The sequence below is a fragment of the Hoplias malabaricus genome, chromosome 16 (assembly GCF_029633855.1).
Source record: "Hoplias malabaricus isolate fHopMal1 chromosome 16, fHopMal1.hap1, whole genome shotgun sequence".
Lineage (NCBI taxonomy): Eukaryota > Metazoa > Chordata > Actinopteri > Characiformes > Erythrinidae > Hoplias > Hoplias malabaricus.
Genome location: NC_089815.1, coordinates 21,208,527 through 21,352,705, shown reverse-complemented (window position 1 = coordinate 21,352,705; position 144,179 = coordinate 21,208,527). Strand labels below are relative to the sequence as shown.

Sequence of the window (144,179 nt, the reverse complement as noted above, 5' to 3'; positions counted from 1 at the left end):
CAGCAGTTTCTTCTCTGCTGATCTTTACAGTCCCCCCCCCCTTCAGATTTGGTTTTTTTTTCTCAGCAACATCTTTTTGACAGCTCTAAAACCTTCAGACGCCCAGCACTGAACTGACTTTCCCGAAACACCAGATCTTTTCAGATCTGATGCAAGAGAAGTCTTGAATTTCTTTCAAAGATGAAAGTTTTAATTTGTGTTTATCTGGTGGTGGTCTTTCAGCACTCACATGTCTGTTAGCAGTCACAGTGTCCAGTGTTTTTCCAGCTTTCAGTTTTGAAAAGACTAGTTTACACTATTCCTTTAAGAACAAGCTCTTGATTAAATTATATTAAAACTATTAAATTATGCATACTGGCTGTTTCGATTCAAAATAATTCACGCAGTATAGTTTTTACATGTGAAACAATGAATCATTTGAATGAAACATTTGAATCCAGTAAGTCCAAAACCCTTTGTAGTAAATGTAAAGCTCAGACTCTACAGCAAAGTACAGTGGTAGATGCCAAATGATAGCTGCTAGCTCTAAGTGCATGACTTGCATTTTTAAGGTCCTGTGTGTATTTGTTGATTAAGGATGCTTTGCTATGTATGTGTATGTGTGTGTGTGTATATGTGTGTGTCTGTGCTCTTGAGTGAAAAGTGGCCTAACCCCTTATGGCTGGAGGTGTGAGTGGAGGGAGTAGCAGCAGTAATTGGGAGATGGAGGCAGGTGACTGCTCTCTCATTAGGCTCTGAATCACAGGTGTGCTCTCCTGCTGTGTACACGCGAAGGCTTAAAGACCTGCCCTGCAGGGAGCAAGTGCGTGTGTACATATTTACAGATCGTTTTCAAAACTTTGTTAACAGTTTATTATGAATTTATTATGCAGTGAATTTGCTGTTTCTTTTCTTTCTGTATTTTTTTGGTCATCTGCAGTGTGTCTCAGGATCAAGCACCGCACCCAATATTTTGCTAATGCATTAATCACAATCTTTCCCATTGCTGTTCTGATATAACAGAAGGCTTCAATATGCAAATAAGCTCTCTAAACATTCATTCAGCCATCTTCTGTAATTGCTCCACTTTGTTCGGGTTAAGCCTGAACCTGAACCTAGCCAGAAACACTGGGTGCAAGGAAGTGACCCACCTTGGACAGTGCACCAGTCCATTACAGGGTATCACATAGCTACCCAGTCACTCGCACATTTACACCCATTGACATCCTACCAGCATATGTTTTTGGACTGTGGGAGGCAACATGAGCATCCAGAGGACACCCAAAGAGACACAGGAAGAACACACCAAACTCCTCACACCCAAGTGAACCAAGGCAAGTATCGAACCCCAGGACCCCAAGATCATGGAGGTGTGGAGCAGTGACGTTATCTGTAGTGCCACAGTGCCACCATGCAGTCTACACATTCGCAATGATGTTTTATTTTGTGCTGTGAGCATCCTGATGAATCAAATGTGCACTTGAGTGTTTCACTGATTCTATTCATTTAGGGCTCCCACGTAATCCAAAACAGAAATGTTGCAGAAGTTTCAAAGCTCCATTTCCAGAAAACTTGGGACATTTAAAAAAAAATGTATTTTGTTTACTTTCTTCACCCTTTTTTCTCCTACTACTAGTATTTTAACTGAAAAACTGACTTTTATTTTGTAAATACAAACAAAGGAGGATTGTCAAGCAGTGCAAAAACTAAATTTGGACTGTTCTATGCCAGGTTTTAATTCATCATGTATTATACATAGTATTGCAGTAATTTGGTGAAATCTCTGTCTCTTTATACTGTTGAAGTGCATGGCCTTTGAGCCTTCAGACGGTATGACATGAGCATTGTGTCAAGCAAAAATGCATAAAAATTCAATTAGCAGAATTCTAACAATCAGTATCCTCTGTTCCTAAATGAAAAGGAAAGGTGATTTAAACCTGGTGTCATGCCCCTTTCACACCTTTTTTGGAATGTGCTGCAGGTGTCAAATTCTCAGTGTGTTTATATTTACAAAATACAATCAAGTTGTTTAGTGAAAACATCTCTAATCTTTTCTTTGTGCTTTTGTCAGTTAAATACAGCTTCAAGAAAACAAACAAATCACAGATTCTTGTTTTTACTGAATTTTACAAATTATGCCAATTTTTCTGTAACTGGGGTTTCTAATTTTGGTCAAAAATATACTGGCAATTTTTACCCATTCATAGTACTAAATCACCAAAGAGTCTTTAATATATTCAACCCCATGAACATATTTAGAAAAAAGAAATAAAAGAAAATGCAAATTTAATTTAATGGAATTCTCCTTTTTAAATGTGTCTGCCTTAACATACATCATATAACTAAACACATTTCATCTATATAATAATCTATAATAATACCCTCTGCCCTAGACAGTGTCTATCTGTGTATAAAAGAAAATAGACCACCATATGATAACCACAGACCAGATATTATTTGGGTGGTGGACCATTCTTCATATAACTATACAACCATTGTAGCTGTGTCACTGGGGGTTTTAAACACATCACTGACAGATGAGAAAAATCCGATAATAATAAAAATAATTATAATAATAATAAACTACTCAGCCTATCTCAAGCTAATAATAGCCAGTGATGCTGTGGCCAGGAGCTGACCACCTACATCTTGTAGAAAAATGTATGTGTTTCAAATAAAGTGGGCAGTAAATATATAAACAAAATATTAATAACTGGGCACAGAGGAGCACAATACACTAAACAGAAACATCATAAGGAGTGACTATTTGACAACCTTATAGTGTCTGGCAGAACACAGAGAAGTAACGCAGACTTCAGCAAACCCAGATGTGTGTGACAATGGCATTATTTTCTTACTGTGAAGGTCCCACATGCACAGTAAGCTCACCAGTGTTAAATTAACACCTACAGTGTACATTAGATCCCCCGGTGTAGCAACACAATATAAACCAGTTTAACACGGTAGGTGTTAGCATTATTTATTGTGCGGTGTGGTGTCGCAGCAGAATCGCAAGCCACTTTTAATATATCCTGTATCAAGAAGATATGACATACAGAGTATCCCTCAACAGTTATTCAGTGTCTGAACTCACTGCAGGGGAAACTTGCACGACAACAGCTCTCTAATGGACAAGGCCACTCAAACTAAGCAAGTGAGTGAAACACTTAAGAGACAGTATGCTTTATGATACAAGTGCAAGTGAAGTGTTCTAGGGCTAGTGACCCAGGATCTAATAGACCCCTGCAGTCACTAAGCAACACTTAAACTCTGCAATTAATCCATGACTGTCTCCCAACACTCAGCTTAGAATTTCATCACTCTACTAACTGGACACTTTTGGTCTGCTGCCTTTAATACAATATGAGTTCTATATGCTGCAGAGAATAGAGCAGGACAAAACAAATCAACATTGGGGAATACAGTCGCTACTAAAACTCTGATCAAATTTGACTTGCCCTATATCACAAGCTATGTAACTGAAAGTGGAATCGAAAGTGAACATCACTCTTTTTAACTTAAAACATCACTGCATAGTCATCAGAATCATTCAGCAAGAAACTAGCCGCTCAAAAGTGCAGTGCTTATAATTATACTGTATTTGGGTCTCGTATTTCCAAGCAAGAACGCTCCACTCAAAGAACATCTGCGAGAACTGGCCATTAGCTAATCACAGAATATCAAGGAAAATCCTGAATAGAATATGCAGCGGGGGACATGAGGGAAATATGAGTTATGCTGTTAAAATAGTGGTCATGCTAACAAAGCCCATCATTTCTTATCAGCAACAACAATAGAAACTGATGGGATTCCTTTATTGGCCTTGAAAGGGATCACTGTAGAGAGTCTAGAGGTTAAGAGCATATGATTAGCCAATTGTACCTATTCACCCTTCTCGCTGGTGAGATTTAACCAGACTTTTAACATGCGGTCGAGTTTAAGAGCAGATACGAATGGAATGAGCAGTACAGTCGCCTCCACTCTGGGCTGAAGGGTGTATAGTGCTCATATAGCGAGAGCTTTGCTAGCAACATCAGCACAGACAAAAAGCACTATTACTAGTGCCAAAAAAAAGAGCAATCCACTTCAAATCAAGCCTGTATTAGCCCCACAAATGTTAATGCTTCTACAAATTCTTATCATATTTTACAAAGAAAACCAAATGTGGAAATAATTAGTTAAGTGTTTACAGATACTTCTATCTAAAACAATAGCTATGTGATATATTCAGAGATAACTTCAAGTATTTCTTTGGCACTCACTCTGGGCTGTAATGTCTCCCTGTTAAAAGCTTACAGAGTGCACCATGTACCATTTTTATTGAAATGTAATATTTACAAGGTCATCATAAAGATATGTCTGCATAAAATGTTCTCATGATAAATGTGAAATGAGGCATGCACATAAAAAGCTTACCAAGTTGCTGTGAATAGGAGTGTCTGCTAAATAACTAATGTAAATGCAAAACTAGTTTTCTTAAAGAGAGCTTGAAGACTCTTTTACTTTGTTCAAATGACTGAAAAATTGATGTGCAAGGTGTGTTACAGTGACTCAGTCATAAGCATGAGGTCTCGGGTTCAAACGTCTTCAAGGAACAACACAATTAAATCAAAGGACTCCACTACCCCCTCCTGTGTACTAGTCATTTCACCTTTAAATAAAGACGATAAATGATGGTACGACATGGAAGACCTTAATATGAGGTCAGATTATAAGATTATTCAGTGTCATGTTGAGCTATTAGTACAGCAAGAGGTACATCCCACTATAAACTACTAAACAGAGCAGTGCAAAGTTGCCACAACTTTAACCTTACCACATCCCTGTGCTTTTTATCCCAAACGGACAGTCCATTATCTACTTACTAACATCACTAGTTATTAATTGTATTATAAATATTTTAGTGGCCAGAAACAAATATCAGCAGTTTCAGACATAAGTGTAGGTATTTTTTATCTTTATGAGTGTATATTATAATGCCTTGTTGCTACGCCTGCTCCCAAGGGTCATGTAACAACGTCATGGCAAATCCAGTTATATTTGTGGTCAGTAATTAGTTTATATTTCAATTAAAAATGCACTTTAATGGACATGAATATGAATTTAAAAATTACCACCCAAAACACACTGATGGACCACTGGTTTCTTTAAAAAATCACATACTCTATCACAGTAAAGGACAATTTATGCTTCTGTGTCAAACCTACACCACAGGCAATGCACAGGTCCTGTGTCAATGCAAACCCTTCGTCATATCCTGAAGCACACCTCCCCGGAAATGTAACTATGTGTCATATCTTCTGCATTTAACCCATATGTGGTAGTGAACACACACACACTAGTGCACTAGGGGCTGTGAACACACACCCAGCACCCAGGGAGCAGTTGTGAGTTCGGTGCCTTACTCAAGGGCACCTCGCCCTTGGATTGAGGGAGGAGTAGAGTGCTGTTCCTTCACTCCCACCGCCCCCAATTTTCCCAGTTGTGGGAATCGATGCAATCCTAAGCCCTCTTCAACTACACTACTACATTGTAGTGAGGAAGATTTGCGATTTAGCCCTAGTGTTTTGACGGTGTAATAGCAGAGCGACGCAGACACAGACACTAAAGCACGAATATAAACACCCACAATGGCATAGGGCACTTGCGCAGGTTGAGTCAACACAGAAGCATACGAGCAAGTGGCTGGGCTTCAGCTTGGAACACTTACTTCAGATTATTCAAAAGATTAAACAAGGAAAATGCTTTAATGCTTTAACAAAAACAAAGAGTAGTGTCATTATTAATGCATTATTCCAACAATTACAGCACCATAACAATCCTTCTTGTTTCTCACGCGTAAGGATTTTAAGCAAACACAGTCTCAAAACATAACCAGGGTCGAGAGGTTTTCCAATCTGTGAAATAACCAGCCATGACTAAAGAAGACACTGTCACCAAGTAGTTCTTTTTTAAATCAGGGTCGGTCTTCATGCAGTCAGTGGCATGTGGTCAGACTCTTACTGTACTTGACTCTTATATGACCCATAATGCATATCCCATCCCCACGCTATACAATAGTTTAGAGTCCCAAGCATCCGTTCATTCTAGGAAGTTCATATCCATAAAGCACTTACCTCTGACAGGAAGGTCTGTGCGGATTTCTGTGCTCCAACATGCAGCAAGTACTCGTACACATATAAAGCTAACCTGCAAAACAAAAGCGAACAGGACAATCGATTTTAAATCTCTTTTTTAAGCTTATTTCTCTCTTTTCTTTTCTTACAGCACATTGGTCCCAAATTTACTAGGTCGTGTGCGCAGGTGGGAAAAAATGCAGTTCAACTGCATGTCACATTCTAGGAGAGAAGGTGAGAGCACTTGAACTATGAGCACTTTTGAACGAAAGATGTGTGGAGAGAAAGTAGGACACTACCAGTCAACTTCGCTGACAATATCAAAGGTGGAGCTGTGATGTAGAACAGAAAGCTTAGTCAAGTAGAATGAGGATAATGTCTAGGCTAATCACAGCAGCCAAAGGAAATCACACATTTTCTTATCTGCTGTGTTCAAACCAGGCAGCGTACTGAGACTTCACATGCCCAAAGAGTATTTAACTCACTAAACACATTATTAACTGCACAATTAACTTCCTGGGGTTACTTATATATCTATAATCTGAGGCATACTTTTCACCTACTCCACTGGAAACTGACATTGATTACATTACAGGAGTGAAGAATGGAAGTTCTGACCCACGTCAGGTCTGTAAAGGGTTAATGGCTTAACATAGTTTATATTCTCGAAAGAGCATTCACTCTTGTTTAAAATCAAAATCGAAATTTCTATCTCAGATCTGGTCCGGCGCAGACTGACAGACGTCCAGGAGAGTACATGCCAAGCTTAACAAAGAAACATCCTGACAGTTCATGAACTTTTTACACACTGTGCAACACTCAGAGACCAGGCTGTCATTTATTTATTTATAAGGTGTACCAATAGATTTTTAAGTGTTCTTGTGTTATATGTATTTGTAACACAAAAAATGCAAAAACCATCCCCTCTTTTTGTCATTTTAATGCAAATTCTACACGGTATTAAAATGATTATTTTTGTTTTATTAAAAATAAAAACTACCATCTAAAACAAAGGTCACATGTACTTTTGGAGGCAGTATTATCCATAATAAAATAACAAATTGCGCCTTTTCCCGTTATATCTCTTAGTTCTGTATTAAGTCTTCTCACAGTGGAAGGTTGGAAAGACACTATGGAGTATGAAGTATTAACAGTGTTAATCTAAAACCCACAATTTTGGTGCTCTACAAGATGTTGTGTTGTTATTCTAAAAACATATATTTGTTGGACTGTCCTGTTTGTTGTTAAATTACCTGATTATATAATAACAAATCGAGAATAACTTGTATGTGTTGTGTAGTATACAGGCTAAAACTCTATTATCTATGCACTGAAGTACATTTTAGCGCTGGAGGACAATTTCTGTCATGTCAGAGAATGGAATTTCATTTAGGCCAGGAGCAGCATAAAATCCCAGACAAGACGGTTACACCTTAATAAAGCTCCATGTGCGTTCAGGGTAAAATCACCAGTGTTAAATCCACTCCTGCAGGGTTTATCCTGTATTCAACATTACTCTATAGGAGCACATTTACTACAGAGATTGTATTCTACGTCTGTACACAACTAGTGAGTTTAGCTGAAAGAGTTGCACTTGCTCCATTTACAGTGGTTTATAGCTGACTGTGGGGTCAATCAGATTGGCAAGCAACCCTCACTATTTTCATGTAGAAAACATATTAATTTTTTACAAGCCCCAAAAAGCACCTGTAAGCCAATGCTGAGGTTTCACAGCAAGGATAAATCACATCCTTGATAGTGAGGTGCGGAGAGCTTCTTGAATGTCAATACGGCTGTGATAGACAGGAATATCTGAGCTAGTCCTGCTTTGTGCGCTGACACTGAGCGCAGGCTCCTTGCTGTGTGTCCAGTCATATCAAGGTAAGCTTCTCCCAACTTAACCTGAGAACACATCTTGACATCTAGCCTGGGGCTCCCAGTTGAGGTTCGTTTTAAACATGAAAGGCGCACAGGCAAGTTTTGCTAAGCTCAAGCACAGACAGCCTAACTAATGAACCTTCCTGTCTTGATTTCAATAATTCACGTGCAGAGTTAAGTTCGGAGATTTACAGGAGGGGAAGACAGTCGAATCATCAGCGCAGGGCGGGAGATGTTCAAAATAATAAAAACACAAATGGGAAATAATGTATAATGCGCAGTACAATGAGTGACAGAAGAAATATATTAAGAGGTTAAATGATAGCACCAGTGCCTAATGAAGAGCTATGTTTAATTTCACATTAAGTCCATTACAAGAAAGATTCTACACCAAAGGAAATATATCACAGCACAAACAAGAAATCATTACTCCATCCTTCAAAAACCCGATGCTGGTAAAAACATCACCTCAGACGTTTACAATCCAGTATAGAACATACGTTCATTCAAGTTCTGATTTATTCCCGAGGACTAATCACACCTTGTGCCTTGTCTCACTAGACTGATCACTATGCAGTAGCAACTTCTGCTGTGTTTGATTCCCCAGGATTTTCAGTCTTTGGACTAAAGCTTTTGGAGCAGTTGTTCGGCAACCGAAGCCTGATAGTCTCATTCCACTGGAGTGAAGTAATGCAAGACCGGCTCAAAGTTGCAATGCTGATGAAACAGACTTAGGTGTTGATAAGCTGTCTTGCTGTATCCCATATTAATCAATCATTCTGAGAAATGTCTCAAGAGTCGTCCTTAAAGAAAATCAGCAAACAAACACAAAAGCAAAATCAGTCCTTAAACTAAAAGCCCCCCTCTGCATGCGCCACCTAAATATTTGGAGTCAAAGGGTGCCCTTGTGAAGCAATTCAAATGATTAGAAATTTAACCCGCACAGAAACCCCCAAAATTAATTGGCTGTTACATTTATGTCTGAGTGTCACATTTATCCGAAACCCAGCAAATCAGACGTTTTTCATGCAAAAGCAGCAGTTTTGTATGCGTGTGCACTTCTCTTTATATGTTGCTGAAAACACCTCTATGGAGGAGGCAGGACCATCTGGAGAAAATCAAAACCATACATTCAGCCCTACGCTGCCTCTTCATTCCTCCAGTAAAACTCTACAGAAAAACCCAAGAAAGTGATTAAGATGTAGAGAAGGGGGAAGAAGACTCTTAACAAAATATATGCTATTTTGCTCAACTTAAAGGGGAAGTTCTCTTTTTCCACATTATCCACTCTAAGCATCCAGGCACCTAATACAGAAGCCTCGCCCACCCTCTCCACTCCTGCTGGATTTCAGTTGCATTGTCCATATCACACATATTGTACACACACCTCTGGGCTGATGCAGACACAAATGTTCCTCATAATGACTTGTTAATGAAAAGGCATACAAGGAGGTTAAAGCTGCGTCAGGACACCTCCCAGACGTATTCACTGCTGTGTCGGTTTGTATTCCTGTTTGTACTGCTTGATGGCAAGCTGCTAAGTGATCGATAACCCGCTGTTGTAACCAAAACAAAGATAGCTTCCAGTGAGTTTACAAAATAGGTCTTTATTTTGCTTTTTTTTGTTTTCACAAAATTGATGGCAACTACTCATTAATCATAATTATAGTTGAAAATTTTATCTAATAGGGCGGCACGGTGAGGCAGCATGTAGTGTCGCTGTCACAGAGCTCCACGGACCTGGAGGTTGTGGGTTCAAGTCCCACTCCAGGTGACTTGGTGTGTTCTCCCCGTGTCCATGTGGGTTTCCTCCGGGTGCTCCGGTTTCCTCCCACGGCTTGGTGACTCAAAAAGTGGCCATAGGTGTGAGAGTGTGAGTGAATGTTTGAGTGTGTATCACCCAGTGAAGGACTGGCGCCCCCTCCAGGATGTATTCTCGCCTGGATAAGCGGTTACAGACAGTAAATGAATGAATGAGTGAATTTAATCTGATCATAATCTGTTTTGCAAAACAATCATTTGCAGAGAAAGAAAGAAATAAAATATTTTAAAACGGCACATAGTTATATTAAAATGATCTGAACTGACTAATGAAAAAATAGATTATCTGAACTGCTAAAAATGTGAAATAGTTGAACTCCTTCTTTAACACTTAAGAGCTAAACACAGAAAAACCCAGTTTTGTGTGCTATGCTTCCACATCAGTCCCTGATCTTAATCTGGCTTCCACACTAAAGTGAAGGCCAAGTTCCTTGAAAAAGAGCAATCTTTAAACCAAATAAGATACATTAGCAATCAAATGAGAGTCAGGAATGTTCACCAAATATCAAGGCCTGAAGACCAGCACACCTCCTCTAATAGTGTTGATCGGCCCAAATTAAGCAATGATTTTTTATTTGCCTCAGGCCAAGATCAGATACAAGCAATACCTAAACTAGTGTATTTATTAACATTTAGCCAGGAACAAGCTTTTTGATAACTGACCTAGAGGGTGCTATAAAGCTGCACTAAATCATCTTTTGATTGAACGTTTTCGTATATTGATGTGTGGTAATTTTCAGACAACACATGCTCATTCCACTAGGAAACAAAGCAATAGAACTAAGACTATAATGAACTTTAATTAGTCTATCAAACGTGATGAACATAAAGAACCCAAATGTTCATCTTGCTACTCTAAAACTATTCAGAAAAAAAAACATCAAATCAACCCACTCTTTACAATGCCATAACAACAACTGAAGCCATTAGCCATTCAGTGTAGTCCAAAAGTGTGAAGCTCAAAATATCTGATTAATTAACTGTGAAATTTGTTGCTAATTAGAATGTAAGATTTTACAATGAAAAAGTTGCAGTGTTTTCTTAATCACAACTTATACATAAGTTGTATGAGCCTCTCTTTTGGGACCGGAATTTTGTTTTAATTTGTAAAACTGACAAAAACAAAACAAAACAAAGAGCACAATAAAAAAGCTGCAAAAACATTACAACTTTCATTCATTCTTTACACCGTCTCATTATACGTTTCCATAAAAATAAGTGATGGCTTCTTCGGTTGAAGGATATGTGCTGAGGGTTCTTCATCTGAAGAGAACAGGTTGAGTTTTATGTATGAACTGAAGGTTTATCTGTCACACTGTGCAAACACACATCAGTAGATAATTGAGATAAAGTGACACTAAGCACTAGGCCTTTAAGTGATACCATGCGTACAGTGCAGAAGCTATATTATCCATAAATGTAAACCAGAACCGGTGTTACGCATTAACACTAATCTTTAACACAGTTAAAGGTACTCTCCATCCCAAATTAAACGTTCAACTTTCCCAATGTCTGCTGGTAACATGGTTACACCCGGTGCTGTAGAAACACTTAGAATCATATTTCCTGGTTAACGATTAGAAAACCCCATTCTAATTATGTTTACTTGGGAAGGCTGCAGTAAATAGCAGCTAGCATCACAGATGTACATTTAGCCTCTTGGTCAGTTGCTAAGACAAGTTGAGCATCATAGGGATGGCCAATTGTTGTACTGTTTTTTCTGCTTTTGTCCATAAATATTTTCTCCAACAAACATTTTTGGACAAAAGCACAAAAGCAATTAAAAGTGTAAATTCTGTCAAATTGAAGCAGCTGAAAGACGCAATGTTGCACAACAGAATATTACTTTGGTTTTGTAAAATTTCCTTATGTTTTCGTTTTTTAAATATAGAAAACATACAAAATCAAAAAGCCCAACCAATTCTTTAAGTGTAGTGCTCATGAAGCATGGGTTGATACAACCTCATCCTGTTATACTGGGATGTATTTTTCTAAGTATTTGTTATTACATTTTATCAACACTGTTGAGCTCTTTGTCACACTCAGATAATCTAAAAATACAAAAAAACATGTTGCTACTGTACCACATACCTCTCCGGACAATGTTAAGTCTACTATTTTGGTGTAATGTTGTGTGCCTACTGGTGTTTTTTTTTTTTTTTAGTCCAAAAATAAAGCATTAAAACTAGCAAAACGTCTTAACATTTAGAGTTCACCACTTTCTGTTAAGAGTCTGTTGATCGTCCTCTAACAGTTATGACAGCAGCTAATATTTTTTATCTATGTGATAGTTTCTCATTCCTCGCAGCAAGACTCATCACACTTTTCAAAGTAAAGTTAGAAATGACAAAATATAGCAGTTTTGAGGTCTGGCCACTGACTTGCGGCTTTAACCACTGGGAAGCAAGATCTGTGTATCATCCAAATTTGTATAAATCCATAGAAATACGATGTTTCCACAGCCACATTTTCCAATGGAGATGGTGTGTCTTGGCTGTTGTGAGGCACCACACATAACACTTCAAGGCAAGATGTTTCACATTAGACTCATATCTGCAGTGTCTTATAGGTGAGGCTTTGTTAACAAACTTCTGTAACTCATTTAAAGTTGCAGCTAACTTCAAAGTGGCCTCCCAGATCAGTGTTCTTGTCCAAGCCAGTTGATCCAAGCCATGTGGTGTACTTCAAACTTGTCACGTTCTGTAAAGTGAAGTGTGCTGAACTCCACTGAATGTTTGCTGTCTGTTCGCTAACAGTTTCATACTGTTGCCCAAATGTGTATATCTCTATCATCACATCTCTGACTTAATCTTTCCTCTCTTTGGTCTCCATCATCTTGCTCCAGAGATGTTTTTAATATTACAGGTGAATTCACAGCAGGTGATTATGTAGCCTAATTCATCCACAAATTGCAGGACTTGCAGGTTAAGAGACACCATACTGGAGGTTTTGAAGGACTATTATAGACCACATGGACCAAGCTTCTTGATATTCTTTTGTACATGATACAGGTTACGTTTTTAGAAGTTAACTTTATACATTCATGAAATAGCACATAAAATCACAACGATATAATCCTTATATTGTTTACATTTTACAGAAGTAGATAAATGTTATACTTTACAACTATCCCCTGTATTCAAAGTTGTTATAAACGAATGTAGTGTGTTTTGAAATGAATATTCAGACTGAGGTAAATCCTAATTCATTCATTTGAGAAAAATCTACGACTGTATACTTTACAAGGCACTGTGAAAAAAAAACGGAACCAGACAACTTTCTGTGATTCGCTGGGAAACCTTTCACCTTCAGGGATTTTTAAAGTCTGTTTTCAACTTTCTACAACTTCTGCAGTACCTTGTGTATTCCAGCCTGACAGCCAGCTCTTAGTCATCTGCAATTAAACCACCAAATAACACCTCAGAACATAAGAAACATCAACCTACCACAGAGCACACCTTTACATTTCCTCTCACAGTCCACAACACTAACAACAAGCCGGCTACTACTCACTAGCCTGAGGGAACATTAGCGTAGAGTCCGGTACTGTGGGTTTAAACAGGAATATGGACCAGTGCTATGTCCAAAGGAGACTGAAATAACCGGAATAACACTGTATCGACATGAAACAACAAAACAGCGGAGAGTTGACTGTAAACCATCGCTCGAACTTTGAACCAGGTCTTAAAACTGAACTGAAATCGCCACAACAACAACAACAACATCCAGCACAAATACAGACTGTCCCTTAACTTCTCCACACAGTCTCTCACAACTAAGTAACACCGAACACAGCTCTGAATCTGTTGGACTGAAGTGTGCACACAGGTTCCACCTGGATACAGTAAGGTTAACACTCAACACAGGGTCGTTCGTCTTAGTTATTTTGTTGTTGTAAGGTGTTTTATCCGCGTGGAACCGATGTTCACATTTGAATGAAGTCAATTCAAAGCAGTGTAACATAATATCAGAGCGAAGCCTGCAAACTTCAGCCGAAACCAAATGAAGCGGACACTCAACAAAGTAGTTATTACAGCGTTATGAAAGTGGTCCAAACGAAAACAAAACCACGGCGAGTTACAGGGTGCAGAAGTTAAAGAGCCGAGCCGGGGGGGCGCGAAAGCATGTTGCTGTAAGAAAACCCCCCTCAAACAATAGTAAAGCCGCACTTTAGAAAGTTGGAGAGCTCCGTTAACGTTAACTCTTAAAAAGAGCGCGCAAATTCACTTACTTTTCTCTCGCTTGACTATCAGAAGGGACGACAGCTCCTTTACCTTTGGCGTACATTGCTGGATTCTGTTTTAAGACTTTTACCCACTCAACACCTGTCAAAGAAAGCAGCCAGGAAAACGTTATATCTCCATAGCTACCCCTTTAGTGTTTTTCCTCCCCCCCCTCTCCTCCTCCTCCTCCTCCTCCATCCTCCCTCCCTCTCTCTCCCTCCCTCCATCCTCTCCTCCTCCTCCCCCTTTCTTTTTTTCACATCTCCAACATTGGCCACAAATCAGGCACAGTTTCTATTGGGGGGACTTGAAACAGGTCGCTGGAAGATTTTTTTTTCTCTCTCTCTCCCTCCACCGCTGTTCCAGAAATTCGCCTACCCTCCCGCCGCAGTGCGGGCGGTGGGGGTTTCTTAAAGGAGAACACACACTCTGTGTTTACTACACTGTGGAGGGAGGGTGGGGGGGTGATCAGAAAAAAAAACATAGCACACTGCCTCAGGCCTTCATGTGTGACTTTCAGACTTTCAGGCAGATTTTTAGGCCTTCGCTCTGAAGTAGAATCTGGCGCCTTTTCCACTGGTGACATGAAATAATTTAACGCAGATTTGAGACAAGGCTTATTTATAAGAGCATAAGACTACACAGGTTTTCTCCCGTTGCTTTAAGAGTTTCCATACCTACTGCACAAAATAACACTATTTGAAGGGACCAAATGACTTGTATTTTTATTTACTGGTCCAGTTATGTTCAAAATGTTGGATCATAAAGGCTCTATGTAGCATCCTAGCTAACTCTGCTGGTTTGGGTTAGCGCATCAAATAATCTTTTATTTTGTAACAGTATTCTAGTCACACATTACTGCTTGTGTAAATGTGGCAGTAGTTAGGTATGTTGGTAGTTTGAATTCCCTGATAGCAAGGAGACGGCAGACCACTGTTAATCCAGCACAGTGTCAACATTTTTATCATAATCATTTTATATCAGGCTTATACTCATTATTATATCTCTCAGAGTTGTTGGTAATATTTTTATTTGTTTGTTTTCCAGAATAAAAGTCTCTGTGAATTTAAAATCTGTTTGAGGAGATTAAAATTAGTTCTATCCAGTACAGGACAGTACTCTGAGTGCTCCAATGGTGGACCAGCAGTGGTCTACCGTCAGTGGTGTGCCAGCCTTTTTATGCCAGTGGACAGTATATGCTCGCTGTCTGGGTGTTGTCTAACTTCTATGTAAAGATGCAAGAATGCTTTGTTATATTTTGCTAGGGCTCAGACACATAAAATAGAAGCCATTTCTTATAACATCATGGCTAAAAAACACAAGACCACATCTGCTTATTTTCTGCCAAAGATGCTCTCATAACAGCCTGAACATTATTTTATTGTGCAAACTATTGTTGGTGTAAGTTGTTTGTGAGCTCGGTATAGCCATTCATTCATTCATTTTCTGTATCCACTTGATCATATTCAGAGTTGCAGTGGGTTCAAAACCTACCTGACTCACTGGGCACAAGGCAGGGGCACATTACACAGTCACACAGTTGCTCACACATATGGACACTTGTGAGGAGCCAAAACACCTTCTAACATGTGTTCCTGGACAGTGGGAAGAAGCCGGATCACCCTGAGATAACTCACAGAGACACAGAGAGAATGCACCAAGCTCCTCACAGGCAGTGATCTGAGATGGTGTTCGAACACTACCTGTTGTGGCATCATGCCTAAAGAGACTCTATAAGCTGTATCCTTTTTACAACATATACCAGGTTTTTATTATATCACTGTGTACCAGAGGGTGGGCAAAATTATTATTATGTAACAACATCTTGTGTGTTTCCCAAGAAGAAGAAACATTCAGCGACCCTCCCTGATACATTCACTAAGATATTAAGCACACTAGGGAAGAAGAAAAAATGTGTTATGATTTTCATTGCATGTTGACATTAAGTGCTGTATGATTATATTTATCAGACTTTGCTGCCCCAGGCCCTCATCTGTGACTTTGAGGCTTTGATATCAAAATTTAGACCCGTGTTCTAAAGCAGAATGTGTAAAAATCTAGCATACTGCAGCTTGATGACACAAAATTATTTAAGTGTTATACAGCAATTTGTAAGATGATGCATTTATAAGAGCAGACATCTGCCACCTCTAAAAATATCCTTTTTTGTGGCCGTTGATCTTGCTTCTGTTTACATATGCAGCCTACGCACTGCATTTAAAGGAAAAGACCCTCCATTTTGCCTTTCTCTAAGAGTTTAAAGTTTATGGAAGAATTCACCACTGTGTGACAGATGTGAGAAAGGCATCTTTTTTTAGAGATTTTTTTTAACTGAATTTGAAATGGCTCCATATTGCACATATAATACATAGAGCATAAAAGCCATTATTTTATGCCATATGTAGAGCACTGTAAAAGCAGTTGGGAGTCATTTCAGACTCAGCCTTTATGTCTGTGTTGCAAGACTGTTGTAACAATACATAAAAGCTAAACCGCAATGGGCTGCACAGTTATACGAATATGATTCACAAAGGGGTGGTGATGTGGCCCCCCCCAACACAATCTAAAGGCCATTACTGCACTAGAGTGGTTTATTTTTCTAGAACCACACATCCGGGACAGTTAGTCCTGCTTATAACCACTTCTGTGTCAAAACAATTCATACATTATGCAAAAATAAGTTATCCCAGATTACTAACAAATACGACCTATATGTACATACAGTTAGTCCTTCAAATACATTGTAACAATAAATAAGGTAGTTATAATTGGCTAAATTGCTGCTTAGACATGTAAGCATCAGTGCAACTATGCTATGCTTCAAAATGACTGAAATCTCAGAAACAGGTAATTAGGAAGTTGAGAATTCTCGTTTTCAATTGAATAGGCCTCACAGTAATCACTGGTTTTCTTGTTTGAATTGTCATTACAATACACATTGAGAAAAAGGTTGTAGACACCAGCTAGCATGAATAGGAAAGTTGATCACCCCACACCCCCAACTTCCTGCAGTAATAGCCTTTTTCATCTAGGAAATCTTTACACTAATCATTGGAAATGGATTGCTGTAAGGAATCTATTGCATCCAAGTGGTACTGGACGGAGCTCAATCACTTGAGAGATCACAGTTCCTCTTCTCCACAGTCCATTGCTAGAGGGCTTATAACTTAGGCTCATGCAGTTGGTCCAGAGAGTCCAATTCTGTGGTTGGTGATTCATGACTACATCTGAAAATAGCTGAATTCACTGATAATAACAATGGGTGTCCACTAATTTTCTGTATTTGCGGTTAGCTACGTTGGGACAATGCAAGCTGTAAGAAGTGCGATGCAAATACATTTGAGCTGAACTGAAAATGGCAAACAGATTTTGCCATTTGCCAGTTTCAGGGTGAACCTAATCTTTCTTGAGTCTCTGGATAATTTTATGCAGTCACTTCTGCAGTTTTTTATTTCGTTTTAGTAGATTCAGTAGTGACAGCTAATTGATTTCTTTAGTGACATCTAATTGATGTTGAACATTAAACAAGGCTGAGTGGATTGTACCGCCAGAATGCTGGCTGTTGGAAACAGATCCACTCCAAAAATAGATTCTACCTTGCAGTTAATATTCACTACATAACATAGCTATATAACAAAACAAAATAGTGATATCTACTCACACTTTACCTTGAAAAAGGTCAAACTTTCCAGAAATATGTTGAACAATCTTGGAATTTTCTTGCAAACATCCCACAGTGTTTTCACATTATAAGATGTTCAACTGAAACCTTCAACACTCAGTGGAAGATGCTTCACCTTACAGCGGGACAGTGACCTGAAATATACTACTAACTTAAGGAGTTTTTCTCCTGACCTGAACCCAACTGGTTGTGCATTCCATTTACTGAAGACATGACCAAAGGTAAAAAGCACTCGAAAGAGACAGGAACTGAAAATAGCAACATTACAGCAAGGAAAAAGCAACAGCGGGAAAGTGGACTTCTCTGAGTCAGGTCAGCAGATTTCAAGCAAATATTGATTGCAAACTACATTTGTACTCAGTTTTGGACACTCTTGGACAGATCATGTATTCTAATGATTTCTGAATTAACGCACCCTCTACAGCAAGCTTTTTAGAAATATCATTTTCCATCAAATATTAACGTAGAATAGAATGCCATGCTGAAAATATAAAATTGTGACCTGGAGAAACGTTTGGACACAATTAGACACACTCCAAATGCCCGAATATTTGAATACACGTTCTAATTAGTGATTTCTGCAATCCATTGTGGTTGTTGCACACATTGCTTGCATAATATCGATATAGACATGCCCTGACCAGTAGAATGGGACACTCTGGTTCAGCAGCCCAAAGCTAAGCATCAACTTGAGGGCTATAAAAGGTCCCTTCATTGAACTGTGGAGATATGGAAGCTCCATGCAATACATTTGGGATGAGCTGGAGTTGTGTTTGTGATTCAACATCAGTACCTGGCCTCACTAATATTTTATTCATTATCTGTAAGCGCTTATCCAAATCAGGGTCTCGGTGGGTCCAGAGCCTACCTGGAATCATTGGGTGCAAGGCGGGAATACACCCTGGAGGAGGTGCCAGTCCTTCACAGGGCAACACAGACACACACACACACACACTCACACACTCACACCTACGGACACTTTTTGAGTCGCCAATCCACCTATCAACGTGTGTTTTTGGACTGTGGGAGGAAACCAGAGCACCCGGAGGAAACCCACGCGGACACGGGGAGAACACACCAACTCCTCACAGACAGTCACCTGGAGCAGGAATCAAACCCGCAACCTCCAGGTCCCTGGAGCTGTGTGACTGCGACACTACCTGCTGCGCCACCGTGCCACCTCACTAATATTTATGTCACTGAATGAAATAAAATCGTATCTGCAATGTTCCAATGGTTCAAAAGGTGTAAAGCCTTCCTAGATGTTTTGAGGCTGTTGCAAAGGGAGGCGAATTCCTTTTTTAAACCCTTGATTTTAGATGAATCATTGAACAAGCAGGTGTCTACAAAGGTTTAGAATGAATTAATATATACAGTATATTAAATTAAGGCCTGGAAGTTTTAACAGGCAGCTTTGTCTTTATACTCAGCAAAGGACTGTCTAAATAATCCGATTTGTATCATATTTATTAAACCCAATTCAAGATATGCCACACTGAGCGGAACCCATATGTTGAATCAAATGTGGCACTGTGTGGGGCCCAAAAGAGGAAACCCACACGACCACCCAAACCCCACACACTCACCCCCACCCCCACAACTCTCCAGTGACTCAAGTCTGACTCACAGCAACTCTGTGATCTTTCACACTCCCTCACTCCAGCTTTCTGAAGTCTAACTGGCTTTATTTGCTGCCACACGGCAACAAGCTTGATATCCTGAAAAGTGTCCATCCTCCCAGACCCCTGCCTTTAATCAATATGTCAGTATAACAGTGTCTCTGTCACTGGCTGTCAGAGAAGGATGGAGGTTTTTGCACCCTGTTATTCAGCTTTTAGCACAGAGTTACAGCCACATGCAACATTAACCCTACAGCAAACCACCGGTACACTTTAATAGCCTGGATGTTCACAGATAATAGAGCCGCTTACCATACCTGCTCGAGGTAAAACAAACTGACAAAGTGTTCACATTATATTATCATCCTCATATTATGGGGTTTACATTTCTGACCTCACATCCAACCAGTCATGTATTCATTCACTCACAAGAGCCTCAGACCACCAAGAATCAGCCAGAGGGGTATAAAGCCCCTCAAATTAGGGCTGTAAAGAAATGCTATTGTATTCTCTGGAGCAATGGAACCCCATCCAATAGCTTTAGGAGGAACTCAAATGGAGTTTATGATCCAAAGCCAAACATCAAACACCAGATCCTGACCTAAGTAATGATTAATCAAATCCTCATTGCAATGTTTTAAAGGGGACATATTATACCTTTTTTTAAACAAATTAGAATAGGTCTATGGACTATACAAAACATGTTAATGAAGTTCTATGCACAAAATCTCACATAAAAAGATCTAACCAGCTATATTCTTGACAGTTTCAGTCCCTTTCAGAATGAGCCGTTTAAGGGCTCTGTCACTTTTATGCAAATAAGCTGTTGCTGGCCACACCCCACCAACTTGTAAAACCAGCAGACCAAAATGGCAGATCTTCAAGTAATATAGTGGGTGGGGCTCTGGTGAGGGATTGGCAAGTGAGGGGTGGTGCCAGGGTAGTTCTATGCAAATTTCCTTATTGTGAGATCATATAAGGGAGTCATCCAGGCTTGCAGAAGCATATGATTCCTGACACCAAAATCTTTCAACTGACTCACAGAAAACCGAGCTTGGAGTGTTTATACACAGCAAATTCACCAATGTTAAATAAACACTATTAGTGTTAACACAGAGAGTGTTAAATTGTTACACTAACAGTGTTAATTTAACACTAACAGTGTTGATTTAACACTGGTGAATTTACTGTGGAGGAGCGGTAGAGACCCATGTGGAAATACAAATGTATGCAAAAAGTGAGTTTTGCATAATATGTCTCCTTTAATATCTTTTGTAAAGTCTTACCAGAAGAGCAGTCACTTCAGCAGATGGGGGATAAATAAAAAATAATCTTTTTATTAGCCCTAATTTTAGCGGGAACATCAGATTAGACGAGAACACACTCTAGACAGTGTGCCATGGCACCATACAGTTACGGATCACTTTAAACAGATGCACATCTTCTCAGAGCTGTACAGTGTGTGGCTGAGATCCTAGAGGATGCGCAAGCCCATGTCCATGAGCCTCTGCATGCGACGCTTATTCATGACTCCCTTTCTACATCGCCACTCAGAAGAGACGTTTACATGGATCTTACCAGAAGTATGAACCAACTTTAGAAAGGACACTTCCAACAGAGAAAATAAGTGCATGAATACGGAGAACAAAGAAAAGCAAGGACGTTTAGAATAATAGAAAAGTAGCACAAACTTGCAGTGCACAGGTGACCTGGCAACCCACTTCTGTGAATGTTGGGGAGTTCATTAATGCATTGAGATCAGGTGCAGGTGATGGGAAGTGGTGGAGCAGAAGAGAACAAGTCAGGAGGGGAGGAGTTAGTATGGAGTCTCTAGGGGTGGAGTCACTGTTACAGTGGCAAGCTGCAACACATTGCTTTGATAAAGACGTACACGTACTGATAATAATCAGAGGTGGAAAATTACATCCAGAAACTAAAAATCCTTCCCAGAGTAACAGTGGTTATACACTAGGTATTGGAACATTTACGTGTGGACAATACTTAATTCAGCCATGAGACCATCTGCAAGGTCAGGTGTTATTAGATAATTAGTTGTGAATCACAAAACATCACACCAGCACCACCCATCACTTCAGAGAACACACAGCTCCACTGCTCTGCACCCCAGTTCTGAGGGGCTTTATACTAGAATATTTTGTGTTTTATATGAAATTCCTAAATTCCATGAATCAATATGAATGTCTCATGTCGTTTAACCCTTTAACACTGGAAGCCACAGCTCCATCGTTACTCTGTCCCCTGTGCTGATCTGCTGAAAGACTGCTGTAGTTTTCACACTAACCAGAAACACACACTTGCACACACACACACACACACACACACACACACACACACACACACACACACACACACACATACACACACACAAGCTGCTGGCCCTTTAAGAGGCAGCCTTCAGTACAGCTCAGACTGCAGCCTTCACATTCACATGTGTGTGTCTTTCTCTGGGCTGAGACATAGTCCCATGATGGCTGGGTGTGTGTGTGTCTTGGAGTGTGTGTCTGTGTGTGTGTGTGAGAGAGAGAGATAGAGAGAAAGAGAGAGAGACAGAAAGAGAGAGAGAGAGAGAGAGAGAGAGAGAAAGAGAGTGTGAGAGAGAGAGAGAGAGAAAGAGAAAGAGAAAGGGAAAGAGAAAGAGAGGTGTGCCTTATGCATCCCACAATGAAGCTGATCTCACAGGGAGAAAGAGTAAAGGGTTGAGATTTGAAAGGATTGATGGATATTTTATATGTGGATATCTGACAGTTGAACTTATACATAATATAATCTTATCAAAGACCTATAACTCTTTATTTGTTTTGTTCTGACATTCTGGGCAGTTTGTGTTCTCCTCCAAGAGTGTTGAGCTGTCCCGTTGTTTTACCAGCACTTTGAAAGGAAGTAGTGACTGGCTTTAAATATCTCTGAGGGAAAATGTGCCTTCACTCTTCTTTTTTTTTTAAATCAAAAGTAAACAGCATGTTTTCAGCATTTTGTGACTCATGCAGTTGTTTATGCAGTGACTCAATCCAATTCTAGAAATGCAAGCCATTGCCATGCCTCGTTTGCCTCCACTGTTAGCCTCTGGAGATTCCATGCCAGTTTCCTGAAGGTATTTCTGACTCTGGAAAATGGCAGACCCTCAATCCTCATTTTCAGCATTTCGTTAATATTTTTGGTAACTGCTTCATCTTTATCAGAGCTGCGATGAGTCCAGAACCTACCCAGAATTATGGGTGCGATGTGTGGAATGCAGGAGCACACTGTGGACAGGGTGCCGGTCCATTGCCGACCTTAAGTTTTGATCTAGAAAAGAATGCTGCAGGACATTTAGGACATGGTCAAATCCTGAAATGCATTTCAAAGTTTCATGACACTCACATACTGAGGAGCTTTTGACTTTACATTTGCACAGTTGGTGGCTGGGGCAGTGAGTTTGTCCCATTTTGTTCAACACACATCGTACCTGCAGATTCTTAAACAAGTGGACATTAATGTTATGTATGTAGAACACATACACACACACTCAAAGTTTGGAAGGGTGGGGGTGGGAGTGGGTGAGGGACAGAATAATAGGTAGACTGGAGGTTGTTCTGTTGTACAGGAAATTATTGTGTTATGTTTTGTCATCCATTGCCACTCCACTTCCCCCCATCCCCGTTTACCGAGTGTGATTTTGATGGGAGGTTAATGTGAGAAGCTGAAATGGTAATAATGTCTCGTTTCCTATCACAGAGCAGAGCTGGACTACAGAAAAATAAGGCTAGTGATATCTGATGGCAGAATATCAGCTATGTTCTTCTGTGGCATCTGAGCTGCCAATATCTGTACTCTTCTCTTCAGAGCCTAAAATACTGAATGGTGCCCAAGCCATTCTCCAACACTCCCGACTCCCCAGCACCGCCCCCCTCTCCTTTTCCTCTCTCTCTTTCTCTCTCTCAGTCTCTCACAAAGCCGCCCACGTTTGTGTGCTTGCCAAACCCAGTAGCCCACACAGACGCGCGTGTGTGTGTGTGTGAAGTCTGAAGTCCCGCCGCCTCCCTTTTACCAATCCATGCCCACAACACTCCTGCAATGCTTCTGTATGACCCCACTGTGCCCACGGGGAACAGTGTGCATGTGTGTGTGTGTGTGTGTGTGTGTGTGTGTGTGTGTGTATGTGTGTATGTGTGTGTGCTAGGAATTTAAGCAGAGAAACAGAGTAATGGAGGTTGTCACGCAGTGAGGATGAGGCTTGTGTGTTGCCGTTTCAGGCTGGAACTGAATACTGCTGAAACATAAAGCACACACATCTCAAATTTTCATCAGATTCAGGAGCTTATTCATGCTTTATTGGTCATTTATTGGATGAAACCCCTCCACAGCTATTAAAGAGTTCTCATGTTCTCATTTGCCTTTATTACATTCTATTCTGAATAATGAAAAAATGACCAAATTCAATAAATAAATAAATAAGAGAATAAAAAAAACCACCCTACAACCAAATATTAGTAATAATTAGGGGATGGCAGTTGATCCAGTTTTGATAGCAGATGTTCTGAGAGCACAGCAGGTAGTATCACACAGAGCCAGGGACCTGGAGGTTGTGGGTTCGAGTCCCGCTCCTGGTGACTGTCTGTGAGGAGTGTGGTTTGCTCTCCCTGTGTCTGCTTTGGTTTCCTCTGGGTGCTTCGGTTTCCTCCCACGGTCCAAAAACACACGTTGGTAGGTGGATTGGCGACTCAAATGTGTCCGTATGTGTTTTTCCTTAATCTATAATCACACACCCCTGGATGATATTTTAGGACCTAATACAGTAAATATCTTACAGATTGCTCCTTTAAGGTCAAAAACAGTACCTTTTAGGTGGAATGGAGTATTAAGATTAGCAGCTGGCCAGAAAAGAAGAAAAAGTAATTTCAGTCTTTTGATGTTAACATTTTTAAATGGTAATTTCTTGAAAATATCTTAGAGATCATTCATTTTCATTGTCTGTAACCGCTTATCCAGTTCAGGGTCGCGGTGGGTCCAGAGCCTACATGGAATCATTGGGCGCAAGGCGGGAATACACCCTGGAGGGGGCGCCAGTCCTTCACAGGGCAACACAGACACACTCACACTTTTGAGTCACCAATCCACCTACCAACATGTGTTTTTCGACTGTGAGAGGAAACCGGAGCACCCGGAGGAAACCCACACAGACACGGGGAGAACACACCAACTCCTCACAGACAGTCACCCGGAGCCAGAGTCGAACCCACAACCTCCAGGTCCCTGGAGCTGTGTGACTGCAACACTACCCTTTCTATTTCTCTATTCTATATCTCTAGTACTAAAATATCTAATATTGTGACGTGATGTAATCTTAACATAGACATTTTACCATTACCCCTTACATACCAGCAAATATGTGTGTGTTATACAACAATTTAAAATATGTTCATGTTTTGAAAAAATATATAACAAAAACCTCTGCAGAACACAGTCTGTTTCTGCCGTCAGTAATGTGTATGCGAAGTTTAGCAGGAGATGCTGGGAAGAACAGTGAGGTCAACCAAGGGACAGGCTGGGGGGTGGAGAGAGAGAGAGAGAGAGAGAGAGAGAGAAGAGATGGACAATATCATATTTTTTCCCTGCAGCAATGTGAAAATGACTAATGCATTAGAAACAGTTAACATAATTCAATAAATGTATTATATAATTAATTCAATTAATACCGGAATTAAAAAAGGCACATGTACGAGTTTCAGTTTCCTATTTAAATAAAATATTGCACTATATTTACTCAAGGTACACTTCTGTCAAATCATTTACAGTCACTGTTTTCATTAAAACAGCCCAAACATGTTGTTAATAAATTTATTGTCTATTCATTTTACTTCATGTTTCATCCTAATCAGGGTTACAGTGGGTTCTGAAATCACAGGGCACAGGAACACAGGAACCCAAGGACCCTGGAGCTGCATGTCAGCGTCACTATTGTGCCACTATGCCTAAGACATGATTCCAGGTACGCTCAGAAGGTAGGAAGGTTACAGAAGGTGAGTGAATGATTTCATGTTGCATGTTTATGTAAGGAGGGAGAGGAGGTAGTGTCGTAGTCACACAGCTCCAGGGATCTAGAGGTTGTGGGTTCGAGTCCTGCTCCGGGTGACTGTCTGTGAGGAGTTTGGTGTGTTCTCCTTGTGCCTGCGTGGGTTTCCTCCCACAGACCAAAAACACATTGGTAGGTAGATTGGCGACTCAAAAGTGTCCATATGTGTGAGTGTGTGAGTGTGTGTCACCCTTTAAAGGTCTGGCGCCCCCTCAAGGGTGTGTTCCTGCGTTGCGCCATGTGATTACGGGTGGGCTCCGGACCCACCGTGACCCTGAACTGGATGAGCGGTTACAGACTATGAATGAATGAATGTTTATGTAAGTTATACTGCCTTGGCCTTATGATCTGTTGTGTGTTTATTTGAGGGATAGTAAACTTGTATGGCCAAAAATATTGGAAATATAAGAGGAATGATGAAACTACTTGTACTTGAGCATGACACTGATAGAATACTGCTACACCATGACCATGAGTGAAACCCATCAAGACATTACATTTTGGATAATGACTGTTAATCTTTACGTTTTATGTTAATGTTTATGTCATGAATATTAATGTTTATGAGGGTGGCATGGTGGTGCAGCAGGTAGTGTCGCAGTCACACAGCTCCAGGGGCTTGGAGGTTGTGGGTTTGATTCCCGCTCCGGGTGACTGTCTGTGAGGAGTTGGTGTGTTCTCCCTGTGTCCACGTGGGTTTCATCCGGGTGCTCCGGTTTCCTCCCACAGTCCAATAACACACATTGGTAGGTGGATTGGCGACTCAAAAGTGTCCGTAGGTGTGAGTGAATGTGTGTGTGTTGCCCTGTGAAGGACTAGTGCCCCCTCCAGGGTGTATACCCGCCTTGCACCCAATGATTCCAGGTAGGCTCTGGACCCACCGCGACCCTGAACTGGATAAGCGGTTACAGATAATGAATAAATATTAATGTTTATATCCAATACATCATTAACACTCATGAATCAAGTTAATAGCTTTGATGCTGTTTTCATTCTTTCTGTTGATTATAAGAATTTAACCTGGAGTCTTATTTGTGTTTGTATCAAATAAATTCATGTAAATATATGGACCCATGCTAACTGCTTCACTACTGAGAGGAGAAATGTGATATTGTGCATGGATGAGCCCCATAGTGTGTGTGTGTATGATTTTGGTGTGTGTTGTGGGACAATAAGGAGATTGAAGGAGGCTGACGTGACCTATATCTCCACTTTCATTAGCATAGCCCCCCCCCCCCCCCCACCCCCCACCCCACACCCCAATGCTGCGGCTGATAATAAACCGAGACCCGTGTCACCAGGGTGGGGCCATGTGAGAAGGACATTTACATTATTTACATTGGGCCTTTTGTTTGCCTTCTCCTGACCCCTCCTCCTCCTCTTCCAGATGGTTCACTCTCAGATAACCCTCATGTGCTGACAGCTTTAATAGACAAAATGAAGCACTGTGTTGTTCTTCACTGAACATTTCCTCGGATCCTTTTGATGAATAAACTGTCTGTTTTCTTTTAATGTCAATAATGTAAGGGTCCACGCTTTGGCCCGGTTTCAGATGATTAGCAGTAGTAGCATCAGGTATCATCATTATATCAGGAAACATTTTCATATTAATAATTAATACATTATTTGTATATGTAAACATTTTTGGACTGGACACCTGTATATCATACATTTCTTCTGAAATCAAGGGCATTAATAGACAGTACGCCCTACTTGCTGCAGTAACAGTCCCTCCTCTTCTGGAAAGGCTTTGGAGTAGACGTTGGGACATATCTGTTAGGTACTGATGGGATGTTGAGTATGTGGGATGAATAGTTCTGGATCACAAGCATCACCCAAATTCATCCTAACTGTATTGGATGGCGTTCAATCACTGCAGAGACTGCAGTTCCACTGTTCCACTGCCAAATGTCTGGGGGGTTATGCCCCACATTAAAAAGCTAATATCTAAGTAAATAGCAGGCAGTCTTTTTAAATATATGGAGATATATGTTTTTGCCCTGATGTGTGGTGTAGAAAGATTAAATACAGAGGGTTACCTATATTAATGTGATCCTGGAATCCTAGACTGTGGACATTCAGTAAGGAGAGGGCTCTGGTCACTGAACCTTGTTTTTAAGTGCACTAAACATAGACGATACAGTGTTAATCTCTCTCTCTCTTTCTCTCCCTCTGCAGTTGTTCCCTGGATGGCCATTAATCACGAATGAAAATAATGGATGTTCTGCACACTGGCAGAACCATCTATTATCATGCTTTCTCTCTCTCTCTCTCTCTCTCTCTCTCTCTCTCTCTCTCTCTCCCCTCTTTCTTTCTCAAGTGCACAAAATACATAGTATCAGAACCAAATACTCTGTTCAGAACAAAATGCAGGTACTCCTGCTCCGTGCTAATGGTGCATTGCTGATGTACTTCAGTGCTGTTTTCATGTTTGTGAAGGAGACATGCTGGTCAGTCCCAGAGCCAGAACGCCCCGCCACTGGCTCTTATGACTCACAATGCCAGCGGATCTAAATCAGCTCAGACACACAATTATTAACCCTGTATTCTCTGCCCGCAAGCACAGAGTCTACGATACAAGAAAGAAAAACGATCTAAAATCAGAGAAAGCCATGTTAGAGCTTCTCACTCTGATAAACAGTGTCATTCCCAGCTGAATAAGTCCATGCAGATTTATGTGGTCGAAATTTCAGCAACATACTTTTAGTTAAAGGAGTAATAAACCATTTTTATGACCAGAAAGTAGCTAAATATATTTATGAAATTTATTATTTATTAGTTTTCATTTTTCTGGTTCTTTCTGTCCCAAATAGTGCCCTACTCTGTACATACTGCACTTCACAGATTATAAAACTAATACCACTGCAGCCAGACAGTAGGCTATATGTTAAAAAAGGGAGAGCTGAATGTTAAAGTCCATTTAAGTATTTTTATTATCTGAAATATAATACACTTTTTGGATAAAGAAATATTTCATATTCAGCCTTATTATTCTGGCTGTGTAATCGCATATTGAAGCAGAGGTATAAATGCTCACTGTGGAGTAGGACACTGTGGTGTAGTTTATGTGTTGATTCAGTGCAGACATATAAATTGGTCTTAGTATATCTGGGTTGAGCTGGAGTGTTTCTTGTGATCCAGAATTACTCAACCTGACCTCTCTAACGCTCTTGTGGCTTAATTCCATCAAATCTTCATAGACATGTTCCAAAATCTAGTATAAACCCATCTTAGAAACGCAGAGGCTGTTACCACAGCAACACGAGGACTCACTGACAATGTACACTCTTCATTTAAGAAGAAATGTTGGCTAAGCATGTGTCATATCAGTACCATTCAGGGCCTTCTGTATATAAGCAGTGCTGGCTTTTCTTTAGGATGTTCTGGGTGTTCACGCTCTTCAGACAGAGACTTGTTTAATGAGTTAATTGCTGCTGGGTAAGTGATCCGGGGTGGGGGCAGGGTCAATAAAGAGAGGAGCCACCACAACTGTAGGCCTGACCTGGGGCACTGCAGTGGGAGCACTGCCCATCCCCCCCACCATTTTCTCTCTCTCTCTCTCTCTCTCTCTCTCTCTCTCTCTCTCTTCCTCTCTCTCTCACGCTCTCTTCCTTCCACCCCCTCAGGAGACTGCCTATGTTTTAATTGAATGCGCTCACAGTGCTCAAGACAAAAAAAAAAATACAACAACAGAAAAAAAGAGGGACGTACACTCCATGCACCAAAGCTGCGTCCAATTACTCCAGAGGGGAGGCAGGGGGGAGGGGTGAGACTGGAGAGCGAGGTGAGAGCAGAGATTACGACCCTGAGAGATTACAGCCGAGAGACTGAGAGTCGCCTTTAGAGAGCCGTCCAGCAGTCCATCTCCACTGTCCACAACATCTCTTAATAAACGTCTTAATACAAGGCTAAGACCACTGCCCATATGGCAGTCATCTGAGGCTTCTGTTGTTGTTTTCCTCTTCCCGTCATCTCCCCCTTTATTTATGCCTCCATTCATAACCCTCAGCAACCCCTACCCCACCTTCTCTGGCAGTCCTCCATAACAGTGTCACAATATCACTGACATGTTTCCCTGAAACATATTTCCCACTACTTGCACGATGATACCGGATGCATGCAGACACATAAGTAGCAACATCTAACAAAATACAGTCCTTAAATCCGAGCTCATCCCAGCGAAATTATTCCAACAGCCAGTCAATAACGAGACCTCAAACTTCCCGCAGAATCTGGAGCACTGCGACTGATAATCAGCCCAGTACGCTGGGTTAGGTCCATGTAAATAAATCAAAAATAATTGTACGCTTGATCCCAGTATTTCTCAGACATCCAGGCAATTAAGACTAACAGAATCTGGCAATAAGACACAATGCTCACGTCAGAACCAGATTTATGATTCGAGAAGAAAGTTCAGTGCTGAGAGCTTGCAGTGCCATGTTACAAATAATAAATGTTATTCTAAAAGCTCTTTTAAACCAACATTTCCAAAAAAAAAAAGCTAAATGAAATCACTTTCATAAAAGCATCTTGAAAGATTTATTGAGACAGACTAAAGTCTATTATCCTAGATGTTCCACAATGATGCCATGACACCCTGGTTTATCATAAACACAGTTTTGCTTAAACCATATACACTACTTATGTACTCTTCCACACTCATACACTTTTTAGCCTATTCTCACCCTGTTGTTTTATAGTCAGGACCACCATGGAACCACTACAGAGCAGGTATTCTTCATTCTGAACTGTGAACAGTGAAACTGATGTGGCTGTGGTGTGTTGTGCTGGTACAAGTGGATCAGGTACAGCAGTGCTGTTGGAGTTTTTAACCTCCTCAGTGGTACAGCTGGACTGAGAATAGTCCACTAACCAAAAATATCCAGCCATCAGCATCCTGTGCTCACTAATGAAGGACTAGAGGACGGCCAGTTCAAGCTGTGCAGCACCAGAAGAGCTACTGTCTCTGATTTTCCATCTACAAGTGAACCAACAAGATTGCTGTGTTTAACAGAGTGGACACAATGTTTAAAAACTCTAGCAGCACTGCTGTGTCTTATCCACTGCTACCTGCACCACACACACTACCTCACCACAGCCACGTCAATGATCCACTATCCAAATTATACCTGCTCCATGGCGGTCCTGTGGGGATGTAGGAAGCTATCAACGTTTGCAGAACAATGCATGTAACATTCTATAATTTTAGAACTCTAAAGTGCAAATATATGAAAATTGAAGCTGATAAAATGGTCAGTGAGTGCAGAAACAAGACATTCATATAATCATTATGACTGATTGGTGTTTAGTGTACGTAGAAAACAAAATTCAAATAATAATCAACACTCTGGTTGCTCATGTTTATGAAAAATTTATGGAAATGCTTTGGTGTGCCCTGTGTCCATGGAGTGCAATCAGAATCTGTGCCATAAAATATAGGATACTATAATCAGTCCTTCTTTTTAAGCAACATGATTACAAATGCATTAGTGTTGTACAGTAGTGAAAGGGAGTGTTTGACTGCTGTTGTGAGCCTCTAACTGCTTTTAACTGAATTCAGGTAGTTGGTTTTTTCCAGTCCAACCTGTTCAGGTGCTGTACAAAGACAAGAGTACAACAGACATATGTGTATGCAGTCCACAGAGCCACAGCTATTACTAATACACTAAGCCACAATAAAGTTAAGGATGTTTACATGTAATTAGCACTATGTGCTCAACTATATCAAGATATATATGTGTAAATTTGTAGTGAAGGAAGAAACAGTTGGCAAAAGTGAAATGCATTCATTCATTGTCTGTGACCGCTTATCCAGTACAGAGTCGCGGTGGGTGCGGAGCCTGCCCGGAATCACTGGGAGCAAGGTAGGAACACACCCTAGAGGGGGCGCCAGTCCTTTGCAGGGCATTCACTCACACCTAGGGACACATTTTAGTCACCAGTTCACCTACCAACATGTGTTTTTGGACCGTGAGAGGAGCACCCAGAGGAAACCCATTTGGACACAGGGAGAACACCCCAAACACCTCACAGACAGTCACTGTAGCGGGATTTGAACCCATAACTTCCAGTTCCCTGGAACTGCATGATTGTGACACTACCTCCTGTGCCACTGTGCTGCCCATGCATTATAGTTGACATATTATATTTTACCCAGTTAACACATTTCACTGAGGTTATACCACAAGGTAACACACAAGGATCAGCAACACAACAGCAGTCTACCTCTGTCTACACAGTTCTGTTCAGAACAACTGGCTTCAGTGACTCTACCTTTAATGGATAATAATCCGCACACTGTTCACCACAGACCCAGCAAGAAGTGAGGCACAGAGGCTCAAATTTTTTGGCACTTTTGCTCTGTTGTCTTTTTTCTCCGCCTTAGTTTTGGTTGGATTCTTATGTCTCCACTCTCTTTTTTCACTGATTCTGTTATTTCTCAGCTTCTGTCATTTTTCCGCTCTTGTGTTTGACTAGTTATGTTATTTCTCTGCTTTATTTTTGCTAATTGTCCCACTCCATTCTCATTTATGTTTGATCTTCTTATTTTTCCACTTTTGCATTTACTGTCCTTGTTTGATTCTCTCGTTTCTCCACTCTGTTTTTCCACATTTTTGCTCAGTTGTCCTTTTACTTTGCTGTTGTTGTGGCTGTTTTACATGACAGCAGGGATTCCACATTTTTGTAATATGGTAGGTCCTCCACTAAAGTCATCAAGATAAATAAGGGATTGAGTGAATGTTATATATTATTATTTGGAATCAGTGTCTTTTTAGTGTCTGTTAGAACAACTCATTCTACCGCTCACAGATTTCTGAAGCATAACAGTATGTTTTCATTGCAGAAGGCATAATTGTGAAAGAAGCTTTCTGCAAGGGTGAGAGCCTAGTGGCTGACCATCATGCATAGCTGTGGTCATCCACCTACGTCACATGCTACGATGCAACATTACACTGCTGTCCACCCTTTACTCTTCCAGCAGGTTTTCTTTCTCTTTTGGCCAATGAATATTCGTGTGCTTCTTTAGTTTTACTCTGGAGCTGTGAAGCTTATGTTGTTGGAAGATTTCTGTGAGCATTTGTTTGCATTCAGCCATAAGAACAATAATGAGTTTAGAGTTATATGAAGCGTCTACAACCACTGGACATTATGCATCAAGTTTTGTTCTCAAGAATTGCGGCATTGTCTCTGCTTTGGGTTAAGGTGGATTCAGAAATTCCTCTCCAGACTATCCGGGTCCAAACACTCTGATGTCGGTCTTTGGGAAAATATATTCAAACACATTATATCTACACTGTAAAGCTGAGAAAGTTAACATAACTCAAAAATAAAGGAAAGGGTTGCCCTAGTATTTTTAAATGCAAAAACTCAAATGTGAGAACAATACATCGCTCATTTACTTTAAGTGCTTACAACATCTATAAGTGCTTAAAACAACTAATTTCTGTAACTTAATACTAAAGTATTAATAAGTAAGCAGTTTTAAAGGCTAAGCACCAGCTATATGAAAGTATCAAACAAATAAATACAGTGGATTTTGAGTTCCTAACATGTTATTTCTTACTAATTCAAGGAATAAAGTCTAAAAGACCGTTGGTCCCCCCCCCAAGCGGTGTTTGGAAACTCTAATAGGCGTCTTGCATGTGACGTAGATGGTGGACAACAACTCTAGAAGTCGCACTTAATTTAATGCAAAATGACAAAAAGGTGTGTTGCTTTTGGCTGCAATAATTCAATGTACAGTGGGACATCTGTGCACAAATGGCCCAAGGCTTCCCCAAAGTATCCAGAAAATGGACTAAATTTGTCAACTTTAAACGGGCACTTTGGAAAGGACAATCCGCTCACTCCGTTATCTGTAGTGCTCATTTCACTGGCGCTTTTCCAACAATATGGGCATGTAAGGACACCAACGAAAGGTGTTCAAGAGCCTCTGTAACATGGAGGTAAACAGGGTAAGGACACTTACTTCGCCTGTTTTAGTTGGTGTTAGTTAACGTTAGCTTGACTTGCTAAACTCGGTGGCTCAGATTATACTCGGCTACGTAGCTGCATTACGGAGGTTTATAGTGTCGGATGAATTCGAGTTCGACTTCGATCACATTTACAAGAATAACGGTACCTCTAAATTTGAGTTTAGCTTATTGCTAGGCTATTGTCATGAATAATGTTGGTTATTTAGCTAGATACTGTCATAACGGTCAGTCATAACGGTGTTTTACCGCGGCGTTGTTCAGCTGTTGTCCACCAGTGACGTCACGGTTGCGTTCAAGAATTTCCGTAGCGAGCTCGGGTTTTTCCGTCAGTTTAATAAAATTGTCAGTTTTAAAGCAAATTAAGCTGCTATTTTCATTTGAACTCATACTTATATATGTCAGTAACTAAAATAATGTGAAATATTCATGGAGGTCCATTAAGAGGTGCTTAGCCTTTAAGTATTTTAACTAAATATTTATTTTTGTCTAAACTTTTTTTAGGAGATATTTCAATGTAACAATAAAGTCATTAATTGTCTGCGACCACTTTTCCAGGTCAGGGTCATGTTGGATCCCGGGCTCATCCACAAATCGTGGGAACAAGGAACATACCTTGGGAACACCCAGTCCACCACAGGGCATCACACACTCACACATATAGACACTTTTGCATAGCCAGTTCACCTACTTATATTTACGTTTTTGGGCTGTGGGAGGAAACCAGAGCACATGGAGGAAACCCACACAGACATGGAGGAAACACACTGAACTCCTCATAGTCATTGACCTAATGTGGGGCTCGAACCAACAGGCCCAGGAACAAGAAGCTGTGTGACAGCAACTGTACCTGTTGCGCCACCATGCTATCACTAAAATAAGCAGTGAAAAACCAGACACAAACTTACCTAAAATTTCTAGGTCTATGACTTAAGACATGCTGCAGACACTCATAACATTTAAAAGCAATGTTCACAATTTGAATCAAAAAATGATTTAAAATTCAGTAAAATTCAGAGAATGTTTCCTCACCATTTGCTAGCTCTCCAGTCTGTGTTCACTCTGACTAAAAAAACTTCTGAACGTAAACAAACAAAAGAACAGCAATTGCCCAGAACTGTCAACATTGCCTTTAAGTTCAGTTAAATCTATCATACACAACTATTTTACTTAAAACCACAAACAGGAAACTACTAAATCAAAACATTAGTTTCACAAACTCAAAAAGAGGAAATTATTGAAGATACTTGATTTGTTATTTTGAAAATATGTTGTTAGTACAAATCAATCCAGTTAATCACATCAAGGTCTAAAGTGCAGCCTTTTCTCTACTTGTTATGAATTACAAAAATTACATACTTAATTTGAAATGGTCCAACATTAACTTTAATGTACACTTTTGCTCATTCTCTCACAGTCTTGACTTGGATATTACCCACAAGATTTAGTTGTCAACTCAAGTGCTATAGCAACTGTCATTTGCTGGAATGAACTTTTAGAAATGTGTATACGGGTTTAACTCACTTTCTTTGGAAGATTTTTGTATGTATTAGCCATTTGAGGGTTAGGTTTATGTATTACCAATATCAGTGTGTTATACAGTATCAAACAACACATATTTGTGAGTACAAACAGCTTGAGGTGAGTGTGTGATGGTTGCGGCATTCAGTTTGCACAATGCTAATTAGTGGAATATTAGCTTCCATTACTTAATAGCTACATTAGCATTGTTGGTTTAGAGCAATACTGAGGACCAAACCAATAACATTAAACACTAGTTTTGGATGACTGATTATATTTAAGGTGGAATCTGAAGGTTCAGCAATTACAAATAAACCAAATCAGGATTTATATATTTTTGCCTCCCAAATACATATTTTTGACATCAGTACAAACAACTCTGGCTTGAAACCAAATGTAGAGTGTGTATAGGAACTGATAGAGGTTCAGCATAAGAAAGAAGCAGCAAACTGTGGTCTCCATAGTGATAGGAGACAGGGTTGGGGGGTGTGATGAAATTCTGTGGGGGTGGAGGGGGACTGGGAGAGGGGGTGGTAGCTCCTCTCCATGCCTCGTAATTAATTCTGCTTGTGGGGGCTGAGTTTGGGTAGGGGAGGAGCTAGGATAATTAGGGATTAGAGGTTATGTTGTTCCATTTTTGATGGGATTATTTACACACTAGTTTTTAATTACTGTGACCTAGATGTCACTGAATGCAACCTCTAACCACATCTGAGTGGGTTTTTGGCCACAGCATTCAGCTAAATGACCCAGCCTCGCTAATTACCTGCTCATCGTTGTTCACAGGTTTGGAGTGTGTGCTTCATTGAGCTGGATTTGTTTCTAGCTCCTGTGTTCACTTTCACACCTGATTATTATCCCTCAGGAGTGATTCCACTTCACTCTGGGGTCACTGTGTTTGTCAGAATCCTTTACTGTTCACACTGTGGTCATTGTCAATAACATCAGTTTTACTGCCTTATGCATTTTTATGAAGGATTCACCTCAAAAATAACAGTTCAAATCAAACTTGATTTGTTTACCTGGTCTTATACTAAACAAATCTTGAATATTCTGCAGACACAATGATTGTGTTTGTAAGATGTGTACATATCTTATTCTGATCTGGTTAATGCTAAGCACAGAGTCTTGTTTTTAATAAAGATTAAACGTGTCTTGACTCAGAAATAAAAACTTTTAAGGGTGGACTGAATCCTGGTGATGATGGATAGAAACATGTATTTAATGTATTATGTTTACAAATATATGGAGATTTTTAAATTAAAATCTAAAAATGTAATTTCACCCCCCAAAGAAAAAAACTTAAATATTAAGAAGTTTGAAAATGGCATTTGATAAAGTTTTTTCTGTTTTTGGGGATAATGTTGTATTCAAGGTTTGGTTTAGACAATCTCTTTGTTAGCTATCATGTATGTAGCATATTAATGCTTAATATTTTCTTAATATTTAATGCTTAATTTTTTTGGTTTGTTTGATTTTTTTTATATAAAATGACAAGTGACAGTTAAATTTTTGAATTTATTGTCTGTAACCAATTCAGGGTTGCGGTGGGTCCGGATTGTGGGAGGAAACCGGAGCACCAGGAGGAAACCTATGTGGACACAGGGAGAACACACCAAACTCCTCAAAGACAGTCACCGGAATGGGACATGAACCCACAACCACCAGGTCCCTGGAGCTGTGTGACTGCCACACTACCTGCTGCACCACTATGCTGCCCCATGACAAATATATATTACACAAAAATATCTGTACATCTTCCAATATATAATTCAATTTGATAAATGCAGCATTCAAAATCCATTCTCTATTTACTTCTAATGTTTAAAGAAGGAAAACGTCTAGTTTAGATTTAAATGTTTATTTGTGCTCTCAAAAATTTCCCCAATTTAAAACAGATGTGAAGGCTTTCTTCTGGAGATCCAATGAGCAGTAAACATTCGTTTTTAGCAGAATGTCTTTTCACAATATTTACAATGTGACACATATTCAACACTAGCCATAGAATCATATTTTAGAGCCTCTTGTGATTTTCACAACCTATGAAAAACCCTCTGTAAACTTTAAGAAAAGGTCCAAATCGCATTTACACTAATGTATTCACCTGCTCTGTAATGGATCTGATCATGTTGTTATTGTTATTGAATGTGTCGCCTGTCAAATAATGCTGACGGGAACATCTGGGCAAATCCGTAATATCCCATAAAATCAGCAACTCACTTTCAGTCATACATTACATTTATAGAACCAGTTCTGATCAAAGTAACACAGCTCAACCCCCATTATTTTTCCAACTATAAAGAAAAGTTGCATCCATTTCAGAACGACATCAACAACAGGCAGTCAGGAGATGCTGTGTAAAAATGCAGCCGCATGTTAAAAACCATGCTGATACTCAGCTAAACTCAATCACTGCAAACCCCCCAGGTGCTGAGACAGCAGCATGTGATTCCACTGAGCTCTAACTGCCACAACCACCCTGCTTCCAAATGCCTCTGTTTGTCAATATTGGCATATAGGATGTTGCTTTTCTTTTCCCTACATCCTCTCTCTCTCTCTCTCTCTCTCTCTCTCTCTCTCTCTCTCTCTCTCTCTCTCTCTCTCTCTCTCTCTCACTGTATCCCATGTGGGGATAGAGAGAGAGAGAGAGAGAGAGAGAGAGAGAGAGAGAGAGAGAGAGAGAGCAATGTGTCAGTGAGCAGCTAATCCACACAGTCTATTTGCCCCTCTTGTTTTGTTTGGTTTCTAATTTCACTGCTGTTGGAAAATTACACATAATTGCAGCCTATAAATGCTAGCCCCGCTTTCCTCTAGCAGCTCTCCCATCCCCCTCAGCGCCTGTTCCTCTTCCGCTGGAGCCAATAAGTGTCACTATTGAAGAAATTCTGTATCCTGAAATTGAAAGTAACCAAGCACATTGAAAAGGCAAAATCCATAATCCACAGAGTGACAGACCCAGTGTGAACATACAAGCATCTGTAGGCTTACAAATATTACCAGACAATAAAGAAACAGGTTTTCTAAAATGCTAACATGGCCAAGGATGATTTAATGTAAGGAAATTAGCCTCTGATTGGCTAGTCTTCTTTTAATGACATTATTTAATATACCCTGTACATACAAGCAACAATCATGTCTTTTAAATTATTTCATTCATATGTTAGATTAGCTGAATTTCATCAAACCCCTTGCTCCCATGCTGACTGGGGGCTATCCCTACTGTAAAAAGCATACACTAGAATAAATATGGACCTGAATAAATTCCATGCTAGCCTAAGCTTGTCTAAGCTGGTTTACTTTGGTCTGTGTTGGTGTAGCTGGTCACCAATGTCGTTTCATCAGCATACCAGCATCCAAATTGCAAAAGGTTTTGTTGGTAGGTATATACTTTCTTATACTAAAATATGTTATGTTTTTTTATACTCATGTTAGCGGAGATGCTTGCCCCTGTAACGCAACAAAAGTCCCATATATCACTCATTATGCCCCCCATAAAATATACATACTTAGATTTTAAAGAGTAAGTTTACCAGGCATGCTAACTAAGCCACCAGGCCACAAACACATAGTAGACTAAACATACACAAATAGTTGGTTAGCTAGAAGAAATGCTAAAATGGCTAAAAGAGGCATTATCAAATACATTTTAGCCAATTCCAAACAGTCATTGGAAGCTATTCATTTAGTAAAATTGTGTGAAAATGTTTTCCATAGGAAACATTAGCAACACATGTATGCTTCCTACTACATATTTTAAGCTAATTTTCTGTATCCATTCCTGTTCAATGAGCTGTGTTCTTGCTACAGTAGAGAAGACAAAGGTCAGGTCACCTGTAACTAGAACTAGCTAACACTCCACCCAGAAACACACACTTCATATTTCCTTAAGGCCAAATGGTTCAGCATTCTTTCAAGGGCTCACATCTTTTCGACTGAGCAGCGGCGGCAGTTTTGTGAATAAGACGAAATGAATTAAAAACAGAAGCTAGACAGTGCAGGATCTTGGACGAGAGCCACTTTAAAGCTAAGTGAAGTGGGAGCAGGGAGAGAGAAAAAGAGAAGGAGAGCAGTAAAGAGGTCATGAAAGTGGTTATGAAAGCAGCTCTGACCTAATCTGGTGTGTTTATGGCTTTTCACAGTCACAGAGATGCATGATGGAATTAGAGTGGGCGGTGGCATCAGATTGCAGCCCAGAAAACAGACAGACAAGATCCTGTGTGCTCATTTTTTTTACATATATTAGCAAACAATGTAAGAATTAAACATGACCTTTATGGTGTACACTGGTTGCCATTTAACATATTTATTATATATATAGTTATATTTATTTATATATAATTCTGAAAAAAAAAACTTTTCTGATTTTTCTGAAAGATGTTTATGTGTATTGAATTTGACCCAAGAAATGTACTTTATTATTTCATAAATAAATTAATTAATTTAAAGAATCATTATTCTTCAACTAGCAAAGTCACCATTTTAAGTCCTATTGCAAGTGTCCACTTAAAAGGCCCATATTGTACATTTTTCCAAAATTTTACAAATTTTTCTCTGAGGTTCATTTGTATGTAGAGTCATAATGCATTTCACATAACAAAAACACTTTGCCAAAACATATCCGCAGTCCAAATTTGTCTTTCACAACATTTGCAATGGACAACAAACACAACTATGTTTTTTACTAGCCCAAAATAGCGATGTAGCGATGTATAATAACATTTTTTTGTAGATGGTTGTTATCATTTTAAAGACATTATTTCTTTTGCCCATCTAGAATAAGATGCTTCAAGCTAATTAGCCCACTACCCACTTTCAACAGTGTAGCGATTAGTAGACTATCAGCAGCGGTATGTCAAGTGAAGGCATGAGTACTCGATGCACTTGTGCCATCAACAACAACTCGGCAAAGCACTGTGCACAGCCATTAAAATTTGTTCATGTTTAGATTGTTAACTATTGAATTCATCATATTTAGCTCAAGGCCTACCTCTGGACACATTTAGATTATAGCACCACTGACAAATGATATCCTCAAATAATGTGGCAGATAAAAGAGAGATGTAAGAAATACAAAGAACAGCAGACATACAGTTCTGTGCACAAGAGATGAACCATGGTTTGTTTTGTTTAAATTCTGTTCAAAGACATGAGATAGAAGTAAATTATTACATATTAGAAAATTATAAACATTTATTTATCAAATAATGACAGAAAATCTCAGTGTTTTAGTATAAATTCAAATCAATCAGCATTTAATTAGTTTTAAATCATTCATTGTGTTATTGCTCTCTACTAGCATTTTAATGCTTTTTTTTTTATTTAAATATCAACCCTAAAAAGAAATATACTGCACGGTACTTAGCTGCACTGTAAAAAAAACCTGTGTAAAATAACTGGCAGCTGTGGTTGCCAGAAACTCACCGTAAAGAATACGGTCACATTTTTGGCAATCATACATTTTACATTTAAGAATTGTTTTGTTTACAGTATTTTTCTGTAAAAAAAAAAATAAACAAAAGAAAAAAACAGATATACACCATTAAAAAAGCCATAGTATTTGCATAAAAATAACAAAGAATCATTGTTTTGCCATGAAATTAACATGTAAATTGTGTGACAAATGAGAGAATGGAAACTGAGATATAGCCATATGTAGATATAGCCAAACCGCATTCTATATTCAGTCCTTAAAAGGAGACATTGCCGAAAGGATCAAAGAAATATGCGGTATCTGGGTGTCACACTCCAGCACTCGGAACACAGTTTGATGGTGAACTTTCACCAACACACACACACACACACACACACACACACACACACACACACACACACACCTCATCATAACATGCACAGAAACACACACACACACACACACACACACACACACACACACACACATCCATAAAATAATCACCCCAATGCAACCCAAAATCAAAAATCCTCAAAGACAGAAAAAAAACAAAGAAACTCTGAAAATCACAGAAAATATGGAGAAGCAAGGCATGCTGGGAGCTCCCTAATGAGTCTCAGTTCCTCCCAGTACTTGGACACTTGTACGGCCCCTAATGATTTGTACAACAGTGAAATAATGTATTTTTTACAGTAAAGGGGCGTAAAAAATTGTATTTGGGCTGATAAAGGTATTTACAGTATTTCACTGTTACAGAAACTGTTTTCAACCATTTTAGAGTTTACAGTCATTTACTGTCATGGTTTTACAGTTTTCCACCATAAAAATTGACAGACATTTTTACAGTGTGCACGCTAGTTGGCTAATGCTGCTCAAATGAGAAATAACTTTAATGGTCATAATATGTTTATATCTGCAGAAAAAACAGAAGTATGGTCAGGAATACCAACTTAGCTCTCTACTGTGTCTGCATGTTTAATCATGTTAAACAAGTCTGGTTTAAAGGAGAGAGATAAAGTTCATTGGTATTGACTGTGTAGGAAGCCATGTTGATTTTACACCATAAACTGAGTTCAAATTTGAGAATGCTGAGTAGAATTCCCAGCTGAGAGGTCATTTTCTTAGTTTATTCTTTGTTAATAATTGGGAAAAAAGCTGGTGTGTGTAGCTGTATTTATATTCAGTTTTTGAGATATCTATGTAATTCATGTCCAATGGCCTTTTGACTGAATTTTTAAAATTCAACACTGATGTTTTGCACAATACTGTATATAATACTCTATACAGGGGCAAAATCTGTCATATTCTCTCTGGTTTCTGTATCTGTGGTGCTACAGCAATTGTTTCTGTTTTTGACTTGTATATACTACATTATGTGTGTGGAGCCTTTAGACTACCAAGATACAACAAAATTGAAATATCCCTTGTGTCTGGTAAGTCTGACCAGTTTTAAATAGATACTTGGCTGATAGTCAGTCAGGGATTGATATAATCATTTTGAATGATAACTGTGTACGTGGCACTGAATGAGGAGCTGCAAAACAATAAATTAAGCAAGCTCAAATGAAAAGACTTAATGTATTAGTCATATTACACAGCATGATTTAATTTTTCTACAATGTTTGGCATCAACTGCCCCAGTAGTAGTTTGCAGTGAAGCTTAGTATTGATGATGAGGCTGATGTTCGCATAAGCCATTAACTAATCCTGCAGTATGTCTAGAAGGATATAGTTATGAATAAATAGAAAGTGCAGGATGGTGTAACAGATAATGTCATTGCACACAGACCCACTTTCGGTGACTGTCGGTAAGGCGTTTGGCATGCTCTCCCTTTGTCTGCATGGGTTTCCTCCCACAGATTAAAGGTATGCAGTTTTAGGTGGAGTGACTGTGAAATTGCTCATAGCTATGACTGTGTGAGTGAGTGATTGCTTGAGTGTGAGGTGCCCTGTGTTGGACTGGCACTATGCAGGTTGGGTTCCTGCCTTGTATCCAATGACTCCAGGTAGGCTCTGGACAAACAACAACCCTCAGGATGATGATTAAGTTCTTACACAAAGTGAATAAATGTTTTTTGAATGTAGTAGTATTACAATTAACAATTCTTCTTCATCAGGTTTTTGTGAGATCTTGCTGGTCTGGGTTATATCTCTTTCAACAATGCGCACAAAACGTAGAACTAGCAGCTCCCATCTCAGGAAAAACATTAAGTCTGCTTAAAATATAGCCCCTTTCACACATGAATGGTAATCCAGAAATGTTCTGTGATTACCTGGTGGATCTCTATGTGTAAACACAAACATCGGTAACATTCTTACCAAAACTTTATCCTGCAAGCCCCCTAAAGGAAACCCAGGGTAAAGTCAAAGTGAGCACAGGAAGAGAGACACTAATTTTCTGGTGAATCATATTATGCCTCTTACACTTGCTGCACAAGCGCTGCCCATGCCTAAAGCATGCAGAACATTTCTTGTTCTAAGAACATGTCTGACATGGAAAGTCTCCCACATGTGTGAAAGGGCAACTCCAGGAATTTTCTGGACCTGATTCTTCAGAGTTTCTGTGGAGTTCATATATGAGTATAGCATATGTTAGTAAGTTACAAACAGACAGATCTATAATTTTTTGACATCTAAAATAAAGTAAATGTTGCTTATTTATTTATGGTTTATTTGATGCTACACGTTTGAAATCTACCTCATTTGCTCTTGTGCTGAAAGTGACCAGAAGTCCATCTTAGCATTTAGCATTGTTGACTTTGTTTCTCTGGGTCAGGCCAGCTAACAGGATCAGCCTTTTCCCTTTCAGGGCCTCAACACCCCTCAAACCACACACACATACACACACAGACCCACACACCTCCCCCATCTGAGTGGAGGAGTCATGTGGACAAACCACAGGCAGAGAGAGATACACAGAGCCAGCACTCCACTCTCTGATTAGCAATGAAGAAACGCCATACACACACATGCACATACGCTTTAGCACATACACACACATTTTATACATCTCTATTTTCAACACATGCAGTCATATATACTAAATATATATATATATATATATATATATATATATATATATATATATATATATATATATATATATATAAATGCATTTTCCTGAAAAGTTGTGACAATTCTAAAAATGCAATGCAAACTAAAAACAGAGGCTAAATAAGACTGCAGATGTTATACATGTGACACTTCTGTTAGGCTCCACAATTAGCTGGTTTACCTGGTAACAAGATAAGAGTATATGAAAAAAGAGAATACAAAGGCTTATTCTTTGCAAAAAGAAAGAGTCATGGTTCATTAATTTATGCCAAACTTTGTGAGAGTTTATAATATCATAAAAAAGTTTAGGGATTGGGAAATCTGCAGAATGTGGGTAAGCATCGAGACCATGGGCGGTACTATTGGAGAAACGGTCAGGCTGTCGTGATGGATGCAGCCACATAGGGAGTATGTTGGAAAATCATTGTCACTCATCACAGTCCACTACATCAAGAAATGCAACCTGATTATGTATTATACATAGAAGAAGTCATATAATAATTTTGTGCTGAAACGCCATTAAGTTCTGAGGTGGACCAAAAGATGGTGAAAACGTGTTCTGTATTAAGTCCACGTTACTGGTTTCCTTTGGGAAAAATTTATATTGAAAAAGCCCATCAAGATTTTACCAACATTAAGTGCAAAAACCAGGATCTGGGTTTATAGACACAGGGTGTGTGTGCTGGACTGACCTGTCTGCAGTCCAGATCTGTCTCCTGCTGATAATGTATAACATATCATGAGGAGGAGAATCAGAGAATGCCAGCCACACATGGTTCAGCAGCTCAAATCTTGTATACAGCAAGAATGGGGCAAAAATTCCATTTGCAAAACTGCAACAATTAATACCCCAACAGTTGATTCCCAAATGATTAAAAGTTATAATTGAAAGAAAAGAAAGAAAAGAAGATGTGACCCAGTGATGAACATGTTGCTCTCCCAACTGTTTTGAATGTTGCAGGCATCAATTTCATAAACAATTTTTAACAATTAAGTTAATTACTGAAAATACACACAAAAATCATTTCGTTTTCCTTTTTGTCTGGTTTATGTGCATTACAGATTACAGTTTTTCTTGTGTTTTTAGCAAGTGTCTCAACTTTACTGGAAATGGAACCCATATATAACATATAAACTAATGGCATAGTTCACGATTGTAATCAGAAAACACTTTTTTTTAAATAAAATTCAGATCTTTCCTCACCATTTTGCTAACCCTCCAGTCTGTTTGCATACTTTAAACCGCTGTTTACGAATGTGTGTGTGTCTCTCTCTCTCTGCTTATGGCAGCTCATTGAGTTTTTTAGATATCAGAGCGAACTCCAAACATTGAAAAGCACAAGCCAAAACGTGTATTGCACTATTGCTGCTCCATAGGTGGTTAATATTGACTTATTTTTGCTGTTTTGGATCACTTAAGGTGGAAATGTCTCCAAACTCGGGAGAGTTCGTTTATTCGTTTATTATCTGTAAGCGCTTATCCAGTTCAGGTTCGCGGGGGGTCCAGAGCCTACCCGGAATCATTGGGCGCAAGGCGGGAATACACCTTGGAGGGGGCGCCAGTCCTTCACAGGGCAACACAGACACACACACATTCACTCACACCTACGGACACTTTTTGAGTCGGCAATCCACCTACCATAGTGTGTTTTTGGACTGTGGGAGGAAACCAGACACAGGGAGAACACACCAAACTCCTCACAGACAGTCACCCGGAGCGGGAATCAAACCCACAACCTCCAGGTCCCTGGATCTGCGTGACTGCGAAACTACCTGCTGCACCACCGTGCCGCCCTGAGACTGCTAACTGCATTACAGAAAATGTTACAAAACTTAACAACTCTAGTTACAAATGAGTTTCTGTGATAAATCATGCAGTGAATAAAAACTTAGAATTGCATTTCCCAGTGTCCAACTTTCCAACTATTTTGACAAAAAAGTTGAAGACTTAGATGTTGGTTGCATTTTCCTGCTCCTGACCACCTAACAAATATATTCCTAACACATTTATTGACATTTATGAGGTCTGGGCTCTGTGGTGGCCACTGTTCTGAGAACATCAGCAGCTTATTTCTTTTATTTTTTGACAGTTTTCTGTTTCTTTCATTTTCCCAGTAAAAACTACTAGACAGCTACACACTCTTTCAGACCCATGTTGCGGAGCTGGCGGATGAACTAAAATAGTCGTATATATTTTTTTAGATGTGAAGCATAATTTGAACTCCTGTTTAGGTCTTGTTTATCTGATGGTGACCGTGTTGCTGGACTACCGTTGTTGCACCGCTGTTAGAGGTCTGAATTTGTCTGTATATTTTAATAACTAATCATTTATGAAACACATTTCAATTCACTGATAAAGTGAAAATAAAGGGGTGGTCCCTGCTGCTTGCACTGTAATTTATAACACAGTGTTCTTTATTGTGCCAAAACCACACACACACACACATACACACACACACTTGCATACTTACACAGTGACGTATGTGGTAACACACCCTGCTGCCTTGCATACTACTGCTGCTCTCCCACATACACACCTTAATAAACCCATTACACGCTCCTTATCCTCAGAGTTTCACATACACACATTGTTGGCAAACTTCTTTCTCACATATTCACCTGGGCACACACTCATCACTCGCTCTGGCACTTTCACATAAACACACGCTCAACTCCCTCATAAGTACTTTGTAACCTTGATTATTGTGCATACAGCAAATATTGTATATACAGTACACTGTACACTGGGCCCCATTCACACATGCTACTGACCTCGACTACACACACATGTGACTGCTTACCGTGGTGTTTCTGTTTCTTCACCGGGAGAGGTTGGTACAAAGAAGAAATATGCTTAAATGAGTTCAGGGTGAATTAATCATATAAACATGGGTTTTTATAGGCTTGATTTAATTAATATATATAATTCTTTTCATCCTGCAGTCTCATTTGTACATGTAGATTAGCTAAATATATTTCCCTTTATATTTATAACATTTTACATACAAATTTACTAAGGTAAACAACAACAACAGCAATGTAAATACTACCACTACTAATAGTAATAACACATCGCAAGATTTTAGTAGATGACTACAGGGCAGAATGGTATCATATAACAAGAGTGCAGGACTAGACCAATTCAGCTTTTACCAAAGCATATTTTCCATTAGCCAATCAGATTTCAGAGATTGGTTAAGGAGCTTTTCACACTGTAGAATTCAAGTAGACATTCGGAGCATGATGCAGCTTTCCTATTTGTGGGTCCTGGGGTTGTTGGTTCGAGTCCCGCTCCAGGTGACTGTGAGGAGTTTGGTGTGTTCTCCCTGTGTCCGCGTGGGTTTCCTCCGGGTGCTCCAGTTTCTTCCCACAGTCCTAAAACACAGGTTGGTAGGTTGATTGGTGACTCAAAAGTGTCCGTAGGTGTGAGAGCGTATGTGTGTCGCCCTGCAAAGGTTTCCATTTTGAGCCCAGTGATTCCATGTAGGCTCTGGACCCACCATGACTCTGAAGTGTATAAGACAATGAATTCATTAATTAATTTATGAGATTCACAGATATTATGTATTAAAAAGTGTGTAAAAAAAAGAGAAACATCCTGAACAATGGCAAAACCACACCGTATGATCCAAGTAAATGAACATGTAAATCTGTACATTGCCTTTGGAAAACTAATTTATTTTCATGTTATACTATGTAAATGCAATGTCTATTTACAGTCTACTCAGGCCACAAGCACAAATCAAAAGCCAACCAAATAAAGATAAAGTGACAATTCGAGAGCAAAGAAAACATATTTTTTTTTAGTATTTAGCCTTGATATGATTGATATAATATAATTGATTACTGATATATCTCCAGTGATATGACCTACTAAAAAATATCTATGATAAAACTATTCAGTAACGACTATGGAAGCATTCAAGCATTATTCAAGGTATGTGGCTATGAAAGTGAGGTATTGAGGCATGCTGCAGTTTTAAGGGATTAACTATGGGCTTTCAAATCCTACATTTTCACATGAAATTTTTGGCAGGGTCTGTCCATGGCACCCTTCAGGGCTTATTAAGTGCCGGCGGTCCAGCCTAAAGCCAAGCATGAGTTCCCACGTCCAGTGCGGGTCTCTGAGGGTTGTGCCGTCCACTCTATCCACAGCCCGGGCTCAGCCACTTGGCTCCCTGGCCTCTTAATGCCTTTGGTCCTTTTTGTCTCATTTCAGTGCACACTGATTCATCCATTGTGTGGAGCGGGTCTGCAGCCCGGGACGTTCTCCAGTGAAGCTGTGTGCCAAGCCTCGCTGCTCTCCGTCTCTCCTCCAGCTCTCTCTCTCCTCCTCAGCTTGCTCCACACGTACATATTCATGTCTGTTTGCATATGTGTTGCATGCATAAGCGTATGCAAATTGGACAGAGAGCACATGGCTCTCGCATGGTGCTTTTTGTTGAGGAAATGCTTTGTCAAAGCGGTTTGCCCAACATGCCCATAACCTTTAATACACACAGTAATACAAAGTTCGGCTTCCTGGTAAAAATGACATGCCGTCTTGATGCCCTAAGTAAAAAAATCCACACATCCTCTTATGTGACATTCTTTCCTCAGAGATTTCTTTGTGTTTGCTCAGTTTTTTATGTGAGGCAAAAATATAAGTGTAAAATATAGAATGGGCCACATTTTATCATCGCTGTCCAAAGAGAAACATGCATTTCCAAAATAGTACGTTTATAATAATAATATATTAAAATAATTACAGTAATTCTGTTTTTTAATAAAAATAGAAAATTTGGGCACACTATAAAAGGCAATGTGCCCAAACTTCTGCAAGTGAATGCCTTTTTTTAGACAATGCAGTTTTATTTAGAAAGCAGAAGTTTGTGGTCCTAATATGGCCTTTATTTCAGATTTCACTTCCTCGTCATTGAAAGCTTCCTTCTTGGTACCGCTGTACTTTCCCCAAAAAAGGTCTCAGCTATCTCGTGGCCATTCATTATCCTCCTAAATTCTCAAAAATATCCAGGAGTAAACTTTTTCTTGTTATATACATGGAGAGACTGTGGGCAAACTAAGGGACTGAGGAATTTATTCTAGCAGTAAATATGTTTATAACCACTTTTAATGCTTTACACTGAATTCTAGGAATGAAAATTCAAAGGCAGCAGCATGTGACTGAAGGCTCTGAGAGCTATCTTGACACATTTTGCTAAAATATTCCACAAACACTCGCAAGCAGAGTGAATTTAATACACTCCAAAAGCAATGGCATGTACATAAATACTGCCAACCTCCATGTCATAGCTAATGAGGACCAACAGTAGCTTCCAAATGAATGTTGAAGCACTCTCTCCTCCTACTTCTATCAAATCTCCAGCTCTCCTGACTCATCAGTGCGCTAGCCACTGGTAGGCCTCGTCTGTGTGATCTTTTTAAAGGCGACCAAGGGCTGAACTGATTATCGTCTCGGCAGCCAGGTCCCCAAATAATGAGATTTGGCTCAATTAGGCTTGCTCTGGAGGTGTGAGAGTGAAGTGGAGAGGCTGGAGAGATGCTGGACTAATCCACACACGCTGGCTGATCTGAGGCCAGTGGATTACAGCCCGCTGCTCTGTTTATCCCACGTGTAAACCAGCCGCCCGCGCCGCTCACACCTCCTCTGAGATAAGATCAGCTCTGGGAGGGTGTGGGGGGGCTTGATGAACAACAGGACTCAGTCTTTTTCTAGCACTCAAGCCATCCAAGGCCTGAGTGTGTCTGTCTGCTCACAGGAGCATGATGTTACATGAGAGGAGCGGTGGAATTCGACTGGGGGAATGAGACAGGCGTTTGTGCTGATGTTATCGCTGGATGTATAGGGCAGAAGAACTCAGTGTATGTTTGTGCAAAATTATCATCTCCTTAAAACCATCACAAGTACACCATTTTCTCAATATGTCTAATATATATTCATGGCATTTTATAGACTCTCTTACAAATTTACTCATGTTACAGCAGTAGGCTAAAGCAGCATTAGGATTCTTGCCTAAGGACTCATATTGTAGCAAGGTGTGGTTGCTCGAGTTGTGAATTGAACCTCAGCTTGCAATGTGGATGGCAGTGGAGTTGCTTCTTAAGCTGCACCTACCACTACATGTAGGCCATCCACCAACGCGTGTCTGAGGTTGCCTGTTCTTTTCTTTCATTTTGCACTAGACCTGTGCAGTCAAAGCAAATACTTTCAAACATTTGACAAATATTTTGTTTTATCAAATTGTTTGTATTAGGGAATAGATATTAGTGTGGACTTACTTTCAAAATGTAAGTATTTATGCTATGGTAATATATATAGCCACATGGGACAGAGGACTACTTTGTAAAATTACTGTTAATAATCACATTCTGCTACGGCATCAAGAAATGCAAACTGAAAATATTACGCAAGGAGAAAGTCATGCATCATTTCTGTGCCGAAACAGAGATGAGTTCTTTGGGCCAGAGCCCATCTTAGGTGGTCTGAATGAAAGTGGAAAGGTTTGCTGTGTTCAGATAAGTCCACATTCCAGCTTGTATTTGGGCAAAATGGACACTGAATTCACTGAGTCAAAGTCAAAAGGGAACATCCAGATGGTTATCAGTAAAAAGTCAACACCTGTCATGATTTGGAGATGCATTAGTGTCCACTGCATGGTTGAATTATGTGTATGCTCCATTGACGTGGATGGATATATTATTAGTTTATAGAAGCATATTCTGCCATCAAGGTGACATCTTTTCCTGGGAAGTCCATGGTATTTCGGCAAGACCTTCTGCACAAGCTACAGCAGAGTGGCAGAGGATGCTGGACTGTTCTCACAGTTTTTCACCTGGTGCTAACTAATGCTTCTTCACTAGTCTTTGTATTGACATCACAAGGAATGTTGCCATTGATTTCATTCTATTCTGTTGTTTATCTGTCATATTACCAGGAAATATGACCACTGATAACGTTGTTCTGTAGCACACATTCAGTTGTAAATATTTTCCTGGTCTCAGTTGGCTAATAAGCTTTACAGAATGCTGTTTGATTTTGGCCCTGAGACCCTTCTGCTAATAATCAACCCAACACAATGACACAAGCTTGCTCCCTTCTCAGTCATATCGATGTTGAAGTAGTTTTCGAACCATTCTGACTAGGAGTATAACTCATAACTCACAGTAGCACTGGCCTGATACTGTTTGTCCACACTTCAAAGACACACCAGTTAAATCTCAGATTAAGAAATCTTTCCAGACACTGACATCTATATCTAACCCTTACCTATCTATGGGTTTGTCTTGTGACCCCACAATTCTGATATAAGGGATTGGCACCCACCTCAGCACAGCTAAGTTGATATATATATATTTTTTTCACTCACTCTGGTTTTATGGTCTTTTTGCAAGGCCTGTTGAGATATAGTTTCATTCTCCCCCAGGCAGGCCAAGCCTCCAGGCCCCACTGCTGACAGCAGCTTTTATTTGATGTGGACGTTTCGTGTTGGGTTTCAGCTCTGGCTCAACATATGATCCCCATTACGGGCTGGAGCAGAAACGCATGGAGCGGGCTGCTTAGTGACGCTGGGCAGAGGTGGGTTGGCTGTAAGTGTTAATATGAACCATACAGCAATTCGCTGCCAACTCTGGGACTAAGAGGAACAGCAAACCCCATAATATATACTGCATGCCTGAAGTCAAGCAAGACGCATACTTACCTTTGTACTAGCCAGTAATTAAGTATTCTGTTATATGCAAATATTTAGGCCTTTTGGCATTTCTTGACTTTATAAGTGAAGTTAATACATTCTTGACGAAATCAAACATAGATATGGAATTTCCTGCAAAATTTAGTGCACAATTTCTTTGTGTTTCTTGGAAAGAAAATAAAAATTAAAAAATGCGCTACAGACCATGTTTTATGTTTTAGTTTTTCCCACTATCCATCCAGATGATAAACTGTAATATTGCATACGGATGTGGACTCAACTTTACGTACATTTGACCAACTTTTATGACTGCGTGTGGCCTGTAGTATATTGTCATTGGTAGTGGCCAAACTTACGGATGACCTCCACCACTTGGGATATTTTCACACTGGAATAATACGTGAATGAATAGTGGAATGTTAATAAATAATAAAAAACAAAACAAAACTGATATGTGTATAATGACGAATTGGGGATAATTTTATTCATTTGTTAATTATGAGTAGTTGATAACTGTGTAATTTTCCAACATCTCTTGCAACCCAAGCAACAAGTGCCTTAATAGATATATGAATACGTATTCAAAGTTAATTCTAATGGGGCTGGTTTTTGTCGCTCAATATTAGCTTGTGATTCCCCAACTACTAACCAATCTGTATGAGTATACAGAAAAGTGTCCCTAGTTCTTCGTTTACAAAAGAACAATTTGCGCTGTGTTGAAAATAATAATAAAGCCGCACTCTAAATGTCTTATCTAATGAGGTAAATGGCAGGTAGACTTACTCTATATCGCGGTGGGGTGATAATATGTGCAACGGTTCTGCTGATGTCTCGCTACACTGCACTGTTCACAAATCTATACTTGTCATATCATTGCTTGTCATGTTGCTAGGCCTCAGTGTTCATTGTTCACTTCGGCTCATGATCTAAGGTGACAGTTCTTCTCATATGATAGTCAGATCTCAAAATGCAGTAATTTGATGGGGAGGGGGGTGGATTTCACATTTAGTGTCTCTTTATGTTTCCATTCCGAGACCATTCTCTCCGTAAAATTGGGACTGCACACTATTTTATAATACTCCCTTATCAGCTCTGGGCTTTAGTTATTTACTTTAAAATGGACTAATTTCTTATTCTAGCGGAGGGGGGAGAGGACGCTGACTTGAACAGCTGCTTCATGACCCAAAAAACTGTCAGTCTTTCCCTGGAATAAATTGTGGAATGTTCCACTTTGTGGAGAAGGGGGGTTCTTCTCTGAGGGGAAACACATGCGAATGAAAACCGACACAAAACACGCGGTTTTGGCATTTTAAGAACGTAGCGTGTGCGGATATGTTCAGAAATGAGAGCATTTCCAAGCAGAGCAACATATTTTCGTGAAAAAGTGTCGTCTTTGAGTTGGTGTTGTTTGAGTGGACCTCGCTGCTCTGAGCTCGGAGTCGAGCAGCCTCATAGTAGAATCAATTCACAGCGAGGGGGAGCTTGAAACCGTCTCGCTCATGCCTCTGTGTGCTGAGTTTGGTGAGCGGCGCGTTGGGCGCTCGGAGCTTAAACTTTCTGTGTAAGATCTCTCTGATGTTGTGTCCATCTCTCCCGTCGCAGGCTGTGTGTCTTGCGTCTGAACTCTTCTCTAAAACACGGGGGCGATGAGTCGTTTAAAACGCCACAGTAAACTGCGCTACTTATCACTATCTCGCTGAGGCGGAGTTGGTCGGTTTCTGGTTTTGTGCGTCGCAGTGTTTACCGCAGTTCAGATTTTCGCGCTGTGTTTTTGGTAACTTTACCTCAGACAGCCTTCGCGCGTCGTTTGCGTCTGAAATTAAGCACAGTTACTAATATCCTTTTAATGTTTTCCTTATTGTGTGTCCTCTTCTTTGTTTTCATATCTTTTTTCAGTTTTTCTATATCCATTTTACACGTATGAGCCCAATTGCTATTTACACTCCCTATTAATAATAATACCACAACTTAATAAAACGTGGGAACAAATTAATTTATGGCCATGACTTAAAAGGCAATCTCTGGTCACAGATTAACCCCCTACAATCGCTCCTATCGTTATCAAAATGAAAACAAATTTATTTTCAAGAAAATAAATCCACAAACCTGTCCTGCAAGTTGACAGGATTGGTTTCTTAGTATTATGATGTAAGAAACCTTGGTTGTCTGAATTTGCCTGTGTGTGTCTTTAGAGCACTATTTTCAAAGCAAAAATGCTCAGATGTGGTGCTGAGGGGTTTGGTGTGTTCTCCCCGTGTCCGCGTGGGTTTCCTCCGGGTGCTCAGGTTTCCTCCCACAGTCCAAAAACATACATTGGTAGGTGGATTGGCGACTCAAAAAAGTGTTGGTAGGTGTGAATGAATGTGTCTGTGTGTAGGACTGGTGCCCCCTCCAGGGTGTATTCCTGCCTTGTGCCCAATGACTCAATGATTCCTGGTACGCTCTGGCGATTGTTCAGTAACAGTCTCATTTCCACACCTTGCTAAGTCATGTCCATGGGCAGAGTTAAAAACGTGTAAATTAATTTAGATCGTTCTATGACGATAATTATCATATTCCCATCCAAAATTTATTAAGCCTAAAACTTCAGACACATTCTCTGCCTGAGTTTGTGTCCAAAATTAAGCTAATGTCCTCCACACAGGGACAATTTAATTCCTTATGTTTACCCTGAAGGATTAATTCCCTTCTTAATGAAATAAAGTGTGTGCAAGGCTTAGCTTAACAAGTCATGGGAATAAATTATATCATGTCATGTGTATTATTATTTCATTACTGTATATTACCATACAGTTGTGTCTGCAATTTAATAACAACTTGCCTGTCGTATAGCCTTACCTTACTAAGAACTAACGCATTAAAATCTTGCTTCCATACTTTAGAAAGTTGCGGCCAGACATTATTATGAAGAAGGGATGTTGCCAGTGAGCTCTAAAACACCTTTCTAATGTCCTTCACTATCATTTTGCTTGATGAAGTCTTTGGCACATTTTCACACAGTTCACTCAGGAGGTCCATCTCACATCAATCTTGCGAACACAAATGATCTGCACAGGTTTGCTTGGTCACAGTGAATTATAAAAGGCAGTAAGAGTGTGACTGAGGGTCAGCAGACATGTGCCAGTGTTCAGTATTAAAGTCTACATGCTTTGATGTGTGTATTTGAATCAGTTTTCAGTTTCAGCTGAGATGTTTAAGGTTGCTCTGCTTTCACAAATTCCCAGTACACTGACACATGGAAGTCTAGCAGACAGATCCAAACAAGAATCCAAATATCATTATAATACTTGGGTTTTTATAGGAATGCACAAAGATCTTAATCATAGGTAAACCCAAAAAATAACCCCCCTCCACGAATGTATTATTTCATGTACGTGCATGAAGAATACTGGATATTGACACCAGCCTGCAGTACCCATATTGTTCCATTACTAGTGCATTCATATATTATAAAATCTCCACGATTGTTCATGAATTGTTGCTGTTAAAACTGACAAATTTATGACCTTAGTGACTCTTAGTACAATATTATGATATTGTAGACCCTAATAAAAGTTTAAGTGATTTGGGTTATAATAAAATAATTATATCAGCACATGCCTAGTCAGCGTGGACTGGAACATTTTTCACTTTATCACTAGTGTGCCCGTTGTTTTTGATATACCACATTATGATGTTGTGCTGTTTTAAAAGTAAAAATCATACAGGTGAAAATGATTAACTTTCTGCGTTACCAAGTTAAAGCAGCTTTCCTTAAAACTAGCTTTTAATATGTTTGTCATATTCTGTAATGTTCTGTATTACAGCATCTCTTTTGTTTAAAGGCTAAGCACAACTTAATGGACCTCCATGAATATTTCACATTATTTTAGTTACTGACATATATAAGTATGAATTAAAATGAAAATAGCAGCTTAATTTGCTTTAAAACTGGCAATTTTATTAAATTGACGGAAAAATTCGAGCTCGCTACGGAAATTCTTGAACACAACTGTGACGTCACTGGTGGACAACAGCTGAACAACGCCGCGGTAAAACACCGTTATGACTGACTGTTATGACAGTATCTAGCTAAATAGCCAACATTATTCATGACAATAGCCTAGCAATAAGCTAAACTCAAATTTAGAGGTACCGTTATTCTTGTAAATGTGATCGAAGTCGAACTCGAATTCATCCGACACTATAAACCTCCGTAATGCAGCTACGTAGCCGAATATAATCTGAGCCACCGAGTTTAGCAAGTCAAGCTAACGTTAACTAACATCAACTAAAACAGGCGAAGTGAGTGTCCTTACCCTGTTTACCTCCATGAATACAGAGGCTCTTGAACACCTTTCGTTGGTTTCCTTACATGTCCATATTGTTGAAAAAGCACCAGTGAAATGAGCTACAGATAACGGAGTGGTCCTTTCCAAAGTACCCGTTTAAAGTTGATGTCCCACTGTACATTGAATGATTGCAGCCAAAAACAACACACCTTTTCGTCATTTTGCATTAAATTAAGTGCAGCTTCTAGAGTTGTTGTCCACCGTCTACGTCACAGGCAAGAGGCCTATTAGAGTTTCCGAACACCGTTGGGTGGGGGGGGGACCAACGGTCTTTTAAACCTTATTCCTTGAATTAGCAAGAAATAACATGTTTTCTGACTATCAATAAACACACGTAATTAACTCAAATTCCACTGTATTTATTTGTTTGACACTTTCATAGAGCTGGTGCTTAGCCTTTAACTTAAGTTTGAAATCTGTGCCATTTTTTGTTTTTGTCTGTCAGTGTATTCTACCTACAATGTCCAGCGTGCAAAATGACCATTGTGAATCCCCCATAGAGCAATATAAATAACATATTACTTGTGGAGAGGCTTATGAATAGAACAAAGTGCTTGAAGTTTGCTAATTGTTCCTCCCACCTCCAAAATACCTCATCAGAAGGGAGTTTCCCTTTTTTAACAGGACATTCTCACTCAGTGTTAATGTGGCACAACTGTAACAGCTGAGTAGGTATGTTAACTACAGGTTAGCAGTGGTTCAGGTTTTCATTTAGATCAGAATGTCCCTTTAATGCAGCCAGAAGAACATACTTCTACAAGCTCATGTCTATTTCTACCTGTGTCATACAAATAGAAAGTGTTCAACTCCACAGGTAATTACACAGTGCTTTTCAGAACGTGACACGAGTTGTTCCACTGGCTTTGACTGACATGCATATGACCTGCAGGCAGAACATGTTTGTATCTTTGCTCTCTGTCTTCTCTGCAGTTACTGTCAGGACATGTGAAGTGAAATCTCCCATCAGCTGCCAGCTGATGTTGCACATGTGTGTCAGGTGAGTCTCCTGCACCTCACCTATGGCTATGGTCTGTGTGGGAGGTCTGAAAGCATGGGGCAGGCTTGTGTTTTCTCATTTTGTGCATATTTTGCCATTCCAAAATTGATTTAACCATATTAGTAAACCACATTCAGAAAGCACCTGTTAAAGCATTCATGAGCTGATTATGGAAAATACCCAATATCACATTCGTACCCCTCTCTCTATCTCTCTCTCTCTCTCTCTCTCTCTCTCTCTCTCTCTCTCTCTCTCTCTCTCTTCTCTCTCTCTCTTGCTCATTATTCTACTCGTTTCTACAGGGTGCAGTTATTTTCAGTGGGCTGTGTGCGGCGGCGGTGGGTTTGGCTGTTTAATGCACTGCAGGTTCAGTTTACCAGCAGGTAGAGGCTGATAAGGGAGCAGTACAGGCTTGGAGCAGTGGAAAAGCCTACAGCCTGCCTCCAACCTCAGCCACTGTAAAAGGTACCACTCAAACACAGCCCCATTGCTCCCCCTATGGTTACCTTCTCAGAATGGACATCTGTCTATGCACCGCTAGGTGTCTGTGAAAGGAGTGACGGACTAAGTATCTATTCTTAGGGCTACACTCATTTTGAGTTATCGCAGTTGTGCAGATGTTTATATGATAATTCTGTAGAATAAGCTTTCAAGTTGGAAGGTATGGTTTTTTTGGTTAATTCTGCAAAAGTAGACAACATTAAGTTTTGACACTGGCCTACAGGCTTGATTCAGATTCCATTCAAGCAGATGCCATTGCGTTTATTGTGCATTTGTGGGTAATATTAGCTCGTATGGCGAAAGCTACCTGAGGACTTGGCCTTATATGTCAAACTTGAGCTGAGCTGCATGTCTGTGGTCCTTTGTCCTTTTGAAAATGACTGCACTGTGCCCTCTAGAATTATTAGCACCGTTGAAGCAAAAAAAAAAGCTCCATCTTACACAGAAATATGAGAAAGATATAATTTTTAGTGAAATGGAAAATTATTCAAAGAAAACCATTGTCTTATTTGTTTTCTTACAAACATGTCATACCCACCAATTATAGACATCTCGGTTATTGACAGAGCTTCATTTTTATATTTTATATGTTTAGGCACATTTGAGCCTTTAAGCACACTGAAGTGGTTGTGAATTTATGAGGCAGTACACACCCATCAACAACTGTCAGGAAGAAATGGAGAATACACAAATGAAATGAGCCAGACAACTTTGAAAAAACAGTTTCACATCTGAAAACACAGTTCCATTTTATAGTCAATATTCAGAATTAAGCGAATAGAGCTGTGACGTACGTGCCTAGAAGAGGATGTAAGTGTGTTTTACTCTTGCACACGGTGAAAAAGATGCAAAACTTTTTCCAAGAATCACTCTAGGATAGTTGCAGTAATGATTACATCCTGGGGACATCATGTCTCCAAACTACAATCAGATGCCACCTCTATGGTAAAACCCATCAAGAACTGGCAGGACAAAAAAAAAAACCTTTGTTGTCAACGTATCACAAAGGTAGGTTTGCTCAACAATCACTGGATCCAGAACGTTTGGACTTGTGCAAATTGGAGAATTTCTGATGTAAAGACTTGGAGTGGGTTTAATGGGTTTATTACTATATCATCAGTCTGAATTTTGCAGATGGGTCTGTGATATTGCGAGGCTTTTTTCATCCACCATCACTGGGATTTAGTGTTTATTTATAGCATCATGGACATCATAAGCCAATAAATACTTTTTTCTCCACAGATTAGTGAAGATGATTATGCAAACACTGAATAAAAACACCTTTATACAATACATTGTTAATTATATAGCCATTAATGGCAGGATAGACTGGGTTTTGATTGTATAAGGATAATAGTCTTAGAATAATAAATACTTGAAGTATAATAATACAAAGATTACACCTAAATCTGCACAGAAATTGTGCACTGGTTCTAGTGTTAAGTTTTGCAGTGATAATCCCAGAGTCTAAACCCAATGAAGAACCATTGAGAGCTGAAGAAGAGTAAATACTAAAGATTGAGAGATATTTGGATGTGTTTGCTTTTGATGATTTAAGTTAGAGGTATGATTGTATGTGTTCTCCCATTTCATCCAGCACTGGCTAGGAGGAGATACTGATGGCTTGGCAAATGGAGTGATTCCAGTTTACTACATACAGGAGTGCATATTTTTTAGCTATATTTTGGAGTAATTGTCCAATTTTACACTGAAAGGCTGAGCCTTACATTTCTGAGTATAAGATCAAGATGGTTAACAGAAATGCCATTTCATAGCTTTGTATTAAAACAAACCAGTTAGTAAATAGTTAAATATTTCTATGTAGAGGTTGGATTTTAATTGTGATCTTGGGGAATCAGTATAATATCCGTATGGAACAATGGGTGTAAATGTTCTTGAGGAAGCCAACAGTGTTACTTTAGTAGCATCACCCCAGAGAACCTTTTTTGGCACCTTTATTATTACTAGTGCAATTTTATAGGCTCAGTTGTGTAGAATGTTTGCGATATGGTGATATGAGTTCCTCAAAATAATGTAATCTGTTGGCTGCAGAGTGTCTTTCCACTAGCATCTGTCAAGCAGTCTAGCACTACATGTGATCGAGGCCAAGTGCAATGTTGATAAATTCTTCAGGAGTGAAAATAATGTTAAACCATATGGTCACAGGCTTGGTATGAGCTCTGCAACAAGACTCAGTAGATTAGGGCTTATGAGTTGGAGTGAACCACTGGCAAGTGTTCCATACTTCAAGGATGTGCATTGAATAAGCACTGGAAATGCTTATTCAAAAAGGTTGTTTGGTTCTGTTTTATGTCCGTATGAAGATAAATTACTTTATTATTAAATGCTTCTAGACACTTGTTTATCCACCATTGTGTCGACACCAGATATTTGAACATTGTGAGAGGACTGGATTGCATTGATCCACAAGCATATCAGGGAGGTCAAATATTGATGTTGGATGATTAGTTCTGGAGCATAAATGCCACTCCAACTGTATTGAATGGAACTTAATCTCTCCAGAGAACACGTCTACTGTTCCTCAGTTCCAAATCTGTGTGCTTTATAACCCTCTAGCCCTCAGTTCTCTCAAGATCATTCTTTTCTATTGCCTTTGGAATGGGTGCTTTGTAAAGGAAACAAATTCACTTATTTAGAGAGGTGTCCACGCAACTTTGGATATATAGTGTATGTGTTTCTGTTAATTATTATTAAAAAGATGACAGCACATACATTTATATCTACATATCCCCAGGGAAAGGCTCTAATAGTGTCTGGACACAGTAGGTGTGGACACAGTCTGATTCAAAAGCTATTTTTAAAGAAAACACTGCTAGACAGATCTCTTAAAACTGAGACACATTGTGACTGAGTGCATGACACACTGGACATAATAATTATGACGTCAAATTCCTGGAGATTGTGGCAGGCTTAGACAGAGGGATAAATTACTTTTTAAAAAAAACAAGTACAAAGACCACATTGAAATACAGCATAAAGGCATCATTGGGCAAACATATTTTCGTTACTTCAAAGGATGTGCTATTTTTTGTTCTTTATGCAATGTCCTGAGGTTTAACTGAGGGTGTAAAAGCAGTGATGCATTAGAGCCTCCTCTTTTGTGCAAATAAACAATTCTCTCAGCCAACTTCCTCTGCAAGCTAACGTCTACCACCTAGTGGCCAAGTGATAAAAACAGCTTTACCTAACTTACATGTATTAGAATTGTGTATGGGGGAGTCGACCAATCTTCTCATTTTCCCAGCATCCGAATGAATTATATTTGAACCTGTGATTGTGGTTAGTGGTCAGGAAAGAGGACCTTAAATTAATATGTAAAATGTCAGATTATATTAAATATCTTTTACATTTTTGAGCTCTCTCTGATAGCGCTGACTCTTTGCTACCTGTGCAGTTCAGTCAGTCTAGCACTTATGTGTTTGTGTGAGCAGTTGTGGATGACTGACAGGGTGTCAATTCTGTAATGAAAAAAATAACTGCCATAGATCCCTCTTCCGACTCAGAGTGGAACTGCTCCTGCTGCTGCTGGGTCATCACTGTGAATGATGAAGTGGAACAGGGGAAATCTCAGTCACCCAGTGAAGTCTGCCCTCTGCTGTTGGCAGTTCTTCCACTTGTTAATTTTTCCTAGTCTGATATGCTAATAACAGAGAATTGGTATATTTTGAGATCTGGAGCCAACAAATACTACCAACACTTGGTTAATTACAACATGAAAAGAATTTTATTTCATTGTGTATTATGGATAAGGTCATTGAAAACTGTTCAAAAGAGAAAGAAAGACTTTCATTTTATACAACAGTGACCTTCCTTGTAACCATTTAAGTTAAGATATGGACTTTAAGGTACATCATTTCTTCTTCTTCATCAGCTGTAATTAGAATTTCACTGCCTATTCAACATTAAGCTATAAACACAAAGAGTAAAAGCGTACAGTAGTTTGCTGTCATAAGGTGACAGGTCATTTAAGTCTCATAGCGTACTCATAGCATGCACTGCGACTAGGACTGAATTGATAAAATAGCTTTACAAGACAGTTTGCACTAGAAACGACCTTAAGACTGGTCAGTTCTACAGCTGGTTACAAATAGTCTATTTATTAAAGCCTAGCATTAAGCGGAAGTAGAACCATCCCCGTGCCCGGCCAACGGCAGGTTGGGGGGAAAATAAAGCCCAAGGATTATAGATTAATTCACATTATTACTGTACAACAGTACAACAAAGTACCTCAGCATCACCCCACCTCCCCTAAAGTGAAATCTGCACTTGCTGTAAATAGTTGATGATAGCATTTTACACAGGGCACATTTGTGACCGAACCTTATCAAAGAGCATCTAAATGACAGATGAGACGTTTAAGACCTTATACATTTGTGAATTCATAAGCTCTGCATAAACACAGGAAAAGATCAATAAATAAATAACTACATGTATGTACACAGCATCATGCTCCCATTAATGTGTGAGTGGGGCATGTTTCCAATTGTGTTCAAACAGGTGAAAAATAAGTGCTAAAACCTCTCCCTCCAAAAAAAGAGAAAAAAAGAAAAAACATTCCCAAGCTTAGACAGAAAACAATCACAAGCAGGCTAATCTATGTTGTCAGCGTTAGTGGTTTTTCTCACTGTAATTAAGAATGTCTTCTCTGTTTGGGCGACATGCTAGTTCAAAGAATATATTAGCGACTGTCTGCATGTTGTGCAAATGTTTTAATCAGCTATTCCGACAGTGAGGCTCCATTTATGGGCCAGGTTTGATTCCTCACACTTGTCAGATCAGTGAGTGTCTGACATTAACAAAGCTGGATAGTTTCCAACAGAATCACCTTCAAAGCCCCAGGCTTATCTATCTGTAAGCTTCATCTCCTTGTGACACTAATTAATCTGTGTGAGCAACTTAGGAATGTTCACCTTTCATTTACATTGCGATGTGTGTTCGTTCTTATCTAAACACTTTAAGCACAGCGATCAGGGCTTGGCAGGTAATCTTGTTTTTTTTCAGTAGCATTGTCTATTGAACAAAACCTGCAAATCTACATAGCCATGGAGCAGCTTACTTTCATGACAGCTCTGTAATTCACTCCTAATTTCTTTCCTCAGATACAGCTGTGAATATGGACTGGAAAGGAAGATGAGGCAGTATTTTGTGCAAACAAGCACCTATAGTACATTTGCAGGTGTCTGGCAGATTCTGTAAACACTTCAGACACCAGACAGGACATAATTATAAATGCTATATTAAATGATTCCATGCATGGTTACTTAGAAAAAATGTGATTATCCCTGTAAATGAGAGCGGAGATTAACAGATTCTGACCCCTTAAATCTAAAGCGGGGTTTTGTTCAGGTCAACTTTGACTGGCAGGGGCCCTGCCTCTTTCCCCTCATCAGACTGGTCGATGGCCACAGCGATCACTGGAGTCAAATTGTAGGGATTGACCTTGGGCATGTCGTCCAGGAACTCCTTGTCACCGTTGATGCTCAACTGCAGTAGAAGATGAGCCCGTGAGAACAACATAAAACATGGTGACTGGACATTTCTCTTCACATCTGACATTAATATGGTGTATATATAACATAGTAGAAGGAGGCTGTTTTTCACCCTTAGGATTTGTAGTTATTGTTAGAATTGTGAGATAACGTTTTTCTTAGTCACAGCTCACTGAAATCAGCAGTAGAGATATTTCATTATGACTTTAACAAATTGTACATACATTCTTGATTGCAGAATATTGTCTCTGTTTTTGTAATAAAAAAATTGTTTTTTTGGACTGTGGGAAGAAACTGGAGGAAACCCACAGGGAGAACACCCACAAACTCCTCACAGACAATCACCCGGAGTGGGACTCGAACCCACAACCTTCAAGTCCCTGGAGCTGTGTGACTGCTACACTCCCTGCTGCGCCACTGTGCTGTCTTTGCTTATCTTAACTTTGTTAAAAATACATACTTTGCATTCAAATATAAAGACCCATTATACATCTTTATTATGTTGTGATAGAAGACTTTCGTTCTAAGTGTTAAAACAAGTGAATATGCTGTGCAAATGTGTGGGTTTTTTCGGGAGAGACGCCTCTGAATAACAGAGCAAACTGACCTTATTAGAATCAGCTGAGAAGTGTAACACATAGCAATATTTACTAGGACCCATTTTGATCTGCCTACCAGAACACACAAATATTGGCTATAGCTGTGCATTGGGATTTAGGCAGAAAGAAGTCTTTTTATTTGGGTATGCAGTGACGAATTGATGAAGAGTGTACCTGACTCTTGACGTGCTGCTCAGGAGCCGTCACCAGACTGGCGCAGCTCAGCCACAGCATGACCATGATCGACAAGAAAAGACACGCTGCCAAGATCCAGCGCGGCAGACCTGAACGCCTGAGAGACAGGAATATACAGAGAGAGCAGATTTTTCAGCACCTCATTCACTCTTCTCTTCCACAATACCTCAGACTATTAATCTTAAACCACAAGAACATGTTCAGGTTCTCAGCCCTTTTCACTTCAAGACCCAACTAGTTATCGCTAGGATGCTGGAAGGCCCACAGGAAGACAAGAAACAAAAATGTCATTTCTGAGGAACTTTCTCAAAAACACTGACAGTATTCTCTGTGCACCATTTTGCAGGGCTTATATTGATATTATTTATAGTCTGAAACCAATTTAGTATTCATTGTTTTGTTTATAAAGAGCCAGAAGGCCACCACCAGTGCTTAAAAACACAGTCTTATATGGCCAGATGTCTGTGGACATATGCTTCTCCAACCTTTCTTGTGAAATTTAGAGGTATTCATTTCTAGTTTCTCTCCCCTACCCCTTGCTGCTGTTGTGGCCACTACTCTTCTGGGAAGGCTTTGACGCTTTGAAGATACCAAGATATGAAAGATATTCATAGGTGCTCCACAGGTCCTTAGCACAGTGCAGGGAATGTAGGTTCCCTTCCATCCATCCATCCATCCATTCATTATCTGTAACCGCTTCTCCAGTTCAGGGTCACGGTGGGTCCAGAGCCTACCTGGAATCATTGGGCGCAAGGCGGGAATACACCCTGGAGTGGGCTAGCTTACACTTGACTTTGGGAATTTACCTTAAGCTCATTCTCAGCTGCTTCTACTTGTCAATGCTTTTCTATAGAGAGTATATGAATTTTAAAATGAACATCTGCATCAACAATGGGTGCACCTTAAATTAACGGATCCTAGAGTTTAATGAGTTAAGTAGCATTCTCAGAGGTGTTGGACCTCCCTGACCTTGACATGCAGCCCAGGAAGTCGTGCTCAGCAGCAGGGTCCTCAGCATGCTGGCTGCTGTGTTTTCCTTTTCCTGCAGCTTTCACTGCGTTTCTTTCACCGTGCAATCGCCCTCCTGAAAGGACACAGGCAGCATTTTCATTAGGGGATGTCATTGATTTTGTGACCTGTGAGCTTTAAAGTGTCTACAACATTGTGCAAGGCAAGCTACAAAATATCATTTAGATGTTACAGTTTTAAATTAATTATTCCTCTTTGAAATATGTGGATGGTGTTCTTTCCAAAGTGCAGACTCTAAATTTTCAAGTCTTATCACATTTTGTTGCAATAAATTAGTAGATTTATTAAATTTGAGTCATTCTGTGGACTCTCTTGTCTAAAGCAACCACACTTTAAAACATTTGCCCAGTAGGAAATGGTAAAACTTATTCATGATGTGACTAACTTTTATTATAATTATATTTAAATACTGCTGTAATATAAAATGTATAGCAAACAGCAATTACTATAGACTTCTAAGAGTTAAAGAGAAAGAATGAGAATGAAGAGAATGGATCACCTCTGTTTATGATTTAGTGCTGAGGATTTAGAAAAAAATAAAAAGAGTTGTAAACAGCACAAACAGCTAAAGGCGCTCCATCTCACCAGTGTGTGGCCGCTGTGTGTGTGGGTTGACTTGGGGCCAGGGCTTGTCTGCAACACTGGAGCGTGGAGCCTGCAACTCAGGCAGGGAGTACTCAATCTCAGGCTGGCTCTAGAAGAACCAACAAACGCAGAGAGTGCAGGAAAGTGCTTCAAGAGATTTGTTCGGGAGGGACACTTCTGAATAAGACAACAAGATCTATTATATATGGTGAGAAGTATTTCTGAAGTATTACATGACAACAATTTCACAGTTAATAACAAAACTAGAATTGGTGTTGGATCTACTAACCCTTAGTGCATATCATTTCTTATTGTGTTTCTGTGCAGGTGTTGCCTAGGTGTAGTCCCTGTGTTATTTTATTACATTGGTTTGCTTGAGCCGTATGCTTTCAGACTTAGCTATGAAACCAGATTCAGTTTCTCTAGTCATCTTGTCTTTATCTCTTTTGGGTCAGTTCCTGGCTGTTTTGTACTAAACGAAAGGAATTAGCCTTTTGTGCTCATTCATCCATTAATGTGGTATGCCTGGAGCCTACCAAACATCATCATTGGGCACAAGGCAGGAACACACCCTGGGCAGGGCACAAGACTATCGCAGGGCATCACGCACTCACACATACACATCTGAATTCACGTTTTTCTTTTCTATTACCCACATAGACACAGGGATAACACGCCAAACTCTTCACAATGCAGAGAGCGAACCCACAACCTCAGGACACTGGAGCTGTGTAGTAGGGACTCTACATGCTCTGTATATTTTAAACTAATTATAAAAAGAAGGAAAAAGGTGAGCTGTTTCACCGTTAGTGACTACTGAAGATAGCCTTCTTAATCAGCTGTGCCTTATTAATCCACTGATTCATTTATCATTATTACTATTACTAGTTGTTGTAGTAGTAGTATGGGACAGAAAGTGTATGAAGGCCTATATTTTGACTGTATTTTGAATCATATCTCTTGGATGTTGATGGTGAAACGTTGGTATACCTGTATCAACAATCATTTTTATATTTCCTCCTGTGTCTTCCTGTGTTACACACTGTGATGCAGGAAATGTGTGGTATTAATAAGAACTTACACTAGTGCCAGAAATGGTGATAGGAAATCTAATAATAATTACAGCATTTCCATGAAACAGCAGAAATGTCAGAGTAAAAATATATGAGAGGTTTGACCTCATTACGTTTATTTGAAGAAAAGTTCAATCTGTTTAACTGATCCAGCTGAGCAGTCTTAATATCACTATGACCCTTTTAAAATGTGTTCCTAATGACCTCAAATAGTGCCTGAGTATCATTTGATTCCTGGTTCTATTCAGAGTAAAGCTGAAGCAATAAAATCTGTTCTGTTTCAGGAGTTTCCAAGAACTTGTTTAACATTTTAAATGCATGAGGCAGCAGTTTCACAGGGGAGTGTTTCTGTACACTCTGTGCAAGGTGGATAAAATATTGTTTCATGTATTAAATATATGCACTGAGGTGAAGGTCAAGGAGGGTCTAAACAAAACTGGCTTAGTCAGCAAGCACTGCCTTGAAGAGAGAAAACTACTTGGAAAATAGTCTTCCAAAAGAGCCCTTGTTATTACGGGGTAAAATACCTTATAATTGAATTTCAACTTTAAGAAATTAAACTGGACGTTAATGGTAGTGCTGATGTAATACAGTTTTGTTGAATAAAGCTGAACAAATATTTATTGTTCGTGTATATATTCAAAGCACAGCTTTTATGTTGATGGATTTGAAGATTCTACTCAAGAGTTTTCAGTTACGTTTTAATGATGAGTCACAGCTGGCTTACCCCTAGAAAACTAGTTATATATACGTACAACAGGTCTAGCAGATGTCCAGGTTGAAGCTTGCTAGAGATGTTTTGCTGGTGTGGAATGTTCTGTTCCCATCTGCCAGGACTTAGAATGCCTTATGTAAACATGTTCAAGAAACCAACATGGGACCTTACCAAGGTCCCATGAATACAATGCTACATAGAATGGGCATTTTGGCACACATCTCCTCAGACTGCCCAGGTCCCACTGGTCCAACATAACCTCAAGCCTCTCACAGTCACTGTTATTGAAAGCCATCCTGTCAAAAGCATTGAATCCAGATGTCAGAGAAGAGAGAGGATCAAAGAGGGAAAAAAATGAACATCTTAGGAAGTTAATGTTCACTGGCCGCAGACTGATGGAAGCTTGCCATTAGTGAAAGCGGTCTAATGTGCATCTGTCACGCATTACCGCAAAACATGCCAAAGGTGATCAGTGCCGTTCATGAGGCTCCACCAAGACAAGAGATTGGGATTGCTGCCTTAATTGTAAACAATCTCGTTTCCCTTATTTGGACTTTTCTTTCTCGGGACCCATCTTACCTCCTCTTCCGCTCTTGCAGGGAATGGGGAAAAAAAAGTGTGCACCGTGTCCACATTGAACTCGACTGGAATTTAAACAAGATGCCAGACCTCATTTGAAACAAAATTTGGTCCTCCCAATCAGTGGCTAGTCCACAGTGGATTTATGTTTATTCTCTGGCTCTGAGGAAACAGGCTGATTCCCCCTGATTACCTCTGAGGGACTCATCAAAGGCATGGGCAGAATGGATAAACATGATTAAGCCCAGGCTGCTGCTTAACTGATGGAATATGTTGCCCTGTGAGTGACATTCACTGGGTCACAGATTTCCCAAATGCCCTCCAGACCCTTCAGAATGCTTGACTGGAATGCAGCTCTGCTTGAAACCTGTGTATATAAATATAACTGGCATGCCCAATGCAGCGATCAAGGCCCTGGTAGAGGTTATTCTATATGGATTATTACAGATCCAAACTCCACCTTAAATTTCTTCTATTCATTCGCTATGCGTCTTCCATTCATCTTGACAGTGGGTAAATATATATCTCAGCTTTTCTGAGTCTCAATTATTACTAGAGGTTCCCCCAAAAAGAAGTTTTCTTTTCTCCTTTTAGACCACTGAGGCAAAAGACCCATCATTAGTCCCCCTCATCCACCACAAATCGCGTAGTGCTATTCTGAGAAAGTGCTAGTTCTCTAGCCTCACTTTAAACATTGGATATCGTAGTGGTACCTCCTTGGTCTTGAGTTTTTCCTCCTTTTGGTAGTTTTGTTTGCCAAACTCAATATTTCATGCGTCTGGCTGCCTGCCAGCTGCCCACTAAACACACACTGGTTGGGCTGAGTGATGGCTTGTGGAAGTCTCTTTCTCACTTCCCACATGTCATAACCACAAGACACATTTTTCTTGCCTTTGGATAAAGGAAGACAGACAGGCAGTCTTTGACGGCTTAATTCTGCATTCTCGCACCACATTTCTAAACCTGTTTTAGAAAAGATATTTTTTTGACTTGGCTTTGAGAATCTGTTGTCTCTGCTGATGCGAATAGCCATGCTACTTTTCAGACAACTTTGGAGATCCCTCCTTCAACTCAATGCCAGCAAAAGTTGAAATGAAGACTTCAGCCTAAGCGCAAAACCCTGGGAGACATGGGCTGTTTCTGCAGCGAGTGCTAGTGGGCGTTGTAAAGTAGATATCGCTCTGATCTACATGAGTTTTAAGTCTGGGTTTAGTGGTTGCAGTCCAAAATAAAAGACTACATATTTTTATGTTAGGTGACAGCAAGTGGGGCTACAATAACAGCCTCATAATAAGCCTTTAAAAAATACTGTAGTATAAATGTATGACAAATTAGGCATGCAGTTTGCACCATTCTAGCAGGTGTTAGCTAAGTTCATATGCTTTATATTGTCAGTTATAGTCATGGTCTTCACAACAGTTTAATCCGCTCCCTCAGGAAACATGCCCCTGTTATATCTTCACAGTTCATTCTTGCTTTCATATTAATCACAGCTTTTACTTATTTCTGATATTCTACTATTCTACTGTTGTTTTATTATTTGTTTTGCTCTCCAGTGTCAAACAAAGGAGGTTGGCTTCCCCCTTTTCTTTATTTCACACTTTTTCTTCTATGTTATTAATTCATTAATTAAATGTCTGTAACCGTTTATCAACTTTAGTGTAATGGTGGGTCTCGTGCCTACCCATAATCACTGGGTGCAGGTGGGAACACACCCTGGAAGGGGTGCCAGTCACATTCAAACATTCACTCGCTCACGCACACCTATGGACACTTTTGAGTAGCCAATCCACCTACCAACCTGTGGGTTATTTATTTATTTATTCCCAATGTGCAATATAAATCCAACTTATTATTAATTTTAAAGTCTTGTTTTCTCTGAAGGTTTCTTCCTCTTGCCCTGAAGGGTTTTTCCATGCTAATGTTGCCCTTGGCTTGCTCTAAGTTGACTCTGTAAAGCTGCTTTGCAACAGCATTTGATGTGAGAAGTGCTATATAAATAACATTGAATTGAACTGGTTCCATTATTTGTCATGAACATACATATAAAATCTCCTGTGTATAGTTAGTCTAACTAGAGTAAAGCTAACTGACATCTGGTGTAAGGGGAGAAGTGTGTACCTTTTAATTTGCAGCCAAATAAATGTCCTTGAGGGATTGAAGACTAACCTGGAAGACGACCACTTTGCCATCATCCGCCTGCAGATAGAAGGTCCAGGTGGAGGAGATGAAGCTTTGAGCAGAGCTGACAATGTCATTACACCAACTGGACACAGCGTCCATCACTGAGACTGGTTTGGGACGGTTGGTCAGGGCTTTGAGCTGTGGAAAGCAATCCCAGGCTGTTTGTTAGATGTGTGGTTTGTGGACTGATTGGATACAAATGTCCAAAGATTACAAACCCTAAGGAGCAGAACGCCATGATTCTCACCTTCCTGCGTTTGATCTCAGGCTCGGCTGGTTGGCTGGCACAACCTGTGCTGCAAGCCTCCTGCTCCAGCAACTTACTGTATGCCTCCTGGCATGCTTCATACAAATAGACACACACACATACACACACATAGTTGGTATCTTTCAGGTATTTCCATCCCCATTTATTTCTCCCTACAGCCTGGCTGTCATCAATATCAACAAACATCTGAGCATCTGCCTCTTACACCAGAGCGCAGGATTGATTTTCACTAAAGCAGCCTAGGCTGGACAGCTCCAATTGGGACGGCTCTGTCTCAGACAGAACTGCTTGCTGTGACGGTACATCTGCTGCTGCTGCAAAAAACTCATTTCCAGCCAATCTCCAAAAACAAGGACTAGTGCATTAGCCTTCCAACATTAAAGTCTAAAGCATTCAACTTCTGCAGAGACACTCTGTAGTGTTTTGTGTGGTCTTTTTTTTTCTTTTGTCTAATAACACCAGTCCAAATGCATCCAAGGACTTACCTCCCTGACACTCCTCTTTGCTGTTGTTGAAGCCGGTGTTTCCATTCACAAACTGGCAAATGGAGTAGAGGCGGCAGCCGCGATAGCACGCATTCATGATAGAATCCTGCAAACACACAGAAGGAGCTTTGTTAGAGCAGCCATCATATCTGATATAGATTTATGACATGTAGCAGGCAGTTGTAGCCAGAGTGACATACAAGGGTGCTTTGTTGTCTACTTATCTAGGTATCTATGAGCTAGTGTGAACCAGGCTCCAGTCTAAAAACACCCTTGAGCTGAGACACCATTCGGAAAAGCCCATGCCTCGATATTCAGATACAACACAGGCAGATATCACAGAATGTTTTTTTTTATTATTATTATTAATATTCATTAAAACACAAGCATTATTCAAATTAATCTTTTAAAATGTCCTTTTTTGTTTAATTAAAATATTGTTTCTTAATAATTAGTTAATACGTTTGACACTATCCCACATAACACAATACTGATCATCTACACTAACAATTTGCTGAGACCCCTTATTTTTTAGTGCATTCAACTACTTTAAAGTGCACCCATTGCTGAAACAAGACGTTAAAGTGCACATACACAGATTGTATAAGCAACACCATTTGAATAGGATGTGCTGGAACAGCTGCACTATGTCCAAATGTCACCTTGCCCAGTACTTAGTATTGGCTAGATTGGTATAAAACCCTCCAGCATAGGGCTTTGGAGCAGTAGAACTGTATTCTTTGGAGTGATGGAGCCTTTGGCTTGAGACAGAATGATGTTTGTGATCCATATCTAATTATTCAGCATCTAAATCTGATCTAACTAAACTCTTGTGGTGAAATGACAATAACGCTTTGCTGCAGTGTTAATACAATGCTACAGTGGTGCACAGTTAACATTTCTGAGTCACATTTGTATACCCTAGTATATCTGAGTAAATTACCTTAAGTAAATTTGCTTGTTGTAAAGTACAATGCAAGAACAGTGCAGTAAATTACATTTAGAATGTTTGTTATAAGACTGGAGCACTAAAGAGTTTTGATATTTATTTGTTGAGATGTCAATGTTATTAAAAAGAAATTATTGCGATCCAATTTTGAAAATTAAGCATTAACTACATTTTATAAAAGTTATTTGGAGAGGAAAAATATTCCAAAAAATAGAAATTATTAGCCAAGAATTAACCAAGAAAATATAGCACTGAATTATTGCCCATGAAATAATATTTTAGTTTTTTTTTCTTAATTAATATTCATATGTAGAATTTTCCCCCAAATCAGTGAAAATATTTGAATGCATGTTTAGAAATGACTGCCCTTTTTGCATCCAATGTTCATTCATTCATTTATTCCTAATCAGGGTTGCTGTGGGTCAGGAGCCTACCTGGAATCATTGGGCACAACGCTGGGCAGGAATACACACTGAAACTGGGGCGCCAGTCCATCACAGAACATCACACACTCACTCAAACCTGTGTGGACAATTTTCCATAACCATGCACCTCCCAACATGTGTGTTTAGACTGTGGAAGAAAACATGAGCACCCAGAGGAAACCCACACAGACACAGGGAGAACACATCAAACTCCTCACAGAGAGTGACCTGAGACAAGGAACCCAGGAGCCTGCAGTGCCCTGGATCTAAGGTTAAGAGCTGGAAATTATAATACTGGTGTGTTGAACATGACATTATATTATTAAACGTGAAAATCTCCTTACGAGAAATTACTAAGAGTTTTGTGTTGCTAAGTTTCTGGGTAAAAACTGAGCCTGACAGTATACACACCGCAGATCTGCAGTCTGTATTCAGTGAGAGAGCCTCAGGCTTATTTTCATGTTTCTTTCTGGCCTGAATCCCTGGACTTACATAATCATGTGGGGATTTTTAAAAGGAAAACAATAGGCTACATAATGCCTTGTCAAAACTGCAATGTACTACTGTGATAAACAGCGCCACCAGACGGTTGTGATGAGAACAGCGGGAGACTAAAGATTTTCTCAGAGCCGCAGTGTCAAAGCCTGACTTCAGACACTGTGAATGTTAATGATAATACAAACAAACATTTGGTGAAGTGCTGTGTCTTAAATGCAGGTCCACACTGCCTAGGTCCACTGTGCAGTATGTAACCATCCTCATCCAGGTAGGACACTATTTGTCCAATAAGGAATTGTCACTTTACCCGTGGTTAAGTGTCGAGAGACTATTTGTTAGATATATTATCCATAAACTGTTACATGTAGTGAACTACGTAGGGAGAAGGGAGCAAAGAGACCAGATTATCCATGACATAAGCCTGTGTCCTCGCTTAATACAATGGCTTGGTTAGAATGAATGATTAAAAAAAAAAAGTCTACATTGATTAAAATACTGCAATCCCCCTTGTGTTGAGTTCACGAGCGCCCCCTAGCACTGCACCTGCCCAAGGTGATGCTCAGAGGAAGATGAAATCCTAGCCCAACAAAATGGAGCAGCCCCCTGTACTATTACTCGGGTGGTTTGTAGCCTCTGGAGCCGAGTACGTTTCCGTTATCAACTCTGTAACGCGGATGCTGAGCAGGGCATTTACCAGTGACGATCAAATCGAGGATTAGGGAAACGCTCAGGAGGAAATAAAGTGCGCAAATGGCTATAATCCTCGAGCACCACTTTATGGTTTTGGTGCAAATGGTCCATTGCGCCCGTCGCAGAACATTAAGCTCCAAGTCATGCATCCTACAAACGGCTCTCTTATTCGGGCCTGTTCTTCAGAGCTGTGGTTGGTTGCAGGAAGCTAAGTGGAGAACAAAGCCCTGTGTAATGTGTATCAACTACAAATCGGCCACAGATAACCCTACATCAAAGCGATTATTATTACAAGGCGAGTATCCCCCCAGGTTTGTTACATTCCACCTGCGTTAGGGAAAACCCTGGAATGCACGAATATGTGCCCCGTTATGAGTTTCCTTTTTGGCAGGTGGCAGCACGATTTCAAGCTCAAAAACAATGGCTGCTCTTTAAAAACACCCCTCGCTTTTGCGCAAAGTCCCAAGTTCCCCTTCCACTGCCGCACCTTGCACAAGAGCTTTCATCCGCTGCGGACCACAGTGTGAGCTGGTGTGACTTACTCTGGCAGGGCTTTTGTTTCTGATGCTGATCTGGCATTGCTTTTTGCAGTAGCTGATGTCGCCCAGCTGGTTATCGAAGAGGTCGCTAGCCGCGGCGGCCAGAGCCGCGCAGAGCAGAGAGAGGAGTGCGGGACCCCCAAGCGCCATACCGCCCACCAGCAGCGTCTTCAGGCCGTATGCAGAGAGCTGAGAGGCGGCGTGCACTGCGGGCTCCGTGCGGTTCCGGCTCCGGCTCCTATTCCACTCCCCAGCTTTCCACACGATCTACATCTGCTTCGCCAGCGATATTCTAGTTTTTATTTTCCCCACCCGTATTAAGACAAGCCCCGCCCCGCGCCAGCTCTGATTGGCTGACAAGGGCCCGCGTCCTGATACCGGATTGGCTGGACGCAGCTCAGCAGTAGGCTCCCTCCACTAGAATGGTTCCAATGTTAAAAAATGACTAACCTAATAAATAAATAAATAATAAATAGTCACAGTTTTATACAACTAAAATAAACCCGAGGTACTTCAGGGCTCATTTCTCCTCGCACTAAAACAGGGACGCCCAATTTGTTTATTTAATTTTTTTCCCCAGAAGACCAAGGGCAAAGGGCCAAAAACACTACACATAGTGTATGTCAACTGTGTACATTCTCATTTTGTGAAGCAAATCTGCAGTGAGAATGGAGCTGACAATAAATTAGATTTGGAAAAAATAGTGGAAATGTGACACTGATCTGTGAAATGTGACACTGATCCTGACAGTCAAAAAGTTTTGTAATCCAGAGACTTTAATAATGAGGAGGAAACAGGCAACCAGTAGAAAAGTAAATGAGATCTCAGCAAGTGAGAAAAGCACTCACTCTCTGTGGAGATATGTGCACACTCAGTAGCCAGAATAAAATAAACATTTGGAAAGAGATCTTTATTTTATTGGTCATTTACAGGGAGTGGCACGGTGGTGCAGCAGATAGTGTCGCAGTCACACAGCTCCAGGGACCTGGAGGTTGTGGGTTTGATTCCCGCTCCGGGTGACTGTCTGTGAGGAGTTTGGTGTGTTCTCCCTGTGTCCGCGTGGGTTTCCTCCGGGTGCTCCGGTTTCCTCCCACAGTCCAATAACACACGTTGGTAGGTGGATTGGCGATTCAAAACTGTCCATAGGTGTGTGTGTGTGTTGCCCTCTGAAGGACTGGCGCCCCCTCCAGGGTGTGTTCCCGCCTTGCGCCCAATGATTCCAGGTAGGCTCTAGACCCACCGCGACCCTGAACTGGATAAGGGTTACAGATAATGAATGGTCATTTACTTATAAGAATTACTGATTGTGGAAACTTTTCTTTTACATTTATAGGTCTCTCTCTATTAAATATAGGAGTGCATCCTTCTTTTTGTTACAGAAAAAACTTGCATTATGTTGTTAGCTATATTTCTAGCACAAGATTTGTCTGAATAGTGTTTTCTAACTTATAGAACTGCTTATGGACAGAAATGATCAACAGGTCACAGTGCACACCCTGCCTTCTCTCTTTGTCTCTTTTATTTCTCTTGGTCTCTGAGTTTATCTGTCCATGTACTTTCGTTTTATTTCTTCCTTTCTCTTGTATTCCTCTATCCTCCCTGTAATAGTGAGAGATTTGTGACCATGTGACTGAGAACTATGCTTTATTATCTCTTTATTGTATTTTGTTACTTACATTTTTTGCCTTGGTCTAATAAAGGCCACATTTATTTTGCATTAATGAGTTTAAAATGTGAGTTAAGAATTATATGACTTCTACATTTTTGGCTACAACATTATACGTACATTACACGGTAGAGTGCCTGAGCTTACTGAACTTGTTCAACCATTTTTCAGTTGTATATATGGTGTTATAGCTTTCTTTAATTATCTTGATCTGTCTTGTTACTTATCTGTGCTGTTGATGCCAGTTTAGCTCATTTTGCTATCATTTGGGCCTCACTACATGCTTGACAGGTTTAAGACATCTGTTTAAACCACTGATGCCACGGAGTGCAATTTCACATGAGGTTTGTTTGTTCATTTCTCTCCAAGAAAATATACAGTAACATAATTAAAGCATTATTTGCATCTTTTTACTGTGTAGATTCTAAAAAAGAGTGCAACGTAAACATAGTGGAACCTTTATGATTCTAAAGAATCCATTTTAATAAAGTTAATTATACACTGCATAACTGAGAGGAATTAATTAATCATGCAAACAGCCATTAAGAATTCAAATCATTGCACAGTGGTGGTTCAGTATATAACTTCATAAATTTAGAAACCATTTAAAGAGCTGATTTTTTGTGTGTTGAGTGTGTGTGTTCTTCTGTACAAGTGTGCAGTAGACAGATGTACTCCTGGAATCTATACATTTTTTGTCAGTTACATTTAAGTTCAAATTTAGTCTATAGTCCTTTTTGAGTAAAATTTATTTTTGTCCTTTTTAAAATCTAGGTTTCTCTCTTGTTGCTAACATATTATTTTTTTCTCTTGTTACTCACATATTTACCCATGTCAAATTCAGCAAATAAATGATAATTAAGCTATAATTAAGCAAATAAATAAATAAATAAATAATTAAATACCTGGATTGTTCTTTAGTTAGAAATGTCTGAGTATGTTTTCTGTCAGGATATTAAGAATGTATGTCATTTGACCAGTTTGGGTTCCATGATTTCCAGTTGCATGTGGTCACAGGCAGTGTAAAATAATATTATTTAAACTGACAGCCCCTCTTCTGGCATTGATGAAACTCTAAACACTTATCTCTGTTCATCAGAATGATACGTTTTATAATTTATTGGCAGGAAAAAAACATCCTTAATACATTAAAGACTAAGCACTAGCTCTATGAAAGTGTCAAACAAATAAATACAGTGGAATTTGAGTTCCTAACTTGTGTTTATTGATAGTCAGAAAACATGTTATTTCTTACTAATTCAAGGAATAAGGTTTAAAAGACCGTTGGTCCCCCCCCAACGGTGTTCGGAAACTCTAATAGGCGTCTTGCCTGTGACGTAGATGGTGGACAACAACTCTAGAAGTTGCACTTAATTTAATGCAAAATGACGAAAAGGTGTGTTGTTTTTGGCTGCAATAATTCAATGTACAGTGGGACATCTGTGCACAAATGGCCCAAAGATCACAAAATATCCAGAAAATGGACTAAATTTGTCAACTTTAAATGGGCACTTTGGAAAGGACCATCCGCTCACTCCGTTATCTGTAGCTCATTTCACTGGCGCTTTTCCAACAATATGGGCATGTAAGGAAACCAACGAAAGGTGTTCAAGAGCCTCTGTAACATGGAGGTAAACAGGGTAAGGACACTCACTTCGCCTGTTTTAGTTGGTGTTAGTTAACGTTAGCTTGACTTGCTAAACTCGGTGGCTCAGATTGTACTCGGCTACGTAGCTGCATTACGGAGGTTTATAGTGTCGGGTGAATTCAAGTTCGACTTCGATCACATTTACAAGAATAACGGTACCTCTAAATTTGAGTTTAGCTTATTGCTAGGCTATTGTCATGAATAATGTTGGTTATTTAGCTAGCTGGATACTGTCATAACAGTCAGTCATAACGGTATTTTACCGCGGCGTTGTTCAGCTGTTGTCCACCAGTGACGTCACTTTTGCGTTCAAGAATTTCCGTAGCGAGCTCGGGTTTTTCCGTCAATTTAATAAAATTGTCAGTTTTAAAGCAAATTAAGCTGCTATTTTCATTTTAATTCATACTTATATATGTCAGTAACTAAAATAATGTGAAATAATCATGGAGGTCAATTAAGTGATGCTTAGCCTTTAAACATTTCGTAGATGTAACTCCACCCACACCCTCATTCAGTTTTCAATCTATGAATATGCAATTAGTCCCTGCTATTAAGAACACTGCAGTATCAAAACAGAACTTTTTGGCCATTTAATTATATTCTTATTTTGCTCATGTTGCATCTTCTAGCATAAACAACACCATAGGGACCTGGTAACAAGGTAAAAAACTTGATGTTCACTGGAGGGATTCTTTAAAAATGATAACATTTTTAAAGTGTGGTAAAATGGGGGGTGGGGGGTGGGGAGGACTTGGTCAAATGAAGGAGTTTCCTAATGATGAGTGACTGAGGAGATGGAGGAGGAGCTTCAGGAGTAACTTAGTCCAGATTCTGAACAAGCACTCAACTCTACTGAACACTGAGAAGAGCTCTGTAGCACCGCCGTTTTGCACCATGGTGAGACTTCCACACCTGAGGTGGTTTTGCTGATTTTTGCAGCGCGAGGGCTTTTTGCACTTTTCGCCAAAGTGGTAAAAATGGGTCGCGCGCTCCTCCGTTCCCGCCAGCGCGGTGATGAAGAGCGTTCACGGAGCTCCAGAGACTCGCTGAAGATGGTTTTGACTTTGTGGACGGCGTCGTTTTTCATCTTCATCCCACACGTCTTCACTTCCAACATGCGTAAGTTTCCGTCAGCGCTGAGACACATTCTGCTGGAGTTTAACGAAGACCACACAGACCCTCACAGAGCCCTGCAGGAACTGAGGGAAGAAAAGTCCCGCAGCTGAAGTCTTCAGGAGCCAATTTCTAACACATAAAATCAGTCACAACGATGAGAGATTTTTCGGCAAGACTTAACAGCTCATTATTATGACTGTGCCTGTTACGTCATCTCTTAATAATGCAACCCTTAACGATTATGTTGGACTAATTAATTTTTATGAGGGTTTAGACTAGCATTATGAGAACATTCTGAGGTGCTCAGTAAAAATTATGAGAGACGTCCTCATTATTGACTTATTATATGACTATATAGCTTATTGTTTACTTAAAGAAGCGGAAAATTGCCATCCATAAAATGAACATCTTAGATTTAACAAATAACCCAAGCGTGGACATTTTGTATTGAATATTCATCCACATCCCATTCATAATTCTTTAATGTGTACTATTACAGAACTTGTTCTGATTGGTTTAAAGAGATATCTAAAGTACACAAATTAATGTTTGAATATCCATTATTTTCACTATCCACAACTTTTATTCATTTATCAGTTTTGTTAAAATTCAATAGTGTCATGTGACAAAAAAAAGTTAGTATAAGAAAAAATCACTTATGACATTTAGTTTGGTTGAACTGAAAAATGTCTTCAGATTTCATATTTCAAATATGGACAATAATGGGTTAAACACTGTAAATTTCAATTACTCACTGGAGATTTGGCTGTTGTATGGATTGGATAATGTGGTTTAAAACATCAAAAGCATATTGGACTGCAGTCAATTCTGATTTATATACGTTTCCCTTTACCACAAAGAGTTCGTCAGGCAAGACTTGTTTTTTTTTCTAGTGTGCTGTATTAGTTTTGCAATTAAGCCACAAGGCAAAAATAAATAAATAAATAATTCAAAAAGAAAAAAGGATTACAAACTCATAGTACTTGTATGCTACATTAGCTCTTCAGTGAAAAACATAAGAAGAAAACTTTGGACACCAAACAGGCGTTGGGCTATGGGGGTATTATGTAAATCTGATATTTCTTTAAAAATAGAAAAACAACAGAAAAAAAAAACAATGGAAACTATAGTAATAACATCACATAACAATGTTATACTACTTTGTCCTTTAGCTGCTCTGCACTGCACTCAAGAGGCCTACCACAATGTTTTGTTACGATCCTATGTGAGTTGTTATCATGCAGAATTATTTTCGGCAGTGAGATATATGTTTAAAACCCTTGACCATCTCCTTCCGAGAGTAAACTGGACCCTCAGTGTCCCTAAAGGAAATAAGTAGCAGTATGCTAAAACAATTCAGTTCGCCTTTAGAGCATTTCTCATAAATGTGAATAAATATGAGTACAGCTGACAAAGAAGAGGAAGATTCGAAGGATGGAAAACCACTTAAGCTCTTGACAAACGGCCTCATGTGACCTGACTGAGTTATCTCCCAAATGTTAAAGCATTGCAGTCATAAATCCAGTTCAAAAACTTCTGTTTCTGCTTGTCATAAATACAGACTCTTATTTTTTTGACCCCCAGACTTGGCTGTGATCTCCCCTCAGGACCCAGCACTTCCCATCGGCTCCAACCTAACTGTAGTGTGCACTGTTAGCTCTGAGCTGGGGATAGAGGCCAACTCTCTGTATTGGACTCTCAATGGGAAACGACTGGCCAAGAGCACCTACATGTTTCTCAGTCCAACAGAGCTGAGCGTAACACTGCACAGACTCAACGGCTCCCAGCAGCAGTCAGGAGACAACTTGGTGTGCCATGGTGGCAATGGGGAAGTGCTGGCAGGCTCTTGTCTTTATGTTGGAAGTAAGTGTAACGTAGTGGCACAGAATCATAATCTAGAATTTATTCTGAGAAAAAATTAACTTTGTATGAAATGGAACGTGTTTTAAGTAAAGAGAGCATGCCATAATTAGTTTATTATTCAGTAAATACTTTGAAATATTCAATGAATGTAATATTTAATTGAGGTTATTATTATTGATCATGTTGCTGTTTAAATTCTAAATATTATTTCATTTAAATAGAAATAGTGCCTGAGAATTTATCTTATGATAATATATTAAATTGCAGTTTTACTGCAGTTGTCACCACTGTCGATTTGGTACTTTTTTACGATTTTATTGTAACATTTTTAAATAGTTAGAATGGCAAATTGAAGTATAGCTTGAGCTATTCTAGTAATACTACTGCTAATAAAAGCTAATAAATTCACCACAAGCTAACATGTTAGCCACATTATAAAAATACAGTAATACAAATACGTTTCTTTGCAATAATTTGACACTGTGCAGCAGTGCGAAAATATAATGCATTTGATACATTAAAAACTATTTAAAACAACATGACTGCGTATGTTGTTTTTTTTTAATTCAGACTATATGTAGTCACTTTGGTGGTCACATGACCCACTTTACATCGCTTTTGTGTAATATTTCAGGCTTTATTTGATACAGATCAGATTTTTTCAGTTTTTCCTGTAATATCTGCTCAAGCATTTCCTGCTGGTGTTGGCCCTGGAAACTCTGGAACATCTTGTTGTCGTGTTTGTGTGCAGTGCCCCCTGAAAAACCAGTTAATCTGTCCTGCTGGTCACGGAACACTAAGGACCTCAGCTGCAGATGGAGCCCTGGCGGTCAGGGGGAGATGTTCATCAGTACCAAATATATCCTCAAGTACAAATATCGGTAAGACGTGACATTTAAAGGCATACAGTTTTAAAATACTTACACCTCATGGAACATAATGCTCAAACTTTGACCTGTATAGAAGAACAGTGGGCCTCAGTTGTAGGTGGCTTATTATAATATATAAATATAAGAATACACAGTAAATTCACCAGTGTTAAATCAACACTATTACACTAACAGTGTTAATTTAACACTGGTGAATTTACTGAGTATGACTTGTAACATTTCAACATGTTCTATTGTTTGAAAGGTTTGGATGGTGTATTAAGATGTGCAGCCTAACAAGTCTTAATTGGTGTGCAGATGGTATGGCAAAGAGAAGGAGTGTGAGGAGTACAACACGGGCCATTCGCATACGTGTTATATCCCTCGGGATCTGGCTATTTTCACACCATATGAGATTTGGGTGGAAGCGTCCAATCAGCTCGGCTCTGCCACCTCTGATGTCATCATTTTGGATATCTTAGATGTGGGTAAGTAGGATGCCTTCTCTGAGTCTCCTGTGTCAAGCTTGTGCTGTTAAATCGGCAAATGAAGCAGGCCTCGTTTTTGTTTTTGTTTTTGTTTTGTTTTTTGTGAATATCTGGGCAGCACTTCCCAACAGTGAGCTCATCTTCCAGCTCTTAAACAACTATTGAGCCTATCACATATGGTACACACACTTGTCTGTGAGAGTGGGCTTTTTATTAGGTTTGGAAAGGGGAAAAAAACATCACTGATGGAGCAGAAATTCCAAATGTGGTTGCCTTACAAAGGGCAGAAGCAATCAAAAGCTTCTAAAGCACTGTTGGGGCTGGATTAGTTTTTCCAGACAAAGTTTGGTCATGTGTATGAGAACTGAAGCGCTGATTGATGTCAGATTTTCAGTTGGATAACAATGTAAATTATGTAATATTAGGCAATGATTATCAACTGAAGAGTTATTGCAATATCAAAAACATACATATAAAGAATGACACAAAATTATAAATTATAGTTAGTAGAAACTCCATTACCTTATTCATAGCTTTTCCCCACAATGGTAATATAATCCAAACTGAACCATTAGATGCTGCACACACTATTGCTTTCAGACTTAGTAGAGGAAACTACAGACATAAAAATGATGATAAACTTAAATCACTTATCTCATCTGCAGTCACTTAAATTAAATAAGACAAGACACAGCCACAAACATGGCAAGGAGATGCGGAGGGAAAGGAAGGGAAAATATCCATTGCCGTTCTTTCTTAGTTTCTCTATTTCGGAAACAATAAATCTTGGAATTCACTTGACTTTGCCCTGGAGGCAGCCTCGATTCAGTGGCAGCACTGATTTATTTCTTATTTGCAAGGAGAGTATGACATTTTGTAATGCCTTGATCAAACACAAAAGCAGTTTGTTCATTTATCACTAGCTGGAGACTGCTAGTGACTGGGTTTATTATCATGTGATACTGGATTTGTTAAATAACCCACATACTGAATAACAAATAACATGTAGATTTGTCATGTTGGTCGTTGTAGGACATATGCCTTTTGTAGAAGTATATGAAAGGCACTTGATATGAGAGAGACGCTCTAAAAATATTTTGTCATTGCTCTGTTACCCTTACAACTTATAGGTTACATTTGGTTTTTATTTCTGAATTAAAAGCAAACAACACTGTATTTAATACATACATTTTAATTTAAAACAACATGTATTAAACATAATTATACTGCATTTTATTTGAAGAGTAGGAATGACCGTTTTTGTAACCATTAACCTGTTTTAGAGCTTTAGTTTACTGAAACACTTAGATACCTCCCAAACAAGCTTCTGTTGAATTAAACGTAAATTAAAATATTGGAATAAATAGGTTATGTTTTTTATGTAGATTAAACTACATAAAAAGTTAAAGCCATGGACAAATTTGTTGTTTGATAATAGTCAGAACTGGACTCATAGGTGGTCATTTCAGAATAGTCCAGTGTTTTGTTTCCTAGACATTTTGAGTGCTATTCGCTGGGTGTTTTGGGATACTATCCTTTGGAGGACCCATGACTTGTGACTGAGACAGCGTTTTCTGACACTGCGCAGTATTTTTCGCTTTGGATCACCTTGATAGTCTAGAGATTTCATTGTGCCCTGCACCAACTCAAGAGGGTGCATATGAAGATGCCAAACAGCAGAAAGATTACTTCAATCCATTTAATTAGTCTATATGGCTAATTAAAGGCCAATTAAAGAAAACAGTTTGAAAGCTTACTACGTATAATGCATTTATTTATATATTTTTCTCTAGGGACACCCAAAATCTGTCCTATCCACTGTAGAAGCATTGTTTCAGTGAGTTGTAAGGTTACCGACAAATTTGTCCACACTTATAGGAAAGCAAATTTAAGTATTCTCAATGAGTTATCCATTAAAGTAGCTTAATTCACTAATTATTAGGGGCATCTACAAAACATTCATTTCTTAATCGATTATAGAAATTATACATATTGTGTTTACCTTTCTCAGCTCATAGTCTATTCATGCATTTATCCCAAATCAGTGACCACTGACCCCCCTCCTGATGTGCTTGTGAGTCGAGTGGGCGAGCTGGATGATCAGCTGAGCGTTCGTTGGGCTAGTCCTCCAGCCCTCAAGGATTTCCTCTTTCAGGCCAAATACCAGATCCGGTACCGCGTGGAGGAGAGCGTTGAATGGAAGGTACCGCTAGGACACACCTAATTACATGGTTCACGGTTATTAGAATGCATGCCGATGGTAAGGGTGTGTAGCAGTCTGTAAATCAGAACTAATATGGCAGTCTTTTGTGACAAATTAGCGTTGATTTATGCAGCGACCTTGAACAGCAAATTAATTCAGCCCAAGAGTCCTTGAGTGATGGTTATATGTGGTAGGTACTGACACGTTTGTACATGCTAATCCTGTTGGTATGTAAAACGATTTGCAGAACAGAATGGTAACACCATCACATTTGTATCTCAGGTGGTAGATGATGTGGGAAACCAGACATCCTGCAGGTTAGCAGGACTCAAACCAGGCACAGTTTATTTTGTCCAGGTGCGCTGCAATCCTGTTGGCATTTATGGCTCAAAGAAAGCAGGGATATGGAGTGACTGGAGCCACCCAACAGCTGCTTCCACACCCAACAGTGGTAGGTTTCTACTGATGTATTTTACCATTTACTTTTGGAGAATATAACATTTTTTTCAGTTTCATTGAGGCTCATATAAAGGCTATATTTTTCCTGTGTCTTTAAGACTGATGTATGTAAATGACCTTCTGTTCAGTTGTCCTGTGTTGTGCTTCATGCAAAAGATACTTTATTTGAAGTAAAAAAAATATATTCTTAAATGAAAAGCGTCTGTACGTATAGTTATTGCTTTGTAGATCCATTTACACAGCAGTCAGCACTTTGAATAAGAACTATGGAGCATTCATAACTTAAATACCTCAGTTTAATGGAAATTTCCCTCCCCACAGATTAAGAAGCAACGTCGTGGGCTAATTAGATTCAACCCATATGTAACCCCAGAAAACAACAAAACAAAAATGTCAAGCAACTTGATAGGGATCTCTCATCAGTGCATTCAAAGCTCTCCAGTAAAATGTCAGTGGGCCTTAGGGAACATTGAAATTTTTTTTTTGGTTAGTCTTTATAGATGCCTTTTGAATATGTTCAGAATAAAGCCACATTCAAACCGAGTGGAAAAACTTTTGAATCAGAAATGACAGGTTATGTGAATTTCACATAGCTTCAGACAACAAACTGTATCTAGCTCTTTTGTTTTCCATCCTATATTTTTGCTTAATTCTTCTTCTAGTGGTTTATATAGTTCTAAGTTGTTTAAGTCCTACACTACAAGTAAATGTGTTGATATCTGTGCTTCTTTAGCGGTTCTGTGGTTGTGGTCAGTCTGAAAATATGTTGTCAGATGATCAGGACAAATAGTGCTTGAGAAAGTTATAGTTCAGATGTTTTAATTAATTAAGAGCCTTGTTGATTCCCATGTCTCCCTGCAGAGCGGCTGCAGAGTGGGTCATGTGACCCCAAGTCAGAGGAGCAGAATTCGACCCTGCGACGGGAGCTAAAGCAGTTTTTTGGCTGGGTGCGAAAACACACAAACGGCTGCACCAATGTCAGCATCAAACTTTACGATCAGTGGCGTGCCTGGCTACAGAAAGCCCACAAAACTCGCAATCAGGTAGGTCCAACATCTCTGCATTTCACCTAGTCATCTATGTTCAATTTTAATACTTTTCTTAATTTGAAATTGTAAATTAAGTTAAGCAGCAGAAGTAACAATATATATATATATATATATATATATTTATGGATATGTCGAACACTTCTTATAACTTGGCTGATGAGGTTTTCTTCCTTGTCCGCTATCCTAACAAAGGGATAAATGCAAAAAATACATGTAATTGTACGCCACAAGAAGTTAATGAGAGCATTCTGTGTGGGTAGCTTTGTTGTAAACCACCCCAAATGTCAGAAAGCATTGAGCCAGTTTAGGTCAGCCGACATATCCTCTGTACGCTCCCTGAACTAAAGCAATTGTCGCTATTCTTTTTTTTCCTCAAGAGACTGTTAAAGACTTGGATTACTTGATTAGTTTACAATGTTTTTTTTTTGTTGACTTTTAAGCACTGTTAAGCTGCATGTGGCATGCCTCAAGAAGAGCTGGTACCAATTACATTGTGAAGTCACTATACATCATGTCATCACATTTACTTGTAAATGTCATTTTTCTTTTGCCTTTCAGGTAGTGCAAAGCGGTAAATCTTAGCATAAGTCCAAACAAGACTGGAACAGTTTGCGGACAAATGTGACTATGGGGTTTTTATCACTCTCAAGTGCTTAGGATAGTTTGTTGTGACAAACCCAAAGGCTCTTTTGAAGAATACAAATAGAGCCCAGAATGTGGCGAGATGATCTGTTGATGTGTCCCTGCTGCACAACTGCGTGCGATCTCTAAACAAGAACAAAGACAAATAAGAAAGCGCATGAGAAACCATTCCATGGACAATTGCGCAGGGGAAAGTTCAGGGGTAGCCGGTGCACGACCCACATGCCTGAGATTAAGGGGAATGGTTCAGACAGGTCAAAATAGGAAAAGATATAGAACTTGTCCCTGGAGCACAATTTGCTCAGCAGCTATCTTCTGGGCTCATAACAACAAAGCATTGGAAAAACAAACTCAACAGAAGCCAATGTCAGTGTGTTCCAAATGGATGCAACAAGCAAACAGTGGCAACAGTGATTTGTTGGAAGAATACCAGTGCACATTCAAGGAGTCAGTAACATATTTTGTGTCAAAAATATTAGAAGTGGACATCCATGGGTATCAATTATTTGTACATGAAGTGTTTTATCTCTTTTATTTTTGTATAAAATTACAATATATTTAATATATAACATGCACCTTTTTTACAACCAACTCAACTGATGTAAGCTGATTTAGTGGATCATAAAAAGAAGGTATCTAAACAAGATCACCAAACAAAAGAAACAGAAACAAGATTTGTAATAACAACGGATATACAACACTCCACCTGCTAAAAAATGCTGGTCAACATCACCAGCATAAGTGCACACAGGTACCTGCTCCTAACAAAGACAAAATTGCAGGAGAGACCACCATCCACATCTATCTGGGTAGTAGCCATATGTTCATTCTGGTTCTTCTGAGTCATACTTGAAGTCCTGTAGAATTTCACTCAGAGCCTCCTTGTTTTTTATGATACTGAAGAAAAAAAGGGCAGAACAGGAATACGTTTATTATAGCATGTTTTCATCAGTGGTGTGGTCAATCTGTCTGTATAGTGACCAAGCACAAAGAGAAATGCAGAACCATTCTTACTCCTGTTTGATCTCCCGGACCTTCTCTTGACAGCTCTCATCATCTGGGTGATCTTGAGCACTTTGCTTGGCCAGCTGCAATTTAGCTGTCTGTAAATAAGACCATTTATTCTCATCAGACTGCTGATAATCTTGTGCTGTCAAGGTTCATTAAATTGATCAAACCACACTTTCTTTATAGAAGTTGCATGTTAGGATTTATAAAATATTGGCATTCTACTGTGAAGTTTAGGTGGATCTACATTTTGACAGAGTATCTGATACTTTTGTTTGTCTTTGGTGTGTTTGGCTGAATTTTACATTAGTTACGGCATTATAAATACACAGTATACGCACTATGAAAAGACAGAGACCACCAGTTTCAGACATAGATGACACAGAAAACAGGACTGCTAGCAACCATGCCATACCTCTTGGACCAGTATAAAAATAAACAAATATTATGAAAAAAAACTAAGCAATTCTGTCCGTCCTTACACTGTAAGAAGACAATTCAGCACAATGAACCTAAAATGATATGTAGCTGTGAAGAAGTCATTATTTAGAAAAAATAAATGTGTATAACCCAACAAAATTTTATTGGAGGAGAGAAAACTCCTTTGGAACTGAAAACATATGGGAAAAAACATTTAAAAGACCATTTGTGCAAAAGTAATTTACTATCCACTGAAATTGGGGCAACGGTGTCAAACTAACTGAACAATGTTACAAGTGTTGGCCAGAGGACGTATCCCTAAAGGATTAAAGGCAATATTCATGATTTTAATCAAAAACACTTTTTATCAAATTCACAAGCTGTTTCCTCACCATTTGCTAGCTCTCTAGTCTGTTTGCATGCTCAAAACCGGTCTAATGGGTTTACAAAACCTTAGTGTCTATAAATGTGAAGAGTATAAACAGTGAAGAGACCTCTAAATGTTAAAAAGCATGAACCAAGTTGAGGATATTGTGCTTTTCCTGTTATATAGGTGGGTAATACTGACTTAGTTTTGCTGTTTCATGTTACAAAAGGTGAAGCTGACTCCTTCAAAATGCATCCTGCTAAATGCATGAATGTAACACAGACCGAAAGTGCTACAAAACTCAACTCGAACTTGTAACAACTCAATATACAAATGAGACAAGTAAAATTTCAGCCACGCACAAACAACCATTTGTTCCACCAATGTACTGTTCCACCTTAAAAGAAATAGAGCTTCTGTATGTAAAAAACAGAGAGAACAGCTGTTCCCCACAATCATAGATATTGCCTTTAAATGACCAAGATGAAATGAAATGACAACATGTAAGTCTCTGACTTTTCAATATAAACTACTCTATAGGTCCTTCCCACCAACACTCCAGACAAAGAAGAGTAAAGTGACTATAATTATTGTTAGTCTAGCATAAGTATTAAATGAGACAAATGTCAACAGACTGCAAGGCAGGCAAATAGTCACCATGCCCAGTGCCATGATTCACCACTGAATACATTTAGGCATGCCCTTAGTGTAATAAAGATTTTACATAAGAAATTGACCACACTAATTGTATTATGACTGAATTCAATTAAAATGCCTCACAATAAAATTCCAACATAGGTTCCACAGAAAAGTACAAACTGCGCCTACAACAATGGTGGGCCTTGATTGAAGAAACATGGGATGAGCAGATGTGCGCAAATAGTTTTAAATATTATGTATTATTTGTGGTGTAACTGAAGTGCTAACGCTTATTCTGAAAAATTACATTATCATGGTGCGGTACATTAATTAATTATTAACTACGTTGTAGATTACTTTGTGTTTCTTCTTTGGTGTCTGACAGTATTGTGGGCTGCAATGCTGTCATGAATAATGGAGTATGTGAAATCTCTTACTACAAGCAATTTTTCACATCTGGGTTAAGCAGTTAAGTACTAAACAGACTCCCACAAAATATTATTTCGTAATTTTATCAGTGTGGACTAACTGAACATAAAATGATCCTACGTTTAAAAAAGTGATGATAAACACCAAGTACACACCAGATCCAGTTTCTGCTTCTCCTTGATCTGAAGCTTCTCAATGTGCTCCGAGAGGTCTGGGCGGTCGAAGTCTTGGTGGAGGCGCTCTTTAATCTCCAGCACTTCTTTGGAGATGCCGCAGAATGCTTTCGTTATCTCATGAACCAGCTGTCTGTAATGCTCAAAGTCGTAGTGGGGCCCTGTTCTCAAATATGCCTCATGACCCCTGTGACACAAGACAATCATATTATCTTATGAAGTCTAACAGCGAAAGTATGCAGCAGTGTTTTTTTTTTACATGCAAATCTGATTTTATATCTTCCAGACAAAACCAAACAATATGGTTGAAAAGTGAATGCTCAAAATTGGGAAGTCAGAGCCCAGAGAGGTCAGTTCTAAGACAAAAACGTCTATGTGCAGTTGGTGCGCAAGTGTCTTTTATTTGTGGCCACTGTTTCTTACAGACTCCCCTCCAATGAAAACTTGTTCACATGTCTGTGTGTGGGTTTTTTAATGCATACTTAAAAACCGAAGGTGTAGATATTCAACTTAGTCACTTCCCAACCATGAAAGGGATGCAAACCCAATCTAACAGTCCATTTAAAATTTAACAAACATCAGTGGATTACACGTTAGTTACCTTATCAAGTTCAGTTTCAGTATTTTTACAGTCAAATCCAGCACAGTTTAATATGTGGCTCGGCAGCATTCAAATCCAGTAAAGTGTAGCTATGATTGTACAGCTATTCTAGAGCAACCCTTTAAAGAAAAATATGTTAACAGTTATGGTAGAATTTTGTTATTTTTCTCTGGGCGAGTGTGTGAGAAACAGAGTAAAATGGTATTAAAGGAAATGAGATGTAGGCTAATGTAAGTGGTACGTCATAGAATTGTCTGCCTTTCTCGGACAACAGCTAATGTTATTTCTTTGTAGCATGACTCCTGCTGAAACCGGTACTTATCAAATCACAAATGGTCACTTCCCTTGCCTTCTGTCTTCCATTGCTATAAAAGACAAAATGGCTCTTAGTCTAACATTAATAAATAACATAAGGAGCCCAATGTATAATTTTAAATGTAAACACAGACAAATATTTATTCTTCGTGCCATTGACTCAAAAAAATGTAAAAATGTTAGGATACAGTGGATAATGTTAGGATGTGTAGGATACTGTTACTCAATCATGCAGATAGATAGTGTCCATCTGCATACCATCAAAACTATTTTAAAACGATAATAATATCCAATAAGGTACTTTATTATAACCCAGTTCATCTCTAATTGGGGAGGAGATGCGATAGTTGCTTCCATGGCCTTTAGACGGCTAAACGTTATAACTAAAAATATTAGTTAACCTCGGGAAGCTATTCTATGCGGTAGATTACACTAAAGTGAATCAGGTACAGTATATTAGAGGGGAAAGACAGCTTGGGCAGTGCAGGGGATTAGAGGTTCTTATGAAGATGACTTAAAGATGGTCAGTCACTTACTCTTCAAAAAGCCTGTACGCCTCCACACGTTCAGTCTGAAGAGCGTAGAAGCGTCGCATCAAACTTTTGAAATCTGAAGGAGCCTTTAAAAAGATGGGATTGTGACCACGATGATGAGACTGTGAACATCTGAAAAGTTTAAAAGGAAACATGACCACTGTCTGGTCACTACACTACTACTGCAGTACCGTTACCGTCTCTGTAAACAGAGAAAGTGGGCCGTAAAACTACAATAACAAACAGTTCCTCTGTTAAATAAAGATCCAGGAAATGTTAATTGATTAAACTCACCATGCTGCTCGTTTCTGTTCAGTTTCAGTCTCTCTCTCTCTCTCTCTCTCTCTCTCTCCGCTCGCTCACCACTTCACTTCCTGTTTACCCACGCAGGACACCAAACTATTGCGTCGAATGACGTCACGCGTGTGCGACAGCTTGATCAATATTACAGACCAGTTTTAATATCACGATACTGCAAAAATGTAATACCTTTAATAAAAATAAATAATTATATATAATTCATTTGACATTACTAAAAAAGACAAAGTATAAGTGATGATAAACAGGACACAAATGATCCAATATCCCTTAATATATAATATACTGTGGAATAAAATTGCTTCTGCATTAATAAAATGGCTCCTCTCCTATATTAAAGCTGTGAGTGAACTTGTATCTTGATTTAAATTTCCTTTTGTGTCAGGGCCCCCTCAGTGATTCCAGGACCGGACCCACAGCGATCCTGAACTGGATAAGCAGTTACTCACAAAGAATTCATTAATTCTTGTTGTGGCTGGATGGTGTGTGGTGTGTGTGTGTGTGTGTGTGTGTGTGTGTGTGTGTGTGTAGTTGCTATCAGAACAAAACCTTAATCTTACATTTTTTTTTACATGCATCACTTTTGCACAGTGTTAAATTTAACAAAATGTTTCAACTGTATTTATGTATAACATAAATAATGTACAGATAAAAAAACCTTTACAAGTGGCTTAGTCCTCGCCTCTATTTCCACACACATATACCTATACTCATAAACCATACATACATAAACTGTCATCTTTTAACATTACTGTTCACTGTGACCAAACCCCAAAAGTTGCATATAAGACCAATCCCTTAAATCCTACATTGCTGCCTCCAAACTCACACTTAGATGAGTGTGTACACTAGTGAACAATCCATTGAAGCCCATGGACATTTCACCAGTGGTTTGGTGCCAGATTTGTTTCCATTTCTAAAAAAGACTACTACAAAAGTCCTAACAGAATATATATCAATATCAATGTAAACAATTTGATAAAATTGTCAATGTAAACAATTTTGTTTTATGAGTTTTTCATCGATAGCAGCAACATGTAGACACATAGTTATGCACACAATTTGCTGAATTGTGAATATGAATATTTAAAGTTAATAATAAGAATATTAGGCACACGCAAAGACGTTTGTGTAACATCTGAACGTGTTAAAAGTTGGACAGCTTTGACAAATCTATCTCCCGTTTCGCTCATACACCGACTTTTTATTTATAGGTTTTATTTAAATACATCGTGCTTTCTATGTACCTTCTACACCAACGTGTGATGCAGGGAAAGTACCACTAGGGGGAGGCAGTGTCTCGGACACTTTAGTTATGCGAGAACAATTCAAACTTCTTACGCGAATTGAGAAACATTGAAGCGCACTACAAATACCGGCCCGATAATGTGTGGCTTATATATCCAGGGTCACTCGGTCTAGTGGAATAAAAGCAGGTAAATCAAACCCTGCTGATTGTGCCCTATGTATGTGTCATATCATGTAGAGAACCTCAAATTACAGCAGCATCGTGCTTAACCCCTGCATTTATGACCACACAAAGACTTAAAAAGAAGCTCGTCTAGGCGTGTGCTCAAAGAGCAGAGGGAGCGAAGGGCTACGCGGATTGACCCCACTGCTCCCGGAGACATTTACACTCACTGGCTCCAAACTGATAGGCATTAACCAATATTGGAAGGGCGGAGGTGGTCGGTAATCATCACTAATGCTGAAATATGAGCAAACGGAACTAAGGCGGATGAATGAGGCACGCCAAGAAACTGTGTCCCTGCGTGAGGAGAGAAGTTAACCCCCGATAGAGAGAGAGAGAGAGTGTGAGAGAGAGAGAGAGAAATTGGGTTGCACGGAATAGGTTTTCGCAAAGGGAGATAAAAACGTCCCTCACGCTGAATCGGGAATGAACGAGCACATATGTTTCCATCAAAGGCTCCTGACTGACTTCCGACTGGGGAGCACATTCACAAGGATTTAACCCTTTTCTGGACCTGTTAAGACCGTTGTAAGCACGGCAAAAGACAGTCTCTGAAGACGGAGTGAGAATGATTCATTTGTACCAAAGGTCGTGGACTTTGTCGTGGTCTGTGCTCCTGTGCGTTTTGGGGGGAGTCACTTCACAGGAACAACAGTGAGTTTGTATGAGGGTCCATTTTATGAATCGGCATTTACCATTGATTTGGTATCTTACTATGAGCAATTGTCTTGTTGTTTTGGAAACAGAAAGAGTTATGATTTAGCCTTAGCCATGTTTAGTGTGATGTAGGTAGTGTTTACATGATTTTGTCTACATTTTAATTTTGCATGTTATATTTCAGATAATTGTAGGATACTTCAACTGTACTCTACTGTATTGGTGATGGGAGGAATCTACTTTTGCTTAGTTCTGTTTTAGTCATGCATGTTTACTCTTAGTTGCCTGGTTGGTGACAGCACCTGAAACCATTGGCTGCTGCTCATACCTCTAACGTTTGACTTCAGTACTTCATTTTAGACTGAATGAGAATAACACCCTGAAAACTTCACTTCCTAGACTGAGATACTGGATGCTTTAAGAACTTCTACTGCCGTTCTATAGGGAATTAGTTTTTACCTTCCTGTGTGGGCTTTGATTTTACCCACAAACCTGTGCTGCAGGTCACCCTTTTAGCAGAGGTCAAACACTTAGGTTGCACCTTTTAATGATAACTGCACAAGTCTTGCATAAACTTGTATTACTTGTTATTTACCTTTAAAACTTTTCAGTCTAGATATAGAGTTAAGGTTTAGCTGGAAACAAGTCAATCATAAATGAATGTTAAAACATATAAAGCAGCGTAGCTCTTGAGACAGTTAATATGACTATGGGAGGTTCATTGATCCTCCTTGTTCTAATTTAACCAGATGCTAACATAGCATTTCTATGTGTGAAGCAGTTGTGTGTTTTAGCTACAGATGTTGTCATTTGGCAGACAGTGATGTTATAACTTTTTCACATAGGACCAGCCTCTTTAATCTCCTGGTGTTTCAAGTTTTCTTTAGTCTTCAGTGTTAGAACATCAGCCTCTCAGACTGTGCTAATTCCTGAGTGATGTGATACAATTGACCCAGACTGTTAATGTGGGCTAGCTGTCATTGCATCACATTCTGATGTTCCTCCCACAATTACTAGGTATTTGTGGTGCCATACACTACAAAGTACTTTATATGTTGTATGTGTTATTTCAATACTATATTAAGTTGTATAATTTAGTATACACTTGCTTGTCTGCAATTCAGTCGATTCACTGGTGCTTTGTAGTGTGTACTGAACTGTTTCGTATTGAACAAAGGGAAATGCTATTAATAGTCTAATTAATCTAACAAAATATTTCTTGTGGAAACCTGAACAATAGGGGAATTGTTATTGAATCTCTGTGACATGCATGACCTGTGATGCATGATGTCCCATAATACTACAGTCTACCCTACTTGTCAGCTGATATGAGTTTCTTGTAATGGTTAGAGTGACTGGAAGAAGTTTAGAATTTTTAGGTGAAATCTTGAAGTTACCAGTCCTTCACAGGGTGACTCACACTCACACAGTCACTCACACACTCACACCTATGGATGCTTTTGCGTCACCAATCCACCTACCAACGTGTGTTTTTTTGGACTGTGGGAGGAAACTGTATAACTTGGAGGAAACCCATGCAGATGCAGGGAGAACACATCAAACGTCTCACAGACAGTCACCCAGAGTGGGACTTGAAACCACGACCTCCAGGTCCCTGGAGCTGTGTGACTGCGACACTAGGAAGTAATCAGACCCCTTTAAAAAGTTACCTTTTGTTTATTTCTTGTTACACAAATTTCCATTTGTTTTACAAAGAAGTGTTTGAAAGAATTGGAAGAGCTTTATGGCCAACTGTTTAAAAAGTAGAAGATAGCTTCCCACCACTAAACTGCTGGGGAATTTTCTCTTTGCACAAGATATAAATTGCCTGTGGCTTAGTGTATACAGATCCCAGAATCTTGATAATAGACACATCAAACTACTTTATGTAGATGTGAGGGGAAAAAAAACCCTTGTGTTTAATCATTGTTATATGATGGCAGTGTGCGTTTATATGTTTAATCGCATATTTCATAAAAAGGTAATCTGACCAGTGTTTCAGTGAACATATGATTTCTCCTTTTGTGTACATTTTTAAATGTTAATGTTGCAGGTTTATTCTGTTTTTTTTTTTTATTATTATTTTTTTTTTTTTTTAACAAAGAAAGTGGAATTTTGTTGTCAACAAGTCTTCTGTCATACAGCACAGACTAGCGTTATGACCATAGAAATTGCAGACACTGATTTATTGATTGTGAGCAAAAATCACAAGGCCCAACAGACAAGGGAATCTTCATCTCTTTTCAAGCCTGAAAAAAATGCTGTTTTTAACAAGGCTGCATGTTTTTTTTCCCAGTTTTGTGATCTTTGACCTTTAACCAAGGGAACTGCAACTGCCGAAGTTGTTGGAAACAACAGCAACAAAGGCCTTGTAACAAACTCTACAATGATTTTGCATTAAATCATTTTAATGTTCAAACAAGTTTTACCATTTTTGGCAGCTGTACACCTTTATATGTATTAGTGAGTGTATTAATGAAAAAAAAAAAACGAGGGAAAGAGAAAGTATGCCCATTTGTTTATATATCTGTCACATAAAATTGTGTGTCTTATGATGTTCAGGGGCTACCTGATTGCTGCTCCATCCATTTTCCGTGCTGGAGTGGAGGAGGCGGTAAGCATCACCCTCTTTAACACAGTGGAAGAGACGCGGGTGCAGGTGCAGTTGAGTGTTAAGGGTGAGACAGTGGCACACAGCCATGGCAGCATCCTGGGTAAGCATTCTGCTAGAATGGCCATGGCCTAAACGTTAAATATCTTCACAAAATCCAATTCTAGAAATTAATACTTAGTGTGGTGCTTTGCAACTGGTTCTATTATCTTTAATTACTTAAATTAGTAATCAGACCTCAGCGTTATCAGACCTACAATTACAGAGTAGAGATGAGCCATATGACTATATTTATATAGACTTCTCATTATAAATGATATTGCAACAGAGTTGACAAAGGTAAAAGATAATAGTTGAAGTCATATCCAAAATTTCCAACTGCCTTTATTCTCTAAACAGCTGAAACCAGTCTTAGAGGTATCTAGGCAGTTGAAACAAATCTGGGATGGGATTTTACATTCTTGACATGAATTTGTAATCCGTGCATCACAGTATGTTTTCTGAGTACACCATCAGCATTCAAATAACACTGGCCAGATGCATGTATACATTGGTCTATAAAATGAGTACATTAAATGGATTTAATGAAGCACAATTTATAAAATGTTAAGCAAAATTATTTTCACTAATAGTTTTTTTGTGTTACTACAACAGGATATTATGAGAGGTATTGTCTAACATGAAAATGTCTCAAAGGAACATGAGTTGTCCCATTGTACTCTAAGCATGATATAGCACTGTACAATGTACCCCTGTGTACCTTATTAAAATTGACCCCAGATTTATTACCTAACGAACAATGAACAATAACTTTCACCAGTAAAGCTGTGTTAAATAGCTAGATGGATTACTTTCTGAGCGTATATTTCAATTCAAATTGAGTGTTGCTTTCTGTTTCTTTCCAGATAAAGGCACTATCAAGCTGAAGGTAAGTTCAGAAGTCACTGTGACTTGTTATTTCTTGCAAAAATGATCAACAGTGTAACCAATAATGCTATATTAATTGGTTAGTGTAGCAGTCATTGTAATTTGTTCAGATACCATCAGACATGCGGGGCCAGGCTGTTCTCAAAGTGTGGGGGAACCGGCACCTCACTGAGGGAGGCTACATCTTCCATAACCACACTACAGTGACCATTGACAGCAAGGGCACAGCAGTCTTCATTCAGACAGACAAGCCCATCTACAAACCTCGACACAAAGGTCTCTATCCTCACCCTGACTGTGTGGGATGATAATTAATGATAATTTCATAGTATAGTTATTGATTAAATTATAATTCAGTGCATTGTCAAATTTGCACAAAAACTTTATTATCCCAAATATAATATGTTTTAGAACATTGTAGAAGTAGTGTTTTATAATAAGCCTGAATTTTATAAATGAGGTGATTGTATAAATTAGGTAATTACAGTTATTAAATATGGATTGTCTGTTAAATATCTGGGGGTAAATGATTTCTGTTCTTATTATCTGTGCTCTCTGTACTAGTGCTTATCAACGTGTATTCCATCACGCCAGACCTGAGACCTTCCAATGACAAGGTATAATAATCTCCTACCTATTCATTGATAGTTGACCTTGATGATGATGATCTACAGTAACTTGCCTCCCATCAGACATAGATATTAATGGGTTTCAGGACAGGGAGAAACAATAATTTTTCAGTTCTTTATCAGTCTCTGCCTCATACAAATGCATGCACATACACATACGCTAATACAGAGTAATTACAGTATTTACTGCCGACAGCATGGAGTCAACAGCTTTTTCCTGAAGCGTCTCCAAACTAAGCACATCTCAGGACAGATAGTGCCTTCATTCGCAACCAAAGCCACAGACACTCAGCTACTGCCGAAGGCCAACTATACTTCACACAGATGCTGGATTGTTGGAGCAGAAGGAAAGGGAGGGTGAGAGGGCATCGTTTGCCATGTGCACTTAGTCTAATGTGTGCCATCCTTTTGCCTCTTTCTTTTTTCTTTTTTTTACAGATTGAAGCTTACATTGTGGTGAGTAGACGTGATGCGGTTGGGACCACCATGGAAGCATGATGCACTTTTTGGCTTTATTTTCCCAGCATGCCCAAGATTACAGGGCAGTGATGTTTGATAACAGGCTCGTAGTTCATGTTCTGACTCCAACATAGACGCATATACGCGATGGGATGAGATGAAAGAGAGAAGACTTTGCCCAGGCCACAGCCTCCTGCCCCTTCAGGCTTAGCCGTCACTTCCATCCCACATGCTGCCCAGCCTTTGAAGCCTCTTTGGGCCCAAACACGGTTGTCCGCCTCCAGAACATTCCTCTAGAAGCTGTGTAAACGGCTGGGGGGAGGGGGGCACAGCAGATAAATGTTTGCTAAGTATACAAAGTTTGTGTTAGTCTACTGCTGCAGCCGGCCAGCCTTTGCTTGGGGAAGAAGCAGTCAGGGGGTCTGTGTAGTTTAGCGGTGACTGACAGCTCCCACTGTCCTAACTCTTTGAATGAGGGCAAGGTTAGTTTATTGAAGGCAACACGGGACTTAGTTAGTTTACTTAAGTCTGATTTTCAGCAACCTTTTTTTAGATGTGTAAAGTGGCCTCTAGTTTTCCATACAAACTAAATAATTGCAGAGATGGTTCTTGGTAGATGGCTTGAGTAATGCATATATATTTTTGTGCCCAGGACCCAAGAGGATCTCGAATGATCCAGTGGAAAGACCTTAGGCCCATTTGTTGTGGTAAGACACCTTCCTTTTTAATGAGATTTACTGTATATATTCATATAAACACTTGGCATTTAAAGGAAATATAATCTACATTTACTTGCTATTACATGTTCCCTGAATAATTTATTTCCTCATCCCTGTTTTATTTACTAGAAACAGTAACTATTTATTTTTACATGACTGTTTTTCAACCTCTTGGGCTAATAAATATCAGTCTCAAGGTGAAGCTGAAGTTGGCTTTTGATTTGTATTTTCCGTTCCGTTAACATTCTGGCACTGACTGCGCTATTTAAGGTGGAATGGAAAAAGCAAATAAAAAAGTAAATATGTGAATAGAAAGTCCATTTAAACCTCTTTAACTCATATTCATTTTATACTCTAATAAAGTCAATTTAATGGAATAAAACTTTCAGCACCCTTTAGTTGATTTATCACATTTTATATCCTCTGAGGAACTCTTCATAAACATGCTGTTTCCCTGCAATAATGTCACACGGTGAAGGAAGTTATATTGGGAACTTACCAACCATCAGGCAACATAGCCTTTGTCTGTTTTTTAAAAATATTTTAGACTGACTGTCACTGAAAACTAACCACAAAGATTTTGAATGTATCTGTATGTGTAAGTGTAATACAATAAAGTACTGTAATAATGTTACTATTTTGTAGAGTCAAATAGGCTTTAATAAAAGGCTTGAGTTTAGCCCTTCTAATAAAATATTGTATATCAGTGATTTCTGTCCATTTCGATTTTCTAGTTTCAGTTTAGTTGCTTGTCCAGAGTTGGCAGCAGAGATAACACAGATTTAAATTGACAAAAAAACTGCCAAATAAACAAAATAAATGCTTTAATGACAGTTTTATTTTAATATGTTTATATGAATGTCATTTCTGGCTTATGAGGTGTTTACAACAATATTCATAAATATCTGTCAGGGATCAGTTAGATAAAGATTGTACATGTTTTCTCTGGAATGATCCCATAATGCAGACCATGAATGGGAATGGATAATTACAGAGGAAACTAATGCCATATATATATTTATATAAAATATATATTATATTATTATTATTAAAATATATTATATTTATATAAAATATTTGAATGGCTTGTTTGTCAGTTTAACTGTGCTTTATTGTCTGTTCTTAGGCATTGTGAAGATGAGTTTCCCTCTATCGGAGCAACCAGTTTTTGGCGAGTGGCTTGTTTTTGTTGAGGTGCAAGGCCACACCTACAACAAGTCTTTTGAAGTTCAGAAATATGGTAGGTTCTGAGAAAGGTGGAGGTTTTGTAACCTTGGTGTTCAATAAGAAGGCAGTAAGTCCTTACTACTGTCAATGTGTAAGAGTTTAAATTGGATTACTTTATGCTAATATAGAATTTGCTCTTTTCTTTCCACCTCTGTTCTTCATCCTCATCTGCCTCAGTAACACCCAGGTTTGAGCTGATTGTGGAGCCCCCTCCCTACATACGTGACCTCAACAGATGTGAACATGCCACTGTAAAGGCCAGGTGAGTGAATTGAATGAATGAATAAATGAATATATCAGAATTTCATGTTTACAAAAACCTCTCCATTAGGTACACGTTTGGAAAACCAGTGACAGGCAAGTTAACCGTGAACATGACAGTAAATGGGGTTGGTTACTACAGACATGAAGTTGGTCATCCTGTGGTGAAGACAATGGAGGTAAGCAAGAGGGAAAAAGAACATTGTACATGTACATTTTTACTGGAGAGTCCCAAGTTTTGTTCAAGAATTAGACTCCTCTTGAGCTGCATGATGAACATGCATTATTGTATTCTGTTGTTTAGAATTTTAACATGACTCATTATGTTTCATCAACAGTATTTTGTCTTTCAGTTGAATATTTTGGCAATAGTTTTAATATAAAATTATAATTTATTTATGTGGGAATTGTATGCATTTAAATAAAAAATAAATGTACACACACTGAACACTGAAAAAATGCTATGTTTTGCGATGCAAGTAAATATTTGAAAGTACGTAAACATCTATTTTTTTCTTTTACCTTATTTCCTGCTCTGTTCATTTAGATCAAAGGCTCAGCTACTTTCAGCCTTTGCGTGAAAGACATGATGCCAGTGGATGTCACTGATCACTTCCGGGGCACAGTAAACATGTGGGTGTCAGTGGACAGTGTGGATGGGGGACGGCAGTCTATGTTTGATGATTCTACACCTGTCCATAAGCAGCTCATAGACATCAAGTATTCCAAGGATACACGCAAGCAGTTCAAACCTGGTTTGCCCTATAAGGGGAAGGTGAGATGCATGAGCAGTTAGCAGTTTTATGCACACCATTGTTATTATAAAATGATCCACTTTTGAAAATGTCTTATATTAAGCCTGAATCAAATAATCCTGAAAACATATTTTATCACAGTCATTTGTTATTACTTTATAACAGGCTTTAAAAGGCTGTTTGTTATGGAGACTTTAAGACTAATATATTATGTAATTGACTGCCATTGTCAAAATATAGTGTAGGATGAAATAAGAAATAGGTGCGTTAACCACACTCTTTATAATGTTTCTGTGAACTGATGGCCATTTGTAAAAAGTTTGATCCAAAACGGACTATGTTTTAAGCTTAATTTGAATATATGCATGATATCGCACTTTTCTATTCACCCAAAGCACTTTATCCTTTGGAACATTAGGGAGACACCTCATGCTCAGCTATGAGAACCTGCTGAGTTTTATACTTGTTTTGCTGATTCACAGAATTTTGATATGAGGATTTTTAACGTTAAACTTTCAGTCTTTTTTTTCTGTGCACCTAGATTGAGGTAATGTATCCAGATGGGAGCCCTGCGAATGGTGTCCAAGTCCGTGTTAAGGCTGAACTCACTCCAAAGGACAATGTTTTCATCAGTGAGCTAACCTCGCAGAATGGCGAGGCAGCTTTTGAGATCCCTTCCATCCCTACTGCTGCCCAGTATGTCTGGCTAGAGGTCAGTGAAGGGTCATGATGACCAGAGACAAAGGAATGTCCTGCAGCAAATTTGGCTTGAAGCATGAAAAAAATAGTCCTGTAGAAGATAGAGACGTTCTCATTCACAGAGATTTATTTAATGAGAATAAAAATGGGGCTGGGGGGTGCTGAAACTGATTATGATGTTGAATATTAATTTTATATTTGCTCATTACTGAACATGTGATGGTACATACCTTTTTTTGTTTGCAGACCAAAGTAATAGCTATAGATGGAAAACCAGCAGGGGATCAGTATCTGCCTAGCTATTTGTCCATCAGCAGCTGGTATTCTCCCAGCAAATGTCACATCCAGCTCCAGAGCCCAATTGCTCCACTCATAGTAAGACCTTGAGACAAAGCCTCATCATATCCCTATATTTCCTCAACAAAGCCTTCCCTTTTCTTGCATATAACTCATTAATAAAGCCATTTTTTCATAAACCTAGTTTGGCTAAAATGAAGTGAAATTAATATTGCTAAATTAATAGCAGTGCTGTTTTTCTCTGATTTCATGACCAAAATATTCATGTAGATTGGACAGGAAGCAGAGCTTATGCTGAAGTCCACCTGCCCCTGCAACTTCACTCTGCACTATGAGATCACCTCGCGTGGCAATATTGTCCAGTCGGGTTACAGGCATCTGAACAACACTGCCCAGCGCAGCAAAAGGGCAGCAGTCACCTTTGACAAGAACATTCGGACCACTCCTCAGCCTCCACTAGACTCTGGTTAGTATTGAAACAAGGGAATTTGACTGACGTTGAGGCTTTAATTTGGACGTTTTTTTAACGTTCTCTAACACTTTTTTGAATTTCTTGTGTATGGATTTGGCATTTTTATTCTCTGCCCAGAATGCCATTATGATAAAGTATCAACATCCACTCCATAATTTATGCAGATATTTACTTTGTTGGATTTAAAACATTATTGTTCCACCATACAATAAAGTGTATCATAATTACAAGTGACATACAAAAAGTTTAATTTGTTAATGAGCATTCAAAAAGCTCCTTTTTTGTGAGTTGCATTTTGTTTGTCTTTATAATATTAAATAAACGCACAAAGTTGCATTATTTATTTTTAGAGGAACCAGAAATACATGGGATACACACTCGGAAAATCTGATCATGTATTTTGTGTTAGTATGAGCAAGAAATGTATACACTCAACAGATGTAAATATGTGTACTGGACAAAATGTAAACCACATGGTTAGTCCTTGAGTAGTGTCACTTTCACGCAGCTCCAGGGTCCAGGGGTTGTGGGTTCAAACCCCACCTCTGGTGACTATCTGGGAGAAGTTCAGTGTGTTCTCCCTGTGTCTGCATGGGTTGTCTCTGGTTTCCTCTCATTGTCCACATTTTAAAGAAACATGTCTAAGATGGGTAGAATGTAAAATGTATATAAGTAGATAAAGCTGCATCTTTGCAATGTGCATTGGCTGATGGAGTGTTCTCCCTCTGATTTTGCATCCGTGGGCTCCTGTTCCAGGTTCAGCAGAAGCCTCAACACAGGACGAGTCAGACAGCTGTGTATCTCTGCTGCGCTTTCCTGTTATTGCTGCCATGGCGCCCTTCAGCCGCCTACTAGTCTACTACGTGCGTGAGAATGGAGAAGGGGTGACTGACAGCCTGCAAATCCCTGTGCTGCCTCGCTTTGAGAATCCGGTCTGTCTCTTTATTCTCATAATAATGATCCGTCTTTCTTTTTTGTTTTTTTTCTGTGTCTGGTTCACAGGCAGCACTTCTCAGGTGCTGCACACTACTCTTGGAATCAAAGATTAGTTCAAATCTAAGAGTCAAAACTAATAGTCAAATGCTACTAAAGTGCTTGGTAGGTTGGATCATTTATATGATCTGATTAGAACCTAACTCTGCACCAATGTAGGTACGAGGTTGGGAACCCCATTCTCCTCCAAGTTAATTCTGACACAGCTGATCATTTTGGTCATTGTTGTCCTCTAGGTATCAGTCTCTCTGTCCACCAATGAGTCGATGCCAGGCGGTCTGGTCAGTCTGCATGTGAGAGGGCAGAAAGGTTCATGTGTGTGTGTATCCACTGTAGACAAGAGTATGTACCTCCTCAAACCTGGCTTCCAGCTCACCCCTGAAAAGGTTTGGTTTAAGTATATTTTTCCCTCATAAACTACTCCCAGGGCTGTCTACATCCTTTACAAAGTCTGTTTCCAGAAATATGGGACACAGCAAAATGTAAATAAAAAAAAGTAATGTAATCATTTGCTAATCATTTAATTCATGTATTTAATTGAAAATGTTACAAAGGCCAGTACAAAGTATTCCAGTTTAAACCGAGAAATTTTATCCGTGTACAATCTTCAATTAAATATTGTGTTTACATTTTTTTAAATTACATTTCGCACAGTATCCCAACTTTTCTGGAAATAGTATTAGTGACAATTAGGTCTTGATTGGGGATTGGTGTTTTTCAGGTGTTCAAGGAACTTGCTGATTTTGATGTATCAGATGCTTTTGGCGTACACAAAGATGATGGACATTTTTGGTGGCCCGGTTTGTCTTTACGCCGAAGGCGCTCTTCAGTGTTCCCATGGCACTGGGATATCACCAAGGATGCGCGCTTCGCTTTCACCGTGAGTTCACTGTCAGCATTTTTTTTGCAGAAAATACATACATTACGATGCTCATAAGGTGTGACAAAAAATGTCATTAGTCTACAGCACTAAATGAATTAGGGTAAGATTTATGTTAATGCTCAGAGGATGTATATTCAAACATTTCACATTTATAATCAGAAACTGTCTGGTATTTCAGTGGCAGTTGCTTTATTTGCCAATTAATGCTTTTCAGTTTCCTGTGACTGACTTGCAAAAATAGTATTCACTAATGGCTTTATTAACCAAAATAAACACATTTACTGGGAAAGTGGGAATCTTTAATCCAGAGAATGATACCACAGTTCCCCCTCAAGTCAAATTAAATCAGCAAAACTAGTTTGATTATACCACTACCCTGAATGCATTAAGCGGAATAGATGATGATGATGATGAACTTTGATTATTATTATTGTAGGCTGTTGCATCTACTGGTACATTGGATTAAGCATTGTTTTATATTAATTCAACTTAAAATTAATAAGACTAAAGAGTCCCTGGTGGTCTAGTGGCTAGGATTCGGTGCTGTCACTGCTGTGGCCTAGGCTTGATTCCTGGTCAGGGATGTGCGCTGTTCCTATGTGGCACAGTGGCGTAGCAGGTAGTGTCGCAGTCACACAGCTCCAGGGTTTTGAAGGTTGTGGGTTCAAGTCTTGCTCCGGGTGACTGTCTGGTGTGTTCTCCCTGTGTCCGCGTGGGTTTCCTCCGGGTGCTCCGGTTTCCTCCCACAGTCCATAAACACACGTTGGCTACTCAAAAGTGTCCGAATGTGTGAGTGTGTGTCTCCCTGAGAGGGACTGGTGGGCCCCGTATGGGCTCCAGACACACCGCTACCCTGAACCGGTTACAGACAGTGAATGAATGAATTAATTAAATAATAAGACTACATTCCTAGAAATTTATTTGAACACCTAAAATGCATTTTGAAAAGTGCTTTGCCAGAACTTAGACCGTATTGGGGACTGAGCATATCATTCATGCTTGTTGGGTTTATATCTTACTGACAGGACCTGTACACAGAGCAGCTGCCAAGGTATTACATGAATCAAATTAATGATAAAGAATGTTTGGCTTGACAAAAGATTTTTCCTCACGATGGTCCTAAAGCCATTTTAGACATACCTGTCTGCATTAAAAATTATTATTTAGAGTCTACACTCGCAAGAGGATTTTAGAAAATGCAAACAGAATTGAATGTTACAAAATATTGATGCAAATGTGTTCTGTGTGTGTCCTGTGCAAATGATTCCTGCAGTTGATCTGGAGTCTTTTTTGAATGCTTCTAATACTAAGACATTAGCCTTCTCAGTCTGTGCTGTGAAAAAAGTGAAATATCTTGAAGAAGTGCTGGTTATGTGTTTGTGTGTTGCAGGAAACAGGCTTGGTGGTGATGACCGATATTGTGAGACTGAATCATAGGCAGACAGGAAGCATGTACACAGATGAGGCCATGCCTGCCTTCCAGCCTCACACCTCTACCCAAGCAGCTATGCCTTCCCACTCAACAACTCGGTACTCACAACCAGCACACTCTTAAGTGTCACTCACATGAGCTTTCAACTGTGATTTAAATTTTTAAACATTCCAGGTTTAGTGCATTGCTAAGTTTCCAGGTTTATTAGGTATTTTCAGGCACAGGGGAGTCTCCAAACCCTGCTGGACTGCCGCTCTCATGAATGCACCTTTGTCACGGTGAAGCCCAATAAGCTGAAGAAATCACAGTTTCACTTGTTTATGTCCATAACCTACAAACCTGTCTTTTGTATTTAGCCCATGGTTTATCTCACTTGAATATTTTGTTTGTTTTTTTCAGGGCAATCAGGCATAGACGCACTTTTTTCCCTGAGACATGGATATGGCAATGCCTTAATATCAGGTACCAGAGAGCTCTGTTGTCTCTGTCCAGCACTGATAGCTTGAGCGTAGATTGCCTAATGTCTTGTCAGTCCATTACATAAGGATATTATGTGCATTCTTTGTTTCAATGCAATATATTGTCTATTTTATATCTTTTATATTTCATTAGTATTATTAGCAGTCTAGGAATGATGAAAGTACATGGGTAGTTTACATAGGTTATTATAAGGGACCTGAGCATTGACCAAGTCCCTCACTGTTGCTTTGGAAGTATGAGTGGAACCTCATCCTGATGAAAGCATGTTTGTCTTTCACATTCTGCCTGGTTCTGTCATATGTAGCAATTTATATAAGCAGATACAAGCTAATATAAGCTAATATTATCATTTACTTCTACTCCTGACAGCAATGAAACAGGAGAAGCTGTGTTGCAATTGGATGTACCAGATTCCATCACTACCTGGGTTTCAGAAGCGATCGGCCTTTCTGAGGAAAAGGGGCTGGGCCTGGCGCAGCCCGCAGAACTGCGCACATTCAAGCCTTTCTTCATTGACTTCACCCTGCCGTACAGTGTGATCCGTGGCGAACAGACCAAAGTCCCTCTAACTGTATACAACTACCTCCCGAGCTGCGCAGAGGTGAGACAGAGCTTTCTAATCTAAAATCAGATCATTTATAAATGCAAAATATGCCAAAAAAGCCAGTAATATGGTTTTATGAGAACAATATCAGAAAATGTCACTTATTATTTAGATAATGAAAGTGAAATCCGCTGCACAAGTTTCACCTTTTTTTATAAATGTACAAAATATACAAAAGTATGCTGTATAAATAAAACAGGATTAATAGCCTTATTGAAGCATTAATCTTATCTGTTTTTGTTTATATAGATACAGTGTCAAATCTGTTTGAGATTATGTAACTTAATATTACATCACAACATTTGAGAGGTGCTGTATAGTTCAGATGATACTGGTATATTCCCATTCCTTGTAAGCTACAATAGCCTTGTAATTTGGTGTACACTTAATATGATGAACTACTTTTGGAACACTAAGGTGAAATATTTTTGACGGACTTCCACTAAAATTTAATTTGACACGCACATATATTGAGTATTCTCTTATGCAAGCAAACATTGGCTCCATTTGGAGTAGACTACATATGTTTTCTTGTTTTTAGTCTGTTATTTATGTACTATGGCGCAAAGATACAGAGCAACGAAAATGACTGGTGTGCATGTATTTCACTGCAAAGGCACCTTTCCTATGGGATTATGGGAGGCCATTACTCAGATAGCATGGAAAATGAGTAATGCATCTCCAATCCCACAAAATCCTTTATGAGCCTTTAGGAAGTCATGCTAAAGAAGTACTAGAAACTGAGAGTGAATGACTGGAGAAAGGATGCATGTTTGTGTGCCGAGAGTTTATTTCATAACATATTCTGTTATATGGAGAATCCTGACTTCCCTCATTGGTGATTGTTCATCGCAGGTTCATGTGAAGGTCTCTGTCCCCAAAGGGATCAAGTTTGTGGGTCACCCAGGGAAGCATCATTTGACCCGCAAGAAGTGTGTGGCCTCAGGAGAGGCAGCCCCTACTTTCATCGTACTGTCGTTTACTCAGCTAGTTACTGCAAACATCACAGGTCAGAACCTTGCATTTTCCAACGCAGTGGTTAATTAGCTGAATCTGAGGTGTGGAGTACAATAGTAAGGCTATTTTTAGTTATGTAGCCCACATGTTTTTAGCATTACTTAGTAAATACCAGTTTGAAATATTGATAAAATCTAAACATCTGTCCCTGGCTGATACAGTATTTGCTGTACTCTTATGATTATACTGTCTTTATGCTTCCATATAATACCATAATGTGGTTTGTAACAAATTCTTCAAGTGTGATCCTTTATTGTTTATTAGTCTAATCAAATCAAACCTTTGCCAGTCTCATGTCTTCAGATTGTAGCTAGAGCAGGATCATTTCAGTGCCTAGCATGAGTCTCTGGCATCACCCCCACTGTGGGTGACCCAGGGTTGACCCCTCTATCATAGCAAAACTAGCAGAGTAAGAGGAGCAATGTTTCGAAATGACAGACTGCACCTTTCTAAGCATCTTTCTAGGTACAAGTGAGCAAGTTTCTCCAAAGATTAATTCTGTGAGCTTGAACACAGATCTGTTAAACATCAACATGTGATATTACTAGTCTCACCCATGGTATAGTAATTAGATCAGAACAAAAACAAAACATTTTTGAGATTCAAATGCACTACAAACAACATAAATATTTTGCCCCCAAAAAAGTCAAAAGACAAAAGATGTACAATTTTACTATGTTCATATTCTGGTCACACATGCGAATACTGTTGCTGACAAATTCCTAATCCTTATATTTCTCAATTTTCAATCTTTTATTTAGAAGGCGCATTACACATTCTTTCAGAGTGCATTCATGCCATGGTTTTTATGTAATGGCCCCTGCTGGAAAATGACCCCAGGTTCATTTGAGGGCAACAAACAATAGCCGAGAAAAGTACATTCTCGGGACAAAGCTGGTGGCCATTGGGAGGGCTGGATAAGGGAGGCCGGCTTCGTGGTTCACAGTGGCATGTGGATGAATTTGCGGGTCAGTGCTGGTAAATGAGCCCCCCATGGCTCTGTCCTAGTCTCCATGAGCCCTGGTCATTCCCTTTCAATACACACACACAAAGAGACGGTGTTGGCATATGGCCATCTTGCAGCAGACCCATGTGTGTGTATTTCACACACCTTTCACACACACATCACTCACAATCATGGTTGATGAAGATAAGCAGGTTTTTTGAATAGCGTAATGGCACTATTTTGTGGTACAATAATTGTATTTTCATGCCCCTTTTATCCGTATACAGTATGTAACTGAAGTTGCTTGAAAGAGTCTCGTTTTTTTCTTTACATGAGTTTGTTAATAGAGATTAAACTATTGTCTCGGGAGTATACCCTGCTAATGTAATTTGTAATTGTAATATAATTTGGGATGTGATGATGGAATTTTTGGTCATTTGTTTTGGTGACAGCTCGTGCTGTTGCGTACAGTGACCCAAGCTGCTGCTCTGAGGGTCTGCAGCCTGGTAAAACAAGCAAAGCAGGTGAGGAGCAAGAGGAGCGCAGGAGCCCTGCAGGTGTGGACTATGTGCGCAGGAGTGTGCTGGTAGAGGTACAAAGTGTACTCGTTTCTTATTTTTTGATGTTACCTTATTGCAGATATCACCCATTCTCCTAGAGATGTAGGTTGGCTAGACCACACTTAATCTGGCTAGTTAATGTATTTAGAAATCCTTCCCTGTGTCTCAGATCAAGTACTTGCTTAACTTCCCCTACTCATTCTTTTTGTTCATGATGTGCCATAAGAGATGGGTCTGGACTACAGACAGGCCAATCAAAAAAACACACTCTGTATCTGTGAAGTCATGCTTTTCTACTACATACAGAAAGAGACCTGGCATTGTCTTGCTAAAATAACCAAAATAGATTTCACAGAAAAAAAATGTGGCCTTTCTCCTTATGTAGCAGAATTATGTATATATTTATCACAGTCGCATGATGTGGAAGTGCTATATGAGGGCTCAAAGGTCACACTTATTTAGCAGTGGTGTCCAGTCTGGCCCTAAACCACAGATATCTCTGGAGTTTGCAAAATGGTTCATTTTAATAAACAGAATTCAGTGCTCTATTGTAAGAATACCACACACACACACACACACACACACACTATCTATCTGAACTAAGATGCCGGGTTTGATTGACAGGAAAACAATGCAGTGTATCTTCATTCAGTATCATATCATTAGGTATCATAAAATCCATATGTATCATTAGGCGAAGAAATTATTTGGTAAAAGTGTGTCATAAAAAATGTTTGTTTTATCTGTTTTATTTCTATAGCCTGAAGGTCTGCCTAGAGAGTACACATACAGCGTCTTCTTCTGTCCAAATGGTAAGCCAGCCTCTTTTATTATACACACCTAATACACCATTTGCAACATTCAAACAAATGACAATCCTTCGGTGCATAAGCTTGTTGTTTGATGTAGATATAAACTGTAAATCAGTACTTAATGAGCTGCATGCATTTAGCACCACCAAATGCCATTTTCTTTAGGTTCATTTTAGTGGAGTTAGGGGTTAGTGGTGTTTGGACGAAGAGTTGGGGAACTCATAGAGTAGCAACCAAGCTAGACTGTCAGCTCAGGCTTTTTCCTACTAGTCAAGGTGTGTGCAAAACATTTAGCTTGAGCTTAGTTTAGTTACAGTATTATTATTTAAGCATATTTTTAACAGGAGGTGGAAAGGACTGCTTATTTAATCCGTGTGTAACTAGTGATGCTTTTTAAAATGTTTGATTTGAAATAAAATGTTACATACATAGCTGCCTACACAGACAATTAACAAAACACAGCTCACTATGTAATTAGCACATAAATATTCTAGTAATCTCATCTAGTATATTTTGTACTAATGTTCAAACATGCTGCTAGAACTATATTTTTGTTTCTACATTTTATTGCAGAACGTATTCATATCACCACACCAAATAAATATGAATACCAGTATGTGAAGAAGCCATCCAAAGTCACACACATACAAGTGTCAGTAAAGACCCACAACGATGCCCACATCGCTCTAGCGCCCACGGCCCACGACAGCACTGAAATGGTGGAGGTGGTGCTTGGTGGCAGGCAAAATTCTCGTTCTTGGATTTCAGTGGGGAAGATGGGTGAACCTGTGACCAGTGTTCCCACACCAGGCATAATGTCCTGGGATGAGTTTCGTAGCTTTTGGATCAGCTGGAAGGAAGATGGGGTGCAGGTAGGACATTTTTTCTGAACAGACAAATAGTAAAAGCAGGGTATTTGGCTTGTGTTGATTTTAAGCTAGTAGATTTAATCATGGATATTTGGTGGTGATTGATAGTAGACGAATGGATAGAGGGAGGAATGAATAGGCCAAACATAGCCTTAGAAAGTGTGTTGATGACAAGTTGTGCATACTCAGTTTAAAACAGTATGGTAGTGTTCAAACTTAGAGAGCAACTTGCATTTTGCAAAATTGCAAATACACTATGCACGGTCACAACCACGCTCCTCTAATTTTCAGACTGTGGCTGCCTCCAAACCCTGAACATAATGGACATCTGACATAATTAAACTGTTCATCAAAGTTTGGACCAGTCCTTCTCCGTTCAGACAGCATGTTCATCAGCAAAGCTTAGTCTAGGCTTTTAATGAGAGACTTGCTTAGAGCGGCACGAACGTTCAGTTTGAATTCACTGAAGCAGCAAGCCGCTGTATGCTAAGACAGAAACTTGCATGTTCAGCGTTGAATTCACAAGCAATTAAAGTGAATCAATGTCATTTTAAAGTTGAATATTCTAGAAATCACATCTAAAAAGCCTTCTGTCACAGGGTTCCAGTCACTTTGGGCAGCTCACCTTCTTGCAATGTTGTCACATGAATAGGGATTGTCAGATCATTCGAGAAAATTGGTACCATGTGCTGGGTTAAGCCCAATTACTGTGAAGTATCCCAAAGTGTTTTCCAGTTTTTATCACAGTTTTAAATGTCATATTTACGTTTTATTTACTGTGATATATAATATTTAAAAATGATGAAATACACTTCACTTACATCACTTTCATTTGAACTTTAGGGACAACTCGGTTCTTTACTTTGATTTCTACTGTATTTAGAATGTGCTGGTGGACTGGCTGTTGTTAAGAGTACATTTTTGTGAGGTCATGAATGTTTAACTGATGTCAATGTGGGACTTATTGACCCATGACTAGTGCCTTGCTCTAACTGACAACCAGGGTTCATATCTAATAATGGACACACACTGCCCACTGTGAGAAACATTTAAAGTAAACTGTTGTTTTACCCTGTGACCACAGTTACCTATCGAGGTGAGACTGGTTCCACCTTAAGCTGGCTTAAATTTAATACAGCCACAATTTCAGGCAGATTCCAGGGGAACAAATATAGCTAAAAATTCAATGTGAAGAGAATACATTTTTTTCCAGGCTTGGCTATCCCATTTCATTAGAGTCCACATCTAGTAAAATGCTGAGTTTATCTGAAGATCTGAAGATTTAACTGACTTCTGGTGTATTTTTATTTAATTAAACTAGAGTCATATTTGCTCAATGAGTCAATGCATGTATCTAACACGGCAGGAATGAATTGGCTGTTTATTTTTTCAGGAAGTAGCTGATGTGAAAATGCAAATGGTGCCAGAAACAATTAAAATTAATACAAAACCAGTTCCTGCTTGGGCCCATTTGTTTTCTATGTTGTCATGGTGATATCAGCTCCTCTCTGATAGGTGGGCTATGGCCTAGAGCCATCCGCTGAGTCTCTGATTCTTCAGTGGGCTGGGCCCCCCCCAGCTCAGGTACAGTACATTGGCTTCTCCACTGGTTGGGGCTCAGTGGGAGAGTTCAAGATATGGCGCAAAGAAGATGTAGATGAGAACCACAATGAGGCCTTCACACTGGGAGTTCCACACAATGTGGTGCCAGGTTCAGAAAGGGCCACAGCATCCATGATTGGTAAGGTTTAGTTCCTAGTATGGGTCAGCAATTGTGGTCCAAACATATTTCCAACAGTTAATGTTCTGTACATTTACAGCAGTTGGTTTACATGAATGTGAATGTACACATCCTTTGCAAAGGAAATACATCTGCACATTTCAATGGACAGTTAATGATTATTTGCTTATTTTAAGACATTGGGAGAAAATAAACATAAAATTTGGCTTGTTTAAGCATTTTGACACATTTGTTTTACGCAATATTCAATAGTTAAACACACAAAATTTATAGAAATTTTGCACTATAATTTGCATAGAAATCCACCAAAATAAAAATCCGCCTAATAGTTTGGTAGATTATTATTATTAATATTTGAGTAACAAGGTGTTAATTAAATTGTTTAGAGAAATATCAAATGAAATGAATTTTCTTTTATCCCAGATTTACTCAATCAACCAAGACATATTTGGAGTCCAGATTTTGCTTTTTTGTTTAGATCTGTAGCTACTCTAATATTGCTAACAAACACTGGAACTGAATAGTCACCCAAATATACAAACCCCATTGCCAGAATAGTTGGGACACTTTTTAAAAAGACAGTAAAGCCTGAAATCTGTAATTTGTTTCATTGCTTGAACAAAAAAGTACAAATAAAACAATTACAGTATTTTTACAGCTAAAATTTGGACATCAAACTTATCTTGACAAGTTAAGTACATCTGGAGTAAGTAAAAAAATGGAGAATTAAATTTTTTGTTGAAGAAATCCTTTAAACCCAGTGATATGCAAAATTGTTTTTTTTTGTTGTTGTTGTTTTTTTATGTCCCTGATTATGTCTCAGGTGATGTCATGGGTCCTACCCTCAATAATCTGGACAAACTCCTCCGGCTGCCCTTTGGTTGTGGAGAGCAAAACATGATCCATTTTGCTCCAAATGTCTTTGTGCTCAAGTATCTGCAGAAAACTGGTCAGCTCAGCCCAGATGTGGAGGCAGAAGCCACAGACTACTTGTTACAGGGTATTGTTGTGCGAGTTTAACAGTTTTTCTAAATTTCTGCAATATTTTAAAAACCAATTCTTTATATGTGGTTTAATGTGAACTGATGCAAACAAATATATCAAATATCTTTATGTTGATGGCATCAAAGGTCATGATGGGTAATGTTCATCCTTGTCTAATATGCTTGTGCCAAAGAAAAGATAAAAAAAAAATACACCTGACATAAAAGGCTTCATTTGAAAACAACTGTAAATGACTCAAGCCTCAGGCAGTGAATTTGTAAAAAATGTTATGTAATTAATAGAGGATACCTTAAACACATAAGGTGTCTGCTTCCATCATAACCAATTCTGACTCAGTCGGATTCTCCAGAACAGTGCATTTCAGATCAAACTAAAATGACTGACTTAATTAAATACCACATTGACATTCAACCTAAAAAAATAATACCTGTCCAGACTTATAACTAGGGCTGGGCAATTAATCCAAAAATTAATCGAAATCGACATTCAGAACTTCTAATCAACATAATCTTGTCTATATCACTTATTTTTATTCTGTTGTGTCCCCACTGTGTGTTCATGTACCGTCCCTTTAAAACCACGCTACCAATCTGTAGTTATGTGATTCTGCCCCTCGAGCAGCTCATACCAAAGAAAAACACAGCATCAGTGGTAGGGATATGCTGTGTTTTGTCTATAAGACGACACTGAACAAAAATAGGTCAAATGTAAACGCTGAGACCAAAGCACAATCACACACCAAATACAGTGCTCAAAGAGAGGAACAAGCTCCCAGCGACATTAGAAAAAATATCCCAGCTTTAATACTGGAGCATATTTACAGCACAAGACTCGTCGCTGAACTTTGAGGGTCAAAAATACAGAAACAAAATAATTGTTCGTAATAATTCATCGTGATATTGGTTTGCGCTCATATCTCCCAGCACTACTTATAACAAACAAAAACAATATGTAAATAATAATAATAAAAAAATGCTTTTTGGATTTACAGCTGTTATAACATTACACTCTTAATGTCCTCACAGGATATCAGAGACAGCTAACATACAAGAGGCAAGATGGCTCCTATAGTGCCTTTGGTGAGAGAGACTCTTCTGGAAGCATGTGGTAAGTGTGAATCTTACAACATGAAGAGTTCTTGTAAATGCAGTTATCTTTCAACAACTTTGCCCTCTCTGTGCATGCGACCCCCTCAGTGTTGCCTGAAGGCACATACCAGCAATATGCTTTTTTATGGAGCCAGTAATATAGTTTTTTATGGAGGCATGAATTGTTAAAACTAGACTCACAAGTCCTAATAAGCAACCCAACTCCAGTTATTTGACTCCGGTCATTTGGCCTCTGATTTATGCAGTTTGGGGAATTCCTTCCAATAGTTCAGAATTGATGACTTTAGCCCCCTGTTGCTAGCTATAGTACTCTTTCCTTATGCTGTCAGACATGTGGGAGCCTGGACAGGAAAGGAGAATTAACTTTGGCTATTCACAAGGCTAAAAGTAGGGCACATCTTGTTCGAAGCAATTAGCCTCTTGATCCTCTGTACACTGGCAAAACACCCTGCGCAATTTTCCGTTGGCGCACATGACATATGCTCACCAGGAAAATTAAGAAATCTTACAAAAATAACTTTCTTTGTGGCATTACCCTGGTACTACCTTCAAAGCAGCTGGCATGGTGCCCTTTGCAACTGTTGAACCCTTTCACAAATCTGTAACCAACAGTTTATTAATCCGTCAGAAAAAATAAAAGTGCTTATAAGTGTGAACAACCTTGCTTTTGTTTCCGATCCAGAGTTAATCGTTAGCACACATCATGTAAGGCCAGGTTAACAGCAGCCTGAGCCCTAGGTTAATACATCCCAGCTTTTGCCAGGCAATGGGAGAGGAAATTGCAGCTCCTAATTAAAAGATTGACCATAATAACATGCTGTTTAATGTCTGCATTAGTGTTTTGGTGCCATACTGATCAGAAGTTCTTAAGTACTGGTCTGCACTGGTGGAAACCAGCTCTTGAACTGGCTTTAAGATTGAGCAATTAATGAAAAATAATCCTTGTCTGAACGTGAAGCATTTAGTGGAGTGTAGCAGAATATTAACATTAGCCTTTGGGAGGGCATGAAAGTTGTTTGCGTCCTTTGCAGGACCTAGAAACCCGCCCTCTGGCATCATTCACATACCTGGTGCGTCTGGATCCAATGAGAGCCACATGTGCCTGTAACCTATGTTACTACCCCAATAACCCCCAGTGGTCCCTGGAAATGTTGTAAGCTACATGCCATATATGTGTGTATATACCAATATTCCTGTAACAGACGTATATTATGGTTTCTGCCAATTTTATGTTTTTTTATAGTGTCACCTGGTATACTGAGCACATGCCTCAGTGTATAAAGCCACTTGTCATTTTTAAAAACTGTATTTACCAGGACTAAAGCATATATAGTTTAGGTGCGGCTGCCGTATATTAATCTTAAAAAGCTACAGTATGCAGATAGGCACTCATATTCCATCATCCACAATGTTTCACTATGCGTTGTGAGGTCTTTGAGTGTTTGGATGATTCAGGTTAGGTAATCACTGATTGTAAGACCTGAGCCAGCCTGGGCTGAGGAGACTGGGTATGTCTTCCTCATTTCCTTGCCCTCTAAGTCATGTTTACACTTCCTAGAGCCTCTCCCATGGGCCAGGCCATTATAGCCGCTGAAACAGTATTACTTAACATTATAAAAATTCCTCCAGCTCTGTTCCTCCTCCTCTTGGGAGAAATAACATCCAGGGCCTGGATATCATACCCTTGTTAATGAGTGGGTGTTTGGCTTGTTCCTGTAGTAACAACCCAAATGTATGCTGGAAAAAAAAAGAGTGTTTATTTACTGATCTCTCCCTTCATTGACAAAGCAGCTTGCCTCATCGCTTGGCGGCTCCCAGAGGAATGTTGTCATGACATGCCATGTTGCAGTTAAAGTAAGTCGGTGCAGGGTTTGCGTGCTGGAATGGGGAGAGGTTGCGATGACTTATGGAGGTGGGAGCACTTGCTGCACTGAGCTCCTCACCATTGCATTAAGTTGTTTCACATTGTGCCTCTGAGCTCATCCTCACTTGCGTCATGAAGTGAAGCCAGGACGCCTTTTCGAGAAGAGGGTACTCCAGGATAGCTGTCTGTTAAAGAATGGAATGCTGCACTGATATGCTGGCATGCAGAAACATACTTCATATGGTATCATTACATTCCGGATTTTCCAGATGCAACAGCTGCTGGATTCATTGATAGTCACATTTACTGTATCATTCCAGTTGGATACCCTGTTCTCTACCAAGCTATTTCCGTTAACTGTGTTTCATACATCAGTTTGAAAGTATTTTTAAGAACAGAGCTAAATTTATTTTTGTGTTATTACTAATACAAAGACCTATGTTGCAAAACATGATAATTTGAACTTAGCATCTCCATGACATGCTCACTCTTCCCTTTGCAGGTTGACTGCATTTGTGCTGAAGTCATTTGCTCAGTCTCGTGGTTTCATCTTCATTGACCCAGAGGAGCTGCAGGCGGCCAAAACCTGGCTAATCAGCCACCAAAAAGAAGAGGGTTCCTTCCCTGCTATGGGAAGGATACTCAACAAAGACCTGCAGGTACACAAGCATGGACATCCACAGTTGTTGTGATGGAGATGTGGTTGACTGGCACCCTGTCACGGGTGTGTTTCTCCATTGCATCCAGTAGGCTTCGGACCCACCACAACACTGAACAGGATGAAGCAGTTATGGCAAATAAATGAATGAATGAATTTGAACTTTTCAGTGTGGTGAAATGTAGCCTGATTATTTCTTTGAAAGGGTGGGATCCATGGAAAGATTTCATTAACAGCGTATGTGGTGACAGCTCTCTTGGAGACTGGGATTACAACAGAGGTAAGAGATCAATGTCTTTTAGCAGCTTTTCCTATGGAATCTATCTGTACACAAGTCCACAATTCAGTCTATTACCCTTCCCAATTTACCTCAACGACACTTGGTTCAACGGCCTTCTCAGACAAATACTGCCGACATGTGTTGTGTGTATTCCTATTAACTGCAAAGATGGATGATAAATCAAAATATTAGCAGAATTCATGGAATCCTTTGAAATGTTCGCTCTACTCACGTTCCCATTTTCTTATTTGAAAGTGCTTTTGAAAATTTTATTACAAGTTTGGTGAACTATGCAATGATCCTAAGGTCCTAATGCTAATGTTATTCATGTGTCGACCAAGCTCATTCACATAGATGTGATCGTCTTGTTAGTCACTGTCACACAGATCCAAGCTCCTGCAGTTGTGGGTTCTAGCCCTACCTCAAGTGACAATGTGTGTAGGTGTGTTTGGTGTGTTCTCCCCTGTGTGGGTGGATTGGCCATGCAAAAAGTGTCCATATCTGTGAGTGTGTGGTGTCCTAGGATGGAGTCCCTATGATGGAGTCCTATCCAGAGTATGTTCCTTGCTGGCACCCAGTGGATAAGAACTTACAGGAAATTAATGAATAAATAAATGGACATTGTGCTTGAATTCTGTAAGGGAATTTGACTTGACCTAATTCCTGATCCTCCTCTTCAAACCTATGAGCAATAAACTCATTAATTCTGTTAGCAGGCGCCAAAGGAATTAATCGCTTAGCTCACTTCAAAAGCCAAATTCTTCCACTTTTAAATTGATTTAATGATTAGAAGAGGACTACATAGATTAGCATGAATGATAAATCAGGGATAGCATTCATGTGAACATGTATCTGGAACTGTTGAATATCCGTGTACCAACAAATGCTTAGGTTTTTAAAAAAAAATCATGTCATATATGGGATTTCAGGGGTAGGTTTGGTTTTCTGTTCTGCTTTATTCTTTCCTAGTGTTTTCATTTCTTCTGTCTTAATTACATTTTCGTTAAACTGGAAACCATCTTTTGTTTAAAAGTCAAACTAATCTGAAGACTTTTGAACACTCGGGTGCTGGGTCAGATAGGAGTTTTAGGTTAGGTTATTGGGTAGTAACATGCTTAAATGTTAAATTAGTAAATGCTTCATTATCTTTTTTTTAACAGAAGGAGAAACTAGCTGTGGCTAAAGCTAAGGGCTTTCTGGAGAGTAACACATACTCTGCAGATGACCCATACACCACAGCTCTCTCTGCATATGCTCTTACTCTACTGCGAAGTCCGTATGCCCCTCTCTCTCTAAGACGTCTCAACCATATGGCCATAACCCAAGGTACATTAGCGATATCTGCCACTGGTATTAATGACTTTAAACATCTTTATTATTTATTATTCTGATAACCAGTGTTTCCAGACAGGTTTTTGTGAGTGTTCGAATGGATGAAGACAATCTGTTCTTATAAACATAAATGAATTTTATCAGAAATAAAAAGCATTTATTTACACACACCAACAAAATGAAATGGAATTAAATTTTATGGTAGCATTTATTGTTTTGTTATTTGTTCACTGTTATCCCCAATGTGTGTACAGATGGCTTTACTCACTGGAGTCTCACTGGCAGCACTGTTGCTGATGAGGACACCTTCATGGGTTTTAATGATGGCCTTTCCCAGTCAGGTATCAGATCAGCCTTCACTTCCTGGTCAAACCTATTAAAAAAAACACACATATACAAATTGTTATATGCAGTACTGATATTTTTTGAAGTCTACTAAAACATATAAATAAATAAATCGGAACAGTAATTAGAAATAGCACAATATTAGTTTTTAGCGCTAATAGATAGCACACTAAGAACAAGAGGGTAGACGTATACTAGTACCAAATCAGTAGCTTTCTTTAGAAACATTTAAAATTCCATGGTGTGCTGGACCCTGAACAGGATGACTCAGTTAAAGAAGATGAATGAGTGAATGTATTATTGTTTGGACAGATTTCCTTCCTAATGGTGGTTCTAGATAATAGAGTATTGATTTGGAATATTGGATAGGTATGGTTTAATAGCAACTATTGTTTTTTTTTTTTTTTTGATGCAAACCCAGAACATGTTCGCTTTTTTTTTTTTAACAGTTGTGTCAGCGGAAGTGGAAATGACAGCTTATGGTCTGCTCACTTACACCCTGATGGGTGACGTAGCATCTGCTCTTCCTGTAGTTAAATGGTTGTCTCAGCAAAGGAATGCACTTGGCGGTTTCTCATCAACTCAGGTAGCAAACAGTGCAAACACTATTTTCTTAATAGTCTCATATTACAGCATCCTAGTCTGAAATCTGAACCTCTAAAATTCTCATCTTGTAGGATACCTGTGTAGCTCTACAAGCATTGTCGGAATATGCCATCTTGTCCTATGTGGGAGGTTTGAATCTTACAATTTCTCTGGCCTCAACCAATCTGGACTTTCAAGAAACTTTTGAGCTCCACCGAGATAATAAGAAGATTTTACAGAAGGCTGTGGTATGTAAATGTCTCTCTTTTTTTATTAATACCTAACAAGATTTATACTCAATTTTGAATTTTTTAATTATATTTTTATAATATGTTTAATATCCCAAAGCCAAGTTTTCTGAAGGCCTATTTAAACCTCTGCAGGGCATGTTTATTTTTGTCTGTTAGTTGGCTATATCTAAATGTACATACTTAAGTTTGGCAATAGTCTGGCCATGCACAGGTTATGTGTACCAGCCTCTTTATTCTTGAGCAGTCATTTTCAATATCTCAGCTTTTATTTTGCATTTAATTTGTCCTTCCTTTGCCTCATTTAGATCCCCAGCATTCCCACAGGGCTGTTTGTGAGTGCCAAAGGAGAAGGATGCTGTCTGATGCAGGTACATCCCTTTGTCAAGGCTACATTTCCTTTGGAGTTGTTATTTTCTCCTTAGCAGTGAATTCCTCTGTAGGGACATCCAGCTCTGTTTCCATGACTCATCTAGTGCTAAATGTCCACATTCCTGCATGGAAATGACTGAGATCTGATAAAACTTTGGCAATTGTACTACAAGGGTATGTTCTTTCCCAATTACTTACCCCCTGGATAGGATGTCGTTTTCCCTGTACCTTGTCCCCCAAAAACAAAAGACTCATTCAGACCAGAGCCCAAAAAAACAACAGCTTGGTGTATTACTCTAGCGCCCGAATACTGTGTGTTGTGCTTAGGATAATTGTGTTGAAAAACGTGACTCTCGAGGGCCTTTTCAAAATTTGGTGTCCACTGGTAAAAAGAGAAATGTATACAGACATTTACTCAATTATTTGTGTTGGTATTTGGGAGCAAAAGTAATGGATGGAAAGGGTATGCCTTAGTTGTTTTTAATTGGGAAAGAGAAGAAAAGAAAAGGTTAAAAATCAGACGGCATGTTTTTAGATTAACTAGGACATGTCTGTGTGTGATCTCCTTGGCTGGACAGTGCCTTAGGCTCTGAGGGAAGGTTTTACTGCAGCCTTTAATCAGATACAAGGGGACCAGATGAAAGAAATTGTGGCTGGTGTTCACCATTTTGTGTTTTTCTGTGTGTGTGTCAGCATGTGTAAAATCAGAGTGGAGGATTTCCATGACTTACTTGTGATCTTCATGTGTATTCTGTGCATTAATATCAGTCAAGCAATTAGTTGTTTATGTTATACTCCTCTCTCTAAGTCTAATGTTCTCTCTCTCTCTCTCTCTCTCTCTCTCTCTCTCAGATTGATGTGACCTATAATGTTCCTGACCCAATAGCTAAGCCAGCCTTCCAGCTGATGATGCAGCTGAAGGAGCCCAAGCAGGAGCACCATACTCCATTCTCCTCCTCATGGCACTCATCCTCTCGTTCCCGTTCCAGACCTGATAATCGCTCAGAGCTGACTCGCACTCGCAGGACTCTGACTGATGATGAGGACCCTGCTGGTCACCAGGACCATCTAGACTACCACATCACCCTGGAAGCTTGCACCAGGTACAGCAAAACACCTGGACCTGTCTGAAAATGTTCAGATTCACCTTTAGTTTACATTACACCATCAGGACAAGCTGCAGCGAGCAGATAATGAGAACTGAATATATAGCTCCTTATTCCCCAGCTTCTTGGTCTGATTTTCCGTTCCACCTTAAATGGTGTTTAAATGTAACTGGTTCTGTTGCTGTGGTGCTTTTTTATATTCAGTGCGTTTACTCAGCGTTTTATTTACATGCGCATTTCTTAGTGTTATTCACAGAAAGCAGCTGCAGTATCAAGGTGGAACGGGAAATTTGATTAAGGAGCTGGAGAGAAAAGAAGTTAACTTGACCATTGTTATCTGCGCGCAGGAGCCAGCAGCTTGTCCTGATGGAGCGGATGCCATCGCCAACAAAGTGCTGGGAAACTAAAGTGTGGCTGTGGAACTACACAATCTGTCAGATTTAATTACTCATATGCTGCAATTGGTGCTGAATGTTGTCTAATGCCCCTTTCACACATTCACAATAATCCAGAAATGTTCCAGTGTTTACTCGGAGGAGCCGTATGTATGAACGTGACCACCCGCAATATTCGTCCCGGACCTTTCCCGGACTATATCCTCCTCAAGCCCTAGTAAATGTCCAAAGTCCAAATCAGTGCATGTGAGAACAGCATGGTAAATGTTCTGGAGTTTCTCCTGCACGTGTTGTGCAAACGCTGTGTGCCACGCCTAAAGCACATATTTCATATACTGCTGCCAATTCACACCTGAGGAAGAAAATCCCCTGTGAGCTGCATGTGGGAACGACCACTCCGGGACATCTCCGGACTCGATACTCCAGAGATTCTCTAATGTGTGAATGTGTAAAAGGGGCATAAAAGAGCTCACTATAGAGGACTATACTGTTTAACTGTTTAATATTATGAACAGCATGAGTGTTCAATGGTCCTCCGCCTTCTTTGTTATGCTGTCAGTCATTATGCCACGCCCCTCTCAGCTGATGTCCCACCTCCCATGGCAGAACTGTGCCAGAAGTCTGAAACTGAAAAACAAGGACCCAAAAGTGAAAAAAAGAACCTGAAAGTGTAAAAAGATCTGTAACCAATCCATCCATCCATCCATTATCTGTAACCGCTTATCCAATTTTAGGGTCCAGAGCCTACTTGGAATCATTGGGCGCAAGGCGGGAATACACCCTGGAGGGGACGCCAGTCCTTCACAGGGCAACACAGACACACACACATTCACTCACACACTCACACCTACGGACACTTTCGAGTCGCCAATCCATCTGCAACGTGTGTTTTTGGACTGTGGGAGGAAACCGGAGCACCCGGAGGAACTCCTCACAGACAGTCACCCGGAGCGGGAATCAAACCCACAACCTCCAGGCCCCTGGAGCTGTGTGACTGCGACACTACTTGCTACTTTCACCAATATGAAACCAAATAAAATAAGATCTTAATCTGAAGATATAAAATCTGCAACTGAAAATTTTAAGAATTCAAATATTAAAATGAAAAATGAAAATAAATTATTTATTCAAAAACATTCCAGAAGTAGTAGGGCGGCACGGTGGCACAGCAGGTAGTGTCGCAGTCACACAGTTCCAGGGACCTGGAGGTTGTGGGTTTGATTCCCGCTCCGGGTGACTGTGGTGGAGTTGGTGTGTTCTCTCCGTGTCTGCGTGGGTTTCCTCCGGGTGCTCCAGTTTCCTCCCACAGTCCAAAAACACACGTTGCAGGTGGATTGGTGACTCAAAAGTGACCGTAGGTGTGAATGTGTGTGTGTTTGTGTTGCCCTGTGAAGGACTGGCGCCCCCTCCAGGGTGTATTCCCCGCCTTGCGCCCAATGATTCCAGGCAGGCTCTGGACCCACCGCGACCCTGAACTGGATAAGCGCTTACAGATAATGAATATATTGTAGTATTTTTCAAAGTTCAATCTCAAGATTTGAATTTTCAGTTTCAGGTTTTTTTTTTCAAATGAACAAAACTTTATTTATTTGAATTCTAAATTAGTCTCATGCTCTCTGCCTGTTCATAGGTGGCTACATCCTGGCTCATCCAACATGGCTGTCCTGGAGATCCCTTTGCTATCAGGTTTTCGTGCAGATATTGAGAGTTTGGAAAGGGTAAGAAGTGCATCACATCTAATTTGTCATCTAGTAATTTGTTTGTGGGCTGCCTTTTTATTGATCTTTTAATCATTTTGAGTCTTTTTGCTATCATAGCTCTTTGTGACAAACTTGTCTGCACACACATATATACACACACAAATTATTTCAAGATTCAAGAAATACACAGGCAGTTACACTCTACAATGAAATTATTTGCTAATCATCTACTAACATGCAAGCTATTAAGACATAAGTAGGAACTATTTAACATAAATTTGAGATTATATTCTTAATTAAACTAGAGGCATAAGTAAAAGGCTACACAATTAATGTAAAGCCATAATTAAAAACTGTTAAAAAAATTATAGATATGTAAATAGAAGACATAATAGGTAGTTTATTACTTTTACATTGCTGTGGTATTTTGCAAAAAATATGGCAGTAAATATACATGTGCATTATTGTGAATATAACATTGTGAAGTAAATAAATGCAAGTGTGTATCTACAGCGAGACATGAGTGTCACGTTCTGGCCTTCACCTACTACAGTTGAGGTCATAAAAATTATTTTAGTGAATGGGTTTGGCTGTGCTGTGGTATCTCTATTTTGTTTTTATGTTTATATTATCAGACAGCTAGTTTTATAGCTGCAAATAAAAGCATGTTTGGCTGCTGGCTAGCTCCAACTTTTCAGGTTTCCCAATTCTTAGGGGAGAGTCTAGGAGCCGTAACATATTCTCCATGGTGCTATAACCCTATTGCAGCAACCTGGATTTTGAGACTTGGTCATGGCCTGCCCTTGAAACTCCTAACTCCCACTGGGGTATGGACCCTAGAAACATTGGGGAGGAGGGTTTTGATGAGGTGTTTGGATACTGGGGGTGAGCTGAGGTCACTTCTCCCATCCCCAAATAAGCTGCATATCCCTCATTACAGTCCTGTTATAGGTCCCAGGCCTCCTGTCCTCCACACCAATAAAGCATAGGCTACCAGGGGAGCAGTGTGCTACAATGAGGCTCCAGGCCTTACTGTGGAAGGACAAACCCGTTAGCACCTTTAGCTGCTAACGAGCTGGCTCTACATGGCCACCTCTGGCTGGCTCCATGTTTATGACATGGCTGCCGGCATTTAAATTCCAGTGTTTTTATAGGATTCAGGCTCACTTACACTGTCATGTCTCATTGTTTTGATAGGGTGCTGGGGTTGGCGGGTAGTTATGGCCTTATACTGCAGTCTGGTAATGAACTGTGGGGCCGTACCATAGCGTCAGCATAATAGAGCTAAAAATGAGTGCTAGTGCAAAGAATGGTGACATTATGTACAAAAGCCAGTCTATATTATTGGAGTAGTAGTGTTGCAATTATTTCATTTTACGCAAACATAAGTGTACATAAATTCTGTTTCTCTTAATTGACTATTTTTTTTGTGGGACAGCCATAGCTCCATGTGCTTGTTTGTGTAAGACCGTTGTAAAACTGCTACGTTCAAGAGACCACCTACTTTCCCATGTCCCAGCAGGACATATTTAAATCCTATACACATGAACATACTGGTAAATAGGGTGTGACTAATTCATCCAGACAGCTTCACTGTCCATGTAGAAACTATGGCCATTCTAGCTCCAGATGTAAGATTACAACAGGGCGGTCCTGCTAAACCTACTCCTAACTGGTCTGTGGGAATGCCTAAACATCAGTGAGACTTTAAATACATATACTTTCTACTTCATTCTGCTCTAATTATATACAGACGTGGACAAATCTGCCCTTACAGATAATTGAAACAATGCTTCAATCCTCCTATAAATAATTAATTAAAAGCTATCTCATGTATTCTTGTATACCTTTTATGATATGGATTGAAAAAGAAAGTGAAAAGCAACAATAATAATAAAAAAAGACAATGTTGGTCGTACTATAAGGCTTTTAAAAATTGGCCTGGCATGAGTTGCCTTGAATCTGTGTGCAATGTGCAATAAAATCTCAAGAAAATCAAGGCAATCTAGAGGGAAATGTACTGTCAAGTGTCAGAAAGCTCTGTCTCAGTCACAGGTCATGGGTCAACCAAAAGGATAATGACCCAAAACAAACAACTCAAGTATGATTAAGAACAAAAGACTGGACTATTCTAAAATAGTCTTTTATGAGTCGTGATGTGAATCTATTGAGAATCAGTGGAAGGAGCTGAAATTTGCAGTCGGTAATTTGCAGAAGGTACCCTTTAAACCCGAAACAGATGGAGCAGTTTGCTCAGGAGAAGGGGGGCAAACTACCTGTTGACAGGTGCAGACACCTCACAGAGAGCTACATAACTTTGTTTGCAGTGATTGCCTGTGAATTTTGTGCAACAAACTATTGTGTCCCATCAATTTTGTCCATGCTGTTTTCCTTTGTTTTTTATATAAAATATTCAGTTGAATAAACAAGCCACCATATATTCCATATTAAATATGGAATAAACAGTCATGAGTGCCAAATACTTTTGTCAGTTTGAGGTCATGTAAAAAAAAACTGTGGATTTTTGTTTTCTCCATAGAAAGGTACCAACACATTTGTTCATGTCTGTATAAGTCAGGGAGCGGCACAGTGGCACAACAGGTAGCACTGCTCTTGACACAGCTTCAGGATTGTTGTGGTTTTTGTCCCATCTTCAGGTCACTGTCTGTGAGGAGTTTTGTGTGTTCTCCTCGTGTCTGGGTAGTACAAAAACACATGCTGGTAGATAGATTGGCTATGCAAACATGTCCGTAGTTATAAGTGTGTGTGTGTGAAATTGTGAGCGTGTGATGCCCTGTGATGGGCTGGTGCACTGTCCAATGTGTGTTCCTCCCTTGTACCCAGTGATTCCTGGTAGGCACCGAACAATAACTACATATATTTTAGTCTTTTTTAAGGCGGAATGGTCCACAATATTTTGAATTCTTTAAAATGCTGTGCATGGTTCGTTATGGTTCAGTTATATCAAAGTTAATAAGTGAATTTTTGTGTGATGTTGGTTTTGAAAATAATGAATCAGCAAATAACAGATTATTACCTTTCACAGACCTACTATTGTTACTGTAATATTACTGCTATTCTCTCGGCAGCTGTTGATGGATAAACGGGTGGGGCTGAAGAGGTACGAAGTGGAGGGTCGTAAAGTTCTCTTCTACTTTGATGAGGTGAACTGCAGGCCCATTAATAACATACTTATTTGAAGGACAATATCCTACATTTTTCTTGTATTTTATTTGTTTCACTTAGGCCCATTTATGATGTTTGTGTGAGTTTATGAACCAATGAAGTGTCTATTAGCATTTTTTTTTATTTATTAAAGAACTATATTAAAAAATGAGTTAATTTTTTATTCGTAATTTTTTAAATATATACTCTAATTTTTTAAATATATATACTCTCTATATTCTAACTGGCTGGTATGAAATTTCACCTCAAAACATGCATTTCAATTAGGTCATTCTTAATGACACAATGTAAAGAGCACTTAGTGTTTCCAAAAAATGAAAACAACAAAAATATAGATACAAGATTTCACTTCAAAAGCAGCTATATATACAACTGCAGGAATATACAGTCTGGAGATTTAGTTGGTTCACTCCTTTATATATATATTTTGCTTACCACAGATTCCCAGTCAGTGCATGACGTGTGTAACCTTCCAGGCAGTGAGGGAGTATATTGTAGGAAAAACAGCACCAGTGCCAGTCAAGGTCTACGACTACTATGAACCAGGTAGGATTCAGTTCCAACGATTCACAACGTTCACATAGCTGTATCAACAGATCCCATCTGACAGCTGCATATTTATGTGTCTGTGTGTGCAGCATTTGAAGCCACCCGTTTCTATAACGTGAGTGAGAGCAGTCCTCTGGCTCGCGAGCTGTGTGATGGAACCTCATGTAACGAAGTGGAGAGTTCCAGTAACCAATGGACAGGTAGTCACCATTTCCTACCAACTTACTACTGTCTCAAGTCTTTTACTAGCTTGTCTGTCCAACTCCTCTTTTAAGGCAAGATTCTTGTGTCAGTGATCCCATCGTGTAAAGAACCGACCTAAGAGATTTTGCCTTATTAATTTATTTTTATCAAGAAATTACATGAATGCACATAGCAAATTCGTAAAGGATGTTTTTTCCACATAGCACAGGTGTATGGTTAATAATACTTTAAGCTCAAATAATACCAGCAAATACGCTATTGGCTGTAAGGTTGCAATCTATACTTTTGACAGCATTTCTCTTCACGTTTCTGAGATCTATGTGATAAAACATTAACTAGTTCATTCCTTGCCTGCAACCGCTTATCCGATTCGCGGTGGGTCCGGAGCCTATGCGGAATCACTGGGCGCAAGGTGGGAACAGATCCTGGAGGCGGTGCCAGTCCTTTGCAGGGCAACACACACACTCACACTTACAGACACTTTTGAGTCACCAATCCACCTACCAACGTGTGTTTTTGGACCGTGTGGAGGGGTAGCAAGTGTTACAAGTTGTATACATCCTGCCAGCATAAAGCAATACACCAGGTTTGTTGCAGCTACTAAATGCTTAAGGTCACATAGATGAACAGTTCTATGAGGTCCGTTCGGGTTGCACACTCCAAGCTGAAAAGTAAGGTATGCTTCTGATTTGCATGTTCATTTTAATAAGAGCATGGCCTCAGAAAGAGAACATTTAAGATGAGATAGTGTCTTCTACCCTTTCGATCCATGTGGTTCTGCTCTTTCTGTCGTGCATTGTTGGTGCATTACAATAACACATTGTTGTTGCATTACAGCAACAGGGCAGGGAGTTGAGCAAACGAAACATTCTATCACGAGGCCCCACTCAACTCTTTACTTTTCTGCAAAGCTTTGAGTGTGTTTTTGTTTGTGGTGTAGCACACAGGCATGCTTATTAGTGGTGGTCAGTGTTGCTACAACAGATGGCTGGGTTTTGGCCCTGTTGCTACAGTAGTGGCCGCGGCCTGACCCCGACTTATTTGATGTAGAATTGTTATGAAGATGGACCTCCAGAATATCTAGAGTGTGCATGTCAAGTTACTTAACCAGTTCACCACATGCGCCATTTAATTCACTCACCCGCTCCTTGCTTCTCTTTCCCTCTGTTTTGTACTTTCTGTCTTTCGTTCTTTCTACCTGCAGGATTTTTACAGGGCAGTCAGTGTAATAATGTGTTTGGCTGTCCAGAGGAAGAGCTCTATGAGCACTGCACATGCTACCGAGATTGTGGGTATGACGGAGAGCCAGTATGTGGCTCTGATGGCCAGCTCTACCAAAATCAGTGTCAGCTGGAGGTGTCTGCCTGCAGGAACAGCACACGCATTGAGCAGGTGCCCCTCAGCCATTGTCCTCAGAGTAAGTCCCCTAACACCTGACATAAGAGGTAACCAGTTGTACGTCAATGAGGGCCAGAGTTTTTGGTTTCCACGTCTACTGCACTAATGCATTTTTATTTCTGGTTGCTGCTGTAGCGGTTTATATTTCATAAATATTCTTCTTAACCTGATAATTGAAGCCTTGTTGTTTTTATTTTTAAGACAAGATATTAGTTTTCTTAACAAACACCAATGCAAAAATAAAATAATCAGACCTTGGAAAACAAATAGTCTGATTTTTTGCAAAACTCTTCCATAACTGTGGAGTCTCTTTGAGCAAAGAAAACACTCAGTTGTGCTGGACTATGACCCTGAACGTCTGGTGTGGAAACCTTGCACTTTAGACTAACATCGTGGTCTTGGAACGCTTGCCCAGAAAAGGTATGACCAAAATAAGAACAGGGGTACTTGGAGAACATGTGTGACTACTACTGCACTATCCACACTGCTCTGAGTAACCATGCTTCTGGACTCCACAGTCGACTCACAGACCTCAGTCAGTGCCCTCAGACAGACCCTGCTTTTAGTGAGGTTCTGTAAAAATGGAATTCACAAAGCACCTGGAGCACAACAGGCTGGAACAGTTAAGTCTTTGAGCATTTTCAGACATTTTTGTACTATTAAATTCGACCAATATGTTTCTTAAACCTGAACACACTTAGAGGCGAAATGGAGTGCTCAGTGTGTGCAGTTACAGCCCTTCCATGTCCAGACAAGCTCAGCTTTGGAGATCAGCTTTAGCTCATCTTAGAAAGTGTGTGTGTGTGAGTGTGCGACTGGTTGGTAGAAACAGCTGTTCAGGTGCAGACTGGTAGTTACATAAAACACACACACACACTCACACTAACACACATATATGCAGATACATGCACACACATCCCAGCCTACACTGTATTACAGGGCACCCCAAATGACACGGCACTTTGTCCAAGGCCCTTTGAGGAAGAAAAAAGGAAGGGGGGAAAAGGAAAATCCGTGTCACATTCCTTTCCAACGCAAAGACCAACAACAAAGCAGCTTTCTTGTTTTACGAAGAGCCCTGGGGAGGGGGTGCCCTGAAGAAAAAGGCCGCGCGGGAAATCTGGCAGGCCCTGCCAAGCACTCCTTCCTGTCGGCGGGCTTAAAAGGGGCCGCAGCAGTGGGCTAAGAGTTCGGCTTGTGTTTGTTTGGATATGATTGGTGCCCCGTTCCAGTTTTGCGTAAACATAGGCTCAAAAATCAGGGACTGATCCTGTTCCAGAGTTGAGGTTTGGAGTGTCAAGAGAGGCACAAAATTATCCCCTCGGGGCAGGTTATAGAATCCAGATCACACCTAAGGCTGAAAGTGCAGAACTGTTAAGTGCTCTCTGAGCATTGTTAAGCCTTTCCAAAATCACTTTTAATATTAAACGTAACATGAAGCAACTTGCAGGTGTGTTTGGGGTTGGCTTGCCATTAAACTGAATATTCGACTCCCTGAGTTCTATTACAACACACAAAGAACGGTCAGTGTTCATTCGGTGACACCTGTGTAAGCTTGTAATGACAGCAAACATAAATCTACTCGAATATTTACAAAGGCTTAATTCAGTAGTTTTGTCATAAAGGCTGTCAGGTTGATATAAAACCTGTGTCAAATAACATTCAGACACTGGGGTCTTGTATTGAATTTGAGTGAAATGTTATGGCATGTTTTAACTGAGCTTAGCTTAGTAATTATCCTTGTAATATAATACTAATAATATGAAATAGCTAAAGCTAAAAATAACCTCACCTTAACAAATGGCCAAAGAACATACACTTTATGTCCAAATGTATGTGAACACCACTTCTAATGAGTAGATTAAGCAACTTAAAGGTGCACGTATTACTGACACAATCAGTCAGAAATGCCTTGGCATAGAATAATAGTCTGGAAATAGATGCAAAGAAAGCTAATAGCACTATGCTCAGTGACACATGAGGGTTAGAGGGGTATTAAACCCACCCTCTGGCACTGGATCTCTATCTAGTAAGTTTTGAATTTGTTGCATCTATGACCCCCATATAAAGTGGGCAGTGTCATGTGACCACTGATGATGTTATACCAACAAGGTTGGGGTATTCAATAGAGTGGAAAGTGTTTACAAACTCTAGCAGAACCTCTGTGTCTGATCCACTCATACCAGCCCAATAAACACTAAGGCAGAACCACCACCACGTTGGTCAATGCAAATTTGTACTGCACAGATAATACCTGCCCTATTGTGGTCCTGTGGGGGTTATGACCATTGAAGAACATGATTACAAGGTTACAGCAGTACAGTTTCCTTTTATAACTATACCTTCCCTAACGTGTGTTTGTATTCTGCAGTGGAATTGATGGCTGAAGAGCGAGAACCTGTTACAGGAGAGGAGCCTGAGCAAACCCCGATACATATTCCTCCAGGTAATCTTTCTTCTCTTCCTTGTCTCTCACTGTTTCTTTCTTTCTCTCAGTGCACCCTCCACCCCCATCCCACTGTCTACTCATCAGATGCACTCGCCCTGCAGGAGTGTGTGTGTGTGTGTGTGTGTGTGTCAGTCACAGACAGGTGCTGGAGAGCTTATCCTGTTGAAGTGCAGATTGAAGGGAAACTTGTGCATGTTGTGTCTTGCAAGGCAGTCGGGGTTAAATGAAGGTATTGGCAGCCCAGCTCTGTCTCCTGTAGCTGCAAACACCCTTCCATCACCTGCAAAACAACCACCAGTAGCACCACGCACTGTGGCATTCTGGGTCCACTTAAAAACCCAATGGGACATGGTTGAACAGTGGATTAACTTTTGATTAAGACTAGAGCTGATTAATAAAAAGTAAAAGTCATTTGTATGGTCCCATATCCGTTGCACAGAAGTGGTAAATATAAGATTGTGTGTGTGTGTGTGTGTGTGTGTGTGTGTGCGCAGTGCTTGTAAAGTTGGCTCACTGTGCTCTGAAGCTTTGAGCTTAAATGTGCTCTAGTTTAGCTGCTACCGGGCACAAACCTAAGCCTCTGAATTATAATCTTCACACTGAGCTAACAACCCACCTGACAATAGTATGCACTGATGTGTTTCTTGAGCTTAATCTTTACTGGGCTAAGAGATCATTACATAGTGTGTGTGTGTGTGTGTGTGTGTGTGTGTGTGTGTGTTGAAGTGACCTGGCTTGTGCAGGCTTGCTGCTTTCTTGCACAGTGTAAATGCTCGCCCTGCTCAAATACTCTGCAGCTGCTGAAATATTCTTTCCTCTACTGCAGGCATGACTTGTTACATGAACTGTGATTTAATGACAACTCCCGCTCTGTAGTGCCCAAAACTAGGACAAAGTTATCGTGCAGTTCTGCTACACAGACAAATTTAGAATTTATGCACCATAATCAAAAATGTAATCAGCATGTTAGTACATGTTTGGTTTGGTTAAGCTTTAAAAATCCAGCCAGTTGCTACTTGTTTTTGAGAGAAATGAGTAAATAAACTAAAACATGTATTAAATTATAAAACTCGCTAAACTGTGCATGTATGTGCATTAATGTGACTTTAGGTGACCATTACAGTGTTGTTTGTGTGTCAGGAGCTCCCTCTAATGGTCACATCTAAAACTGTCCTCTCACTAATGTAGCTCTTCAGAGAGATTGATTTGAAGTTATTTGTTGTACAGAGAAATACCATTGGCCCTTTACAAGAAAATGCTGCCTCTATGTTGTCCCACACGGACTAGTTTTCTGTTGTGTACTAGGAGAAGACTCGCAGGACTCGCAGGCGGATGTGACCTTCTACCCCTACGAGTATGATCCTGATGTGGAGCCCTTCCCTCAGGAGGAAGAGGAGCCTGTGGAGCAGACTGGAGATGGAGATGAAGGGGAGGCTACCAAAATGCTTAGACCCCTGGATACACATCCCCTAACAGTGGATGCAAAGGACTGCCCTGAACGATGGTAAGGTGCCGGCGCTGAGCGCCCACTTCACAGGGACTCTACAGGTGGAAAGGAATTTATGTAGGTTGCAGTTGTAAATGAATAACATTTGAACATTCTAGTTAGAACTCATACATTTATTCCATGTAGTTGGAATTTATTAATTTATGTTTGGGTTTTTATACCTCCAGGGTTTTCACAGAAGAACAAATTCATCACCTTGTTTAGAGTTTTTACACACAGTGCCTTTCGAAAGTGTTTGTCCCCCTTGAACTTTTCAACCTTTTGCCACATTTCAGGCTTCAAACATAAAGATATAACATTTTAATTTTATGTGAAGAATCAACAACAAGTGGGACACAATCGTGAAGTGGAATGAAATTTATTGGATGCGTCAACCTTTTTTAACAAATAATAACGTGAAAAGTGGGGCATGCGATATTATTCTAGCCCTTTACTTTCAGTGCAGCAAACTCACTCCAGAAGTTCAGTGAGGATCTCTGAATGATCCAATGTTGTCCCAAATGACTGATGATGATAAATAGAATCCACCTGTGTGTAATCAAGTCTCCGTATAAATGCACCTGCCCTGTGATAGTCTCAGAGTTCTGTTTAAAGTGCAGAGAGCATCATGAAGACCAAGAAACACACCGGGCAGGTCTGAGATACTGTTGCAGAGAAGTTTAAAGCTGGATTTGGATACAAAAAGATTTCCCAAGCTTTCAACATCCCAAGGAGCACTGCAAGCAATGATATTGAAATGGAAGGAGTATCAGACCACTGCAAATCTACCAAGACCCGGCCGGCCCTCTAAACGTTCATTTCGAACAAGGAGAAGACTGATCAGAGATGCAGCCAAGAGGCCCATGATCACTCTGGATGAACTGCAGAGATCTACAGCTGAGGTGGGAGAGTCTGTCCATAGGACAACAATCAGTCGTACACTGCACAAATCTGGCCTTTATGGAAGAGTGGCAAGAAGAAAGCCATTTCTCAAAGATATCCATAAAAAGTCTCGTTTAAAGTTTGCCACAAGCCACCTGGGAGACACACCAAACATGTGGAAGAAGGTGCTCTGTTCAGATGAAACCAAAATCAAACTGTTTGGCCACAATGCAAAACGATATGTTTGGCGTAAAAGCAACACAGTTCACCAGCCTGAACACACCATCCCCACTGTCAAATATGGTGGTGGCAGCATCATGGTTTGGGCCTGCTTTTTCGTCAGCAGGGACAGGGAAGATGATGGGAAGATGGATGGGGCCAAATACAGGACCATTTGGCAAGAAAACCTGTTGGAGTCTGCAAGAGACTGGGACGGAGATTTATCTTCCAACAAGACAATGATCCAAAACATAAAGCCAAATCTACAATGGAATGGTTCACAAATAAACGTATCCAGGTGTTGGAATGGTCAAGTCAAAGTCCAGACCTGAATCCAATCGAGAATCTGTGGAAAGAGCTGAAGACTGCTGGTCTCAAACGCTCTCCATCCAACCTCACTGAGCTTGAGCTGTTTTGCATGGAAGAATGGGCAAGAATTTCAGTCTCTGTGTGCAAAACTGATAGAGACATACCCCAAGTGACTTGCAGCTGTAATTCAGCAAAAGATGGCACTACAAAGTATTAACGCAAGGGAGCAGAATAATATCGCACGCCCCACTTCAGTTTTTTATTTGTTAAAATTTGACACATCCAATAAATTTCATTCCACTTCACGATTGTGTCCCACTTGTTGTTGATTCTTCACAAAAAAATAAATTTTATATTTTTATGTTTGAAGCCTGAAATGTGGCAAAAGGTTGAAAAGTTCAAGGGGGCTGAATACTTTCGCAAGGCACTGTATACAGCAGTAAAACACAATATTGGATTCACACTGTGAGTCAAGGGCATTAGACTTATACGATGCTTATACACAGTCGTAAACTGTCCATACTCCAGCGCACTTGCAACTCTTCAGCGATGGGCCACCAACACCTAGTAAATGTGAGACACAGATAAAATGACATGATATGATGATATGTAAATATTAGGTCTAAAATAACATGGTTTTCTGCAGGCGTTGTCATCTACCCATTCCATAGTATATTATCTTTAATAAGAACAATGTTCTCTCAAATTGATTTCTCTCTCTCCTTCTCTCTCCAACAGAGAGCTCATCCAGGAGAAGATGAACGCACATTGTACATTCTCTGTGAATATGTCTGTGTGAAAGGAAAGATTGAAGAGAAAGGGGCCAAACAAGTCTATTGCAGAAAAGATGGAAGTACCATGTTGTGTGTGTGTGTGTGTCTGTGTTTATCTGTCTCATTGTGTGAATGTAAGCAAGTTTGAAAGTCAGCTATCCAGCTGTTTTTACCTACCCCCGTCTCTCTTCTTAATATTGGTCGTCTTTCTCTTTCTCACACGTAGTTGCCTTAGCTTTATACACTCTTTTATCTAATTATAAGATGTCTCTTGTAATCTTCCTGTAATCTCATTTGAATAGTGCAGTATTTATGTTTGTTTAACTGAGTTAAAATGTGTTATTTTATTATTATTTTTTAATTATCTGTGGTATTTATTTATAGCTAGTGCCTTTTTCTCTTGTTGTTACTTACTCTCTCTTTTCTTGCTTTCCTCCCCTCTCCTCTTTACTCTGTCAGAATACTAAACCATCCACAGTCTATTGCCCACACAGGCCTTACATTAAAACATTGAGGTGCTTGACTACTACGATTAAGTAATGGATTCTTCCTCGTTTCCTCTCATCTACCAGAGAAAGGATTTGCTTTTTGAAAAGCCCAGAGAGAGCAGCTGTAATAACTAACCACAAAATAAGCTCAGTTTGAAGCTCACCCAGGCAACTGACGCATGTTTTTACACTGTACATGACTGTACATCGCATAAGCTGTTTTAAAATCAGTTCTATGTATTACTGCCCGAGAGTCAATGATGACTTTTCAAGAATCACTGTAAATGAACTAAATTTGAATCGAATGTAACCCCAGTGTCATCAGGTACATTCTTTTTTTTTTTTTTTTTTCAGAAAAGAATATGGAAATAAATATTTTATACAAATATTGGGCCTGCTTTCCTGTCTTTCTTCTGTGAGTGAAGTGGAGGAAAGTGAAGGAAGGCTTCTGTGTCTAATATAGGTCTTTTAAAAAATACAATGCAATTAGGAGCGCTATTGCTTCGCATATTTATTCCTTTTGACCTTTCCACACAGGTCCCAGAAAATGGACTCTTAGCACTTTTTCAGAACTGTATCAAATAACTGGATTTCAATCCTGTGATGTTTCCTTTATTTGTATTAAAACTCAACTGTGGACAGTACCAGGTGATGGCAATACCTGCTGAGACAGGCCTAACACTTAGAGAAGAGATACAAGGCACAATCTCAAGGCTATAATCAAAATGGAGAGATCTTAATATTCCAGTGACCACTGTGCACATAGTCCTTAAAGGCTAAGCACCACTTAATGGACCTCCATGAATATTTCACATTATTTTAGTTACTGACATATATAAGTATGAATTAAAATGAAAATAACAGCTTAATTTGCTTTAAAACTGACAATTTTATTAAATTGACGGAAAACCCGAGCTCGCTACGGAAATTCTTGAACACAACCGTGTGACTTCACTGGTGGACAACAGCTGAACAACGCCGCGGTAAAACACCGTTATGACTGACTGTTATGACAGTATCTAGCTAAATAACCAACATTATTCATGACAATAGCCTAGCAATAAGCTAAACTCAAATGTAGAGGTACCGTTATTCTTGTAAATGTGATCGAAGTCGAACTCGAATTCATCCGACACTATAAACCTCCGTAATGCAGCTACGTAGCCGAGTATAATCTGAGCCACCGAGTTTAGCAAGTCAAGCTAACGTTAACTAACACCAACTAAAACAGGCGAAGTGAGTGTCCTTACCCTGTTTACCTCCATGTTACAGAGGCTCTTGAACACCTTTCGTTGGTTTCCTTACATGTCCATATTGTTGGAAAAGCGCCAGTGAAATGAGCTACAGATAACGGAGTGAGCGGATGGTCCTTTCCAAAGTGCCCGTTTAAAGTTGACAAATTTAGTCCATTTTCTGGATATTTTGGGATCTTTGGGCCATTTGTGCACAGATGTCCCACTGTACATTGAATGATTGCAGGGTCACATGATTGCATTAAATTAAGTGCAACTTCTAGAGTTGTTGTCCACCATCTACGTCACAGGCAAGACGCCTATTAGAGTTTCCAAACCAATGGTCTTTTAAACCTTATTCCTTGAATTAGTAAGAAATAACATGTTTTCTGACTATCAATAAACACAAGCTAGGAACTCAAATTCCACTGTATTTATTTATTTGACACTTTCATATAGCTGGTGCTTAGCCTTTAAGAATGTACAGTCCACAGCACTGTAGCTGACCTCCCTGGACATGAAGATTTCAATGAAGAATTGTTCAAATTGTAGTTTAAGAACCTCGGTCAACTTCAAAACAAATTCAAGCTGACGTGCAGACACAGGGTACGATGTCAGTTCACACTCTCCCATCACATCTTCCCGTAGGATGATGACCCAAAGAATATTTCATAAAAGGCACCAAGGAATGGTTTAAGAAAAAGCACTGGATAGTTCTGACAATTTAGTAATATTTTGAAAAGAAAAGCATTTTAAAAATGCACACATCTGACTCAGGAGCAGTTTTGTAATACTATGCCAATATTTCAGTTTAAAGTGAATGCACGTGATCATTTCATGCAGAAATGCATTTAGAACCTTGCACATTTCACACAGTCTGTCACACCTTCTGACCAATCTTTCCTGTTAAGGGGTAGGGTTCGTATGCTTCAGTCTTTTGGAGTCTGTGCAGTGCATGCATCTGCAGGACATGGTGGCCTCGTGCAGGGACAGACACTATGATTTAACCAGCGTAGTGTCACCCCTGTGAACCAAGGGCTTGGGGCTTAGGTTACTACGGGTGCCACGAGCAACTTAGATCGTATAAATGTTTAACGTGTGTTTACGTGTGTTGTTCTGCTGCAAAACTGTCACTGTGGTGACCCCGGGTACATATTTGTACATTTTAAACCGGTTGATTTTAAACACGCCATTTCATCTCCATGACTTATAGGTTGTTTATATTTAACACAATGCTATAATGAAAGATTACAAATATTCTCATCTTCTGGAGAAATGTGGGATAAAAAGAAGAGTTGAAAAGAACAAAAAAGGATTATTAAAATAAAAAAGTATATATAAAAACCCATTTATTTTTGTCATTATAAAATGGTTTAATAGCTCTTCCAACATTTTTAGGTTTGTAATATGTTTGTTACAGAATGAAATATTTGTATGCCCTGGGGGAAATATAATTGAAATCAGAGATGCATTATCCATAGATAGTGTTCACCAGCTTTGCAGGGGGCCCCCCTGTCTACAGGTCTCTCCGGCAACCTCATGCTCTACTGAAGCTGACAGTCCAAGTTGCTCTGTTGAACAAGGCTGAGGGAATGAAAGGGAAAGGGGTGAGAGGAGGAGCACTGGAGAGATAGCGTTACACTAGCCAGGATTCAGGTGATGACATTTTTGCTAAACACTCCATTCATGCTTCTGAAATACCTGTATATATATTTGATGGGTCAGACAGGCTCAGTCTGGGGTGACCACATTGGACCATTTAACTTCCTAAACAAGACCTTTATGTGTATGTCTCTATGGCAGGTGGATAGACGCGTGTACGACCTTAAAGAGGGAATATTTCACTACAAGTGGTTTTTCCTGGCATGATGTGGAAAGCTGGAGCTGAATGGATGACATCTGGAGCTGCTGAGCGAGAGTGTGCCTCCATTACTCCTGCTGGTGAGATCAGGACCACCTCAAGAACTTTTTTGGGGTTGTCCAGACTTTATATCAAAGTGAAAGAGATTATTCAGTGTTATTCTGGTCATTCAAATGTCACTAGTTCATCTGAGCTTGTTAACTCTGTACCAAAAGGTTTTTGTCACAGGTTTCAGAAGCATTCTTGATCATGAGTGACTCCGAAAAAAAGAGACCTATCATCACAGGCAGAGAGAAGGGTGAGTCATAACATTTGAGTTATTTTATGTCTGGATATTTTAATTACGAGAGAATTGTAGTCATAGTATACGACAACATACTTTAACATAGCCTTAATAGATAATATAAATCTTATCACTAAAAAAGTTCTAATAGAAATACAGCTTCCCCATCATAACTCTCCCCATTCCAAGTCATCATCGCTGTATACAGCCTGACTATTAATCAGTACATTTACCATGGACATGGACATTCTGGTAACATGGGCTTCAGACTTATCTTCATTTTCATAGGCTTTTAACGGTAAACAGTATTTTCCATTGGCTAATGTAAACAGTTCTGTCTAGTGCCTGGCTCAATTTCTTGTAAAATAATTTATACATAAATCCATATTTTTTATACATATATTTTCATGTTACCATTTTGCTTTGCTGGTTGCTCTTAATGAGTGGCACGGTGGCGCAGCAGGTGGTGTCGCAGTCACACAGCTCCAGGGACTGTCCGTGAGGAGTTGGTGTGTTCCCTCTGTGTCCGCGTGGGTTTCCTCCGGGTGCTCCGGTTTCCTCCCACAGTCCAAAAACACACATTGATAGGTGGATTGGTGACTCAAAAGTGTCCGTAGGTGTGAATGTGTGTATTGCCCTGTGAAGGACTGGCACCCCCTCCAGGGTGTATTACCGTCTTGCGACCAATAATTGCAGGTAGGCTCTGGACCCACTGTGACCCTGAACTGGATAAGCGCTTACAGAGAATGAATGAATGGTTGCTCGCTCTTAATGCACTACTAATACACCACCTGTATTTCTGTAAAGCGGTTTGTGACAATACCAGCTGTGAAAAGTGATATACAAATATAAAGTAATTTTAGAAAACCCATATTTGAAGCTTAGCTCAATATGTGCTAATTTTCCCTCTGCCCCTTAAAGGATCAGCTGCTACCTGCTGGAACATGCAGGAGTTGAAAGAATGTTTTAAGCACCCTATAACCTCCCTAAGATATCTGGAGGCTGATAATGTCATAGCATACCAATGCACTCTGGTTATGTCTGAGTGGTCAGTGAGAAACACTGTGTATATCTTTTATCCACTCAGACCAGAGCTGTCATGTTGCTGAGATCCATAAACTTAAAAGAGAGAGTTTTTTGTTTTTAGATACGCTCGCCAAGTGTGTGCACACCCAAACATATAATTTTATTCCTGAATATCATCCAAATATTTTCCATAGCCATGGCCATTAATATGAAATGGTACATTTTTGCTCTTGTAACAGCCTTCATATTTGCAGTAACTAATATTTTTAATGATATGCAATGATACAGTATTATTACATGTTTAATTAACGTGATGTGATCAGACTGTTCACTCAGCTGTTTATTTTTCACATATCACTGAAAGGGCCTGGACCAGGTCGCTATGCCCTGCCATCAACTATTGGCTTTATAGGCCATGACTTCACCAAGGCAATGAGTCCTGCCTATTCCTTCCATGGAAGGATGAGCGATAACAGTGAGTAATGATGCAACTAGTGAATTTAATACTTTAAGCACATAAACCTTTCTTTCATTTCTAGATTTGAAACACTAGAGGGAGACAGTCTTTTCAAAGCTCATACACTCCAAATTAAGTGTTTTTCTCATGTCATGTAATTATTAAGTAGTTAACAATAAAAAAGTTAATAATTAAACTTAAGGAAAACATACAATAAATGTGACAATAAAAGTGTAGTTAAATAAATCTAATTAACAGGTCTTTCAAACTAAATCCTTTCTTAATATTCAATATATATATCTTTTTTTATTATTATTATTTTAAAAACATAATACTTTTTGTTTGCTTAACAAGTACTAACTTGCTATTTGGTTTACATTATTTATAGTGTATTATGTGGATTCCAGCCCAGGGCCTCGGTATCATATTGATGCCAGTGTCACTCGATTTGGAAAGGATGGCAGCCCTGCCTACTCCATACACGGCAGAACACCGGGCCCAAGTAAGCCAACCGTTATTCAAGCTGTTGACTATTCAAGGCTACTTAATGTCACAACCATCAGGAAATGCAAGTTGGTATTATCAGCATGAGCACAAAGCCTTTGTACCTTTGAATTAGCAGCAATAACATCTGCTGAATAACTGATTTTACAAAGTTACCGGTTGGTCTGTATTTGTCCACTTATTTATAACCTGCTTCTAATTTGTAGAGAGAGTATTCCGGACTCCAGGACCAGGTGAATATCACCCAGAAATAACCCCTTTATGCAGCACTCACAGGAAAACCCCTTCCTACACTATGGGTTCCCGCACACCCTATCGCTCTGCAGACACCATACCTGCACCGAACAAGTATACCCTTCCAGCACTCATGGGCTCCCATGTGCTTACCAAACCTGCAAGTGCCAGCTATACTATCTCTGGGAGAGTTAAGACTGGGGGTTATTCTGAAGACCTATCAAATACTCCAGGCCCTGGCAGATACAACCGTACAGATCCCAACATTTATCTCCCTCGACAACCAGCATACTCAATGCTGGGAAGACATGAAAGCAGCCCTGGTGAGATTACACTGAGACCTGGACCTGGAAGCTACAACCCAGAAAAAGTGACAGCGCATAAGCCTAGACCACCTGCTTTCACTCTAGGCTTCAAGCACTCCGAATTTGTTACCCCTTTAGTAGTAAACATAAGAGACTAACAATTGCTCATTAACCAAGAATTTGTTTGTGAAGAGGGAACATAAAGGTGTTTAGGACAGGATCATAGCAATGTTTGATCAAAATAAATTAATAAATCATGACTAATGTCAACAAAAATATTTATTCACCGTACTGGTAACAACTAATTAATGAACACATTCACTGGTCTACATTTGTACAAGGCAGGGATGTTAATACAAATCCAGAGCAGCCAACAACCAACCAAGTAACATTTTAGACCTTAGTTCAAATATTTAACAAATCACACCGGCTCACATCGACTCTCCAATGCAAAACAGCAGAACATAGAGCCAACATTTCAAACTATGTCACATTCATGCCAGTAAGACTTGGTAGTAGCATGAAATTCCACCCAGCTTTTCACTGCATGACCTCATTGTAGATCTAAACAGACACTTCTGTACAGAGAAGACTTGCCTTTCCCTGTAAAGCTCCATTTGGGCCTTCATTACACCTCCAAATTTAAGGGGAGTGGGGTAACATTTCAATACCATAGATCTGTAAATAATGAGCCTTATATACAACCCAAAACACATGGAAAGAAATGCACACATGGTCTAAGTTGACCAAATCTCTTCAGCTTTGATGGTCTTCTTCTGGTTGCCTTCTTCTTTAATTATTTTCATTCCTTAGGAAGTGGTCTTCGGAAAAGGAGTATGTGAGGTTCTGACAAGAGAGATAGGGTTAAGCTTTTGAAATCGTGTCATTGAATGTTGTACATGTGACCAGAGGGGTGTATATTACGAAGCAGGATTTTTCAGTTTAGCTAAATAACTCAAACCCAAAATCAAGCTTGTCAAATAGGAACATAGCTGAGAGAAATTCCTATTGGATTTAAGTTAGCTGACAACACCCCTTAGACTTACATAGAAAATAATGTCATATTTTTTTATTACATGCAGACAATATTTAGTTTAAAATAAAATTTACCTGGCTTATGGATCATATAATGGACCCAGCCCTGACTCTGCTGCACTCCAAGTCCTCTCCATTCCTCTTCTGACATTAAATGAGACGAGGGCACCAGCTTGGAGAGTTGTTTTGGCAGCATGACGTGCCTATATGTTCATTTGGAGAAAAAAATACATTAACTTCACATTGCTCTGACCAACAAATTGTCTTAGGAAATGAATTTCAGGACTTACACACAGATAAACATGACAGCTGTTGCTCATTCAAGTCCTTTTAGAATGACATCTTTAAATGACTAAGAAAGTATACACTTTCTTAAAGACCTATGGATACGTCCTTTTAACAACAGGCTGGTTATGTATAATAATAATAAAATAATAATAATAATAACAATAGCTCCTGCTTCCTTTACCAAATATAAACGTATTCAGCTTGAGAATGTGATAATTAAACACCATTTAAATTCATAACTTAATCGTCACCAAACCTAACGAGAATTGTAACTAAGCAAATGCACTGTCCATTATGAAACATTCTAGACTCCAGAGGACCATGAGTATCAAAAATATTGTTCAAAAACAGCGTTGTTGTCTATCATCGAGCTCGGAACGAACTGTTTACTAGGGAAATTTTTGTGACACTGTAAAAATAACTAAAATATTTGGATGATGAGTGGTATACAGCTCCCTTTATAGTTACACGCTTCACGATGTTGTTGTTGCACACACTGGATTCAAATTATATGGCCTTGCAGCATTACTCGTTTCAATATTTTGGGCATTAGCAGATACAAAAGCGATTTCACTGCTTTAACGGTCTCAAGTTGATAGCTACATTTCCCTCGTTTATTTTTCAAGATTTTCGGGACTCTATTGGGAGTTTCATGAAACCCTGGGGAAAAAACCGTATACGTTGTCAAAGTACCTCACCGTTCATTCTTGGCAGATTTTCATCGTGTATAGATGACCGGCTAACATAATTTTAAAACCATTTAAAAACATGTTGCGTTAATATCAGCCCCAGCTAACTAAACATATTTCGCCAATTCGTCTCTTCACAAGAAGGTAAAATTCATGAACGTCTTGTGTTCCGTAAACGGTTCACTGACAGGAACGGTAACGTTAGCTAACTCACCTGTACTCATACTCATCGTCGGTGTATTTGTCCGAGTAGTAAATTTGTTTCTTCGACATTTTCACAAATTCAGACGCCAAAGAAAAGAATCGGTGAACGTGTAAAGTAGTTTAAGACCGAGGTTTGTTGATAATTCCTTGTTTTCCTCCGCGGCGGCGCTCTTTCTGACACTTCTCCGTCTAGCAACAGCTTCAGATTTGAATTGTAACGGTCCCTCGCTGTACTCTGATTGGCTGAATCGTCTGCTCCGCCCGCGCAGAATTTTTAAAGGGGAAATCCACCCATGTTCAAATTTCCACATCATGACATGAAGAGGCTAACAAACTTATCAACTTAATTGCAGAGAAATTCATAGATTCTTATTTCTTTTTAGGAACCAGAAGCTGGGATGTCTACAACAAGACTTTAGATTTTTTACTATCTAAAATAACAAGTGAATCTTAATAGTATACAACTTATTCATTCATTCATTATCTGTAAGCGCGTATCCAATTCAGGGTCGCGGTGGGTCCAGAGCCTACCTGGAATCATTGGGCGCAAGGTGGGGATACACCCTGGAGGGGGCGCCAGTCCTTCACAGAGCAACACAGACACACACACGTTCACTCACACCTACGGACACTTTTGAGTCACCAATCCACCTACCAACGTGTGTTTTTGGACTGTGGGAGGAAACCGGAAACACACGCAGACACTGGGAGAACACACCAACTCACAGACAGTCAGCCGGAGCGGGAATCGAACCCACAACCTCCAGGTCCCTGGAGCTGTGTGACTATACAAATTATATATATATATATATATATATATATATATATATATATATATATATATATATATATATATATATATATATATATATATATAGTGAGTGTGTGAGTGAATGTGTGTGTGTGTGTCTGTGTTGCCCTGTGAAGGACTGGCACCCCCTCCAGGGTGTATCCCCGCCTTGCGCCCGATGATGGACCCCCCGCGACCCTAAAATTGGATAAGCGGTTACAGATAATGGATGGATGGATGGTATATATATATAGGGTTAATTATTGCATCAATCAGTGCAAAGTACCAGAGGCAGATGATAGTATATTTGATTGTATTTATTTTGAGCAACGTAGCTACAAGAAAATGTGATTAAAATGATGAGATTGAAATAGGCTCTAACTAAGAATGTTTAAAACTTTGTTAATGTAATGCATTAAATATAAAATGAATCAAGCTGGAGTAAAAATTCATGAAATACTTTTATTTACATGGCCCTCACACATTACCATCAGCAATGTGCAAAATTTGCAATGTTTTTCCATTGATTAATACACACATATCTGTTTCCTGAGTGCTTGATTAAATCTACACACTTATTTAGCAAAATATGCTAATTTGGCACTGGCAAATGGAATGTTAAAGTAAATTTCCATTTAATGTTAAAGTACTAAAATCTGACCACGGTGTTCCTGTGACCTTTCAGACTAGAACAAATGCCAAACCACAGTCAACCAGGCTTACAGAAACACGATGAAAAGGAAATAAAATTATATGCTGGCTATACAGTACTAAACAATCCATCTTAACAATGGAAAATACAAATATTTG

General features: G+C 39.4%; 7 protein-coding genes and 1 long non-coding RNA gene across 11 annotated transcripts in view; 4 read left to right on the top strand and 4 right to left on the bottom strand.

Annotated features, from left to right (window-relative positions):
• The window catches only part of ssbp4 (single stranded DNA binding protein 4), an 89,871-nt gene extending 75,694 nt beyond the window's left edge, over positions 1-14,177 (bottom strand). Inside the window, exons 1-2 of the mRNA XM_066647326.1 lie at positions 14,026-14,177; positions 6,096-6,168 (exon numbers count right to left, since the gene is read on the bottom strand). Of these exons, the coding sequence (XP_066503423.1) occupies positions 6,096-6,168; positions 14,026-14,081 (129 nt within the window). The 5' untranslated portion in view covers positions 14,082-14,177. The remainder of the gene's footprint in view (positions 1-6,095; positions 6,169-14,025) is intronic.
• A 38,293-nt stretch (positions 14,178-52,470) lies between these two features.
• Positions 52,471-63,141, top strand: LOC136672327 (uncharacterized). 2 transcript variants are annotated; one of them, XR_010795789.1, is made up of 5 exons: positions 52,471-52,601; positions 56,302-56,368; positions 56,671-56,833; positions 62,281-62,415; positions 62,671-63,141. It is a non-coding gene; the product is annotated as an uncharacterized lncRNA (long non-coding RNA). The 2 variants fall into 2 exon arrangements; XR_010795788.1 differs by having other exon boundaries at positions 62,237-62,415.
• Positions 60,179-73,495, bottom strand: tmem59l (transmembrane protein 59-like). Its single transcript, XM_066648331.1, has 8 exons — positions 73,196-73,495; positions 70,092-70,197; positions 69,586-69,680; positions 69,324-69,476; positions 64,788-64,896; positions 64,143-64,257; positions 63,153-63,270; positions 60,179-62,374 (listed from the first exon to the last, which is right to left on the bottom strand). Exons 1-8 carry the CDS (start codon positions 73,340-73,342, stop codon positions 62,216-62,218), a joined length of 1,002 nt encoding a protein of 333 aa, XP_066504428.1. The 5' UTR covers positions 73,343-73,495; the 3' UTR covers positions 60,179-62,215.
• Positions 73,496-77,483: 3,988 nt separating this feature from the next.
• crlf1b (cytokine receptor-like factor 1b) lies at positions 77,484-85,498 on the top strand. Its single transcript, XM_066647827.1, has 8 exons — positions 77,484-77,625; positions 79,207-79,485; positions 80,237-80,366; positions 80,673-80,842; positions 82,888-83,045; positions 83,328-83,496; positions 84,366-84,551; positions 84,931-85,498. The coding sequence occupies exons 1-8, from the start codon at positions 77,484-77,486 to the stop codon at positions 84,990-84,992; spliced, it is 1,296 nt and encodes a 431-aa protein (XP_066503924.1). The 3' UTR covers positions 84,993-85,498.
• A 261-nt stretch (positions 85,499-85,759) lies between these two features.
• On the bottom strand, positions 85,760-90,104 carry rex1bd (required for excision 1-B domain containing). Of its 3 annotated transcripts, none has more exons than XM_066647828.1 (5): positions 89,975-90,020; positions 89,684-89,880; positions 88,214-88,418; positions 86,210-86,298; positions 85,760-86,092 (listed from the first exon to the last, which is right to left on the bottom strand). In XM_066647828.1, the coding sequence occupies exons 2-5, from the start codon at positions 89,833-89,835 to the stop codon at positions 86,020-86,022; spliced, it is 519 nt and encodes a 172-aa protein (XP_066503925.1). In that variant the 5' UTR covers positions 89,836-89,880; positions 89,975-90,020; the 3' UTR covers positions 85,760-86,019. The 3 variants fall into 3 exon arrangements, with proteins under 3 accessions (XP_066503925.1, XP_066503926.1, XP_066503927.1); XM_066647829.1 differs by having other exon boundaries at positions 85,764-86,092; positions 89,684-89,766; positions 89,975-90,104; XM_066647830.1 differs by having other exon boundaries at positions 85,766-86,092; positions 89,684-89,812; positions 89,975-90,062.
• Positions 90,105-92,031: 1,927 nt separating this feature from the next.
• cpamd8 (C3 and PZP like alpha-2-macroglobulin domain containing 8) lies at positions 92,032-134,806 on the top strand. Its single transcript, XM_066647644.1, has 43 exons — positions 92,032-92,123; positions 94,689-94,840; positions 95,643-95,665; positions 95,775-95,940; positions 96,229-96,281; positions 96,732-96,749; positions 97,405-97,459; positions 98,598-98,711; positions 98,876-98,960; positions 99,030-99,138; positions 99,507-99,734; positions 100,256-100,426; positions 100,660-100,788; positions 100,981-101,176; positions 101,939-102,114; positions 102,412-102,561; positions 102,897-103,055; positions 104,449-104,588; positions 104,890-104,952; positions 105,340-105,571; positions 106,430-106,583; positions 107,990-108,129; positions 108,858-108,909; positions 109,483-109,781; positions 111,294-111,519; positions 112,343-112,519; positions 113,550-113,631; positions 116,000-116,156; positions 116,361-116,435; positions 117,596-117,761; positions 118,022-118,108; positions 118,562-118,698; positions 118,790-118,945; positions 119,254-119,316; positions 120,170-120,420; positions 122,449-122,536; positions 125,608-125,682; positions 126,145-126,250; positions 126,343-126,453; positions 127,662-127,874; positions 130,227-130,301; positions 131,610-131,808; positions 133,939-134,806. Coding segments are annotated over exons 1-43 (5,595 nt in total). The 5' UTR covers positions 92,032-92,037; the 3' UTR covers positions 133,940-134,806.
• Positions 134,807-137,561: 2,755 nt separating this feature from the next.
• cimap1d (CIMAP1 family member D) lies at positions 137,562-140,635 on the top strand. The gene is made up of 5 exons (XM_066647046.1): positions 137,562-137,634; positions 138,759-138,889; positions 139,200-139,338; positions 139,709-139,822; positions 140,031-140,635. Exons 1-5 carry the CDS (start codon positions 137,562-137,564, stop codon positions 140,519-140,521), a joined length of 948 nt encoding a protein of 315 aa, XP_066503143.1. The 3' UTR covers positions 140,522-140,635.
• Positions 140,634-142,800, bottom strand: cks2 (CDC28 protein kinase regulatory subunit 2). The gene is made up of 3 exons (XM_066647921.1): positions 142,590-142,800; positions 141,474-141,601; positions 140,634-141,209 (listed from the first exon to the last, which is right to left on the bottom strand). Exons 1-3 carry the CDS (start codon positions 142,646-142,648, stop codon positions 141,166-141,168), a joined length of 231 nt encoding a protein of 76 aa, XP_066504018.1. The 5' UTR covers positions 142,649-142,800; the 3' UTR covers positions 140,634-141,165.
• Between the last annotated feature and the right edge of the window lie 1,379 nt (positions 142,801-144,179).

Coding starts and splice junctions, on each gene's coding strand:
- tmem59l (XM_066648331.1), bottom strand. CDS start 73,342: ATGGCGCTTGGGGGTCCCGCACTCCTCTCTCTGCTCTGCGCGGCTCTG. Junction 70,198..73,195: donor GAAACAAAAGCCCTGCCAGA/GTAAGTCACACC, acceptor GTGTGTTTGCAG/GATTCTATCATGAATGCGTG. Junction 69,681..70,091: donor CAAAGAGGAGTGTCAGGGAG/GTAAGTCCTTGG, acceptor ATTTGTATGAAG/CATGCCAGGAGGCATACAGT.
- crlf1b (XM_066647827.1), top strand. CDS start 77,484: ATGGGTCGCGCGCTCCTCCGTTCCCGCCAGCGCGGTGATGAAGAGCGT. Junction 80,367..80,672: donor ATCCTCAAGTACAAATATCG/GTAAGACGTGAC, acceptor ATTGGTGTGCAG/ATGGTATGGCAAAGAGAAGG. Junction 80,843..82,887: donor TTTGGATATCTTAGATGTGG/GTAAGTAGGATG, acceptor ATCCCAAATCAG/TGACCACTGACCCCCCTCCT.
- rex1bd (XM_066647828.1), bottom strand. CDS start 89,835: ATGTTTCCTTTTAAACTTTTCAGATGTTCACAGTCTCATCATCGTGGT. Junction 88,419..89,683: donor GCGTACAGGCTTTTTGAAGA/GTAAGTGACTGA, acceptor CTTGTGTCACAG/GGGTCATGAGGCATATTTGA. Junction 86,093..86,209: donor GTCCGGGAGATCAAACAGGA/GTAAGAATGGTT, acceptor TTTTTTCTTCAG/TATCATAAAAAACAAGGAGG.
- cpamd8 (XM_066647644.1), top strand. CDS start 92,038: ATGATTCATTTGTACCAAAGGTCGTGGACTTTGTCGTGGTCTGTGCTC. Junction 94,841..95,642: donor CAGCCATGGCAGCATCCTGG/GTAAGCATTCTG, acceptor GTTTCTTTCCAG/ATAAAGGCACTATCAAGCTG. Junction 127,875..130,226: donor CCTCAGCCATTGTCCTCAGA/GTAAGTCCCCTA, acceptor TGTATTCTGCAG/TGGAATTGATGGCTGAAGAG.
- cimap1d (XM_066647046.1), top strand. CDS start 137,562: ATGTGGAAAGCTGGAGCTGAATGGATGACATCTGGAGCTGCTGAGCGA. Junction 138,890..139,199: donor TGGTTATGTCTGAGTGGTCA/GTGAGAAACACT, acceptor CTGTTCACTCAG/CTGTTTATTTTTCACATATC. Junction 139,339..139,708: donor TGGAAGGATGAGCGATAACA/GTGAGTAATGAT, acceptor CATTATTTATAG/TGTATTATGTGGATTCCAGC.
- cks2 (XM_066647921.1), bottom strand. CDS start 142,648: ATGTCGAAGAAACAAATTTACTACTCGGACAAATACACCGACGATGAG. Junction 141,602..142,589: donor GACGATGAGTATGAGTACAG/GTGAGTTAGCTA, acceptor ATGAACATATAG/GCACGTCATGCTGCCAAAAC. Junction 141,210..141,473: donor TTATATGATCCATAAGCCAG/GTAAATTTTATT, acceptor CTCTCTTGTCAG/AACCTCACATACTCCTTTTC.